We start from the raw sequence: 144,179 nt of genomic DNA, 5'->3' as shown, positions 1-144,179 counted from the left end.
TCACCGTTGGGTTCACTAAATAAGTGGGGATATTTTTGTCTGATCTCATCTTCAAGCTCCCACGAGACTTCTTCTACCTCATGATTCATCCACAAGACTTTTATTAATGGTATCCTCTTGCTGCGCAATACCTGTTCTTTTCTATCTAGGATTCGCACCGGAGCTTCTTCGTATGCTAGATCATCACTAAGTTCCAATTATGCATAGCTAATGATATGGGAAGGGTGTGAGACGTATTTTCTAAACATAGAGACATGAAACACGTCATGAATCCTAAATAAAGATGGTTGTAGAACTAGTCGATAAGCCACTGACCCAATCCTCTCCAGTATCTCAAATGGGCCAATGAACCTAGGGATCAACTTAGCCTTCTTCCCAAACCTCATGGTCCCCTTCAATGGTGCGATTTTTAGAAATACGTGATCACCCACTTCAAATTCCAATTCCTGGTGGTGAGTATCTGCATAGCTCTTCTGCCAACTTTGTGCTGCACTGATTCTATTTCGAATGAGTCGAACTTTATCACACACTTGTTGAACCATCTCCAGACCCAAAACTTGCCTCTCGCCGACTTCATCCCAGAAAAGAGGAGATTGACATCTTCTGCCATACAAAGCCTCATATGGTGCCATGCCGATGCTAGCCTGATAACTGTTATTATAAGCAAATTCAACTAGTGGCAAAAATTGAGTCCATCTACCCCCAAAATTCAGTACACACACTCGCAACACATCCCCAAGTATCTGGAATGTTCTCTCTATCTGGCCGTCAGTCTGAGGATGGAAAGCGGTGCTGAATGCTAGCTGAGTCCCCGGTACCTCCTGCAAGCTCCTCCAGAACCGCGATGTAAAACGTGGATCACGGTCCGAAACTATGGATACCGGCACTCCATGGGGTCGAACAATCTTTTGTATGTAAATCTTTGCTAACTTGTTCATAGGGTAGCTAACCTTAATAGGCAGAAAATAAGCTGTCTTTGTCAACCTATCAACCACCACCCAAATGGCATTCTGACCATGCGGCACCGGCAGTAACCTAGTAACAAAATCCATGTATACGTGGTCCCACTTCCATTCGGGAATGAAAAGTGGATGCAACTGACCAGCCGGCCTCTGGTGCTCAGCTTTAATCTCCTGGCACGTCAAACACTGCTGCACAAATTCTGCTATTTCCCTTTTCATGCCACTCCACCAAAAATACTCATGCAGATCCCTATACATTTTCGTACTGCCAAGATGAATAGTGTATAGAGATCTGTGTGCCTCTTCTAGAATCATCCTCCTGATATTGTCATCTGCAGGCACACATAATCTGGTACGAAATCTCAGAGCTCCATTATCGGAAATGCTGAATTCCTCTCCCTAACCTTCCTGAATTCTGGTTAGCACCTCCACTAATTCGGGATCATTTCTCTGAGTAGCTTTAATTCTTTCATAAAGTGTAGGTTGCACAACTAAACTGGCCATGAACGCCTGAGGATCATCTGCTACTAACTTCACACCAAGCTTTTCCAAGTCCATCTGAATTGGATGCTAAACTACTGCTGCTAACTACATCATATCCTCTAATTTAAGGCTCAAAGCATCAGCCACTACATTTGCTTTACCTGGGTGGTAATTGATGGTACCGTCATAATTCTTGATGAGTTCTAACCACCTTCTCTGGCGCATATTCAACTCTTTTTGTGTGAAGAAATACTTTAAACTCTTGTGATTAGAAAATATCTCACACCTCTCACCATATAAGGAATGTCTCTAGATCTTCAGTGCATGTACAATCGCAGCCAATTCCAGATCGTGAGTAAGGTGGTTCTTTTCATATTCTTTCAACTGTTTGGATGCATACGCTACCACCCTACCATGCTGCATTAGTACACAACCGAGCTCTTTCAAAAACGTATCACTGTAGATAACATAACCATCACCTCCAGAAGGAATCATCATTTAATTCCTGGAAACTCTGTTTGCATACTTCATCCCACACAAATTTGGCATTTTTCCTGGTCAAATGCGTAAGAGGCCTCGACAAAGCTGAAAACCCCTTAATGAATCGATGGTAATAACCTGCCAATCCCAAGAAACTTCTAACTTCTTGCACATTCCTCGACTTGGCCCAATTCACCACCGCGTCAATCTTATTGGGATCCACTGTATGCCATCTCCTGAGATCACATGGCCTAGAAATGCAACTTTTTCAAGCCAGAACTCACACTTACTAAACTTGGCGTAAAGCTTTTCCTCCCTAAGTGTCTTCAGCACCTGCCTTAAATGCCCCTCATGATCCTCAAAATTTTTCGAATATACCAATATATCATCAATAAAAACTACCACAAACCGGTCTAGATACTGGTGAAAAACTCTATTCATTAAGTCCATGAACACAACTGGGGCATTCGTCAAACCAAACGGCATAATGAGGAATTCGTAATGCCCATACCTGGTCCTGAAGGCTGTTTTTGCAACATCCTATGCCTTTACTCTCACCTGATGATACCCTGATCTGAGGTCGATCTTGGAATATACCCGTGTACCTTGGAGCTAATAAAACAAATCGTCTACACGGGATAAAGGATATTTATTCTTGATAGTAACCTTGTTGATTTCTCTGTAATCAATACACATCCTCAAAGACCCGTCTTTCTTCTTTACAATTAACACTAGAGCTCCCCATGGCGATACACTGGGTCGTATAAACCCCTTGTTCAGCAAATCCTATAATTGCTCCTTTAATTCTCCCAATTCAGCTAGAGCCATACGGTAGGGAACCTTAAAGATCGGCGCTGTCCTTGGAGGCAAATCTATAGAAAAATCCAGCTCGCGTTCGGGAGGTAATCTTGGTAGTTCCTCAGGAAAAACATCTGAAAATTCCCGTACTACCCGGGTACTGTCGAGCTCTGATTCATTTTCTAAGGCTTCCTTTATAAAAGCCATGAATCCCTGACTTCCATCCTGGAGTAATTTGCTTGCCTGTATAGCTAACACTAGCTGCGGTGCAGTACGTACCCATGAACCAACGAATCTGAATTCTTGCTCTCCAGGAGGTCTGAAAATTACTTTTTTCTGACAACAATCAATGCTGGCGTAATTAGCAGCCAACCAGTCCATACCCAGTATTACATCAAACTCATACATGTCAAATAAAATCAGATCTTTTGGTAGCACTCTCCCCTGAATTTCTATTGGATGACTTCTAAGTACCCTTTGACATCTCATCACTGACCCTGATGGTGTAGCTATTGACAATGCTATATCTAACAATTGGTCTCACTTCCAGATAATTTAATGTAAGATGCAGAGACAAAAGAATGAGTGGCACCTGAGTCAAATAGAACAATAACCGGATATGATAAAATAGTAAATGTACCTGTCACCACATTTGTAATGGCCTTAGCATCACCCGACGTTAGAGTGTAAACACGCACTGGGGCTACATTCCTCTGCTGGCCTCCATGAGGCGCCTAATATCCTCCTCGAGCTGCCTGATGTCCTCCCGGATAGGGCCTAGGAGCTGGAACCTGGTCCTGTGGCCCTGGGCATGCATGTGCCATATGGTCGGGTCTCTCACACCGATAACATACACTTCTCCCTACCAGGCACTCCCCCGAGTGTCGCCTCCCATATGTTTGGCACCGGAGCCGGCCTCTGCTCCTCTATCAGTCGCGCTAATCTCCACCAGCGCTTCGCCTCCCCTGTCAGTTTAAACGCCGCAAATATCACTTTTTGTTCATCTGTACATGGAAGCACAGCCAGCGTCTCTTCGATATCTTGGACTCAATTCTCAGCTACAATCGAGTCATCTCCTCTAGCAAAGGATGGGGGCTTCATCCGCGTAAACTGCTCGATCAAATAGCCACGCTCTCCAGAGCTCCTGACCATCTCAGCCATCACCTACTGGGTGACGCTGCATAGAACAACATCAGTATCGGCACCTCCCATACTAGAAGGTCCTGCTCCATCCCTCCCAGGGTTTGTACCACTACTTCCTGGATCCATCCTAAAGAACAAGAACACACTTGAGAAGCTTATCCTTTGCACAGACCCTATCTATTTCATGCTATTCAAATCCTATATTTATAATTAACTACTTTCGCTAATCTTAACTCAAAATCCAGTTCTGCAACCTAGACACACGACCCGACGATAGTTTACTATGATTTTCCTGAAATCATCATCTTAGGAAAAACATAGAAACCACCACGGAAAATCCTATACCAAGACCACAAAACAAACCTCAAATCAATTCCTATACTCTGGTATTGCTTCCACTGCGATTTTAAAGTCTACAAAATCTAGCAACCTAGGCTCTAATACCAAATTGAAACGACCTGCTAATAAAATAAAATTCTTTTCTCCTATTTTAATATCCAATAATAACCTAAATAGTAGAATGCCAATCATATAAAAAAAAAGTCCACATATAATACAATACCAGAGTGTCAAATCATTCCATGATATACAAACAACACTGTTTCTCTCGAAATTGCCGTTTCTAATACCAAGTAATACTCACTCTCAAAAACGGCAGTACAACAGCCCCTCTACCTGCGATCCTGCTCCACTCGCCTAGCTGGTTCACCTGAAAAACAATTCAACACTGGGATGAGCCAACGCTCAGTAAGATGAAACATGCTATTACAAGTGTGTGGCCACTGAGCTATAGTCAGTAAAAATAATCTTATTTAGGAATAATATGAATAATTGAATCTGGAAATGCTGATATTACATAACGTATAATAAAACCCTTAACTATATTATTTAACATGCCAATCTGTATGAAACTACTTTTCGTATTAATACTACTATTTCTAAAAAATCTACTTATACTTATAATATCTGAGAAAATTCCCCTAGATTGCTGTATGTCAAGATTTAACTCCTCATGACAAGGTTGTGTGACCCGAAGGTGGGACCTATCCTGGCTGGCCGACCAGGGTAAGTCAACTGAACTCCGACAGTCTGATCGGCCCCCTCAAAGTGGTTGCACTTTGAACTTAATATCTGTAGCTACGGTACCGTGCTCTACTGTCTGATCCATTAGGGTCTGATACTATATAGGTAACTGATATCTGTAATATACTGTTTTTACTGTGGTTTCTAAAACAACCATAACCCCATAAAATTTAACTGAAATTATAAATAAACTGACTGAAAATCTGTTCTCTGTATAACTGAACTGCTGTTTGAATATCTATATATTGGGGCGTTATGGTACTGATAAACATGTTATTCTAGAATTTCTGAAAATGCATATTTCTGAGTATAATATTCACTGAAAAATTCGTCATTCTATATCATGCAAATATCATAGTATTTCTGTTAATGATTATAAACATGGTATTCACAAATTCTATAATTATATTACTGTTTCTATTATCAACTCAAGCCACACAAATACATACTAATATTATCAAGTAATGGAAACTATAATATATATATATATATAACCTGAATAGTAATTTGATAAAAATATATAATTCATGCTGAAATCACAAAAGAGTTTCCTAGCATAGTATGTTTTCCTTACCTGACTACTGGAAAGCCCTTATGGTATACTGGTCTAACAAACGTAGGGCTTCCTACTCAACACCCCGAAAACAACATTCGCCAAAACAAAATATCATTATTTCTTTGCCTACTTCATTTCTTACAACTGCCAGAAGATCAAAAACTGACTAAAAGAACTTACCCTGATTCTGGGAAGAAATTCAACTCGATTCCACCGACGATCTGCTCTGGTAAACTGGGAGAGAACTTTGCCAGGAGTGTTGTGGTGGCCTCAAATAATCGATTTGGCAACTAACGGGGCCGAAATCGAAGAGAGATGGAGGAGAGGCCGTAGGAGGGAGAGAGAGAGAGAGAGAAAGAGAGAGAGAGAGAGAGAGAGGAAGTTGCGTTGAATTTTCTGTGATTAAATTGAGTTTAGAGCTATTTATATTGAGGGATTTGTTGACAAGTCACGTCACCTCGTTGATGAGTCCTGTAGAAAGTTTGTTGATGAATTTGCACTCTCGTCGATGAATTTTAGACTTCCCAAAAATCCTCTCTCAGTATCTTCTCGTCGACGTGACGAGACCCCATTGACGAGGTTTTGAAGAACCCTTGTTGACAAATCACATGTGTTCGTTGACGAGGCCTGAAAATTTTTTTTGAGTTATTATACCCAAGATGCGATATCGCGTTCGTCGACGAAATTTGCTGCCTCCTTCTGTTCCTGTTCCCATTTCCCTTTCTCTTTATTATTTAATTAACATTATTGTTCGGGTCGTTACAATTAGAGTACTAATTATCCCAATATAGCATTATCATTTCCAATAGCACAATTCATATTCCTAAAATTCAGGACTCATCAAAACAAAATTTATTTAATATCTATTCTAAAAAGAACCTTTTATCCCACCCATGTCTGTTGCGCTACTCTGATAACTGCTATACTCCACATGATATCTAAAAATAATTTAATAATCATAGGGTGAGACACTTCTTAGTAAGACGGAATAGATTATCATCAGTGCGTGGCAACATAAGTTCTGGTGTAGCATGAATATATACTTCAAATAATTAACTTTAACTGATAATATCATGTAAATGAGACCCAAACCCGTAATAAGGTGGGTTCGTCGATGAAGGAGTTACGTTCGTCGACGAAGTCCTTCAAAGTCTCATCGACGAAATTCAAAGCCTCGTCGACGAGCAAATACCGAGCGGGTTAGAGAAATATTCGGAACTTGGGCTCGGCAACGAAGGGATGGCTTCGTCGATGAGTTGTGTGGCAGATTCGTCGACGAAGATGCCGCCTGGTCGACGAGTTGGACTTGGTCAAAGGCCCTATTGTCGCGACGTTCCAGGAGCGTGTGTGCCCCAGGCGGCGAAATTAAAATCAATTTTATATCTTCAACAAAAAATCTGGAATGTCAGAGTCGTCACTAACCTTTTAGTGTGGTTAGAACACATGATTATTACCCCTTTAGGGGTAGAATGGGTCTATGTTACCAAAGTTAGGCTCAGGAGTTCGATTACGCGAGGAGAAGGTACAAGCACCCCCTACGCGCCTGTTCTTACGAACAGTACCTAATTAATTTGAAATTATCCCTAAGTTAATCTAATAAGTCTTTAAATTACTCATTTTTATGAATTTATAAATACATATGAAAATTAAATAAATAACTAAATAAATATAATATATACATATATATATTCCCTCAGAGCTTAAAGGTACGTGAAGTCTGAAGGCTCATACCCCCGCAATAAAATCATAGGGATAATACACACGAAAATAAATAATGAAAATAAATACAGCAATACATAATACAAAATATAAATACACCAAATAAGCAAAAATACTAAGAATATGTAATAATAGTAATAATAAAAAAGTAATAATAATAGTATTAATAATAATATATCACATTAATGATAATACGCATATAAAACATATTACTATAATAATAACCCTATAATAATAATGTTACATTAATAATACAACCAGATACTATAATAGCATGTACATAATAATATCACAACACTACTACATAATAATATTATAATAATTATATAACACGCACTAACAACACATAATCACAATAACACTGCCCTGATGGTAATCTCATATTAACAATAATAACACATCAATAATATAATAGCAATGATACCATAATGATTCAGCACATAATAATAATAATAATAATAATAATAATAATAATAATAATAATAATAATAATAATAAATGACAATAATAGTAATAAGATATGCACAAGACACACATATGTAAACACTTAATTAAGGAAACAAACCGAACTTAGGATTAAAATATGTAAACTAATGAAAAGGGTAAGAAAATGATTGAATTTATGGAAACGAGTTATCTCTAAAATTAATGTGTACCTATTCAATATGACTACCAAAATTAACATACAACCTTAACTCTACAAATATTAAATATAAAGTGAGTACAATAATGACCAAAAACCCTAAGTACATAATTTATATGTAAGCAATTTCAACCCTAAAAGTACACAAAGATACTATGAAGTGATCAAAACCCTAATAAATATGAACATGACATAATCCAAACTCTAAAAAAAAAATACCTAAACCGTAATAATGTGAAATACTTAAAATCCTATTAAATATAAACATTGAATAATCAAAACCCTAACGATACTACTACATGATAGTGAACCATAGTATATACAACACAAAATAATAAATCATAATATTATATAAATATGTACAATGACAAACCATAATAGATATGAATATGAATATATGATAATAAAACAATATGAAACAATGAGCCTTGATATTACATGATAATACAAAACAAATGTAATAATAAAAGTATATCATAAGAAAAAATATATACATGCTGATAATACAATATTAGATAGTAAACCATAATATTACATATTTAAAAAAAGATGACAAGAAAATTCAAATATTGACACTTGAGACCCGATCAAACAAAAAGGAATCCTACAAAAACAAAATAAACCAATTAGTATTTATAATAAATATGATAAAAACCTAAACATGGATATTAAATTCTAATATTACAACACTAAAATCCTACAATAATAATATTAATTATTTAATATACATAATAAATACGACAAAGATATAAACGTCCCTAAAATATATAAAAAAAAATCAATACGTGTGTGTGTGTGCTGTGCGTGCACAGTGTATGGGTGTGAGTGAGTGCCATAAGCATTATGTACACACAGATACACATATAAAAAAAAACGGTTTAAACTTTAAGTATTAAAAACCCCAAACAAAACCAATATGTACGTATATATATATCAACACTAATAAAATAAATATATAGATATATGTGTGTATTGTGTGTGGTAAGTGTAGGCATGCAGAAACTTACCTGGTTGCTGCCGTAGTTTGCTGTTGTTGGAGCGCTCACGGCAACGCAGCGGAGCAGTGGTGGCTCGGGAGCTGGAGGTTGCTGGAAGTGAGATGCAGAGAAAGGGAGGTCGTGGTGGTGATGCAGCCGCCCGGGGTGCCGAAATCTGCAGAGCTGTCAGGCGTGCCGACGATGACAAGGGCAGAGGAGGCCGGCGAAGAGGGCTCGGGTCTGGCTGTGGAGGATGGAGCGGCTGCTGTGTGAGGGATGGCCGTGATCTGTCCGTGCTGGCGCGAGGGTGGTTGCAGAAGTGGTGATGACAGTGAGGAGGGGGGCTGTTGCGCTGCAGAAGGATGGTGGAGTGTTGTCGAAGGAGCTCTCGGCTATGGTGGTCGGCCGGAGTTGCAGAGGACTTGGAGGACTGCTGGACGGCGACGGCAGGAGAGTAGCAGAGGACTTAGAGGATGGCTGTGGGATTGAGTGAAGAAAGAAGAAGAAGAAGATGGTGCCCAGCCATGGCTGTGTGAGTGCCGTGAGGGAGAGAAGAAGATGAAAAGAAATTTTTTTTTTTTTTTGTTTCTTTGGCCTTCTATGCGCTGCCCCTCCCCCTTGGCTCTGTGCCTCATTGCCCTTATATAAAAAAAAAAATTGAAAACCCTAAAACAAAACTTCCCTTTTTTGAATTTATTTTTCTTTTTCTTTTTTTTTTTATGCTTTTATTCTTATGGTAATAATGAAAATGGAAATAGTAATAATTTATTATTATAGTAATAATATAAGGATAATAAGGTAATAATAATAATAATAACACTACTAATAGTAAATAATAATAAATAATTATAGTAAAAAATAAAAATGAAGATACTATTGATAAAATAATAATAATAATATTAATATTAATAAAAATAAAGTAATAATACTAATATTAAAAGTAATAAATAATAATAATAATAATGATAACATTACTAAAAAAAAATAATAATAATAATAATAATAATAGTAGTAGTAGTAATAATAATAATAATAATATATCAAAAACAATAAAATAAATGAAAAATAAAAATAATTTTAGTAAAGCAAAAATAAAATAATAAAAGTACTAATAATAATAATAAAAATGAAAAATAATAAAAATACTAGCAAAATAATAGTAAAGTACTAATAATATAGGAAAATAATAATAATAATAAATATATCTAGTAAAGTAATACTAATACTACTAGTAATAAAAATAAAAAAATGATTATAAGAAAGTAATAATACTAATAATAATAATAACAATAAAATAATAATAATAAAAATAAGGTGATAATAATGAAAATAATAAGAGGGGATCCCTTGTTCTATTTGGTTAGGGCAAAAATAGGGTGTCTACACCTATAAATATCCAATTTGGTTGCTTAGAAGCTAAGTTTCTTCCCAAAAGCTCTCTCTCTCTCTAGCAACGAAATTTCTCTCTCTCTCTCTCTCTAAGAATCTTCGCTGTTCGACGTTCGTTTCTAAAAACGAAAGTTCTTGCGTGGATTTGGGGAGGAAGTTCTACAATTTTAGCAGACCGGATCGTTGTTTTGAAGATTTTTGGGTTTTCTCAAAAATCAAGGTAAGGATCTAATCTCAAATTTGATTGGATATTTGGATAGTAATCGAAATTATAGTAAGGTTATGTTCTGTGGTTTTTAGGTTTTGAGGGTCCCGGGTTGTTGGTTTGGATCGTGTTTGTATGAAGTTTCGTTTCGAGTTTAAGGTAAAGGGAAATTGATTACATCAACATTTTTGGAAAACTAAACCGCTAAAAAGCTAGTTTATCTTTATATGTATGATTTAACTGCTTACTTGCTAAGTTCTACCGAGTAGAAATGCCGGTTTTACCATTTTACGATTTTTGGTAAAATGAGGATTTGGGCATATGATCTCCAAATTTTAATGAAAATCACCTATTTACATTTATACTGTAGTAGGAGTTGCTTGAATCTTTTTTTTTTTTACATTTAAATGATGTTTATCGGATTTTTATCATTTAGCGGATTTTGGATTAAACTTGTGTGATATATGTTGAAATAGAAATGTATGAATTTGATATACTATGTATATGAGAAATGGGAACTGAAGTTCCAAATTTGTATTATTGAAAATGTGGAAAATAGAGGTCGATTATACACCGAGCTTTATCAATGAAACAAAAATAGGTAAACCAAGTGGATAGGCGCCGAGTTGAACCTGATGTGATTATCTAAATTTATGAAAATACTAGAATTGCACAAGTTACTATATTTTGCTATAAATTGTATATATGATAAATGGAACCACAACTTGTTACCAAAGGAGTTGAAAGATACTCCAGTAAAAGGGGTTGAAAGATACTCCAATGTGAGAAGTTGAAAAAGCTTCATTAATGGAGGTGAAAGATACTCCCAATGGCAAGGAATTCCTCAGTTAGAAGGGTACAGTGCAACCACACATGTAAATCAGTGTGGGTACATAGATAGTCGGCTAGCAGGAGTAATGAAACCACTGGTAAAATAATAGACCAGATGGGGGCAGTCGGACTATATATTAGATACTTGACAAATGCCTACACGAATAGGGCATTATTGGAGATATCAGTGAACAACCCGTGCCACGGGGTAAATAGGCAAAACATGTTATGACAAGCTGGTCGTTGTTCTAATATTCATATGCATGATTTAAATACTAGAATGTGCAAATAAATTTTATGTATTGCAGTATTATAAAGAAATGTTATATATATATATATATATATATATATATATATATGGGTTTTATTCAAATGTGCATATGTGGTCACACATTGTTGTAACACTTTCTTCCTTACTGAAAAGTGTCTTACCCCATTATACAACCTTTGTTTTCAGGTCCATCAGAACGTCGATCCTAGTTGCTTAAGGGACTTGGAGAATTGTTTTTGGGTTGTAGCATACATAAGTAATTTATGTGCATATTGAACTTAGTTGAAATATCCTTTTGGGGTTGTATTAATAGAATATGTTCTAAGTCTGCATAAATGTATTTGAGGATACAAATATAAACTCTGGTATATGTCTATTAGAAATCCCGATGAATGTTTATGTTTTTCCGTAACATTTACATTCCTGTCTTGTATGAGTTACACCTGAATGTCCCTGTTTAGGGTGGGTTGTTTATGTATCTTGAACAAGTACATGTATTATGTATGAGTGAGTGACACCTGGGTCCGTATAAAGGGCCGGGTTGTTACAGTAGGTATTAGAGCCATAGCCATTCGGAAGTATGATTTGTTTCATGCTGCCTAGTTAGGGATGTGTGCAGAACTTAGGATTTTCTAGTTTTGATAGTCTAGAATATACCAGAGTATAGGACACAGATAAGACCATGAGTTTTGCTTTGTATACTTGGAAACGTAAATTCATTGATAGAATTCTATGTTTTTCTAGATCAATCGAAAGGTTCAAGAAAGTCATGGCAATCCATTGATGGTTTTGTTCCCAAGTAGAAGGGAAAAAATTGAGTTAGAATGGGGATGTCTAGTTAATGGAGTAGGTCAATATTGAGGATACGAATTTAGGGGATTAAATTTATAGTATGATAGTGTTGGTTGATGTTTAGGCTATTATCCTTCTAATGGATTTCTCAATTGTTTTTCAGGATGGAATCCAAGGATATTATTGCCAACGTGGGAGGCAGTAGTAGTGAGGGTGCTGGCCCTGAGGCTGGTAGCAACTCCACTAGTGTATTGTATGATTTCGCACAGCAGCTCATGGCTAAGGTAGTGCGAACGAATAGAGGTCAGGACCGTTCTACAACTGAGATGGGTTGCTCTATTGATCAGTTCACCAAATTGAAGCCTTCGGCTTTCGTAGGAAGTGCAGATCCAGTTCATGCTGAGAATTGGATCCAGGAGATCAAGAAGATCCTGGATGTCTTGAACTGCATGAAAAATCAGAAGGTCACCTTTGCCATGTTCAAGTTGGCAGGAGAGGCTGAAAGATGGTGGGTGTCTATAAAGAAGAAGGATGAACTCTGACCGATACCCGTAGCGTTGACGTGGGCCTGGTTCAAAGCGTAATTCTTTGAACGGTATTTTTCGACCATGGTTAGAAACGCGAAGATGGAGGAATTTATGAATCTGACTCAGGAATCGTTGACAGTGCAATAGTATGCTGCCAAATTCTAGGAACTGTCCCGATTCACTCCATTCGTGATACCGGATGAAGTGAAGAAGTGTTGGAAGTTTTAGAGGGGTCTGAGGAAGGAGATCTGTAGGCAGATGGCGATTCTATAGTTACAAGACTTTGCTACGTTGGTTGACAAAGCCACCGTGGCAGAGGAGTGTTTGCTTGAGGATTGAGAGGTCCAGGTTCCGAAGAAGAGGCCAGTGCCTCCTAGTTCTTCATTTAGGGAAAAGCAGGGTAATTGGAAAAAGAATAGTGGTGGTATGTCTCAGAACACCGCACATTTTCAACATTGCCCTTTGTGTGGTAGGAGACAACTTGGGTAGTGTTGGTTGTTTACGGGGGCTTGTATGCGGTGTGGTAAGCAAGGGCACCAGGCGAGAGACTGTGGGATATAGGGAAATAGTGGAGCCTCGTGGTAGCCATACAGAGGGAATGCTCCGACACAGCGTGGCAGTCAACAGGGGGGTACGGCCTAGGCTAAGGTGTATTCTCTGACTCCTGGTAATGCTGAGAACACTGGCGATGTTGTCACAGGTATCATTTACATGCTTTCTCATAAAGCTGTAGTATTATTTGATTCTGTGGCAACATATTCTTTTATTTCCTGTGAATTTGTTAAACTGTGTGGATTAGAGGTGCAATCGTTAAATTATGAACTGATAGTAGCTACACCGTCTGGGTCTGCAGTCGAGTGTAGCAGTATAGTCCATGACTTTCCGATTGAAATTCAGGAAAGGATGCTACCAGTTGATCTTGTGGTGCTCGACATGTATGACTTTGATATCATCTTAGGGATGGACTGGTTGTCTGCCAGTTATGCAAGTATCGATTGTCATAGGAGGGAGGTGTTGTTTAGACCGCTAGAAAAGCAGGAATTTCAGTTCCTTGGATCGTGTGTGCGTTCTACACCACAGATCCTTTATGCCATACAAGTTAGACGACTACTCCTTAAAGGGTGCCAAGGATATCTGGCGTTTGTGAAAGACACACTAGAAAAAGAACGGGAATTGGAGATGATTTCTGTAGTGCGCGAGTTCCCTGACATGTTTCCAAAGGACTTGCCAAGGTTACCTCTAGATCGTGAAGTGGAATTTGCTATTGAGTTAGCTCCAAGTATGGCGCTGATATCAAAAGCTCCATATCATATGACTCCAGTCGAATTGAGAGAGTTGAAAGAACAACTTCAGAAGTTGCTAGATAAAGGGTACATTCGACCTAGTGTTTCTCCTTGAGGAGCACCAATGTTATTTGTGAAGAAGAATGATGGGTCGATGAGGATGTGCATCGACTACCGAGAACTGAATAAGGTGATGATAAAGAATAAATATCCGCTACCTAGGATCGATGATTGGTTTAACCAACTCCAGGGCACGCTAGTCTTCTCCAAGATTGACCTACGATCTAGGTATCACCAACTAAAGGTGAAAGCGGAGGACGCTTCGAAAACTTCATTTTGAACCCAGTATGGCCATTTTAAATTTAGGGTTATGCCTTTTGGTTTGACTAATGCACTTGCAGCATTTATGAATTTGATGAACAGGGTCTTTCATGAATATCTAGACCAGTTCGTTGTGGTATTTATCGATGATATCCTAGTGTATTCTAGGAGTGATACAGAACATGAAGTTCATTTGAGACTAGTATTGCAAATGCTTAGAGATAAGAGGTTGTATGGTAAATTGAAGAAGTGCGAGTTTTGGCTCAAACATATTGCATTTCTGGGGCACGTGGTGTCTATAGAAGGTATATCCGTGGACCCGTGTAAGATTAAAGCAGTAGTGAACTGGGCGAGACCGAAGAATGTTCAGGAGGTCAGAAGTTTTTTAGGTCTTGCAGGTTACTACCGTCGGTTCATGGAAGGGTTCTCAAGTTTAGCAGGTCCTTTGATGAAACTCACGCGGAAAAATGTGAGGTTTGATTGGACGGATGAGTGCGAGCTGAATTTCCAAGAGCTGAAACGATGACTAGTCACTGCTCTAGTTCTGACTCTTTCATCTAGTGATGGTGGCTTTGTTATTTATAGTGATGCTTCAAAAGGGGGTATTGGCTGTGTTTTAATGCAGCAGGGCAAGGTAGTTGCTTAAGCTTCTCGTTAACTCAAAGAATATGACAAGAACTACCCGACGCATGATATGGAGTTAGCAGCGGTAGTGTTTGCATTGAAAATTTGGAGGCACTACTTGTACGATGAAAGGTGTGAGATTTTTACCGACCATAAAAGTCTTAAATACTTTTTCACCCAGAAGGAGCTCAACATGAGACAATGTAGATGGCTTGAGTTGATTAAAAACAATGATATGTTATTAGCTATCACTTAGGAAAGGCTAATGTGGTAGCCGATGCTCTGAGTCGGAAGTTTGTGGATGCGTCTGTTTCGAGAGTGGAGGTTCAGCATCAGATTTGTGTAGGCCTTGAAAGGTTGAGTTTGGAGGTAGTAGAAGGAAACCATCAGGTTGTCCTTGCTAGCTTGGTGGTACAGCCAACTTTGTAGGAGAGGATCCTTGTGGTGGAGAAGGAGGATCCCGAGTTGGTTGAGGTTATGGAAGGAATTCAGAAGGGTTTGAAGCCGGATTTCAGTGTCTTTGGTGATGGGATATTGAGATTCATGGCAGGGTTTGTGTACCAAATGATGTCGTGCTTAAACGGGTCATTGTAGAGGAGGCACATCGTTCACTTTACACTGTACATCTTGGTAGTACGAAAATGTACTAGAATTTGAGGGAATCTTTCTGGTGGTCCAACATGAAAAAAGAGATCATCCGATTTGTAGAACAGTGCCTGACATGTCAGCGTATCAAAACGGAACATCAGAAGCCGGCAAGACCACTTCAGCCCCTCGACGTCCCTGAGTGGAAGTGGGAACATGTCTCAATGGATTTTGTGACGGGTTTACCTATGGCGGTGCATGGGCAGAATGCCATATGGGTTATAGTGGATCAAATGACGAAGACTACACATTTCATTCCAATCAGAGTCAACTACTCTCTAAATAGGCTGGTAAAACTGTATGTGCAGGAGGTGGTACGACTCCATGGTGTCCCTATTTCTATTGTTTCAGATCGGGATCCACATTTTACATCTCATTTCTGGAAGAGTTTACAAGATGCCCTGATATCGCAACTGACGTTCAGTACGTCTTTTCACTCGTAGATGGATGGACAGTCGGAGAGGACTATTTAGACGTTAGAGGATATGTTGTGGGCTTGTGTACTAGATTTCGGTGATAGTTGGATACGATATCTACTTCTTGTTGAATTTGCATATAACAACAGCTATCAGGTGAGCATAGAGATGGCTCCTTATGAGGCTTTGTATGGTCGTCGGTGTCGATCTCCATTGTACTAGGATCAGGTAGGTGAGCGGCAGATACTAGGTCCATAAATAGTTCAGCAGACCTCTGCAAAGGTCGAACAAATCAGGGAAATGATCAAAGCAGCTTAAAGTCGACAAAAGAGTTATGCTGATACTCGTCGACGAGAGTTGGAATTTGAGGTAGAAAATATGGTATTCCAGGGGATCGCTCCGATGAAAGGGGTGATGAAGTTTGAGAAGAAGGGAAAGTTAAGTTTGTGGTATATCGGGTCCTTTGAGATCCTTGAAAGGATAGGTTCGGTTGCTTATCAGGTGGCTTTACCTCCAGCATTATCTAGAGTCCATGATGTATTTCACATGTCTGTGCTGAGGAAGTATGTTCCAGATCCATCACACATATTGAGTTACGAACCTCTAGAGATTAGTGAAGCCTTAGCATATGAGGAAGTACCAGTGCAGATATTGGATCGGAAGGTGCAGCAATTACGAACTAAGGAAATACCTTTTGTAAAGGTATTATGGCATAACCATGTAATGGAAGAAGTTTCATGGGAATTAGAATCTAAAATATGCCAGAAGTACCCGCAGTTACTTGATAGTACGTAGATATATAGTAGTGTAAATGGTATAGATTGAATGGTATGATCTTTGGGAGAGTCTTGTTTATAGATGTAATCTTTCGATGTATCTTTTGTGTAACCACGGTATTCCTCCGCCATATGAGAGGGTATGTAATGAAATGGGACCAAAGTCACTTCGTAAGTGATGGTCGACTCTTTGTAAGCGAAATTATAAGAAACGATTATGTTTAGCAATGGTTAGTAAATTTTGAGGAAGAAATTCTTATAAGGAGGGGAGATTGTAGAGACCCAAACTTGTAATAAGCTGGGTTCGTCGATGAAGGAGTTATGTTCATTGACGAAGTCCTTCAGAGTCTCATCGACGAAATTCAGAGCCTTGTCAACGAGCAAATACCAAGCGGGTCAGAGAAATATCTAGAACTTGGGCTTGGTGACGAAGGGATGGCTGCGTCGATGAGCTGTGTGGCAGATTCGTCGACAAAGACACCGCCTCATCGATGAGTTGGACTTGGTCAAAGGCCCTATAAATATCCAATTTGGTTGCTTAGAAGCTAAGTTTCTTCCCAAAAGCTCTCTCTCTCTCTCTCTCTCTCTCTCTCTCTCTCTCTCTCTCTCTCTCTCTCTCTCTCTCTACCAACGAAATTTCTCTCTCTCTCTTTAAGAATCTTCATTGTTCGACGTCCATTTTTAAAAAGGGAAGTTCCTGCATGGATTAGGGGAGGAAGTTCTACAATTTTAGTGGATCAGATCGTTGTTTTGAAGATTTTTAGGTTTTCTCAAAAATCGAGGTAAGGATCAGATCTCAAATTTTATTGGATATTTGGATAGTAGTCGAAATTATAGTAAGGTTATGTTCTGTGGTTTTTAAGTTTTGAGGGTCTCGGGTTGTCGGTTTGGATCGTGTTCATGCGAAGTTTCGTTTCGAGTTTAAGTTAAGGGGAAATTGATTACAACAACATTGTTGGAAAACTAAATCGCTAAAAAGGTAGTTTATATTTATATGTATGATTTAACTACTTATTTGCTAAGTTCTACCGAGTAGAAATGTTGGTTTTACTATTTTATGATTTTTGGTAAAAATGAGGATTTTGGCGTATGATCTCCAAATTTTAATGAAAATCACCTATAAATGTATTTGAGGATACAATAGTAAACTCTAGTATATGTCTATTAGAAATCCCGATAAATGTTTATGTTTTTCCGCAACATTTACATTCCTGTCATGTATGAGTTACACCTGAATGTCCCTGTTTAGGGTGGGTCGTCTATGTATCTTGAACAGGTACAGGTATTATGTATGAGTGAGTGACACCCAGGGCCGTATAAAGGGTCGGGTTTTACACACACCTATATATATATATATATATATTTAAAATACATGCTTTTTAACATAAACATACTTTATCGTAATAAGTTTCTCTTTGTACGTAAATCATCTGATATCTGTATACATAAAGGATTTTCCTTGGATGGACAATCATATAGTATCATGTAATAACCCCAAATGATCGGGTTGTGCGGCCCGTGGGTGGGACTTTGCAATGACTAGCCTACCACGCTAAGCCAAACATAACGCGTCTGTAAGTACGATTGGCCTACCAAGCCTAGTCCGGACTGCCAGGGGGTACACTACTCTTCTCTAGGCACAATCGACTATCCATACACCAACACTCTATCTAAGTAGTGTGGTGGCACTAACTAATTTGGCTAGCTACGATACCGTGCTTTGAATATAGTTGGTCGATTAGGGTTTTAATACCATATAATGCAATTTATAAAACAAAACCATAACATGATTTCATTTTCAAAAGTCTGTATAAAATCTGACATGTTCACAATTTTGTATAAAATCTGTTATATCATATCTCTGTATAAAACTGTCATTTCATATCTCGGCATAAGTCGTCTAAACTGAATTCGATGTAAAGCCATCTGAACTGTTATTTCATAATTCTAAAAAAAATATGTCATATCATAATTCTATGTAAAACTATACTTTGCTGTATATTTTTATAAAATATTCTAACAAGTTTATTTAAGTTGTAACATATTCATTACTCATGTCACACAATTTGAGTGATAATTCATAACATATTAATCTGCCTAGGATGACGATATTCCCCTGTTGAAAAATAATAGTATTATTATCTAATAATCTACTTAGGATAATTATATTTTCCTGCTGATAAATAATGGTATAATCATCTCTAGGGTTTTACTTAAACTCAAATACCCAATTTTTCTCAAAGCATACATATTATAAATTCAAAATTTCCATTTCCATATGCCTGAATACTCAGAAAAACATATATATTATTTCAAAATATTCCCAAAAATCTGATATAATCAAATCCCAACAGTTTAATTTAACGTAGGCATATTTTTAAAATAAAATGTAAACATAGATATAACTAATTTCACATACTCCATTTAAATTAGGTGTAATAAAATAAGACAAATCTAATTAAATTCACGTACTTAAATTTAATCGGAAATATTTTAAATATAAACCTAACATAATCTATTCTCCTTATGTTAACCTTGGAGTGGTGCCTACTACATCCCAACGACGAATCCACTCCAATTAAAATGTTCAGGAGCGGAGTTAGGGCTCAGATATGATGTTCGTTTTTCAATTTGGCCGGAAAACGGAGAGAAATCGGAGAGAGAGAGAGAGAGAGAGAGAGAGAGAGAGAGAGAGAGAGATAGAGAGAGAGAGAGAGAGAGAGAGAGAGATGGTGGGGGGGAATTAATTTCTCAGAATGTTTCTGTAAGCATCTTAAGGTTATGATATATATACCATATATATATATTATAATATTATATTATTATATTATATTAATTTATTATTATATTATATTATATTAATTAATTAATAATTAATAATTTATTTATTTAATTTTTATTTTTACACTTCCATGCATATTATTTTTGGGGTCATTACAATACGTGCATGGCAAAACCAACTAGTCAATACGTGCATGTCAAAACCGACTTTTCCAAAAGTCAATTTTGACTTTTTTATTAATTTTTTTTTCGCGAAGTGACCTCGGGAATGAGTGGGGCAACAGTTTTGTTTAAAATTGACTTTTGGAAAGTTGGTTCTATTGCTTTTTGTATTTTTTTTAACACTCAATTGACTTTCCAAAAGTTAGTTGAGTTCAAAACTATAAATATAGGGCCACCTACCCTATATTTGTGTTTTTTATTTTTCATTTTTTTAAATATTTTTGTAAAAAAAACTCAAACTTTCTTACTTCAAAATTAAAACTAAATTTAATATGCATACAAATGGATAGAAAAATTTCCATACAATGAAAAGTTTCATATGTATTCATAAATTAATATGCATTCATCATTTATACATGAAAAAAAACCCTAAACTAAATTTGGGAGTTCCACAATGATACTTCAAATCACCAAATTGACTTTAATATAAGCCAATTCAAGACTTCAAACTAATCAAAACTTTTCAAAATTTTAACTCAAATCTTTTATTACAAAAAGTTAGGGTTTTTGACAATGTTGAATGTGAGAGACCATACGTCATTTCGTTTCTTATATAATGTTCCCCCAACATTTGCTTGTATTTTGTGGGCAGAATGTTTAGATTGTACAATCTAAACCACAACAGTCACTTGCGAAATCCCATCGTAGGCTTTGTTGAGTTCATGTCGCCCTCCCTCTCTACTCACAACTCTCCTCTTCAAACACAAACAGAGAGGAAGAAAGAAGATTAAATTTAACTTAGTAAAAAATGTTGGTTCATCTAAAATATTTTTAGCTAAAAATGCTACTTGATATAGGGCCTTTTAATGACCATGTGTTACCCGTGTGATTCTTTAGTTGATTAAAAAATGTTAGTCTATCTAACATTTTTTTTTTGTTTAAAAAATGATGAATACTGAACGGACCAACATTTTTTGGATACATTAATTTGAAAAATAAAGTACAATATGAATTGTTTTGAAATAATTTTTTATTAAAATAATATTAAATTTGGGGGAAAAAACTCTCATTTTAATGAGTTTTTTTACAAAAATATTAAAAAAAACAAAAAACATAAACATAGAGGGAATGGGCAAAAAATACAAAAAAAAGAAAAAAAAAAAATACCAAACCAACTTTTTGGGCTTTAAAAAAAAAAAAGAAAATATAGAAGGAGGGGGCGGCTGACTGGCAACGCACCAGTCAATGCATGCCCCTTAACGACTAACGTATAAAGAGAAAACCAAAAAAGAAAGTGTGTCAGGAGGAAAAAAAAAAAGAAGCGGCATCACTGATTTCCAAGACACTAACGCATGAGTACGTGGATAAACCATGCAAACCTATGAGGTCTAATAAAAATGGCGTGGACGTGTGGCAAATCTCGCTACTCTAAGTAACGAGATTTTCTTTTGATAAAGCATGCTGGCCTGGACGCGTGGCAAATCTCAGTGGATGAACCAGCGAGATTTGCTTCGGATACTTAATGCCCATCCAGTCTGCGTTTGACTCGTGGCAAATCTCGCTTGTTCGTCCAGCGAGATTTGCGTCAGCCATTACATAGCCCTTCCTCCTTCCATTGTCTTCGCGAAAAGAGAGTACTACGCAGGCTTTGTAGAGAGACGGGCAGAAGTAGAGCATAGTAGGTTACCATTGAAGGAGGCAGAGGCTGGACGTGCAAGTGACTGTTGCGACGAGAGGCAGCATAATCGTTAAGAAGCAGCTATATAAACTTGAGGAGATGGGGTAAGACACAAATCCATCATTTACTTTGTTCATATATTTTAAATTAATTTATTTGATCAAAGAGTTCGTTTGATAATCCAAATTGAGTTTAGTGTGCTGTTCAGAAGGCTTCATTCGGAAACGCCTTTCTTTAAGGTTAGAGTTTTTTTGTATTTGAATTTTATATTTTATGATACTGCCCAAACAAAAACATGCATGAAATTTATTTTTTTTAATTATATAATCGTTTTGTATTTCTATGTTCTTTAGCATATTTATAGAATCATGTTTGTTTGATATAGTAACAATTTTATTTCTGAATGCACGTTGTTTATTATCTTAATTTATTTCATCTAAATTGAGTGGAAGGGTATCATTTTATTGAGTTTGTAGAATGAAATGCATGTTGTTTCTCATGCCTTATTATACATGAATCCCATTGGATTTTTATGCTCCCTTATAACATAATATAAATCAAGAAAAATAAAAATAATAATATTACTATATAATAATAACATAACACAATAGCTGAAGATTTGAAACCATTTTGTCCACATTATTTCTGTTAATTGGATTATTATACGTTCAATTTCTTTATTTATGGTCATTGAAAATTTTAAGACTTTAGATCTATTTATTCTCTATTTTATAAGGTCTAATAAAAATTAACGATAGTAATAAATATTTATAATTTTTTTGTCGAGCCCTCTACAAGACTAATTTTCTTTAACTGAAACAAAATTAGGAACTGCATTGAAATTTCAATAAACAACTGCATATATATATATAAGAGAGAGAGAGAGAGAGAATATTTCGTATGTGTATATAGCATGTTAATTGTGAGATGACAATTTATAAGGCAATTTATAAAACATCACTCATTAAGTTTATTTTAATAAGTTTCTCTTTGTACGTAAGTCATCTGATATCTATATACATAAAGGATTTTCCTTGGTTGGACAATCATATAGTATCATGTAATAACCCCATATGATCGGGTTGTGCGGCCCGTGGGCAGGACTTAGCAATGGCTGGCCTACCACGCTAAGGCAAACATAACGCGTCTGTAAGTACGATTGGCCTACCAAGCTTAGTCCGGACTGCCAGGGGGTACACTACTCTTCTCTGGGCACAATCGACTATCCATACACCAACACTCTATCTGAGTAGTGTGGTGGCACTGACTGATCTGGCTAGCTACGATACCACGCTTTAAATATAATTGGTCTATCAGGGTTCTAATACCATATAATGCAATTTATAAAACAAAACTATAACATGATTTCATTTTCAAAAGTCTGTATAAAATCTGACATGTTCACAATTTTGTATAAAATCTGTTATATCATATCTCTATATAAAACTATCATTTCATATCTCGGCATAAGTTGTCTAAACTGAATTCGGCATAAAGTCGTCTGAACTGTTATTTCATAATTCTAAAAAAATATGTCATATCATAATTCTATGTAAAACTATATTTTGCTATATATTTTCATAAAATATTCTAACAAGTTTATTTATGTTGTAACATATTCATTACTCATGCCACACAATTTGAGTGATAATTCATAACATATTAATCTGCCTGGGATGACTATATTCTTCTGTTGAAAAATAATAGTATTGTCATCTAATCATTTGCTTAAGATAATTATATTTTCCTATTGAGAAATAATGGTATAATCATCTCTAAGATTTTACTTAAACTCAAATACCCAGTTTTTCTCAAAACATACATATAATAAATTCAAAATTTCCATTTCCATATGCCTGAATGCACAGAAAAACATATATATTATTCCAAAATATTCCCCAAAATATGATATAATCAAATCCCAACAGTTTAATTTAACTTAGGCATATTTTTAAAATAAAATGTAAACATAGATATAACTAATTTCACATACTCCATTTAAACTAAGCATATTTTAAATAACACAAATCTAATTAAATTCACGTACTTAAATTTAATCGAAAATATTTTAAATATAAACCTGACATAATCTATTCTCCTTATCTTAACCTTGGAATGGTGCCTACGATATCCCAACGACGAATCCACTTAGATTAAAATGTTCAGGAGCGGAGCTAGGGCCCGGATATGATGTTCGTTTTTCAATTTGGCCAGAAAACGAAGGGAAATCTAAGAGAGAGGGAGAGAGAGAGAGAGAGGGGGGGGGAATTAATTTCTCAGAATGCTTCTGTAAGCATCTTAAGGTTATGATATATATACCATATATAGATATATATTATAATATTATATTATTATTATATTATATTATATTATTTAATTAATAATTTATTTATTTAATTTTTATTTTTACACTTCCATGCATATTATTTTTGGGCTCATTACAATACGTGCATGGCAAAACCAACTAGTCAATACGTGCATGTCAAAACTGACTTTTCCAAAAGTCAAATTTGACATTTTTATTACTTTTTTTTTTCGCAAAGTGACCTCGAGAATGAGTGGGGCAGTAGTCTTGTTCAGAATTGACTTTTGGAAAGTTGATTCTATTGCTTTTTGTATTTTTTTTAACACTCAACTGACTTTCCAAAAGTCAATTGAGTTCAAAACTATAAATATAGGGCCACCTACCCTATATTTGCGTTTTTTATTTTTCATTTTTTAAATATTTTTGTAAAAAAAACTCAAACCTTCTTACTTCAAAATTAAAACTAAATTTAATATGCATACAAATGGATAGAAAAATTTACATACAATGAAAAGTTTCATATGTATTCAAAAATTAATATGCATTCATCATTTATACAAGCACATTTAATATGCATTCATCATTTATACATGAAAAAAACCCTAACCTAAATTTGGGAGTTCCATAATGATACTTCAAATCACCAAACTGACTTTAATACAAGCCAATTCAAGATACAATATTTCTACTTCAAACTAATCAAAACTTTTCAAAATTTTAACTCAAATCTTTTATTACAAGAAGTTAGGGTTTTTAACAATGTTGAATGTGGGGGAACATACGTTATTTCGTTTTTTATATAATGTTCCCCTAACATTTGCTTGTATTTTGTGGGCAGAATGTTTAGATGGTACAATCTGAACCACAACTGTCACTTGTGAAATCCCAACGCAGGCTTTATTGAGTTCATGTCGCCCTCCCTCTCTACTCACGACTCTCCTCTTCAAACACAAACAGAGAGGAAGAAAGAAAATTAAATTTAACTTGGTAAAAAATGTTGGTTCATCTAGCATATTTTTAGCTTAAAATGCTACTTGATATAGGGCCTTTTAATGACCACGTGTTACTCATGCAATTCTTCAGTTGATTAAAAAATGCTAGTCTGTCCAACAATTTTTTTTTGTTTAAAAAGTGATGAATACTGGACGGGCCAACATTTTTTGGATACATTAATTTGAAAAATAAAGTACAATATGAATCGTTTTGAAATAATTTTTATTAAAATAATATTAAATTTGGGGGAAAAAACTCTCATTTTAATGAGTTTTTTTATGAAAATATTTAAAAAACAAAAAAAACATAAACATAGAGGGAATGGGCAAAAATACAAAAAATAAAATAAAATACCAAACCAACTTTTTGGGCTTTAAAAAAAAAGAAAATATAGAAGGATGGGGTGGCTCACTGGCAACACACAAGTCAACGCATGCCCCAACGACTGACGTACAGAGAGAAGCTAAAAAGAAAGTATGCCAAGAGAGAAAAAAAAAAAGCGGCGTCACTAATTTCCAAGACACTAACACATAAGTATGTGGATAAACCATGCAAACCTATAAATATGGCATAACTTATCATCGACCAGCTTTTGAAGGTTTTACCGCTGGTTTAAATGTTTTTTGTGCGAATTAGCGAGGTGGATGTCTCGGCGCTAATAGTGTCCATCCCTATTCAGATCAACTGGCTTTATTTTTATGCATCGTACTTGTATCAGGAATGAAACAATAATACTCTATACTAATCTGTTCACATTTTGTAAATTGATTTTTTTAAAAAAATTATTTTCGGATTAATATCGAGGTTTTGTGTATAATTTATAAATTTTGAGAAATAAAACCTGAATTCTCAATAAATAAATAAAAAACCTGGATTAGCAGCAAACGCCAAGAATTGGAGTTTTTTCCCTGTTTAACTTTTTTTTTTAAATATATTAAATAATATCCCATTCTGAGAAATATTTCCTAAAATGACTCTGACGTAATCTTACTACTCCAAGTAGCGAGATTTACTTTTAAGAAACGATGCTGGTGTGGACGTGTGACAAATCTCGCTACCCCAAGTAGCGAGATTTTCTTTTGATAAAGCATGCTGGTGTGGAGGCGTGGCAAATCTTGCTGGATGAACCAGCGAGATTTGCTTCGGATACTTAATGCCCATCCAGTCGGTGTTCGACGCGTGGCAAATCTCGCTAGTTCGTCTAGCGAGATTTGCTTCAACCATTACATATCCCTTCCTCCTTCCATTGTCTTCGTGAATAGAGAGTACTACGCAGGCTTTGTAGAGAGACGGGTAGGAATAAAGCATAGCAGGTTACCGTTGAAGGAGGCAGAGGCTAGATGTGCAAGTGACCGTTGCGACGAGAGGCAGCCTAACCGTTAAGAAGTTGCTATATAAACTCGAGGAGATGGGGTAAGACACAAATCCATCATTTACTTTGTTCATAAATTTTAACTTAATTTATTTGATCAAAGAGTTCATTTGATAATTCGAATTGAGTTTAGTGTGCTGTTCAGAAGGCTTCATTTGGAAACGCCTTTCTTTAAGGTTAGGATTTTTTTTTTGTATTTGAATTTTATTTTTTATGATATTGCCCAAACAAAAACATGCATGAAATTTATTTTTTTTGAATTATATAATCGTTTTTGTATTCCTATGTTCTTTAGCATATTTATAGAATCACGTTTGTTTGATATAGTAATAATTTTATTTTTGAAAGCATGTTGTTTATTATCTTAATTTATTTCATCTAAATTGAGTGGAAGGGTATCATTTTATTGTGAGATGACAATTTATAAGGCAATTTATAAAACATCACTCATTAAGTTGATGCCAATTCACATGACAAGGATGAGGAAAAAAAAAATGTGTGTGCAATGTAGAACAAGAGGTAATTATTTTAGATTTTGTATTTTTTTTCCTGTTATTTTGGTTTAGAATGTGAAACTTTAGTGTAAGAATATCAAATTTTAATTGTAAGAATGTTTCATAAAATTCAATTGTTTATAGCATGTTAATTGTGAGATGCACCTAACCTAAGCATGATGCATTGTGTGAAGATCTCAATATTTAAATTTTATTTTCAAAATATTTTTTTTTCTTTAAATAAAAGTCAAATGTCTAAATAAAATTTTTATTAGTCAAAAATATAATGGCATATTGGCGAATGAGAGAAACATATATAAATTGCATAGTAAGTTTTAAAAATGTTTATGAATCACATTTAACTTTTCAAAAATCTAATTATGCAAACAAAATTATTAAAATTTTAGCTTCAACTTTTATGACATATATAGACAAAGATTTTGATGAAATTTGAATAATATAATCATCAAAATTAAACCATTTGAAAAGTATTAAATTAATAAAACTTATAGGCTTGTGGTATGCTTTGTCGATAAAATAAATTAAGAGAATTGGGAATAATAATAATTATTTTTTCTAGCTAATTGAGAGGCTTGATAAAAAATATAAAAGAAGCTTAGTGCTTATTATGATAAAATTATTTTTGGTATCATTATAAAAAAATTATGAAAATTAAAAATTAAAATGAAAAAGTATGAATTGAAAACCAACAATATGTTTATTTAATATTTTTAAAACTAAAATAAATAAATAAATAAATAAACTTGATTGAATAAATGTTGGGTTTTGCTTATGAATCAAACAATAATCAAAATAATATAACTACAATAATAAAATTATAAATAACACAACTTGAAAATATTATGATCAAAATAAATATTATTAAGTTTGTTTTACGTAATTATGACATGATAATTGAGAAAAATAAATATACTTTTAGGTGACTTTTATCATTTTGAGTTTTTTTTTTTTTAATTTTGAATGCTTTATTTTAACTACATTTTAAATTTATGTGATATTTTTATTCAATTTTAATTAAAATCATGTTTCAAATCATGGATATTAAAGTATCTTAACAGTAGGTTGTTAAAACACCTGAAACTATAAATTTTATTTATTTTTTATTTTTTTCAATAAATAACTAAAAAACCAAAAGTATGAATAAATAATTTTCACAATATGTTTATTCAGCGTACAAAAACGAATATAAAGAACAAATAATACGAATCAAAACTAGGGCTACAAATAAGTCAAGCTATGGCTAGTAAGCTTGGTTTGTTTATTACAAAATGAGTTCAAGTTTGACTTTGAGCATAAAGTTTTCTATTTGAGCTCGATTCGTTTCATATATATAACTTAAACTCAAATCAACTAAAACTTATTTCACTTTAATAAATGAGTCAAGTTCAAGGGCAAGCTTGAAATCAAATTCAACTCGAGTGAAAGTCGTTTTAAATTGATAAACGAATTAAGTTATCAAACTAATTAAATTAATTGATAATTAATAAATTATCAATTAATTTAGGAAAAGAAGAAAAATTTGCATATGGTTTTTATTTATCTAAATAAAGTTTATAATAGAGTAACTAAGGGTATTTATGATAAAAAATATTATTACCTTATCAATTAATTTAGGAAAAGTTTGTGGAAGTGCTTTGGTGAGTATTAAAAAAGAAGTGAGTTTGCAGTAGATATATGAATGTCACTAAGGGTATTTATGATAAAAATTATTATTACTTTATCTTTAGAGAGACCTCGGATTTGAATGTGAATTTGCATTGGATTTAAATAAAATGTAATGGAAAATTATATTTAAAATTATTCAAATACATCCAAATCCAAATTTAAGATCTAAATTTTTTTTAACGAAATAGAGACACTATAAAATCTATATACTTAAAAATTTAAAAGTTATAAGAGAGTTTAATGATCATAATAGAGTTATAAGATGACTAAACTTAGTGAAATTAATTCTTGATTACTATAAGTAACACATATCACTTATACATACAATTTTACGTAAGTCTTTTTTATTTCCCGATCGCCGATCCAAATGGCAGGAAGCTCAAGCAGTGCTCTGGTGATGGTATTGTTGTATATAGGGGGGGACATCATAACTGGATCAGATGATATTAGTTATAGTAGTCCGCCAGTTCGACCAATTCGAATTGGCCATAGGTGTAAATTAAATAAATTATATTCGAAGATATATAAATATTTACATATTGATCCAGATCAATATGCCTTATGGGTGACCGCAAGATACCCTTTGCGAAGGTTCAATAATATAGTCCTCTACGAGGCTGTTTCCATATATGATGATTATGGTTTGCGCATTGTGTTGGATGCACACTGCGTAGATGAGACATATTTAACGGTGCAATTATATGTCGAAACCATTCCTCAAATGGGTGTAATCGTGGCAAGGCAGCCAAAGGCGCCTGTCAAGCATTTGGATAAAATCGAAGAAGACACCCAACAAACACGTCATCTCGATGTGAGTGCCGAGGTTGGTGGTATGTCTGGTGTCGATTTTAACAAATATCTAGGATCATCATTCGAGTCGCTGGTATATGAAGCACTTGTTCCTAACACGTATTCACGGGGAGGTTGCGAAGAAGTCCCAATAGAGGGACCAGCATTGTTGTTCACCATTGTGAATGATGCATTGGACGAGGGCTTGAACATTACGAATGACATTCATATTGAAGATGAAGACACGTACGAGTAGGAAATGGGTGAAGGGTTAAATGAGGCCCCCAATGATGTGAACCCACCCCCCATGACACGGATGACGCAACGTTCAACGCCCAACTTATGGACGAGCCTCCGATGTGATCATATTGACCTAGATGCTGCAAATTTAACTGTGGTGGATGAGCTTCCTATACGCGTGACTTGTTGGGATGAATCTGCTGAGCTGAGTAGAGAGATGCTCTCCGGGTTGAAGGATCAGTTGATCGCCGCAGTGTGAATGTATCACGCTTGAACCCACCATGACTTGCACGTTGTGCAATCTACCCCAGATTTATGGGTTGCTAGGTATAAGGACCACGATTGCTGATGGAGATTGCGTGTAATGTATCGGATGAAACATTGATTATTCGAAATCACCCAATATGGTGGTCCGCACACGTGTCTGAATGAACTTCTCTTGCAAGACCATAACCAAATCACATTGTCCCTCATTGCTAGGGAGATAGTAAATATGATAAGGGGAGATGCGTCGACGTCGATCCCCACATTGAAGGAGTTCATAAATCGTCGCTTCGTTTATTCGATCTCGTATAAGAAGGTTTGATTGGGCAAACATAAGACAATTGCCCAAGTATTCAGCGATTGATAGAAATCTTATGAAACGTTGCCGAAGTGGAAGGAAGCGATGTGTGCGTACAATCCTAAGACTATAGTTAAGTGGAGGTGGACTTCTGTTCCAGGTAGCGAGAACACCACAACCTTCGTATTCGTATTTTGGTCATTTGCAGTATCTATTTAGGGTTTTCGTCACTGCCCTCCCGTCATATGTGTAGACGGGACACACTTGTACGGTAAGTATAAGGGCAAACTCCTAATTGTGATGTGCCCGGATGCAAATAGGCAAATATTTCCCCTTGCATTCGCTATTGTGCAAGAGGAAAGCTTGGACATATGGAATTGGTTTCTGTGTTATCTTCGTTCCATTACCGACAGGGATGACATTTGCCTTATATCAGATCGGCATCTAGGAATTCTCGCTGCAGTGTAGCACAATCTTGATTGGCAACCACCACGTGCCCACCACCGATTTTGCCTTTAACACATGGTGAGCAACTTTAATACGAAAGTATGGAGTGTCAATCTTAAGTGAATGGATGAGCGAGCGAGAAGAGAGCATCAGGTGAGAAAATTTGACATGTGGATGGAGAGGATATTTGATGAGGGTGGAGAGCCAGCGAGGTCATTCTTCGATCAGATCCCTCCTCATATGTGGACTTAGTGCCACAACGGTGGAAAAAGGTATGGGAACATGGCCACTAACCTTGTCGAATGTTTCAATGCCATCTTGAAAGGCGCTCGTAGCCTTCTCATAATGGCTCTTGTACAATTAACATTTTATCGCGTTGCACATTATTTCAATAGGCGACGGGAGGCTACTCGTAACACAATATCTGAAGGAAATGTAGTCACTCCGCATATATTGCTAGCGATGGAAAGAAGGAAGTTGAAGGCTACCGAGCATTGAGTCACAACGTTCAACTGGTCAAGGGGTAGTTTTAGCATCACAACTGCGCAGTTGGGGTCACATAAAAGGAATAACGTCGAAACTTTGAGCATCTAGAGGCGCGAATGCTTGTGTGGGAAGTGGCAAGCTTTACACTTTCCCTACTCCCACCTTCTCGCCGCCTGTGTGGAGACACAGCTAAATGCAAACCAGTATGTTGAGCCATGTTGGAGCACTGCCAAGCACTATGGGACATATGCTGCGGATTTTCATCTGATTATGCACGAGGCATATTGGTCAGCATCCTCGTTGCCAAATTTGCATGCAAATCCTGCATATACTCGACATAAAGGTCAGCCTAGGAGCTTACGTATACACAACAAGATGGATGCACGAGAAGGTAGGAAGAATATCACGTGTAACATATGTCGTCAATAAGGACATAACCGCACAAGGTGTCCGACATGGAGACAACCCAGGGATGCAACTAGACCTTCGCACTAACCTATCACTTATAGGCTAATGTAGAGTCCTATTATTACCTTTAATTGCCATAAAAAGGGCGAAGGAATGATTCAGGGTGCTGCCACACGTCCACACTTCATGCCTTGTTGCATCCCACATATTGACCCCATTCAGAAAAAAATAAAGATTCTAACTATTCCAAAGAGCGATTGTGATTAAGGCTATGTTCAAAGGATAATAAATTCCATTAGCATCACACTATGGACAGTCCATAATCTGAAACTCAGTAGATCTCTAAGTTCCCTCATGTTCCTATTATTGTTATAGTGACTATTTAACACTACTGCCTTTTTGCAAGATTGATCCAGGGCCGTTCGATTCCAGTGTATTAATGATGGGCGATCGTCACCGGTCTAGTTAGGCATACTGATTCGCATGCTGACGTCTTATATTGTTAAGGGGGCACACATGTCGTACATGATAGGAGAGGCGTGGACCCCCACATTGTTGATTGGATACGAAAGGCAGGCTTCTATAAGTTATACCAGATTGGCCATATCCAATTGGATTGGCATCTCGTGACCGCCTTGGTGGAGTGATGGAGGCCGGAGACACACACGTTCCACCTATCGCACGAGGAGGTGACTATCACCCTCTAGGATGTGGCGGTGTTGTTCGAGCTACCGATTGATGGGAGGCCCGTCCTTGGTCGTACTATTGGATCAGTATAGGAGGGGGCGCCGATCATGGGGGAGCATTGCGCCACATGTGCAAGAGATTGTTAGGGGTGGTGCCTCTCAAGGGTGAGATGGTTGGTGCACGCATTTGCATGCAGTTTCTTGAGGGCGGGATGTTTTTCTAGCTCCCAACAATTGTAGATGATCATACAATAGCATGCCACGCACGTGCCCACTTGCTGCGATTGATATGTGGGACGCTGTTCTTCGACCTTTTGGGTAGTTATGCGCACTTGATGTTCCTTCCACTCCTCGCGGAGTGAGCAAAGATATGCCAGTACAGTTGAGGCTCTGCGACGTTAGCATGGCTTTACTGAGAGATGTGCCGCATTACTGACGTGTCCTACTCATAAATCGGAGGAGCACTCCACTTATTATAGGTTTGAGCATGGGAGAGATTCACGTCCTTAGCTCCTACGCACTGGGGTGTCTGGCGTCTTATTGAGAGGGACCAGGATGGTCGTCCGATTGACCTAGCCCCACTTGCATGGAAGTTAGTAGCTTCATTCACAATGCATTCGTCATATGAGTACTACGAATATTAATTCATAGTACGTACTAGTCGTCACACTTGTTCACTTACGTATTATTTTGTATAGGTGGAGGGATTAGTTGTTGGCGCCAAATGTTGTGCAATATACACTGCCTTGGTACAGGTTCGAGTTGGACATGCGCCGGGAGCATGAGGTATAGTCTCATTCAAGTGTATTCACTGTATTGCATATTTATCAGATATCCCTACACACCTCTTACATTTAGCATATGTTTACGCGCAGATCATATGGGCGCCCTACACGGATGACATTTTAGTTAACCTATCAGCTGATTATGCAATTGGGAGGGACCTCTGGGTAGCCCGAGTGCCACTTATATGTTTTCATATTATTGAGTAGCATCTCCCTGACCAAGTGATGCTTCAGTTCGGCTTTCGGCAGGGCATTCCAGACCGCTTTTTGATGTTGGGGGTCGATGTACGTGGGGACGACCTACACGAGATTGATGGCCTCAGTCGGGGGAACACGGATTGGGCTGCCGAGCACGCGATGTATGTGATTATATGGGGGCATCGTCGGGAGTACATCATACATGGAGTGAAGGTGGGTGGTCCGATCGGTTTCGGATGACCCATATTACGCGTGGTATAGGTCAATCACATGACGCTTCGTAAATAGGACCGCGACGGTCTACATGAGCCTCGTAAGAATACTCTAACGCATACCTAATTTTTTACTGTTTACGTTAGGTTGTTAATGTCGTAACCACTTTTTTCATATGCTGTAGGCGGACGTACTACACTAGGTCGACCTACTCTCTCCAGACCCCACTATGAGTGATTTAGCAAGAGCAGGTTTTGACATTGTCTACGAAGACAGGCAACAGATCCCTACAGCACACTGAGCCCCAGCACCATGAGGAGGTCGAGCAGCTCCAGTACGAGGAGGTCGAGTAGTTTTCTCCAATCGTCCATCGAGTCTGGCCTTCTCGCTGCCTGTTGTATAGGCGAAGTATGTATTTGGGCCGTTCGCACCGTATGCCCCATCGACAGCTGCCGATATTGCGGGCCCATCCAGTAGACAGGCGAAAGCCCCGTCTGACTCTACCGCAACCTCGTCAATGTCACATTTGATAGACGACCCTCTCGATGCGGAGGAGGTGGATGCACCCGCGTTGCCACCTCGGACTCGTCTAGAGACTTCATACGACTTAGCTCCCCATCCGCTTCGCATGGAGATAGATGATCTAGTACCTATGGGCGGAGATATCGGACATGTAGCACATCGACAAGCTTGGACGCCAGACGCAGAGGAGTAGCTAGGAGAGGGAAAACGCAAACGACAGCCACCTCGACACTGGAGACGACGTCCTTGCGGCATCGAGTAGGATATGATCGTCATATTATTTCACTTGTACAACATGTATATGTTCATTCTTTTATTTGTACATCATGTATTTGTTCATTACTTCATTTGTACATCATGCATTTGTTCATAATTTCATTTGTATAGAGGACCCATATGTAAAGTGGCAAACATCTATTTGTTCATTTTTTAACTTATGCAACATTAGGATGTCCATTATTTTAAATGTATAGATGATTGTTCTATTATTTCATTTGTACAACATTATATTTTCTCCTTTTCTTCCAATCTAAAAAGCATCGTTGTATTATTTATCTATAATTACAAATATTTTTTCATTTCCCACAGGATGAATATGTGAATGAAATTTGGTTATGACTGGTGTGAATGAACGTTTCGTATTGTTTCCCACGGATGTATACACGAAACCGGTGAATGTAATGTTGTGAACATACTATATCAATTGTGTTTGATGAATGTTTTTTTTGAACATGTGCATGGATGGATATGCTTAATTTTTAAAGGGGATTCTGTCAAAATTTTTGTAGTAATTTGATAGGTTGAATGTGTACGAAATTAGTGAACATAACGTTATGAACATACTGGTATCTATTGTATTTGATGAATGTTTTATTTAAACAGGTGCGTGGATGGATATGCTCAATTTTTAAAGACGACTCTACCGAAATTTTTATAGTAATTTGATAGGTTGAATGTGTACGAAACTGGTGAATGTAATTTTTTTATCCTCAAACTTCTTAAAAGATATATTACTTTTGTAATAAAGCTCCTAAGTATAAAACTAAATTGATATTTGAAACCTTAGCTTCTTACCCTTAATGCCAGTTCCACTATCCTTTACTGTTGTTCCATTGCATGACTCATAAGCATAATTCCACAGTAATTATTATAATTGTAAATATCTTTTTTTTTTTTGTTTATAGGTATTAAAGTGTTTTTCCTCTATTCATTTGACATTTTCTTAATTTTTGTAATTGTGTTAAATAAATTAGTTAACATATAATTTCGTATCATCTAGGCATTTCCAAGCTTCAATTAAGATACTATCCAATCCTATAATTTTTCCATTTTCCATTTTTTATTGCAAACTTAACTTCATTAACTCTAGTTTTATGACTAAATGTCATATTTTAACCTTTACATCATCTCTCAATTTCAAGTTTAAGTTTTCTACTTGATTTTCATTAAATAGCTTAGAAAAATTAACTTCGTCAGCCTTTTTTTTAATGTCTTTTTTTTTCCTTAACTAACACACTATTGTCCTCACTTTTTATACATTTTACATCACCTAAGTTCTACTCTTTCTTTCTAACAAGTTTAAATATGTCTTGTATTCATTATTTTTGTGTCTAATCTAGTATATAAATTATTAACTTCACTAGTGACTTTTTTGCATCTTTTTCTCGCCTTTTAATAGTTGTGTATTTTGCAAACCTATCTCTATGATTAATTATCATTTGCTTTATAAACTGTAGCGAGATGTGCTCTCTCCCAATCCCCCACCTTTAGGGTAAAAGCTATAATGATATTTGATATGACCTAGTGCTTATTTAATACAGTTTTGGAGCTAGCAAAATAGAAGTATTCCCATTTTGGGGTAAAAGTAATTCCATACATAAAAAGGGTAAAGGAAGATAAAGAAAAGCACACAAGCTTCTCTTCCTTGCCGACCATCAGTTTTGGAATATTGAAGCTAAAAATTAACAATTAAGCAGACAGAAGGTGGAGGGTCAATGTCCATACAAAACTTTGAATGCCAGATGCCAGTGTAATTAAAAATTTTAGGTACCAACTCCATTAGCTTCTGATGTCTTCATGATTCTAAGTCTCTTCACTGTGTTGAGGAACATTCTATATACAAACCAAAAAACAAAAACAACATATATATTGTCAGCATTTATAGAACATCTAAATTTCCAACTACAATATTGTCTTTTCTTATGATGTTATATTTGATATGCACTGTCCATAGGTCTTTGCCTGTCCAAAGTACCTAGGAACTTGAATGAAACAGGCCTTAAAAGCATGGTCCAAAATGTTTAATATTAGGTCACTAGTAGTGCATCTAGTGCTCCTACACCTAAAAATGTTGCTCGAAATAAACCAGCTAGTCTTCCATAGGGCTAGCCTTGTCATTTGACATCATTCCATTTGGGGCTTAGTAGTGCATATGCAAACATCAGACATAAATATGTGCATATATACACACAAAGACACATTCACAAAACATATATACTTATGTATATATATATTGCACTAGTATAATCATTTAGAATGAAATGAAAGGTGCATACTCCCAAGGAACATTTCCTATGAGCATCCAACCCCCCTCCTTATCTTCATAAGTGAGCACAAATTCAGATGATCCATTCAAAAGCTTGGAGGCCTTTCTTGCTTGCTCACTCTCTCCACTCGAACCTAGTTACACAATCATAATTACATTTTAAAATTAGAATATAATTATCTATGCAACTCATTACTGTCATAGTCCTACTAATTTGACTTTGAGGTCAAAATGTTTATGCCATCTCAAACCACTTGGTTCTAAAAGCTAGTCATTAGATTGAGGTGCAACAATGATTTAACAATAGTCTCACATCAAAACTTTTAGATCGAATTGATAGAAAATAAGTAAATTACACATTACTAATAAAAAAATATAGAAAATAAAAATACACTCACGAATGGAAGTGATGCACGTGGTGGGATTAAAAAAACATGTCCTTCAGTGCTTGGGATAAAGTCTCATAGCAAGTGTGAGCATTTAGATCCACTTTCCTCCCTATTGGCAATCCATCCATGTTAACCTTAACAAACCCAAGATGTCCTTTTTCCATAGCAACAGTTTGTTCTTACTGCTACCATGTACACTTTTTTCTTTGAAGTATCCTTAAATTTATCATCCTCGCATGTCTCATCTTCTTCAGAGGTCAGAATCTTTGCCTGGTTAGCCAAGCTTTTCATCCTATAAGCCCTTATAGGCAGCCATCCCACAACTGACTACTCCCAAGGAACAACATTAATTATAGTAATGACTAATGAGTAATATATTAGTTAAGACATGGAGAGAGAGAATAAACAGTGACATGAAACAGCAATTATCTCAATCTTTCAGTTTTAGCCATGATCTTAATCTTTAACAATCCAAATTAATGGAGGCCAGATCCTCATGTGTTACCCTTCTCAAAGTTAACTAAATTGAATGGTTTACGGTAGCAAGAAAGAGACAGTGTAGGAGAGAGAGACAATTTCTCAATACACGAAACTCCAAAGAAAAAATAACTCTAGAAGATTAGTTGATATATTCTTTGGCTGGTTGCCGAGAAGATTAATTTTGCAACAAAAATGGATTAATATTTTATAAATGGGGTTTTTCTTTTGCAGGTTTTGAAATCCGGGAAAATTAGAAACTTTACTTCGGTATTTTACATATGAAAATAATCAAGATTTTATACCTCTACTCTCATCATTTCAATTTTCTTCTGCAATTTAAAAAAAGGACGATTAACCCTTAACAGAAAAAAATCAAAACACCCTATTCGTAAAATAACAATGACATTAGAATTTATAGGAACAATGGTGGAACAAAAATAGAGAGAGAGAGAGAGAGAGAAGAGAGAGAAGAGAGAGAGAGAGGAGAGATAGAGAGAGAGAGATAGAGAGAGAGAGAGGATATAGACAACAAACCCAAAATAGGAAATGCTAGAAATTCGGAAATTAACAATCCTACTCCATCAAAGGGAAAGGATCACTAAAACTCCATTGTTAGAGAAAAATAAATGAACTAATGGTAAAAGAAACTGAGAACAAAAGAGAACCAAAGGAGACTAACAGAAGTTGTTATGCTTTATAAATATTTATACTGACAACCGCTAGCAGCAGCAACACTTCTTGGGCAACAGAATTCAACGGCTCTCTTTGTGCCAGAGACACCGTCAACAGAGGAAGCATAAGTTTCTTTTTGGCACATGTTAAACTATTTAAAATATTAATTTTTCAATTAATTTTAAATATTTCATCCCAATAAAATAATAGAAGATTTTCCCTATTTAATTAAATATAATTGTGTACATTTATAGTGTATGACTGTTATATTATTTATGATAAAAACTATTTTTAACTAAATTACGAACTGTAATTTAATTATACATGAAAATTTTAAATTAATTACTGATTCTTCCTCCATAATTCAGAAAATACTTTAATTAATCATTATTAATATCAATAAACTAATAAAGGGAAAACATAAATAGGTGTCACAGAAAATCTCGTACTCCTGGTAGCGAGATTTAAATATCGTTACTTGGAGTGACGAGATTTAAGAAAAGCAAATCTCGCTACACGAAGGAGCAAGATTAAATGCCAAACCCATCGGTACAGACGTTTGACAATCACATCTTGCTACTCCAAGTAGCGAGATTTGCATAAGGTTATACACGTGAGAGATCTCGCTACTCCGAGTAGCGAGATACGGGGTAGAGTCCATTGGAGAGACAAGGGAGAGGTCACACCATTTCAATTGTTTGTACTAAGTGCATGCATGCACAGATTGAATGTGCATGTACAAAAATGTACTGGTTCATGCAAAAAATTATGTGAATTGTTGTTGCTTTTTTAAAAAAGCATACTATTGGAAAGCAACCTGTGTTTTGTTATAATAATAACACGTGTTTAATTAGATTTTGTGCAATGATGCATGCTTATCGTTATAGTAATAATACTTATTGCTATTCTATTAGTATTATTTTTTTTATTCTTTTCGTTCCTTTTATTTATATGGGAAAAAACCTTTCAATGTTATAAAAATAAATAAAAAAGAAAAGTCTGGTGCATGCATGTAATTTGGAACAGTTAGGGAATCTTGGCACATGCATGGACGTAGGAAAGTTTGGGGTGGCGTGCAGGAAGAGTTTTTTACGTGGGGATGAGGCCAGTGGTGGTGGTGGGGAGAGTGGCCCTCTTTGGGGTAGGGGTGTACACGGTTTCGTTTCGGTTCGGTTTTTTTTTACAAAACCGCCAACCGAACCGAACTCCTCGGTTTTCCAATGATTGAACCGAAACCAACGTAGACGTCGGTTTATGAACAAACCAAACCGTGGAACTTTGGCGGTTTGGTTCGGTTACTTTCGGTTTTACCCGAATTTTTTGAACTATCCAAACAGCTATAACATCGTTACTTGAGCGGGCCCAGTTGTGCTCATGAATAGGCCATAGCCCATTATAAAACATTGGGCCCAAGGCTTTATTTGCAAAGCCGAAAACAATGAGACGGGGGGAAGTAGGATCCAATAAAAATATATAAGATGGATACTTGTTTTCAATCCATTTCCAACCGATGTGGGAGCAGGGACGACTAGCCTCTTGTGGTCTTCTCTCTGGTTTTCTGCATGAGAAGGTCGCTGGCCCCTTGTGAAAGGCTGCAGGCTAGATTGTTCGGCGAGGCTATCTCGCCGGAGTCATGGATTTGGAGTCGTCGAACAATGTCGGCGGCATATTTTGAAGCAATGGCGTCAAGCTTGAAAGAAAATCTGGTGTTGAATCTGATTACCCAGATCCGAGGATGCAACCATATGCTTCGGGACTGGTTAGAGTCCATTCCAGAATCAAAGTGGAGATTGACGATTCCCGACTTTGGTGGAAAGGAAGATGGAGATTGACGATAGCATAAGCACTTGAAGATTGAAGACGAAGAGACCAACACTTTAACTGTTCCACTTTTGGTAGCCATGGTGGATTCGGAGGTGGTTTCTCGCCGGCGACTGGCGACCAACAGGCAACACGCGCATCTACAATTATTATTTTTAATTCGGTGTTCATTTTTTTCGTTTCGGTTTTGGTCCAAAACCGAACCTAAACCGAAACCGAAAAATTTTATATTTCAAACCTAAACCGAAACGCAAACGAAAAAACCGAACGAAATGTGTTCGGTTCGGTTTTCGGTCCGGTTTTATCGGTTTTTTGGTAATTTTTGTACACCCTACTTAGGGGCATGTGGTAAAATGGGAAATTATCAGTCTCAATGCCTTCACTATCCTGCATGCTACTTCCACCCAACTTTCATGCATGCCCCATTAAGCAAATTGACATAATGGTACGTGCCCATATACTTATGCATACATGCATACAGAGATCACACCCTAATACACGCATACAACACACATAAAATTTAGTGTGATGGATTATTGGTTTGTTTTTAATTTTCTAATTTCAACTACAATACACAAATTACTAATATATATATATATATATTATTTATAATTACACGTTTAAGTACAATTAATGTGATGGACCAGCTCATCATGACCTCTAGTCCTCTTAGACCCCAATTGCGGTTATGAACATTTTTTCATGGCAAAACTCGCATCGCAATCCTCCGACTGCCCTCTCGTACATCCATTTCGTTACACACAGCTCGAACTCTTGGTCATCCTTTCTGTCTAAGCATTGTTGGGAACTGTATATGTTTGCTCATTGGATTTTGTCCAATATTCTTCATGGAGGACGGGGATGAAGTCTATTGCATATGTTGCATAATGCTCATGTACCGTAAGAGATCCTCGTATTTATGTGAATTTGTTTTGCATTGGATTTAAATAAATGTTACTGGAAAATTATATTTACAATTATTCAAATACAATCCAAATCCAAATTTAAGATTCAAATTTTTTTTAACGAAATAGAGACACTATAAAATCTAGTTACTTAAAATTTCCCCGTTCTCGGCGCGTTTTTCCATTGCGCCTCCTCGCGTTCTATATTCCTGCACCTTACTGCACTTCCTTCTTTCTTACTAATAAGTCCCCCCTATCCCTTATCCCTCCACTTTTCCCTTAGTCTTTTTTCATTTCCCCGATCCGCCGATACAACTGGCAGAAGCTCAAGCAGTGCTCTGTGTGGTATTGTTGTACTATAGGGTGGGACACATAAACTGGCTCGATGATATTAAGTTATAGTAGTCCGCCAGTCGACCAATTCAGAATTGGCCATAGGTGTAAGTAAAATAAATTATTCGCAGAGATAGAATATTTACATATTATCCAGATCAATATGTGCCTTATGGGGAACCAGCAAGATACCCGTGTTTGGCGAAAGGTTCAATAATATATTCCCCCTCTAGCAGGCTGTTTCCATATATATGATTATGGTTATTGCCAATTGTGTTGGATGCACACTGCGTAGATGAGACATCTGTAAAAAACGGTGCAATTATAATGTCGAAAACCCATTCCTCAAATGGTGTAATCCGTGCCGGCATCCAAACGGCTCCTGTCAAGCATTTGGTAAAATCGAAGAAGACAACCCAACAACACGTGCATCGGGGTCTCAGCAATAAGTGGGGTAGGGTCTATGTGAGTGCCGAGGTTGGGTGATATGATCCTTGGTGCGATTTTAACAAATATCTAGGAATCATCATTCGAGTCGCTGGTATATGAAGCACTTGTTCCTAAACACGTATTCCCCGGGGAGGTTGCGAAAGGAAGTCCCAATAGGAGGGACCACATTGTTGTTTCACGCATTGTTCATGATTACATTGAGACGAGGGCTTGAACATTAACGAATGACTCATATTGAAAGATGAAGACACGTAACGAGTAGACAGGGGTGAAGGGTTAAATTGAGGCCGCCCATGAGTTAACCCACCTCCCCAGTGACACGTATGACCGCAACGCTTCAACCGCCCAACTATGGACGAGCTCCTTCCGATGTGACATATTGACCTAGATGCCTGGCAAATTTCACTTTGTGGATGAGCTTTCCGTATACGCGTGACTTGTTGGGATGAAATCTTCTGAGTCTGATTAGAGAGATGCTCTCAGTCGACTGGTTGAAGTATCAGTTGAACGCACGGAAGGAGGCGTATCTGCAGGTTGGTTGAATTTTTCAATCAACTCTTGAAAAAACCCACCATGACTTGGCACGTTGTGCATCTACACCCCAGATTTATGGGTTGCTAGGTCTTAAAGACCACGAGTGCTGATGAATTGCGTTACTGTCTCGATGCCAACCTGCATTCTTCTAAAGCACCCAATATGGTGGTCCGCACAACGAAACCAAGAAAGAGAAAGAAGGCCGTGTCTTAATTACGTTCTCGGGTTGCAAAGAGCCATAAACACAAAAACATCACAATACACAATTGTCCCTCATTGTCTAGGGAGATAGTAAATAGATAAGAGGGAGATGCGTCTACTTCTATCCCTCCCCACATGAGGAGTTCATAAATCGCGCTTTCGTTTTTATTCCGTCTCGTATAAGAAGGTTTTGATTGGGCAAACCTAAGACATGCCCAAGTAATTCGCGATTTGATAGAAATCTTATGAAACCGTTGCCGGGAGTGAAGGAAGCGATGTGTGGTACAATCTAAGACTATAGTTAAGTGGAGGTGGACTTCTGTTCCAGGTAGCGAGAACACCACAACCTTCGTATTCGTATTTTGGTCATTTGCAGTATCTATTTAGGGTTTTCGTCACTGCCCTCCCGTCATATGTGTAGACGGGACACACTTGTACGGTAAGTATAAGGGCAAACTCCTAATTGTGATGTGCCCGGATGCAAATAGGCAAATATTTTCCCCTTGCATTCGCTATTGTGCAAGAGGAAAGCTTGGGACATATGGAATTGGTTTCTGTGTTATCTTCGTTCCATTACCGACAGGGATGACATTTGCCTTATATCAGATCGGCATCTAGGAATTCTCGCTGCAGTGTAGCACAATCTTGATTGGCAACCACCACGTGCCCACCAACGATTTTGCCTTTAACACATGGTGAGCAACTTTAATACGAAAGTATGGAGTGTCAATCTTAAGTGAATGGATGAGCGAGCGAGAAGAGAGCATCAGGTGAGAAAATTGACATGTGGATGGAGAGGATATTTGATGAGGGTGGAGAGCCAGCGAGGTCATTCTTCGATCAGATCCCTCCTCATATGTGGACTTAGTGCCACAACGGTGGAAAAAGGTATGGGAACATGGCCACTAACCTTGTCGAATGTTCAATGCCATCTTGAAAGGCGCTCGTAGCCTTCTCATAATGGCTCTTGTACAATTAACATTTTATCGCGTTGCACATTATTTCAATAGGCGACGGGAGGCTACTCGTAACACAATATCTGAAGGAAATGTAGTCACTCCGCATATATTGCTAGCGATGGAAGAAGGAAGTTGAAGGCTACCGAGCATTGAGTCACAACGTTCAACTGGTCAAGGGGTAGTTTTAGCATCACAACTGCGCAGTTGGGGTCACATAAAGGAATAACGTCGAAACTTTGAGCATCTAGAGGCGCGAATGCTTGTGTGGGAAGTGGCAAGCTTTACACTTTCCCTACTCCCACCTTCTCGCCGCCTGTGTGGAGACACAGCTAAATGCAAACCAGTATGTTGAGCCATGTTGGAGCACTGCCAAGCACTATGGGACATATGCTGCGGATTTTCATCTGATTATGCACGAGGCATATTGGTCAGCATCCTCGTTGCCAAATTTGCATGCAAATCCTGCATATACTCGACATAAAGGTCAGCCTAGGAGCTTACGTATACACAACAAGATGGATGCACGAGAAGGTAGGAAGAATATCACGTGTAACATATGTCGTCAATAAGGACATAACCGCACAAGGTGTCCGACATGGAGACAACCCAGGGATGCAACTAGACCTTCGCACTAACCTATCACTTATAGGCTAATGTAGAGTCCTATTATTACCTTTAATTGCCATAAAAAGGGCGAAGGAATGATTCAGGGTGCTGCCACACGTCCACACTTCATGCCTTGTTGCATCCCACATATTGACCCCATTCAGAAAAAAATAAAGATTCTAACTATTCCAAAGAGCGATTGTGATTAAGGCTATGTTCAAAGGATAATAAATTCCATTAGCATCACACTATGGACAGTCCATAATCTGAAACTCAGTAGATCTCTAAGTTCCCTCATGTTCCTATTATTGTTATAGTGACTATTTAACACTACTGCCTTTTTGCAAGATTGATCCAGGGCCGTTCGATTCCAGTGTATTAATGATGGGCGATCGTCACCGGTCTAGTTAGGCATACTGATTCGCATGCTGACGTCTTATATTGTTAAGGGGGCACACATGTCGTACATGATAGGAGAGGCGTGGACCCCCACATTGTTGATTGGATACGAAAGGCAGGCTTCTATAAGTTATACCAGATTGGCCATATCCAATTGGATTGGCATCTCGTGACCGCCTTGGTGGAGTGATGGAGGCCGGAGACACACACGTTCCACCTATCGCACGAGGAGGTGACTATCACCCTCTAGGATGTGGCGGTGTTGTTCGAGCTACCGATTGATGGGAGGCCCGTCCTTGGTCGTACTATTGGATCAGTATAGGAGGGGGCGCCGATCATGGGGGAGCATTGCGCCACATGTGCAAGAGATTGTTAGGGGTGGTGCCTCTCAAGGGTGAGATGGTTGGTGCACGCATTTGCATGCAGTTTCTTGAGGGCGGGATGTTTTTCTAGCTCCAACAATTGTAGATGATCATACAATAGCATGCCACGCACGTGCCCACTTGCTGCGATTGATATGTGGGACGCTGTTCTTCGACCTTTTGGGTAGTTATGCGCACTTGATGTTCCTTCCACTCCTCGCGGAGTGAGCAAAGATATGCCAGTACAGTTGAGGCTCTGCGACGTTAGCATGGCTTTACTGAGAGATGTGCCGCATTACTGACGTGTCCTACTCATAAATCGGAGGAGCACTCCACTTATTATAGGTTTGAGCATGGGAGAGATTCACGTCCTTAGCTCCTACGCACTGGGGTGTCTGGCGTCTTATTGAGAGGGACCAGGATGGTCGTCCGATTGACCTAGCCCCACTTGCATGGAAGTTAGTAGCTTCATTCACAATGCATTCGTCATATGAGTACTACGAATATTAATTCATAGTACGTACTAGTCGTCACACTTGTTCACTTACGTATTATTTTGTATAGGTGGAGGGATTAGTTGTTGGCGCCAAATGTTGTGCAATATACACTGCCTTGGTACAGGTTCGAGTTGGACATGCGCCGGGAGCATGAGGTATAGTCTCATTCAAGTGTATTCACTGTATTGCATATTTATCAGATATCCCTACACACCTCTTACATTTAGCATATGTTTACGCGCAGATCATATGGGCGCCCTACACGGATGACATTTTAGTTAACCTATCAGCTGATTATGCAATTGGGAGGGACCTCTGGGTAGCCCGAGTGCCACTTATATGTTTTCATATTATTGAGTAGCATCTCCCTGACCAAGTGATGCTTCAGTTCGGCTTTCGGCAGGGCATTCCAGACCGCTTTTTGATGTTGGGGGTCGATGTACGTGGGGACGACCTACACGAGATTGATGGCCTCAGTCGGGGGAACACGGATTGGGCTGCCGAGCACGCGATGTATGTGATTATATGGGGGCATCGTCGGGAGTACATCATACATGGAGTGAAGGTGGGTGGTCCGATCGGTTCGGATGACCCATATTACGCGTGGTATAGGTCAATCACATGACGCTTCGTAAATAGGACCGCGACGGTCTACATGAGCCTCGTAAGAATACTCTAACGCATACCTAATTTTTTACTGTTTACGTTAGGTTGTTAATGTCGTAACCACTTTTTTCATATGCTGTAGGCGGACGTACTACACTAGGTCGACCTACTCTCTCCAGACCCCACTATGAGTGATTTAGCAAGAGCAGGTTTTGACATTGTCTACGAAGACAGGCAACAGATCCCTACAGCACACTGAGCCCCAGCACCATGAGGAGGTCGAGCAGCTCCAGTACGAGGAGGTCGAGTAGTTTTCTCCAATCGTCCATCGAGTCTGGCCTTCTCGCTGCCTGTTGTATAGGCGAAGTATGTATTTGGGCCGTTCGCACCGTATGCCCCATCGACAGCTGCCGATATTGCGGGCCCATCCAGTAGACAGGCGAAAGCCCCGTCTGACTCTACCGCAACCTCGTCAATGTCACATTTGATAGACGACCCTCTCGATGCGGAGGAGGTGGATGCACCCGCGTTGCCACCTCGGACTCGTCTAGAGACTTCATACGACTTAGCTCCCCATCCGCTTCGCATGGAGATAGATGATCTAGTACCTATGGGCGGAGATATCGGACATGTAGCACATCGACAAGCTTGGACGCCAGACGCAGAGGAGTAGCTAGGAGAGGGAAAACGCAAACGACAGCCACCTCGACACTGGAGACGACGTCCTTGCGGCATCGAGTAGGATATGATCGTCATATTATTTCACTTGTACAACATGTATATGTTCATTCTTTTATTTGTACATCATGTATTTGTTCATTACTTCATTTGTACATCATGCATTTGTTCATAATTTCATTTGTATAGAGGACCCATATGTAAAGTGGCAAACATCTATTTGTTCATTTTTTAACTTATGCAACATTAGGATGTCCATTATTTTAAATGTATAGATGATTGTTCTATTATTTCATTTGTACAACATTATATTTTCTCCTTTTCTTCCAATCTAAAAAGCATCGTTGTATTATTTATCTATAATTACAAATATTTTTTCATTTCCCACAGGATGAATATGTGAATGAAATTTGGTTATGACTGGTGTGAATGAACGTTTCGTATTGTTTCCCACGGATGTATACACGAAACCGGTGAATGTAATGTTGTGAACATACTATATCAATTGTGTTTGATGAATGTTTTTTTTGAACATGTGCATGGATGGATATGCTTAATTTTTAAAGGGGATTCTGTCAAAATTTTTGTAGTAATTTGATAGGTTGAATGTGTACGAAATTAGTGAACATAACGTTATGAACATACTGGTATCTATTGTATTTGATGAATGTTTTATTTAAACAGGTGCGTGGATGGATATGCTCAATTTTTAAAGACGACTCTACCGAAATTTTTATAGTAATTTGATAGGTTGAATGTGTACGAAACTGGTGAATGTAATTTTTTTATCCTCAAACTTCTTAAAAGATATATTACTTTTGTAATAAAGCTCCTAAGTATAAAACTAAATTGATATTTTGAAACCTTAGCTTCTTACCTTAATGCCAGTTCCACTATCCTTTACTGTTGTTCCATTGCATGACTCATAAGCATAATTCCACAGTAATTATTATAATTGTAAATATCTTTTTTTTTTTTTGTTTATAGGTATTAAAGTGTTTTTCCTCTATTCATTTGACATTTTCTTAATTTTTGTAATTGTGTTAAATAAATTAGTTAACATATAATTTCGTATCATCTAGGCATTTCCAAGCTTCAATTAAGATACTATCCAATCCTATAATTTTTCCATTTTCCATTTTTTTATTGCAAACTTAACTTCATTAACTCTAGTTTTATGACTAAATGTCATATTTTAACCTTTACATCATCTCTCAATTTCAAGTTTAAGTTTTCTACTTGATTTTCATTAAATAGCTTAGAAAAATTAACTTCGTCAGCCTTTTTTTTAATGTCTTTTTTTTTCCTTAACTAACACACTATTGTCCTCACTTTTTATACATTTTACATCACCTAAGTTCTACTCTTTCTTTCTAACAAGTTTAAATATGTCTTGTATTCATTATTTTTGTGTCTAATCTAGTATATAAATTATTAACTTCACTAGTGACTTTTTTGCATCTTTTTCTCGCCTTTTAATAGTTGTGTATTTTGCAAACCTATCGCTATGATTAATTATCATTTGCTTTTATAACTGTAGCGAGATGTGCTCTCTCCCAATCCCCCACCTTTAGGGTAAAAGCTATAATGATATTTGATATGACCTAGTGCTTATTTAATACAGTTTTGGAGCTAGCAAAATAGAAGTATTCCCATTTTGGGGTAAAAGTAATTCCATACATAAAAAGGGTAAAGGAAGATAAAGAAAAGCACACAAGCTTCTCTTCCTTGCCGACCATCAGTTTTGGAATATTGAAGCTAAAAATTAACAATTAAGCAGACAGAAGGTGGAGGGTCAATGTCCATACAAAACTTTGAATGCCAGATGCCAGTGTAATTAAAAATTTTAGGTACCAACTCCATTAGCTTCTGATGTCTTCATGATTCTAAGTCTCTTCACTGTGTTGAGGAACATTCTATATACAAACCAAAAAACAAAAACAACATATATATTGTCAGCATTTATAGAACATCTAAATTTCCAACTACAATATTGTCTTTTCTTATGATGTTATATTTGATATGCACTGTCCATAGGTCTTTGCCTGTCCAAAGTACCTAGGAACTTGAATGAAACAGGCCTTAAAAGCATGGTCCAAAATGTTTAATATTAGGTCACTAGTAGTGCATCTAGTGCTCCTACACCTAAAAATGTTGCTCGAAATAAACCAGCTAGTCTTCCATAGGGCTAGCCTTGTCATTTGACATCATTCCATTTGGGGCTTAGTAGTGCATATGCAAACATCAGACATAAATATGTGCATATATACACACAAAGACACATTCACAAAACATATATACATAAGTATATATATATATTGCACTAGTATAATCATTTAGAATGAAATGAAAGGTGCATACTCCCAAGGAACATTTCCTATGAGCATCCAACCCCCCTCCTTATCTTCATAAGTGAGCACAAATTCAGATGATCCATTCAAAAGCTTGGAGGCCTTTCTTGCTTGCTCACTCTCTCCACTCGAACCTAGTTACACAATCATAATTACATTTTAAAATTAGAATATAATTATCTATGCAACTCATTACTGTCATAGTCCTACTAATTTGACTTTGAGGTCAAAATGTTTATGCCATCTCAAACCACTTGGTTCTAAAAGCTAGTCATTAGATTGAGGTGCAACAATGATTTAACAATAGTCTCACATCAAAACTTTTAAGATCGAATTGATAGAAAATAAGTAAATTACACATTACTAATAAAAAATATAGAAAATAAAAATACACTCACGAATGGAAGTGATGCACGTGGTGGGATTAAAAAACATGTCCTTCAGTGCTTGGGATAAAGTCTCATAGCAAGTGTGAGCATTTAGATCCACTTTCCTCCCTATTGGCAATCCATCCATGTTAACCTTAACAAACCCAAGATGTCCTTTTTCCATAGCAACAGTTTTGTTCTTACTGCTACCATTGTACACTTTTTTCTTTGAAGTATCCTTAAATTTATCATCCTCGCATGTCTCATCTTCTTCAGAGGTCAGAATCTTTGCCTGGTTAGCCAAGCTTTTCATCCTATAAGCCCTTATAGGCAGCCATCCCACAACCTGACTACTCCCAAGGAACAACATTAATTATAGTAATGACTAATGAGTAATATATTAGTTAAGACATGGAGAGAGAGAATAAACAGTGACATGAAACAGCAATTATCTCAATCTTTCAGTTTTAGCCATGATCTTAATCTTTTAACAATCCAAATTAATGGAGGCAGATCCTCATGTGTTACCCTTCTCAAAGTTAACTAAATTTGAATGGTTTTACGGTAGCAAGAAAGAGACAGTGTAGGAGAGAGAGACAATTTCTCAATTACACGAAACTCCAAAGAAAAAATAACTCTAGAAGATTAGTTGATATATTCTTTGGCTGGTTGCCGAGAAGATTAATTTTGCAACAAAAATGGATTAATATTTTAATAAATGGGTTTTTCTTTGCAGGTTTTGAAATCCGGGAAAATTAGAAACTTTACTTCGGTATTTTACATATGAAAATAATCAAGATTTTATCCTCTACTCTTCATCATTTCAATTTTCTCTGCAATTTAAAAAAGGACGATTAACCCTTAACAGAAAAAAATCAAAACACCCATATTCGTAAAATAAAAATGACATTAGAATTTATAGGAAAAATGGTGGAACAAAAATAGAGAGAGAGGAGCGAGAGAGAGGAAGAGCAGAGACGCGAGAGAGGAGGGAGGCGGGAGGAGAGAGAGAGGAGAAGGAAGAGAGAGAGCAGAGAGAGAGTGAGAGAGCAAGAGGATGGAGAGAGAGAGTGAGAGATGAGAGAGAGAGAGAGAGAGAGAGAGAGAGGAGAGAGAGAGAGAGAGAGAGGATAATAGACGAACAAACCCAAAATAGGAAATGCTAGAAATGCGGAAATTAAAATCCTACTCCATCAAAGGGAATAGGATCACTAAAACTCATTGTTAGAGAAAAATAAATGAATAATGGTAAAAGAAAACATGAGAACGAAAAGAGAACCAAAGGAGAATAAAAGAAGTGTTATGCTTCTATAAATATTTATACTGACAACGCTAGCAGCAGCAACAACTTCTTGGGCAACAGAATCAACGGCTCTCTTTGTGCCAGAGACAGCGGCAACAGAGGAAGCAGAAGTTCTGTTTGGAACATGTTAAACTATTTAAATATTAATTTTTTCAATTAATATTTAAATATTTCATACCCAATAAAATAATAGAAGATTTCCCTATTTAATTAAATATAATTAGTGTACATTTATAGTGTATGACTGTTATATTAATTTATGATAAAAAAATATTTTTAACTAAATTACGAACTGTAATTTATTATACATGAAAATTTAAATTAATAACTGATTCTTCCTCCCAATAATTCAGAAAATAATTTAATTAATCATTATTAATATAAATAAATAATAAAGGGAAAACAATAAATAGGTGCACAGAAAATCTCGCTACTCCGGGTAGCGAGATTTAAATATCGTTACTTGGAGTGACGAGATTTAAGCAAATCTCGCTACACGAAGTAGCAAGAATTAAATGCCAAACCCAATCTGGTACAGACGTGTGACAATCAAATCTTGCTACTCCAAGTAGCGAGATTTGCATAAGGTTATACACGTGAGAGATCTCGCTACTCCGAGTAGCGAGATTACGTTAGAGTCATTGGAGAGGACAAGGGAGAGGTCAACACCATTTCAATTGTTTACTAAGGTGCATGCATGCACAGATTGAATGTGCATGTACAAAAATGTACTGGTTCATGCAAAAAATTATGTGAATTTGTTGTTGCTTTTTTAAAAAAAGCATACTATTGGAAGAGCAAACCATGTGTTTGTTAGTAATAATAAACACGTGTTTAATTAGATTTTGTGCATGCATGCATGCTTATCGTTATAGTAATAATAATTATTGCTATTCTATTAGTATTATTTTTTTATTCTTTTTTCGTTCCTTTTAATTTATATGGGAAAAAACATTTCAAATTATATAAAAAATAAATAAAAAATAAAAGTCTGGTGCATGCATGGAATTTGGAGCAGTTAGGGAAATCTTGGCACATGCATGGGACGTAGGAAAGTTTGGTGCGTGCATGGAAGAGTTTTGTACGTGGGGATGAGGCCAGTGGTGGGGTGTGGGGAGAGTGGCCCTCTTAGGGGTAGGGGTGTACACGGTTCGGTTCGGTTCGGTTTTTTACAAAACCGCCAACCGAACCGAACTCCTCGGTTTTCAAAATGATTGAACCGAAACCAAACCGTAGACCGTCGGTTTATGAACAAACCAAACCGTGAACTTTGCGGTTTGGTTCGGTTACTTTCGGTTTTACCGAATTTTGAACTATCCAAACAGCTATAACATTACTTGAGCGGGCCCAAGTTGTGCTGCATGAATAGGCCATAGCCCATTATAAAACAATTGGGCCAAGGCTTTATTTGCAAAGCCGAAAACATGAGACGGGGGGAAAGTAGGATCCAAATAAAATATATAAGATGGGATACTTGTTTTCATCCCATTTCCAACCGATGTGGGACGCAGGGACGACTAGCATCTTGTGGTCTTCTCTCTGGTTTTCTGCATGAGAAGGTCGCTGCCCACTGGGAAAGGCTGCAGGCTAGATTGTTCGGCGAGGCTATCTCGCCGGAGTTCATGGATTTGGAGTCGTCGAACATGTCGGCGGCAGATTTGAAGGCCCAAATGGCGTCAAGCTTGGAAAGAAAAATCTGGTGTTGAATGCTGATTACCCAGATCCGAGGATGCAAATAGCTTCGGGACTGGTTAGAGTCCATTCCAGATCAAAGATGGAGATTGACGATTCCGACTTTGGTGAAGAGGAAGATGGAGATTGACGATAGCATAAGCACTTGAAGATGAAGACGAAGAGACCACACTTTAACTGTTCCGACTTTGGTAGCCATGGTGGATTCGGAGGTGGTTTCTCGCCGGCGACTGGCGATCCAACAAGGCAACAAGCAGCATCTACAATTATTATTTATTAATTCGGTTTTCAGTTTTTTCGTTTCGGTTTTGGTCCAAAACCGAAACCGAAACCGAAACCGAAAAATTTTTATATTTCAAACCGAAACCGAAACCGCAAACCGAAAAACCGAACCGAAATGTGTTTCGGTTCGGTTTCGGTCCGGTTATCGGTTTTTCGGTAATTTTTGTACACCCCTACTTAGGGGCATGTGGTAAAATGGGAATATATCATGTCCCAATGCCTTCACCATCCTGCATGCTACTTCAACCAACTTTCATGCATGCCCCATTAAGCAAATTGAACAATCAATGGTACGTGCCCATATACATTATGCATACATGCATACAGAGACACACCCGAATACACGCACAACACACATAAATTTAGTGTGATGGATTATTGTTGTTTAATTTCTAATTCAACTACAATACACAAATTATATATATATATATATATATATATTTATAATATACACGTTAAGTACAATTAATGTGATGGACCAGCTCCATCATGACCTCTAGTCCTCCTTAGACACCAATTGCGGTTATGACATTTTTCATGGCAAAACTCGCATCGCATCCTCCGACTGCCCTCTCGTACATCCATTTCGTTACACAGTCTCGAACTCTTGGGTCATCCTTTCTGTCTAAGCAATTGTTGGGAACTGTATAATGTTGGCATCATTGGATTTGTCCAATATTCTTCATGGAGGACGGGGATGAAGTCTATTGCATATGTTGCATAATGCTCATGTACCGTGAAATAAAGGTCAACATAGAGATTGTACCCCAATCTCCTTGCGCTGCACACAGCTAACAAGTGTGAACAAGGGTAGTGTAGATTCTGCCACTTCCCACATGTATACTAACATCCCTTTATGTCAACTGTTTGAATATTTCGACCCTTATTTGGCTGGCGCGGTGTAGTTTGAATATTGAACAACCCTCTTTCAATATTGAAGTTGATAACCTCATGTCCAGCATATGCCATTTCCCTCCTTTGCATTTGCAACAACATATGTGGGGTGTAACCATTCCTCGACTCCATTGCTAGGAGAGATGCCTCCCGTCGGGCACTAAAGTACTACACAATGCGATAAGTATCATCTGGACAATGGTTGTTATCGGTAGACTCTGAGTTCCTTTTAAGACGACATTAAAACATTTAACAAGATTCATGGTCATGTTTCCATACCTTCGACTACCATCATGACATTGCATTCACATGTAAGCTGGGAGGGATCTCTTCAAAAAAGGAGTTTGCAATTGGGCCACCTTCTGTTAAGATTCTTTCCATCATACTATTGAATTTCCTAACTTGGTGCTTGAGGAACGAAGACCATATTTGTAGACTCTCCTCCTCAATGATTGTAAACGCTATAGGAAATATTTGTTGATTTGCATAAGAGGTCGTTGCAATTAACAATTTACCTTTATATTTCTTGTACAAATGTGTTCCATCCACACAGAGAAGTGGAGGACAATGACGAAATCCCTATATTGATGCTGCAAATGACTAAAGTACACATGTCAAAATAGTAGCGTTTTTAGAATTAGGGATTTCTGTCCACGTCCACTTCACCTTTGTACCAAGATTTGTTTCACACATAGCATGCATCCACTTTGGAAGCATTTGATATGAAAATCCTAGTCTCCAAACACCCTTGCAACTGCCATTTGCTTTCCGAGTCATACCTTTCTATACGAGACATGGTATTGGTACTTTTGACCTCAGGTGTGCTTGCAAAGCTGCAATGGAAGCATTAGCATCACTTTTGATAATTTCGATGATTTCATTTGCAACTAAGTTGGACTTTAGTTGTAGGTTGCCTTTCAAGAGAGTCACATTTATGCATGTATGTGTCCCTCTGTATTATGTAATTTCAAAGTGCCCGTGCTTTCTACGTTGAGTTGCACGCAACCGCCAAGCACGACTCTCATCTACATTGCACCTAACCATCTGCGTTCTTTGTGCATGGTGGACGTGCACAAAGTGGATAAGGCCATCCTTCGTATCGAAAATCATCCCAAATTTCGAGACACCTTCCCATTGGGTGCCCTCAAAGGAACTTTCAAATTCAGTTATGATATGACTGACTTCGAATTCGACCACGTACGCTAAAGGCAGTATGTTGCGTACTCTCCTATGATTGACATCACAACTTTTTCATGTTGAACCCTATAATCATTTTGTCCACTGGCTTCTTCTGCCCCCTGCATCTACCTCTTTAAAATCCTCTTGTAAATCCTATTTTTCCTCTAATTCATGGTCACAATCCATATCAAGTTACATTGGCTAGACCATATATGCCCCCTCTCATTCATGACAATAGATGGAACCGTTTGGAAGTATGATATGGACACAACTCTAGTTGAACTTTGGTCATGTCTATACTCTGTTGATGGTTATGGTTCGTGATAATAACTGCTTTCCACATTGAATCCTTGCAAAGTAGCCTCCTCACATTGAAGCTCCATTGACAAGAATTCTAACTGAAATGATGTACCTGGTACGTCATTCAAATCTAAAGTCGCTGTCACCTGTGAAAGGTGATCAAATAGTATGCTCGTCTTATTAGTATCGTATTCTATATGGTTAAGGATGGATAAATGCTTCCCTTTGCACAATTGGAGCTCCACCCATATTGTTGTTTCGAGGAATGCACTTAACAAAAATCTCAACTACATATACGTCCGCACAAGAACTCTGCGGGTCTAACACAATTTACACATCTACATCATTTTTTATTAGGACGTCAACGTACAAAAAATTTCCACCACCCCCTCGTTGTGGATATCTCTATGTCAATTCTAACATGTACTCATTTGGATTAATATTTAATCCTTAATATATTTTTTGTTTAAAACTTTCTAATTTCATCCTCCTTCGAACTTGAATGACCTTCGTTGGCCCTATGCTGTATTCAATACCAGTCGATCCATGAATAATCTCACCCTCAATGTATAGTAAGACCATAACTTTGTTAGCTGACAAATTTGACGCCATTATGACTTCTCAAAAATAGAGTTTATCTGCAATATAAAGAAATTTCTATCACAATAATAAATATTCAAAGTAAATCACGATAATATGGAAGAACTATATTTTCATTTACATAAACAATAATCTTACATAATTAATACCTCACTACCTCAATATAAAATTAAATTAATGTACAAAATAAAAGTAAAAACTAAAAATTAGTTAAATCGTGAATTAGCTGACACTGTCGTTACTAACCCTTGCAGTATAATAGTTTTAAGAATAAATTTTCAACAACTTCACGTAACACTGGAAGGTGGTGAAGGAGGTTGGAGGATCAAGGAAGAATAATGAAATGAAAGAAGAGAAAGATGAGTGATAGTGGGGAGATGATGAATGAATAAATAGAGGACAAGACATGCAAAGTTTGGTATGGTTTAGGTGAGTATATGACCAAACCGACTTTTGTAAAATCAATTTTGGTTCACTTTTAAGTACAATAATGCATGCATGGATGGGGGTGATCGGGTGGGCGGGTGAATTTATTTTCAACACCAAATCGACTTTTGAAAAGTTGGTTTGGCCATTATTAATGTACAAATGCATGCATGCATGCATGCATGGGTGACCATTTCATCTTCTGCAACATTTTTTTTTTTGAGTCTGTTTACTCCTTTTGGGGGTCATGTGTTGAGTGAGTGACACGTTGCCAAATAGCCGGTCCATCCGTAGAAACAACCTTTTTTATTTTTTGGTTACTCACATTCGTTGTTGGGGCGCGTGTGTTGATTGGCCCATTGCTAGTGAGCCGTCCCATCAATCCGTATTTTTTATTTTTATTTTTATTTAAAAAAAAAGTTTAAATTAACTTTTGAAAATTCGGTTGGATATATTTTTTGTATTTTTTACCTATTATATTTTTATTTGTATTTTTTAAATATTTTTATAAAAAAAACTCTATTTTATTGTAAAACAAAACATCTCTGCTCACTCGTCCGGCTCAGAAGTGTGAAAATAGTCAGCCCTGACACAATGCCAGTTGTGCCTGTATATTAAAGAACCTTCCCTTCTAAAGGAAAGAAAAGAGAATTGAGGCTGCCTTTTCGGTTTTTCTTGTTTTGCAAACTCGAAGATTGGGAAGGCCCAGCCGTTTTTCTTTAACACTGCTGAGTTCTCTCTCTTCGTTTGCTTTGCGGTTGCGGTGGTAGATACCAAGAAATCAATCACAAATCAATCACCTTTTTCCTATCGGAAAATGGTAATGTCATCCGTGGGGACCAACATCAATGGCGTTTGAGTTGTTCCCTTCGGAAATGTGATTCTTCTTCTTCCTGTGACGTCGTCTCGTACTTCGCCGCATCTCCTCAACGGATCAGAGTACGGTATAATTTCATGTTTTTTCTCGCAACTCTTTTGAATCCTTTTGTTGACGTAACGGGAACTGCCCTTTCCATTAGTGCTTCCGAAGGTCTTGATTTTGGCGAATATTCTGATTTGTCGATTTGTTTTTCTTGATTTGAATGTGCTAGTGGGCTCCGGATGCTTTTTCATATTAAAGAGAAATGTGCAGGATTTGTACCCTTAAACCCAGAACCCCGGTTAATGGGACAGGGATTCAGAGCCGTTGTTTTGAATTCTTATTTTTTGCTTGGATTAGTTCTTTTTTTTTTTTTAAATTTTTTAATGTTTTTTACTCCAAGGCTGCGTTTTACTTTCTGTTCTTGCATTCTTATGTTGGAATGCACACATTCTTTAAGGCGAAAATCTTCTTCATCTCTATTTGCACTTTTTTAAGTTTTAATTTGGAGTTTTTTTTTTTTAAATAAAATTTATGCTTAATTTATTTTATCACACGGTGTTAAAGGTTTGGTTATATGACTTGTTGGCATCTATGGTTATATAATTTATATTGCATTTTATTCAAATCCAGGCTTTTTGGCCGAAAAGAAGGGTAGCTTTTTTTCGGCAAATTTTATATCATATTTGTATTTGCAAAACAATATTCAAAAGGTGTCTCCTTTTTGCGGTGCCATTGTGTTTTCATCCTTTTCAGGGATGACTGAAGTGCTTTCCATGGTATCATATTTTTCTTGAGATGTAATACCCATTTTTGTTTTGTTTTGTTTGTTTTGTTCTCGTTTTGTTTTTGTTTTTTTTTTTCATTTTACGTTCATATGGAATTTTGGATGTTGTTTAATTGGAGAAAATAAAGGAAAATGAAAATTGGAATTTATGTTTTCTTTTCTCTTTTTGTACCGATAATTATGGGTTAAATACACTTTGTTAGATTCAGAATTAGTTAAGTGAATATTTCCCTCTGTTGTTGGTTTTCTTTATAGTTCAGTTTTTGACCTCTCTCTCTTCAGCTTAAGGTGCATTTTTTCCGGATCAAATGGGACTCTTCAAAAGCTCGTCATCAGTGTGCCCTGGGAATCAGCATTGCTTGGAATGGGCTAGTTCATATTTGAAATATTGTCTTTGCAGTGTGGAAGATGAAGTTTCATTAACATTGGGTTTGGTTAGTGTCTTAAGTTGGGGTGTTGCTGAGGTTCCGCAAATCATCACAAACTATAAGGAGAAGTCGACGGAGGGACTCTCAATTGCTTTCCTGACAACATGGATAATTGGGTAATGTTTTTGATCACCTTGTTGAACTGTAATGTTATTTAAGGAAGAACCAGCACAAAATTTTTTAGTCTTTCCAGTTAGGCAGAGGAAGTAGCCCATTTGGTTTGTGATTAATTCGCTGGAGTTGTACCACTTCCAGATAGAATGTGGACCACCTAATTCTTTATCAATGCAATAAGAGCCCAGAGAGCTTTGTTCTGACAGGTTTGTCATAGCTAAGAGGTAGTACATTGTAAGGGGATTTAAAGCTCCACCCAAAATAAACACACACAAGAGACACCAAATTTTTAACGTGGTTCGGCCAATATTGCCTACATCCACGGTTGCAATGCAACAATCCACTAATCAATTGAGAACAACAATTACAAGAAGTAATTTCTCTCACAAAAGGAAGAAACATATGAAACTAATTTCTCTCTATTTTTCTCTCCTGGTGGATAAATCACTGGTTGATTCTTATTGATCCAACTGATGCATTTCCAGCAAATGCAGTCTCAAATTTAGAAGGCAAGTGGAGGAGGTAATTTTCTTCTCCCGTCAACAAAATACAACCACCTAATTTTGAAATTTCTACAGATCAACAATGGCTACAGCAGTCAAATCTAGTGTGCTTCTAGACTGGCGGTGGGATATGGAATACTTAACAATTCTCCCCCTCCATACCCACCGAAGGAGAATGCAATAGGTCATTCAAACGAGTGGACTTCTAGAAGAAATCCATTTCGGCTAGTTCCCTGCAAAGTTCAAACTTATTGTAAGGTATTACTTTTGTCATCATGTCTGAACCATTGTCATTAGTATGAATCTTCTCAAGCTCTAACAACTTTGAGTTGAGAACATTTCGTATCCAATGATACCGAACATCAATGTGTTTCGACTGTTCGTGAAAAGTAGAATTTTTGCTGAGGTGTATAGTGCTGAGGTGTATAGCACTCTGACTATTGAAAAACAAAATATGCCTCGTCTGCTTTAAACCAAGTTCGCTTATGAACTTCTTCATCCACAACATCTCTTTGCATGTCTCTGTGACAGCAATAAACTCGGCCTCAGACGTAGACAAGGCAACTCACTTTTGCAGCCTAGATTACCAAGACATAGCTCCCCCTGCAAAGGTAATCATGTAACCTGAAGTAGACTTCCTTATGTCAATATCACCGGCCATATCTTAATCAGTGTAGCCCTCAAGCACGGGCTTGCTAGTTCCAAAAACCAAACTTAATTTGGAAGTACCACGCAGATATCTTAATATCCATTGTGCTGCATTCCAATGCTCCTTTCCTGGATTGGACATAAAACGGCTCACTGTACCAACTGCGTATGCAATGTCAGGCCTGGTGCACACCATGACATACATAAGACTACCAACTACTGATGTGTAAGGAACATTTTGCATATACTCATTGTCAGCATCACTCAAGGGAGGTTGTTTCTTACTAAGTTTAAAGTAAGTAGCAAGAGGTGTACTAACCACTTTAGCTTTATCCATGTGAAATCGTTGAAGTACCTTCTCAATATACCTCTCTTGAGATAACCATAACCGCTTACTCTTCCTGTCGTGAACAATAGAAATTCCGAGAATCTGTCTCGCAGGACTCAAGTCTTTCATAACAAATGCTTTGTTCAACTCCATTTTTGACTGACTCATCCTTGAAGATTTGTGTCCAACAATAAGCATATTGTCGACATAGAGTAGCAAGATGACAAAGTCATCTTCTGAGAACCTCTGCACAAATACACAGTGATCTGAAGTAGTCTTCATGTAACCTTGTTGAGCCATAAATTGCTCCAACTCTTTGTACCACTGCCTAGGATTCTGTTTCAAGCCATATAGACTCTTATTCAACTTGCAGACATAGTCCTCCTTGCCTTTGGCAATAAAACCCTCTGGTTGCTCCATATATATCTCTTCCATCAATTCACCATGAAGGAAAGTTGTCTTCACACTCATCTGCTCAACCTCCAGATCAAGGTTGGCTGCCAAACCCAAAACAACTCAGATTGAAGACATTTTTACCATAGGAGAGAAAATCTCCACAAAATCTACACCTTTCTTTTGACCAAAGCCTTTGACAACAAGTCTAGCTTTGTATCGTGGATGTGAAGTGTCACTTTCGTGCTTCACCTTGTAAACCCACCGATTCTTCAAAGTTTTTCTACCCTTAGGCAATTTCACCAGCTCAAATGTATGGTTGTCCTGTAAAGATTTCATTTCATCCTCCATAACTTCAACCCACTCCGATTTCTATTCACTCTCAACTGCCTCTATGTAGCATGTAGGTTCTCCCCCGTCAGTGAGGAGCACGTACTCTTCTGGTGAATACTGTGTGGAGGGTTGACGGTGTCTCAAACCTCGGCCCAATGGAACAGCTGGCTCTTCAGTAGGAACCTCTTGCTGAACATCATCAGCCTCTGGTGAAATATCCATGCCCTCGGTAGTTTCGTGATCACCCTCAGCCTGATCATCTTGAACATCAACTGGCGCATCATTATGATCATTGATGCTTTCTACACCTGTTGATTGTGGAACAGGAGCTGGATTCAAATTAGTCAAAATATCGGAACTTCGAGTTTTTGATTTCTTAGCTTTTTCAATGTCTTCAATGGTTTGGTCTTCCATAAAGACAATGTCACGACTTCTAACAAGTTTTTTAGAAATATGATCATACAGTCTATTGTCAAACTCATCCTGCTTGTAACCGATGAAAATACATTGTTTGGTCTTGATGTCTAGCTTGGACCTTTCATCTTTGGGTACATGTACAAAAGCCTTGCACCCAAACACTTGCAAATGATCATAGGAAATCCTTTCCATACCACACTTTGTCAGGAACATCTGTATTCAAGGCAACAGTTGGAGATAAGTTAGTAACATAGGCAGCTGTGTGTAATGTCTCGCCCCAAAAGGAATTTGACAGCTTAGCTTCAGAAAGCAAGCATCTAACTCTTTCCATCAATGTCATGTTCATCTTCTCTGCTAAACCATTTAGTTGACGAGTTTTTGGTGGTATCCTTTGGTCTCTAATTCCTTGTTGCTTACAATAAGCATTGAATGGTCCACAGAACTCGCTACCATTATCGATGCGAACATATTTTAGTTTCTTCCCTTTTTGACGCTCAACAGAGGCTTGAAACTCCTTGAATTTGTCAAGAACCTGATCCTTGGATCTCAATGCATAGACCCACAATTTCCTAGAATAATCATCTATGAAAGTAACAAAATATGACGCACCACCAATTGTTCGTATCTTCATAGGACCACATACATCTGAATGTACCAATTCAAGTGTGTCTTGTTTCTTGGAAGGAGAATGACTCTTGAAGGAAACTCATCTCTGTTTCTCGGCAAGGCAATGAGCACATTTTCTTAACTTTGCACCTTTGAGTTGTGGAAGCAAATTCTTCTTGACTAGACAACCTAGTCCCTTCTCACTCATGTGACTGAGCCGCTTGTGCCACAAACTTTGAAGAACTAGCAACATTAATTGCGTTCACAGAGTTGGTAGAGATCGAAGCTTGCATTACATACTAGCTAGATGACTTCCTCTCTCGAGCAACGACAAGTGCTCCTTTTGAGAGCTTCCACTGGCCATTACAAAAAGTATAACAGTACTCATCATCATCAAGCCTCCCAGTCGATATCAAGTGCAATCGAATGTCTGGTACATGCCGAACATCTTTGAGAATCAAGCCTGTTGTCAGTGTTCAAACAAATTGGTCCAATACCAACAACCTTTGACAGTTCGTCGTTGCCCATCTTTAACACCCCAAAATCACCGGGAGTGTAAGATGTGAAAAATTCCCTCCTTGATGTGACATGGAAGGAAGCACTAGTATCAATGACCCATCCAATTTCGTTGGATGCTAAATTGATATTAGTCTCATCATAGACCACAACAAGGTCTGAAGTGGTGGTGGCCACATGATCATCTCTACCATCGTCTCTTCTTTCCTACTTGGTGTTTTTCGTCTTATTCTCAGCCTTCCATTGATAATATTTCTTTTTTATGTGGCCCTTCTGTACCTGGACTTGGATTTACTTCTGGCTTTATTATTTTTTTCTTGACCTCTGTTTTTACTTCTTCCCCTATTTTCTGAGATCAGAACCTTAGATTGTGACGTGGTGGCAACTTGAGCTCGTTGCCTCATTTCTTCATTTAAAACTGTGCTTCTTGCAGACTTCCACTTCACAGCACCACCGGGGGCAGAATTAGCCAAAGAAACAAGAAAACTTTCCCATGAGTTGGGCAAAGTATTCAAAAGCCACAAGCCCAAAATATCGTCATCAAATTTGACGCCAACATCGGATAATTGTTGAAAGCATCTAGTCAATTCATTCAAGTGATTGGAAATAGAACTACCTTCCTTGTATCTGAGATGCATCGCTTGATTGAGTATGAACAATTTATTGTTCCTAGTCCTTGATGCGTACAAGGCTTCCAGCTTGATCCATATGGTCCTAGCATGATTTTCGTTTTGAATATGATTCAAAACATTATCTTCAACCCATTGCCGAATGAAACAACATACCTATTCATGTTCGAATGCTCATTCATCATCGGACTTATCTTCCGGTTTTTGAGTGTCAAAAACAGGTAAATGTCATCTCTTTACAAAAAGAAGATCTTTTATCTTTCCCTTCCACTTGTGGTAGTTGGTGCCATTCAGGCAAATCATCTTGCTCATATTAGCCTCCATGATCTTGTCAAAGATCTAGCCTTTATAGAAATTTCTAGACAAAATCTTACAAATCTGAGAACACTAGTGCGTCTAGAACGTTTGAGTTTGTTGGAAACCAATCCAACCTTGCAAAAATCAGCTCAAAATTGGCTTGGTTCGGCCCAAAAACAGATTTTGGATCGGTTTGGTTCAACTTAACGGAATATTCCCCTGGCTGACAAAATATTCTAACACTGTTTGCTGATGTGGCTGAGGTGGGACCCGCTGACTGAGAGCTACGGACTCCTCCTTTCGCTGGAAAAACTTGCCGGATACTAGTTTGTAAGGGGATTTAAAGCTCCACCCAAAATAAACACACACAAGAGACCAAATTTTTAACGTGGTTCAGCCAATATTGCCTACGTCCACGGTTGCAATGTAACAATCCACTAATCAATTGAGAACAACAATTACAAGAAGTAATTTCTCTCACAAAAGGAAGAAATAGATGAAACTAATTTTTCTCTATTTTTCTCTCCTAGTGGATATCTCACTGGCTGATCCTTATTGATCCAACCAATGCATTTCCAACAAATGCAGTCTCAAATTTATAGGGCAAGTGGAGGAGATAATTTTCTTCTCCCATCAGCAAAATACAGCCTTCTAATCTTCAAATTATACAGCCACCTAATCTTGAAATTTTTACAAATCAACAATGGCTGCAGCAGTCAAATTTGGTGTGCTTCTAGACTGGTGGTGGGATATGGAATACCTAACATACATGATATATATGCCCTGTTTAAGCTTGAGAATGGGAGGGAAAGGAAACAAGATACAGTGTCGTGAGAAAGAGAAAAAGAAGCAGCAGAGTAGTCTCATGTGTCCTGTTGATGGTTTATGAAGTAATGTGATGTGTTAAATGTATATATTTTTCTTGTTGATGGATTATTCTTTGTTTTTGTCAAAGATAGGGATGTAAAAGGTTAAATTATGACAATTGTCTTATAATTTTGCTTCCTTCCGAATATTTCAAGGGAAAATTGAACTATATGAATTTCCTCTCTTTCCACCTTTTTTTTTTTTCAATATATATATATATATATATATATATATATACATATGTGTATGTTGTAATGCTTTTGTCCATTCTTATGGGAGATTGGAACTTTCTGCAAGAATTATGATTTATTGTGTCTTAAAATAAGTTGACTCTTCCTGTTTGTTCATAAAAAAATAGTCTCTGGTAAGAGTATTGTGGTGTATGCTGATACATATATCTTATTGTTTGACTGTCCTTTCTATGCAAAATATAAACATATATCTTATTGTTTGACTGTCTTTTCTATGCAAAATATATACATATATCTTATTGTTTGACTGTCCTTTCTATGCAAAATATATCAAACTTGATTAATTTTTGCTGATTGTCCTAACGCTTTAGTTGACTATGCTTTATTGTTTTAATTTAAATACTTGCCATACACATGTCAGTTATGTGATACGCATTTCATTTTCTCAATTGTGACAATTTTTTTATCTGAATTAGTTGTTTTGGTTTCCTATACACACTAATTGGTATTTTGCATTTATTGCTTCCTGTCCAGAGACCTTTTCAACCTTTTTGGCTGTTTATTGGAACCTGCAACTGTAAGTAGTTATTTTGTTTCTGATATGTGTATTTTAGATATTCCCTTTTCGGAACTATGCATATTATGTTACCTTTTACATGCTTTGAAGTGTAAATGGGTGGGAAATGTGAAAGGCTGAAAGCTGATTATTTCATTCTAAATAAGATAAGGAAGCTTCAGTGTGATAGAATGTAAAGGTTACAAACTAAAACTCATTGTCGGTCAGGCTAAGACTTGACTTGGACATGCCCTATCTTGTTCTAACTAAGGCTAAATTCCTTCTGAGGCTCTGTGTTGTCCTTTATATAACTTCCTAATTCTTTTCATTTGTTATAAAGCCATAATTGCCTATTCATCTGTTAGTGATTTATTGCTTGCATTCTGTCTTTCTTTGTACTTCCAAGCTTTGGTTGGATATGTACAGAACAAACAAAAGGACAGTATCCTATATTCTTTATGTGCATTAAAATGTTCAGGTATTTCTTCTGTTTGTTTAGTGGAAAGGCTGTGATGCAAAAGATCAAGGGGCATAGAAGGGGACAAAGATTTCAAGATTTAAAAATTATCTGTTTGGCATAGGGATGGAAGTGGCTTGATGATTTGTAAAATATGGTTATTTTGAAAGAGATGATATAGTATTATTGGCATAATGTATGGTAGATCCCTTAAAATGTCCTATTAACATTCTTATCATGAAAGAAAGGTCTAAGATTAGAACGCATTTTTGAGACACTATTTAGTATCTAGCTACATTCATTAAGTTGTTGATCCTTTAATGTGGGATGATGGTGTTAGAAGGCGGTTGCTTCTGCATTTTTTGTGCATGTCATTGTTAAGGTAATTTTTTGTTGTTAGCTTATATATATATATATTAAATATTCAGTATTTTAAAATTCAGACTATCATTAGTAGTGCTAGGTATGGGAATTGCTCATTTTTAAGGATTGTGGTGCAGGTTTGAATATGAGAATTAATCTCTTCAGAAATACGGATAATGCTGCCTCTGATACACCTTCCCAGGCCGTATAACATATGAGAACCTCATGGATTGTTTAGCCTATTTAGCTTGTACATTTTTGGGTGGTTGCATGCCTATGAAATTGAAAACCTCTTAAAAAAGGCATGATGCCACTTATTTTTAGTTATCTACATAAATAAATTTGGTGATTTGATATTTATGAAATTGCTGAGAAATTTACTAGGGAATTCCTTCTAATACCCAATTATTGATTTCAAATCACACAATACAGAATGGTTATACATTTGAACCCAAATTGTTTGGCAAAGCATTTAATGTATGGCAGTATTATGACTTGTGGATTATTTAGTATGGAATGGGGCTTGAAGTTCATTGATTGTTGGAAATTCTGAAATATAGCTTATTTTATTTGAAATTCAGGACACCAATCATGTGAATTTAGGTGTAATCCCAAGAGGGGGGTGAATTGGGTATTTTAAAAGACTTGGTCTTTAAATTCTAATTTTGAAAACGCACAACTACACAAGCACAAGCTAGGGAACAAACTGTTCAGTATTACACAACTTATCAATTTAATGTGTGGGTATCTTAACCAATTAAATATTGCCCAATTAATCTCAAGTATTTTAGTAATTCAGATATGCCAATATTTAAAACATGCACAGCAGATCGAATATGAACATAAGTGCAGAAATGTAAAGAGAGATGGAGAGAGAGAGCGCAAGCACAAAATTTTTAATGAGGTTCGGCCAAACTTGGCCTACGTCCTTGCCTTGGGCAAAACACCCAAGGATTCCACTATTCCGCTCCTTAAATTTGGACGGAACTTCTTGTTTACAATCCGCTGCGTACAAGAGGCGTAGCTTCCTCCTAATTCGCTGCTTACAAGAGGCATAGCTTCCTCCTAATCTGCTGCTTACAAGAGGCACAACTTCCTTCTTTAAATTTGCTACTTACTCGAGGCGTAGCTTCCTCACCACGGTTCACACACCGAACCGCCAATACAATAGATGAATGAAATATTCGGATACACTCAGATGCTTCTCAACAAGCTAATGTGTACAGTGAAATTCTAAACACTCTCATAAGATATAACTTGAAGCTCAAGAGAGAATATGTGTTGATCTCAGTATGATTTTTGTAATGAAAAATATATGATCTTTGTATACAAAAATGCATATGATGAGTTTTCTCAAAGATCTAAACCCAATACAATAAATCTCCAAAAATTGATTTTTCAAATAAGATGTGTATTGAAGATCTAGGGTTTTCTCAAATAGCTTTTTTAAATTCAATAGAATATGAAATCTTTGAATGAATATATGAATGTGAATGCTTCAAAGATTTATGCCCTAGGATAAATTTTTTCAAAAGATTTTTCAAATAATCTTTGGAAAACTAGGGTTCTTGCTCTCTCAATAAAATATTAAAAATAAAAATACGAGAGAAGAAATACTTTGAATGCACAAATCAAATACTTGTTTTCATCAAACCTCAATCCAAAAGATGCTTTGTAAGATGTATGCTTGAAAGCCCTTTGAAAAACTTAGAGAATGCCCAAAAGATGTTTGAATGCGATAGAGTGCAGGCAAGAGGTTCAAAAGTTGTTCAACTAGGGTTTAGGGTTTGATATTTATAAGTATTTTTGGGATCTAGGCATTTTCTATCTGTTGGATCAAAAAGAAATATTTTTATAAAAAAAATTTTGCCCGTTGCGCACTGGAGTGTCAGGCATCCCAACAGACTCGTCGACGAGTGTACACACTAGTCAACAAGTGTTCCACACTTGTTTATCGATGAGACCAGGGGATTCGTCGATGATTGGTCTGTCTGAGAAAAGCAGGGTCTCGGTAGTTTCTCGTTGACGAGGACGTGCATTAGTCAACGAGTGGCCTTCATTGATTTATCGACGAGGCCAAGGGAATCGTCGACGAGCCTCCTAGTTTTTTTTTTTCTTTTTCTGCCCCATTAATTCTCTAAAATGCAAATCTAACCTAGAACTTGTGCATATGAATATTTCATGAAAAACATGCATCCTAAGGTCAGTCTGTTGGTCATTTTTGAGCTTCCAACTATATCATGTGATCATGCATATACAAATATTATCTAAAACAATACAACTGAAATAAAACTACTTCTTCACTCACTTGCTCTTGAGTTCTCTTATGGAATGGGCCAAGATATGTGAGCTTTATGTTCCTTACGGCTTCCATTTTTCCTTTGCCATGTGTGCGTGCTTGAAGTATAAACCTGTTCAAGTGCTAAACTCATAGATGAGATATTTGTGTTTTGTCATTATCAAAACGGGATCGGACTCAAAAAGTCAACAAACCGTTTTATGCCTTGGTTTTCAAGTTAGAGGTTTAAATGTTGGGTTATGATTAGGGGCCATAAAAGTAGGGTTTTAAATTAAAGGATAAGGAAAATAGTGGTTTGGCTTATAGATAGTAGTACTGAAAATTAAAGAAGATATAGCACCATTCTTTAAAAAAACCTAACGTTGTTTGCACTAGGCTTCCACTGTGAATGTTTGAAAGAAACCACCTCTCTCTGTGGGTGGTAAGGGTTGTGTATTTATATCAATTGATAAATTACATGGGAGAGCAAATACTAGAAGGTAAATATAGAATAATCCTCATAAAGAATCCTTAAACCCCACCCCCCCCCCCCCCCCCCCGCGGCGGCGCAAGCTGAGTGTCGGATTGGAATGAACATGAAGCTTGGATCTGAAGAATTCAAAGAGAGGCCGAGACACACTTTTGGTGAAGATGTCGGCAACTTGCAAATGAGAAAGCACATATTGGGTGCAAAGTTTACTAGTGAGAACAAGTTCACAAAGAAAGTGGTAGTCTAGCTAAACATACTTGGCCTGCTTGTGAGAAACAGGATTGGAACTTAGGAAGATTGCACTCTTGTTGTCACAAAGTAGAATAGGCTGCTTCGAAAGAGGAACTTTGAGGATCATGAAGGAGATGTGTGAGCCAAATGATTTCAGCAATGGTAAGAGCCATGGCATAATATTCAGATTTACAACTGGAGCGAGAAACAGTAGGTTGTTTCTTTGCACTCCAAGATACCAATTTGTTGCCAAGATAAATATAGTAGCCAGAAGTAGAGCGACGAGTATTAGGACATCTTGCCCAGTCTGCATCTAAGTAAGCAACTAGGGTGCCAGGAGCAGCAGATGAATGCAAAGTGGGCCATAATGCAATGTGCCCTTGATGTAGCGAAGAATATGTTTGATAGCAAGGAAATGGTCTTCAGTTAGAGAATGTAGAAATTGACTGATAGAGTTGATATCATGGGCAATGTCAGGACGTGTGATAGTCAGGTTTTGGAGAGCACCAATGAGATATCTGTAAAGCGTGGGATCCGAAAACAGAGAACCATCGGCAGATAAGTTCTGGGAAACAACCATTGGGGTGGAGATTGGTTTGCTGTCAACTGAGCTTGCATGAGAATGTCTCGTGCATATTCCAGCTGAATGATAAGAAGACCATTAGCGGTGGAGGTAGCTTCAAGACCAAGGAAGTAGCTGAGAGAACCCAAGTCCTTAGTAGTGAACTTAGAATTGAGCTTGCAAGCAAAACTATCAAGAAGAGAGGAGTTATTGCCTGTAATGATGATGTCATCAACTTAGAGAAGCAAATAAATCATGTCAGATTGCTTGTGAAAAATAAAGAGTGAAGTGTCTGCGCGACTGCAATAGAAACCAAGTTGAGTGAGAAACGAGTTGAGACGTTGAAACCAGGCGCGAGGTGCTTGCTTTAAGCCATAGAGAGCTTTCTACAACTGAAAAATATGATTGGGGAAACGAGGATCAATATATCCAGGGGGTTGTTCCATATAAACATGTTCAGTGAGATGACTATTGAGGAACACATTTTTTACGTCAAATTGGTAAAGAGGCCATTTGTTTGTCGCAGAAAGAGAGAGAACAACATGAACAATGGTAGCCTTGATGACAGGGCTAAAGGTATCAGTGTAGTCAAGACCTGGTACCTACGTGTAGCCTTTGGCAACAAGACAGACTTTAAGACGCTCGATGGATTCATATGGTAAGTATATGGTCTGAAATACCCATTTGAAATCCACAATGTTGGTGTTGGCGGGTCGAGGAACTAAGGTCTAGGTACAATTACGTTGTAGAGCTTGAACTTCTTTGTCCATGGCGACAAGCCAAGCATGATTCTTAGTCACGGATTTGAATCCTTTTGGCTCAGTGGAGGCAAGAAGAGCATAAATAAGGCTAGAGGTTTTCACAAGGCCGAGATGCACTGAGTGACGGGTCTTAAAAATAACAACTTTGACCCGTGTAAGAATAGGATGGGAGCCCAATGGGGCAGTGGCAATAGGAGTGCGAGCAATGATAGACAATTCAGTGTTAGGCGGCAGAGATGGATCTGCATGAGAATTAGCTGCTTGCAAAGACTCATTCTCCAATGGCGGCAGAGATGGACCTGCATGAGAATTAGTGGCCTGCAAAGACTTATCCACTAGATTAGTACAAATAATACACGGGTTGGATCTAGATTGATAAATGTGTCGGGAGGATGGTGCAGGAGAAGGTAGGGGTATATTTGTATGGGGAAGACTGAGTTCCCGAAATTTGGAGATGTGGAGGGAGGATATGGGTTGAGCTTGGGAATTATTGTGGAAGGGGAAGTGGTTCTCATCAAATTGGGCATGTCAGGTGATATAAAGTCTAGAGGTGGTGGGGTCAAGACAGCGAAACCCTTTGTATGAGGAACTGTAACCCATAAAAATACAAGGAATACTACGAGGGGAAAATTTGTTAGTCATGTAATCACGTTAGCAAGGATAAACATGACAACCAAAGGGATGGAAGTTTTCATAATGAGGAGAGGAACCATTTAGAAGCTCAAAAGGGGACTTACCTCCGAGAAGCGGTATGGGCAAGCGGTTGATGATGTAGGTAGTAGTGCTAAAAGCGTCAACCCAGAAGTGAGTAGGAGTATGAGAATGGAAAAGGAGGGTCAGACCTATCTCAGTCGCATGATGGTGTTTCCTTTCAGCGCGACTATTTTGGGTGGGTGTACTTGGACAAGAGAGTTGATGATGAATGCCAGAGGTGCGAAGGTGTGCTTTAAAGCAGTTGCTAGTGAATTCTCCACCACCGTCACTTTGAAAGTTTTTATACGAGTAGGTTGTTGATTTTCCACAAATTTTTGAAATTAAAGAAATGTATTATAGAAATCAGATTTCAATTTCAATGGGTAAATCCAAGTGAAACGGGAAAAATCGTCAACAATAAAACATAGTATGTGTAACCCAAATTGGACTTTACAGGTGAGGGGCCCCATATATCACAATGAATAAGATCTAACACGTTTGACCATTGATGGTCATTACGAGTATAAGGCAAGCGGTGATTCTTTGCAATTTGACATGTACTACATAGTAAAGGAGATGGTAATAAAGAGGTAAGATGAAGCTGTTCTTTTTTATTCAAAAAAGAAATAACAGAATGATTTACATGTCCAAGGCGACCATGCCACAAATCATACGAAGCATGAAGAGATTTATTGCGGAGGATAGAAACAAAGGCGGAATTTCCGCATTTTAGCACATATATAAGCCACCATCTTGTCTACCGGTTGCCACCACCTTTCCCGTTTTGGCGATTCTGAACAGAGAAAAAATTATTAGTAAATGTAATAGATAATGGAAAATCAGATGTTAATTTACTAATGGACAACAAATTTTTAGTGATGTGAGGGACAATCAAAACATCTAATAGTTGAAAATTCAGGGAAGGGGAAATTTTACCAGTGTGGGTGATGGGAAGAGACGCACCATTCTCGACAATAAAACAATCCTTAACCCGTGTAGGAAGTGGATTGATCCAAGTTGGAATGGGTCAGAGTCATATAGGCTGAAGCCTTTGTATCTAAGTACCAATTTGAGGCCTCATTTCTGGACATGGAATATGATGAGGTGAGGGCTTCCGCAAGCTGAGCTTAAGGGGCATGGCCATGGTGATCATACCGTTTTCTACATCGATCTGCATAGTGATCCTCCATGCGGCATATTTAGCAATGTGGGGGATGTCATCTAGACGAGGAGCGCCCCTGTCCGCGTCCGTAGTTGCCAAGTCAGCCTTGCTGATTTCTAGAGAGGGTGAACTTCGGAGTTACCTGTGCATGGCGATGATGGGTAGGCAGTGAATGCCGCAGTGGGCAGGGCAGCAGGTTACAATGATTTTTGAAAGAGTTAAAAACTCTCCGCTTTGGGGACCAAACCGGTAAAACAGGGTAATGGGGTGAGAGCCATTTGTACTGTGGAAAAGCTCGAAGGAACCAATGTACCTTGTTTGTGTCATCAACCGATCGTCCAATGGCATGAAGTTGAGCACAGAGAGCCTTGAAGGCATGGGTGTACTCTGAAACAGACGTGGTTCCGCGTTTCATCAGTTGCAAGTCATCCTTCAGATGGATTTCACGGGCCTTGGAGCGATGGCAAAAGGTGTTTTCCAAGGTAACCCACACCTCGCGTGAAGTGGAGAGGTCCACAATTTCAGCCATGGCCTCCTCAGTTAGGGAGGACAAGAAATAGACATTTGTTTGTATTTTTCCATGCCATGTTTGGTGTTTGGTGTTTGAGAGCCCGCAGGGTCAAAACGGGGTGGGGGCTCAAGTGTTCCATCCACATGGCCGATTAGTTCTTGGCTCTCTAAGAGAGTAAGCAATTGACTTTTCCAAAGAAGATAATTGGAAGAGGAGAGTTTGATTGTAACCATGTGGATTAAGGTATTGAAAGGAAGAAGATTGGAGGAAGATTCGGCAGCCATGGCAGCGAGTCGGAGACAGCAAGGGGCAGTGGAGGTTGCTGCAGCAAGGTAAGGTGTGCCGGCTAACAAGTGTGCACGGCGGAAGTGGTGATGTTTGGAAGGCGTGTGCCTGGGCAGTGAGAGAGTAATTAATTTGTGAGATGGTGACGAGTGCAGGTGTGCACAGGCAAAGGAAATAATATTAAAGTTGGAGGTGTACGCAGGAGCAGGGGAAAAGGAATATTTAATGTGGAGAGGAGACACTCCTGCAGCGGAAATAAATATTTAATAGGATATTGAATAGTGAGAGGAGACACTCATGCGGTGGAAATGACTTTTTAATTTGTGGAGCATGGCAATTTTACAAAAGCGTGCAGCTGTAACAGAGAAGAAATATTTAAATTTAAGTTGTGATGTGTGAGTGGCAAGACGTTGTTGCTCCAAGCAGTGAAGAAAAAGAATATTTAATTGGGGAGGGAGATAGAATATGTAATGGGCTGACAATTGTTGGCTCTGATACCATGTGAATGTTTGAAAAAAACCACCTCACTTTGTGGGTGGCAAGGATTGTGTATTTATATCAATTGATAAATTACATGGGGTAATTACATGAGAGAGTAAATGCTGGAAGGTAAATACAGAGAGAGTAAATACTAGAAGGTAAATACAGAATAATCCTCATAAAGAATCCTCAACACCCACATCTCTGGGGTCTTATGGAGGGCATAATGTATGTAGTCTTACCTCCTTGCTTGTATTTCTCCTTAATTTGAAATTCTTACCTTCAGGTTTAAATGTAACACCCTTACTGCTGAGCCAAGACTCACTCTAATGTATCAAATGTTTTACTGATGCTAAATTAGACTGCGTAAGGTCTCGATAGAGCAAGGTGCTTTCCAATTGAAAAATATAAAATATCATTTTTTTTTTTTTGTGTTTCTTTCTAATTCTTTTTTAGACCTGTGTCATGTTGAGTTTGTAGGTGTGGAGTTGCCGACAGCTACACCAGCCCAGTCGCTAACTTGGACATTGAAGACCAGCGGCCACCTACTCTGCAGACTTTGCTAACATTTAGCCACCGCCCTTTGAATTTTTTGCTCTCCCTTGTGTATATATGGGCTTGCTGTGTGTGCCGTGTATATGTGTGTGTAGTGTGAGCGGTGTATGTGTGAGTTGCAGTGAGTGTTGAGTTGTGTAAGCTGCGTGAGTGAGAGTGTGTGCAGAGAGTTGCAGTAAGAGAGAGAGAAGAGAGAGACAGAGAGAGTTGAGCAGTGGCTCCTCCTTGTAATATTTCTCCCAGTATAGTGCAGTGGTGTGTGCTCCGTGGACATAGGTCGATTCGACCGAACCATGTAATTTCCGGTGTTCCAGTATGGATGTATTTGTGTTTATTCTTTGTGTGTGATTGTTGCTCCAGGATCCCTTCCTCCTAACAATTGGTATCAGAGATAGGTTGGAGTAGAATCGCCATATTGAAGAAAAATTCCCGGATTTTGAGCTTTTGTCCTGTAGCTCAAAATTTAATTTTGAGGCTACCATCGAACTCCTCTTGTCTAGACGAAGCTAACGGTGGCAACCGGAGCTTCAAACAACCACAGACGAGACCGCACGCGCTGCCAACGTACAGGGGACGTTTCCACGCGCCCAAACGTGCCTTCACGTGCCGGAGAACAGACAGAGGTTGAAGATGAGTGACGTCAGCGCCACGTCACCCGTTCACGTCAGCGCACGTCAGCTGGGACCTGCGCCCAGCTAGCCACCACATAAGTGCCACGTGGCGCAAGTAAACGGCCGTGTCAGCCGCCCACGCCATGTCAGCCCCGCCCCCATGCCATGCCAGTGCCATGTCATCGAGTGGGCCCCACAGTCACTCGCAGCAGGTGGGCCCCACAGTGCCACGTCAGCAGTGGGCCCCACGTGCCACGTCAGCAAAAGGCGCAGTTAACGGCGTCAGGGAATATTCCGTTTGTGAGGAATATTCCGTTAAAGTCGACCAGATTTGACCGAAAGTTTGACTGGGCTTTTCGAAGCCACTTTGGGTCCGTTTTTTGAACGACTTAAGCCATTTCTAGGGTTTTCGGCCGTTCTGGATCCAACCGTGCTGTCCGTTTGAGCTAATTCTGTCTCTAGATCAGCAAATCGAGATATCGAATGAAGAGAGCTTTCAGATCGAGATGTTTGACGGCACAAACTTCGGTTTCTGGAAAATGCAGATTGAAGACTATTTGTTTGGTAAAGAGTTGCACTTACCACTGATGGAGAAGCCAAAATCCATGAAGGAGAGCGAGTGAGAGTTGCTTGACCAAAAAGCCCTCGGAGCCATTAGAATGACGTTGTCAAAGTCTGTGGCATTCAATATCAAGCATATAACATCCACCAAGTCTCTGATGGATGCGCTCTCTAATATGTACGAGCAGCCTGTAGCCGCAAACAAGGTAAATCTCATGAAAAGACTATTTACGATGAGCATGTCTGCAGGTGAAAGTTTTAACAGGCATTTGAATAATTTGAACGAGTTGTCGGATCAAATCGCTTTAGTTGGGATAACGTTTGATGATGAGATTCGGGCCTTATTGATTCTCAGTCAGTTGCCTGAAAGTTGGAATGGTATTGTTACTGCCATCAGTAGCTCCGCAAAAAAATCGAAGCTTGTATACGATGAGGTCGTCATCATGATTTTGTCAGAGGAAATCAGAATGTAGTCAAATCATGACTCCACTTCGAGTTCAGCCTTGAACATGGAGAGTCGAGGCAGAGGAAACAGGCATGGACGATCAAACAACCGTGGCAGATCTAGGCCCAGGCAGTCTAAATCTAGAATTCTCAGAGGGACTCAGGACACAGGTTTCCAGAGCACAAAAGTTATTAAGTGCTGGAACTGTGGAAAAACTGGTCATCACAAGAACCAGTGTAGAAGTCAGAAGAAAGAATACGAGACGAGGGCAAAGACAGAAGCAAATATTACTTCTGAAAATGATGATTTGTTGATCTACTCTTTGGAGAGCAAAAAGGAGTCTTGGGTGTTAGACTCTGGAGCTTCATTCCATGCCACTTGCAGCAGAGATTGTTTGGAGGAGTATACATTAGGTAATTTCGGTAAAGTATATCTGAGCAATGATCAACCTTGCGACATTGCCGGTAAGGGGACAGTGAAGATCAAAATGAATGAGTCAATATGGAAACTGAGAGATGTCAGGTGTATTCTAGACTTGAGGAAGAATTTGATCTCAGTCGGTCAATTGGTAGATGAAGGTTATAACACATCTTTCATTGGTGATGAATGGAAGATTTCGAAGGGTGCATTGACAATTGCTCGAGGTAAGAAAAGTGGTACTCTTTATGTAACTCCTGATGCATGTATGTCTATTACAGTTGCTACAGGAAATGTTGATAGCAACCTATGGCATCAACGACTTCGACACCTGAGTGAGAAGGGACTCAGGGTGATGCACTCAAAGGGTAAGTGAAGTGATTTACAGTCGGTGAAGATTGACACGTGAGGATTGCATATTTGGGAAACAGAAGAGAGTCAGTTTCCTGACAAACATCAGTACCCCGAAGAAGGAGAGACTTGAGCTAGTCCATTCATATGTATAGGGACCAACAACCATTTTGTCTACAGGAGGAAAGCATTACTTCGTCACGTTTATCGATGATCATTCAAGGAAGGTATGAGTGTACTTCCTAAAGTTTAAATCTAATGTTTTTGATGCTTTTAAAAATTGGAAAGCGATGGTAGAAAACGAAACTGGTTTGAAAATCAAGAAGCTGAGAATAGATAACGGTGGAGAGTATGTTGACATCGAGTTCAAGAAATTCTGCTTTGAGCATGGTATTAGAATGGAAAGGACTGTGCCAGATACGCTTCAACACAACGGCGTAGCCAAGCGGATGAACAGAACGTTGATAGAAAAAGCCAGAAGCATGCGTATGCAGTCAGGCTTGCTAAAGATGTTTTGGGCAGATGCTGTCAACAGAGCAGCTTATTTGATTAATAGAAGTCCTTTAGTACCATTGGACTAGTTTACCAGAAGAAGTTTGGAGTAACAAAGAGGTAAGACTTTCACATTTGAAAGTTTTTGGTTGTGTTGCATATGTACATATCAATGATCATGTCAAGGATAAACTGGATCCGAAATCCTGGAAATGCACTTTCATCGGTTATGGTGGAGATGAATTTGGATACCGCATTTGGGATGATGAAAACAAAAAGGTGATCAGAAGCAGAGATGTGATTTTTGATGAAAATGTGATGTACAAAGACAGGCACAAAGCAGAATCCACCAAACCAGTTCAGAGAGAATCAACCTATGTAGATATGGATGATGTCCCAGAATGTGTCGGGACACAACATCAGAATGCCGAGAATCCTCAGGCGGAGGAACCAGTGGAGCAGATCGTCGCACCACCGCCTCCTACTCCAGCTCCAGAGCTTAGGAGATCTACTTGGCCCCATATACCAAACAAAAGGTATATTGATTACTTACTTCTTATAAATGGAGGAGAGCCCGAATGCTATGATGAAGCATGTCAGGTAGGAGATGCGAGCAAGTGGGAGCTTGTAATGAAGGACGAGATGAAGTCCCTCACCTCCAATAGAACGTGGGAACTAGCTGAGTTGCCCAAAGGTAAGAAGGTCTTTCACAACAAGTGGGTGTATAAAATCGAAGAGGAGCATGACGGCTCCAGAAGGTACAAGCCTCGGTTGGTAGTCAAAGGCTTCGAACAGAAGGAAGGGATTGACTGCACCGACATCTTTGCACCAGTTGTGAAGCTGACAACCATTAGATTAGTCCGCAGAAATCTAGCAGACAGGAAGGTGGTGACTAGAGAGAAACTGAAGTTGTGCTCAACTTCAGTTGGTATTCATGCTTGAAGACAGACATGAGCACATCATTTGCCTATACACTGGTTGAGATGCTGTCTCCGTCTTCAAGTGGGAGATTGTTGAGATTGTAGGTGTGGAGTCGCCGACAGCCGCACCAGCCCAGTCGCTAACTTGGACATTGAAGACCGGCGGTCACCTACTTAGGCAGACTTTGCTGACATTTAGCCATCGCCCTTTGAAATTTTTGCTCTCCCTTATGTATATATGGGCTTGCTGTGTGTGCAGTGTGAGCGGTGTATGTGTGAGTTGCAGTGAGTGTTGAGTAGTGTAAGCTACGTGAGTGAGTGTGTGCAGAGAGTTGCAGTAAGAGAGAGAGAAGAGAGAGACAGAGAGAGTTGAGCAGTGGCTCATCCTTGTAATATTTCTCCCACTATAGTGCAGTGGTGTGTGCTCCATGGATGTAGGTCGATTTGACCGAACCACGTAATTTCCGGTGTTCTAGTGTGGATGTATTTGTGTTTATTCTTCGTGTGTGATTGTTGCTCCAAAATCCCTTCCTCCTAACATGTCAGCCTTGAGCATAAAATATTATGAGCACAATATTCACCAAAATAGATCATTGATTCAATTAGTGTGCTTCCCAAAAAGGGAAAATCATTCGCCATAAATCACACTACTTGAGCATTTGAATGTTACGTAAGATTGAAAAGTTATTCATGTTTTTTTATGTTTGAAATTTGAAAATAGTCCATTTGAATTTTCCTCGTATTTTTGGTCATTTTCAGGATGGCATGTCATTTTTTTTTTTGTTTTTTCTCCAAATGCTCTAAATGGAGATTTACGCTTCTTTTGTTGAGATTCCTTCAATCCCTTCACCTTAGCAGCGTTTCTTTAGCATATTAAAAGACATTTGGTTGAAAGAAGTTTACAAAGTTGTTTGCTGTGTCTGAATTTTGTAAGGACCTAAGGATGATCTGATTTGAAAGGGCAATGAAGAACCATTTGATATTGACTAGGCAATGCAGAACAATTTGATATTTGGTGCCTGATGATTAAACTGGATGTTCATCTGCTGTGACTGAAACAATGTTTTTTGGGCTGAAAACTCAGAATTCTTGAAGTATCAGAATCAATTAGTGCTTGCACATGTAGTGGTTGACATGCATTCTACAGTTTGGAGCTGATTATATGCTCTCTTATTAGCCTCGTATTTATAGAGGCAAAATAAATAATCAGTAAGCTTGTTTGCATTGCTTGTCCTATCGCATGGGGCAGGTGATGGTAAATTATAGCTCCTTAAATTTTGACATGTATGAGGGAATAGGAATAGGATGAGCTAGAAAATTGGTAAGATAAAATAACCTGTTTTTGTTTTTAATAATTTGTTTTAAAATCATAGCAAGACAGTTCAACTTTCTAATTTTTAGTCTTCATTCATTTGTTCACGAAATTTTGTTGAATTTAATGTTTTTCTATTTAATTGTTCACATTTTATGATGGTCTTGAATATTGAATTTGACTAAATTATAAATGTTCAAAAATGCAAAAAAATATGACAATAGTTCTGGACAAAAGGATGGAAACTAGTGGTTAAGTGTGAAAAATGTATGACAATTGCCTAGTGTTAGTAAAACTTGGAATGTCTAAATAGAGAGAATGCTAGACTTAGAATTTAAATACTATAAATAAATTACATAAATGAAAACTAAGTGACATGTGATTCATAAATTTAAGCCAAACATATGATGACATTTTCTTATCCAAAAAAATAAAAAAAAATAAAACATTTTCTTAATAAAATAATAGGAAGAAAATTATTCAATAAATTGAATGATCTGAAGAAATTTGTTGATTTGGGAAATTGTAAATTTACATTGAAAACATATTTATGTGTGTGATGGAGGAAATTGTCTATGTGTAAAATGTAAATTGGTGGAAAAAATTCGTGTAGCTAACCCTACCTCGTGGGACCTAAGGCTTGGTTTATTGATGTGTGTGATTATCTACAAGATAAAATTATCAGTTCATATGAATTTTAAAAATTCAAAGAAAACAAAAAATCTAAATTCAAGATTTTTGCACCAAATTATTGAAATCTAAAAAATTTAACAACCTTTTAATAAGATGATATTACACTGGTGAGATTTCATATTTCTAAATTTTTTTATTGTAGTTATTTTTTAGAAAATTTTGTTTTTATTCTGGATTTCTATGAGTTCAAATGTTTCAGGAAATTTCAAAGGAGACTTTGTAGAAATATTAATGCCTTTCTTGTGTTGAAACAAAAACTTAAACGACTTGAGAATTTTAAACCATTTGACTGCATATATGTTAAAAGATTAGATCACTTTGCTGTTTGATGTTATAATAAGTGCATATTTGTTGTTGAAAACCTGTTCCTGCTGTTTTTTTTTTTCTCCTGTTTTTCTTTGGATAAGAGAACTTCTTTATTAACAAAAAAGATAAAAGAAATACAAGGAAGAGTACAAGGTACACTGTCATAAAGAAAGAAGCAAGAAAACAAAAGAAAACAATTAGTGAAGCAAAGAATTTTAGTCTTTTTCAAATTAATCAAGGGTAATCTTTAAAACTTCTGATAGCTGACCATGAAAGAGAAGCTGGGGGAAAAAAATCCTTCTCCATAGGAAGACCTATAGACTTTGTTTGATCCTCTAAAATATTGCACTCCATCCAAATATGGCAGTGCCCTCAATGCCCTAGAAACCTAGAGGAAAGAATATGGCACACCCTGCACCTGAAAATGCAGAATTAGTAATTCCATACACACCAAGAAATAGGGCATTAGAAAAAAAAAATGAGAGATATGCATGCTACAATGACAAAATAGACATATCCACGGATAAAGTCCTCTTTGTATTTTCAAGGGCATAATTATGTGTCTCCCTAGTATTTAACCTTAAATCCTTCAAAGTTGTTTATAAATGCTTTTATTTCTCACATCACATTACTAACTAAATTTTATATCCATAATTTGCAGCTTCCGACACAATATTATATGGCAATGGTAAAAATTCCAGCTGTCTCCTGAAGTTGTTCAATGTTTACATTAATTTTTTTTAAAAAAAATTAGAAAGCTATTTAATTACATTATATTAATTCTAATATTTATTTTTCTAGTCTGACTTGATATTTTGGTGTTCTGCAGTTGTATACAATTACAACCTTGGTTCTTACAACACAAACCATTTATTATGGTCACATCTATCCTCGACTAAACTCCAGTAGATGGTTTCATAAGGTTGGACTTCACTTCAGCTAATCATTTCCTCTTACTAAATTTTAATAAAAAATTTGTCACATACTCATTGGTTTTTTGCTTCGTGGGTGTGGTTGGTGTTGTATAATAAAGTAAAAATGGGAAAGAAAATTCTCAGCCTGAAAATTGTGAAACTTAAAATTGGGAAAAAGGGAAATGTGTTCTCTGTTTTGTAAAGTGCAAGATGGAGTCCAAGCACTTGCCATGTGTGAGGTAAAGCATTGAAATGGATGGTTTCAACACAATCTCATGTTTAAAAATTAGAATCTAGTTGTGTATATGTGCAACTAAGTTCAAGCTCCAGCTAAGAAAATCCTAAATAATTTGATAAGTCAACAAATTGATTTCATGCTCTACTTATTGTTTGTTTTTTTTTTTTAAGTCAACATTTGTCAATGGTGCTGCTTAAAACAGTTCACTGAACAATTGGATGCAAGGGACATAAAAGTGATATGTATATTGATGGTGGTTGCAGTGTTTTAAGAAGCTTGATTGAGACTTAGAGGGTCACCTCAAGACAAGGCATTCCCAAAATGCTTTGAGGGTATGGTCTAAAATACCAATGAACATAAAGGCAAGGGGTGAGGCTATGCATTTGTACTAAAAATGCACCTTTTGTGCCTTTTTTGTTAGTCTTACTCATTCTGGTTGTATGAGTTTTAATTATATTTATTAATTTTAAATTTTTTTTTTTTGTAAATTTTTAATTGTTGTAAAAAAAAAACATATTTAATTTATTTCTGCATTTTATCCAAAAAATAAAATTATTTATGCCTCAACTCTTAAAGGCTTATGCCTTGGCTCATGAGTCATGAGTCATGCGGGTTAAAATGCCTTCCCTTTCCCTTATGCCTTTGACTTTCAAACATTGGTTGAAATTTGTAATTCACATTTTTTTTTTTACTCCTGTATATAGCATACTGTTAATGTTTGAATTAACAACTTGGGTAATTCAATCTTAGCCAGGTTGGGGTTGATCAAAATGAGGAAAGCAATAATGACATGGGGATGAAAGCAGTGAATGGTGTAGATGGATGGCAAAATGGTTGCAGTTGTAATGGAGTTCCTTTAAGTTCACCTATTCCAGTCACACTTCCAGTCGTTCCCCGAAATAGCTCCAGGACAGAGTCATGCTACAGGTAACTAATTCTTCTACTTGGCTATACTTGAACATTTTCTTCTGAAATGCCAGACTGTCCTTATGATCTTCAGAAGCATCAACATATCTGATTAGTTATGAATTTTTATTGCTTGGAAAACTTGAGTGTGTTTTTCCAAATTGGTGTAGCATTATTTTCTTAGGTCTTCTAAGTCAACAAGAATCAGGAAAATTGATGGTATAGACCAGATGATGCAGAGGCATGTTGGTGCACAATTAAAAAAAGGCTTGTTTAGACTGAAAAGTGCATCTAGTTGTTTGAGAAGAAATTCATTATGGTCAATTGAGGTTCTAAACTAATTTAATTGATTAGCATAAAATCTGCCTCCAAGACATTACATTAACAATATACCATATCTTGTTGATTTGTTTCTCCTAGTCCTCAACTATGCCTCTTTCGGTTTTTATATCGTCAATGATTCTTGGATGGTGGCTATAGTGTCCCTTTCATCTCTGTCACTATAAATATGGTTATTTTCACGGATTCACCCGTCTTCAAGTTATGAATTTTCAGCTGTTCTTAAGTGCTTTCTCTAGCACCTTTTGAGATCCACATCCCCTAACCTCTTCTCTTGGAACCACATTTTTTTTGGAGCACTAAGGTGCCCAGGAAGATTCAGGCCTTTCTTTGGACCGTGATACTGGAAAGGATTAAAACACATGAGCCCTGTAAGACTCAGTTCTGACATGTGAATTATGTGTTGTGAATGCAATGGAACAAACACTCGTATCTTCGTGCATTGTAGGATGGCATTGCATTTCGGAACACCCTCTTTTCCTATGTGGGGGAAGAGTGGCTGGCGCTGGGAAAGGTGGGAGAGCTGTTATTGGTTAAATTCAGTGGCTTTAGAAAAAATAGAAATGGTAGAGCTCTTTCGAACATGGCAGTTTTCACCATTTTTTGAAGAATGCTAGGATTTTTAAATCTCATCCTGCTCATGGCTATGGGATACAATGATATTCCTCGCTTCCTTTTGGGTGCACTCTCTTGGTCTTTTTTGGGAATTATCACTGTCCGATCTCAAAATATATTGGAAGGCAACACATTTGTAACTAAATACTTGTATTGATCTCCAGCTATTGATTATCATTGACCTCTATTTCAACTTCCTGTTGGTAATTCTTTCCTACATGGTAATGGAAGGTATATATGACTCATGGATTTGTTGCTTGGGGAAGTTGGGGGAGTCCAATGGTTATGTATGCAGGGTAAAGAATATAAAATTTGAAGAGGTGTCCAAGCGCATGGTTGGAGTTTGAAGAATCTATTTTGAAGCTCAGAATGAGATGATATCAATTTGATCGTATGAGTATTTAACAGGTGTTGTGCTGTTGGCCTATGTACATGATATGGTTATTACGAGGAATGATGCAATGAGTATTTTAGATTTGAACAGGTTTTTATCGTCTTAGTTTCCCACCATAGAGTTTGTAAAGTTGAGATTTTTTTTTGAGAGCTTAAGTGACTTGCTTTTAAAGGAATCAGCTTGTACCAGAGAAAATATTTTATTGATCTTCTCAAAGAACATGGATAATAAGGACCAAACCAGTTGGTTCACCAATGATCCTTATGTAAACGTGTTGATGAAAGATATTTAATAGTTCCTAAATACTATAGGAGTTTAGTAGGCAATTGACCTGGTAGCTAACCAAATAGACCTCTGTTGTTGATAATACTGTGGGCCAACGTATGGATTAGCCTGGGATGTCAAATGAGAATGAAGTAGTTGGCATGTTATGATATGTTGAAGAAAGCTCCACGTCTTGGCTGCTACATATGTCTTGTCGTGATGTGTTGGTTGTTGGTTTTTAAGATCCTGATTGGGTGGGTTGATGTTGATATGAGAAACTACATTGGATACTGCTCCTTTTTTTAGGGGATAATCTTGATAATGTTTGTGCTTTGTGCACCGGGCTGCCCTTTTTTATTTTTTTCTTTACTCACACCACTTTTGAGGTGTGAACAGAGTCTTTTGACTTTCACGAATTATTGAAATTTCCATAAAATTTTTTGCTTTCCACCACCCTCAAAATTGAAATGGTAGCCAAATTCCATCTTACAAAATTTTCATCTAAATTTCCTTAAACAATCTGAAACTTACTGAAGTGTGAAAACTTCAAAGTAATTTGTCTAAAACTTTAAAAATGGTAAAAAAATTCTTTGGAATTAAACTTTGTAATTCAAAATTGAAATTGAAATTTTTGTCTAAATAAATCTCCTTTTTTGTTTTATTGAAAATAACAATTATTGCAAGAAGGATGTAAATGATTGCTTCCAGACTTTTGAAGTTCTATGCAAAATTGAACTTAGATATTAGCTATAACATTTTATTTGTCCTTCTATTTCTATTTTATCTATATTTGCATAATAGTTGTTAAAGACTTGATATACATTGTTGGCCCACAACCTAATAGCTTATGCTTTTAGGTAAATTGGTAGTTGAATATGGTATCAGAGCTGGTTACCACGAGGTCTTGGGTTTTAGTTTTGTTGCCTGCGTTTAATGTAAGTTTGTTAAAAAGTTATTGTGTCCCGAGTATGGGTGTTACTCATCGTTTGTTATCTCTCCACGTGCTGTCAGGCTGCATTTGTGGGGGAGTGGTAGGGCTTGATATACATTGTTGGCTCACAACCTAATAGCTTAAGCTTTTAGGTAATGTAGTAATCTAACAATAACTAGTGTTTAACTCATTTATGAATTTCATGTGTATTAGTTGAATATGAACATGTTTAATTAGGTTATTGTAATACAGTTACACTTCGAGAAATGTTGTATTTTACTTACAATATTTTAGTTCTAAACATTGTTGGCTCACAACCTAATAGCTTAAGCTTTTAGGTAATGTAGTAATCTAACAATAACTAGTGTTTAACTCATTTATGAATTTCATGTGTATTAGTTGAATATGAACATGTTTAATTAGGTTATTGTAATACAGTTATTGCACCTTATACACTTCGAGAACTGTTGTATTTTACTTACAATATTTTAGTTCTAAATAGTGCATTTTTTTTGTTTATGAACAGTTTCTTTAGTTCCATAAAAAAATCCATGCTTTACTATTAATTTCCATAACTTTTTAAATCAAAATCTAAATCAAAACTGAAATCAATTGAGATTTCTTTACTTTTGAAGCTGCAAAATTCCAATCAAAGCTGAAATTTGAAACCTTGCTTGTGAATTGATGTGGTTAGAACGTGAGAATGGCAGTATTTTCACTCCATATATCTCATTTTGATGCAGCTTGGGAATTTATTTACTAAGGGATAAGTTGCTGAGTGTGTCATCATTTTATGTGACATGCTTGGTCTGTTTGATGTTTATTGCCAGCTCAAGAGGGAGTATTAAGAATTAGTGGTTTGGTGTTTGAGGAGCATTTTGTAATTTCTTGGTCTTTAATATATTTATGAGAGAGAATGCATCTGCTTCTGTTCTCTTCACCTCTCTCTCTCTCTCTCTCTCTCTCTCTCTACTGGAAACTTGCAACAATAATTTCTTTTAATGCCTCAACTTAATAAAATAAATTGTTGTAACCATATGGAAGAAAGAATCTTGAAAATGCTTTGGGAGTTTGTGCACTTGTTAAATTTAAAGTCCAAGGCCTATTTTTGGTCAGCGACTTATTGTGGCCACTTTGAATAGTTTCATGTATAATAATATGCTAGCTGGTATTCGTCAGGTCTGCAAGATATCTATCAAGGAGTTACAGTTCTACACTCGGGTCTTTTTTAGCAGGGAGAACTGCACGAAACTCAGCTCGTAGCTGGAATCCAATTGAGGAGCCCTTGCTTGGTGAACTTGGTTCTCCTCGGTCTGCACCACCACCAAAGACCAAAACTATGCTATGTGTGGTAAATTCTGAATGGCAAATCGGACAAATGTTTTCGGTTAGAACCATTTTTCTATGGGGCATAACCTTTTATATGTTCTTTGGCTGCAGATCTATGTTGTGATATTCTTATTCGGCATTCTTAATGTCCGCCTATCTGCAAACAAGAGTGTTTTAGAGAAACAAAACCAAGGAGTTGTTATGCAAGTAGGAAGAAAACTTTTACAGGTATTTGGGAGAAATTTAGTTCCCTTTATTTTACATGAGAAAATTATTTGAGTAATGTAAGATTCATCTGCACTCATGATATGATTTTGTCTCATGTGAGAGGCATCTTGGCTCATTTTTTATTTTATTCCCCCTCCCCCACTTTAACTGCTTTTCATTGGAATCATTGGATTGCCTAGTTGGTTCTACCATTGGGCTGTGGGTCATTTATTTAGTGGCGCATTTGTTTTTGGTTGTTTAATAGAAGGAAAAATTAAAACTTATTGCCGTTGCAAAATTAATTCTTGTTAGTTCACTATTGAGTTTTCAGGTAGGTGACAGGTGGTTGCAAGAAAGTGGTGGTGAAGGGAGAAGTGGGATTGGAAACCTCCTAGGATGGGCAATGGCAGCTATTTACATGGGTGGACGGCTTCCCCAAATTTGTTTAAATGTGAGATTTATTTGTGCTAATAGATTTCTGCTTTACAACAAAGAGTCAGTTTTCGTGGTCTTTGTTAACTTTCTTCTGATTGTTCCTAGTCTAGATCACTGTCCGCTATTGTTAGAGATAAGGTGCCTGTTTTGAATCTGAATTAATTAATTAATATTTTTTTGTAATTTTTGCAGATTAGAAGAGGCAATGTTAAGGTAAGCTCCTCTAAATTATTCTCGTTAGTAGGTGGGGGCTGAATTTGTGTATTAGTTTTTAAAATTCATTTTCTTTTTCACTTTATGGGGCAGAAAGATTGTTTTCAGTAGCATGGTTTTAATATCTTTTGTTTTTAAGGTCCTACAAATTATCATTTAATAAAAGCTTTAGTATATATTTGTGGTCGTAATTGTGCATGTGTGCATGCATGTGTGTGGCTGTAAAACTAACATTTTACATCACAAGTATCTGTATGTCATTTCCTTAGAAATGCATCTGTTTCAAATAAAAAAGGTGGGAAAGAGGATGGGAAAGAATGAGATTGTATTTTGGTACAAACACATAAATTTGTAACCTCCTTTTCCTTGATGTGCAGGGGCTAAATCCATGCATGTTCATTTTCGCTTTTGTTGGAAATGTCACGTACGTTGCAAGGTGAGCAATCAATTGCATGTTTTTGTTTATTGTAGGTCACTTGTCTTTCTTGTGACAATGCACCAAAAGCATTTGCTAAATCTTTTGAGGGCAGGCCTGATCAACAGTAAGGTTACTCCTTTGTGACTGGTTGGTCACAGGTTCAAGTCCATGGAAACAGCCTCTCTGCATAAAGCAGTTGTAAGGCTGCATACACTGTAACAACCCTCTCCCCACCCTTGCAAACCGACGCCCTCTTTTTTGGCTAGATAAGATTGTGCATATTATTATGTCCACTTTTGCAGGTGCCAGAATTTTAGTGTGCTATTTTGTGTTTAATATTTCACATTTACGTTATGGGGTTCTTTTGCTCATTATTATTTTTTATTTTTTACTCTTTTTTGGTGTCTAGCATTCTGGTCAGCAGCATGGATTGGTCAAAAATCCAACCGAATCTTCCATGGATCGTGGATGCAGGAGGGTGTGCACTTCTTGATAGTTTTGTATCCTTATTCATAAATATTTTTTAACATGTTCTAACTATATTGCACTTGACATGGCTCGGGTTACATATTCCTGGAAATTTGTCAGCACATAACAATTAACCACACTGGACTGGAGAGCAGTTGATTATGTAGGCTATTTTGCTTGTGTGAAGTTTAATCCTATTATAGAGGGCAACATTGTTATCCCTCTGTTTAAGTATTGGGAAAGATGGCCAAAGGAAATGAAACTGCTTAAAACCGGTCAAGAAGGGAAGCCATTATAAGTATTTCCTTCTTTCCTAGGTTCTGTCAATTTGAAGGAGTTTTTATTTAATTTTATGTGCAGCCTTAACATTCTGTCCAGATTTTAATTCAATTCATCTATTTCCATCTTCGGGCACGCCAACACCATGAAAATAAGCATGGAAACTCAAGTGCTGCATAGATTATGACGGATATCACCACGAGGTGCCTGTCCCTTCTTTTTCCTCCTCTCATTTTTCATGTCCATGTTTTTTGTGCATTTTATTGAAGTATTGCTCGTTGAAATAGTACTTTGGGAGCTCCCTGGAGAATCATAACTTCGACCTTTTGTAACACCTAACCTCAACCCCGCCCTCTCCGGTTACCACCTGAGCTAAGACATGGGTGCATTTTTATTTTCCGCCCATTCCTTTAGGTCCTTGTGTTTGTTGCCTTTATCTGTACATCTATGGTCTAATTTTGAACTGTTGGTTGAAAATAGCAGCAAATTTGCACTCATATTTTATATCAAGTTGAGATGAAAACCAATTGCTAATTTGTCTTTATAGCTTCTGTACATGCATGCACCGCCCTGGGCCTTTCATGGAGTTTCCTCTATCTTTACTAGGCCATTCTAGTGTCTTGGCCGTTCAGCCATGCTTGTTTCCTCGAATACGTCACTGCTTCTGGTGATTGTTTGCCAATATCTGATTTACTATTTTATTAATTTTCTAAAGGTCCAGCTTTTCTTTTCAGGTGCCATTGATGGTTCAGATGCTTTCCCAGAGACCCAAAATGGGCGAGCTTGTTAAATTGTCGTTGAACTGCGGTTGATTCTCGGGAGTGTGAAAGCCCCTCTGGCCTTCATGCAATGAAAGAGTTTTAACGTCATTCCAATTGAATGGCTGCAATTTTTTTTCTAAAATAAGCATGAAAATTTTACGTATTTTGTTCTCTCTTCCAATCTCCACGAGTTTGTTGTTTAATTTGGTTATTTCGTTCATTTTTCCGAAGGAAGTACGAATACAAATACAATATATATATATATATCTATATATATATATATATATATATATATATATATATAAGATAATAATTTGAATAAAGGGCCCTATATTTTCATGCATAATTTACTGATTTTTTTTTTCTTCTGAAATTCCATCAATTTAAATCCAGCGCTTCGCATTTTCACGTTTCAAATACAATATTGATGTATTTAAAATGTGAAAATATATTCTGTTATAATTGCTATTAATCTTACGGTGGACAATTCTCAATGGGAGTAGAGACAAGGGAGAGGCATTTTTGCAATGCTGCGAAATTTCCTGCAAAAGGTCTTATTTATAGTTACTTTTTCTGTCTTTTTGGGTTCAATTGTTTGAGTGAAGTAAAGAAAATAATAATAATAATAATAATAATAATAATAATAATAATAATAATAATAATAATAATAATTTATTTTTGACTATATATACTAAACATGAAATATTATTAAGAATAAAAAATTAATGTAATATGACTAAAAATAAAATAAAAATAAATGCTAATAATGTGTAATATTAAAGTTTTAATTTTTTTATATTTTATTTTCATTCATATATTTTTCATAATTAAACATGAAATAGTGGATTTTTTTAAATATGATGGTATTATGGCAACACGTAAATAGAGGGACATGAAAAATCTTAAGAAAAAAAATAGAACTTACAATTTAACACTTATACTCTAACTACAGTTATGAAAATATTAAATTTTCATACTTACATAACTTTATAAATAAATAAAAAAATAGTGAATAGATTCTTCATTATTTCTAAATTGTGATTCGATACCTAAACTCTTAATTATTATTATTATTTTTCATGTAACAATCAATCAATGATTTTAAAAAAGTTATATAAATTTAAAATTAATTATTTAAAGGCTACTTCTAGCTCTACAATTTCATTTCTAAAATTTATTTTTTAAAAATTATATTATTTTTATTTAAATGATGTTAATTAGGACATTTTATAATAATTTTAGCAAATATCAGAGGAATTTACTTGTTATTTGAGGATGCACATTTTATTCAATATTTATAATACCATTGTATTTGTTTTATTTTTTGAATGAAGTGGATTTTTTTTTAGGTCCAAATCTTGAACTATTTAAAATAAAATTTTTATAAGTAGATTTATCTAATGTTATTGAATTTAATTTTTTGAGATAATTTTTATTTTTAAAATATAATAATATTTGTGTCTATAAAATTATTTACAATATTTTTATTTTTATATATGATATATATATATATATATATATATATATATATATATATATATACACACACGTATGTGTGTGTGTGTGTGTGTGTGACTAAATAGAGTTTCTTTTTTAGGTTCAAATTTAACATATTTAAAGTATATTTTATATGTAATCTTATATTGTTGTCCACAAATTGATTTACGATTATATATTTTAGGATTTTTTAGTCTTTTTATTCAAGAAGGAAGGACATTTTTATTCACAAAATGATTTATACTATTTATACTTTTGTATATGGTGTAGATATGTATGTTTGTGTGTTTACTTAATTAATTATTATATAGGTATTCCTTTACATAATTAACTAATTTTGACTCTTAATTACTGTTATCTTTTGTTGACTTACCAATCAATTAATTATTTTTTTTTAAATTTTAATAAATTTAAAATTCATTATTTTGAAGCAACTTCTAGGTATACAATTTCATTTTATAAATTTATCTTTTAGACATTGAGATTTTTTTAAGAATCTTTTCTTTTTCTTAATTAGGTCTTGGTTTACATATGTAAACCTCTCTGAAGATTCACTTTGATTCAGAGACATAGGTTTTTTTCTAGATTCTTTAAGTCGTGTTTGATTCCCCTACAAAATGATTCTGAATTTATTTCATTTTGTTGATTGTAAATTCTTTTATTCATCTTCTATAGTTTGGGTTCAAATCCATTTGGCTTTGGAAACTTTCAGGGGATTCATATTCAATTGGGACATGCAATGGATTGAGAGTTTAATAAAAAGAAGCAATAAAGATTTTATGGGTTGAGAAATATTGTTTCTCCATTATTCTTGGATTTGAATATTGAATTTAGATCGAAGAATTCTTATGATTCCTTGCTCAATTTCATTAGCTACATCAAATTTCTTGCATCAAAAGATACTTACGACAATGTTTTTTCAAATGGTTGTCATTTCCATTTAGTTTCGGTCACCGGTGAGATCTTCTCCTCTTTTATTATTTCTTTTCTTATTACAATTATTAACAAATTTTTTTGATAGTTAGTTAGTAGTGGAGATTTTGTGTTTTGATTTGTAAGCTTAGTATATGCATTTTTGTATTTTTTTTTTTTTTTTTTTTGTGTTTTTCATTTGTAGGTATTGGAATATACAAAATTTTTCAAAAAAGTGCTATTGCATGGTTCTTTTTTGTTGTAGTATAGCTGGATTCACATCCAAAATTGTATGCTTTAAATTTTTTGTACCTGTTTCTCTATATCTTATTGAGTACGCCACAACGTGACTTTCTCATCAAAAACCACTTTTCTACTGATCACCACCTTGTTTGCTACTGGATTATACAACTTGAACTCTTTCACGCCTTTCTAACATCTTAGAAAGATGCACCATCTAGACTTTACCTCAAGCTTAGATCTCTCCTCACTAGAAATGTGTGCATAGGCTGGACTCCTAAATACTTTTAGTCAGGAGTAGTCTACCTCTTTACTTGTCTACACCTTCTCAACAATTTTCCTATTTTGTGATGCCCTTGGCGATCTGTTTACCAAGAAACAAGTCATACTAACTGCTTTGACTTAGAAATTCATAGCGAGCCCAACATGCAACCTGAGGCACCAAGCGCTTTGACCTAGGGTTTGGTTCATCCTTTCCACCACACCATTTTATTGAGGTGTCCGATGTACTGTAAAATGCCTCCTTATGCCATGCTCCTTGCAGAACTCTCTAAAACTCGAGTTTGTATACTTAGTTCCATTGTCTATCTTGAGAAATTTGATCTTTCTCCCGGTCTGATTTTTCACTTCAGCTTTCTAGAGTTTAAAGTTGGCAAACATCTCCGACTTGTACCGCATGAAGTAAACCCAGACCTTCCATGAGTCATCATCGATATACTCACTAAATACACATGTCCCCCTCATGATGCCACTCTTACTGGCCCCCAAATGTCCTAATAAATGTAGTCTAGTATCCCCTCTGTTTTGTGCGTGGCTGTCATGAACTGAACCCTAATTTGCTTCCCAAGCACACAGTACTTGCAGAACTCCAACTTACAAAATTGACCCCCTTCGGAAGATTTCTCTTGTCAAGTTCCTTCATACCACCCTCACATATATGCCCTAAGCGCATATGCCACATAATGGTACTCTTAGACTTAGACTCCGCGGCTATAGCTCCACCTACAACCATTGTACCCCAGGAGTGTGTATATATTACCCGACACTCTTTACCCCTTCATCACGATCAGAACTCCCTTGCTCACCTTCATTACCCCACCTTAAGATTTGTAGCTGAACATGTTATCCAAGGTGCCTAATGAAACCAGATTCTTCCTCAACTTCGATATATGCCTCACATCACACAATGTCCTCACCACACCATTATTCATCTTGATTCTAATATTCCTTATCTCGATCACTTTGCATGCAACATCGTTCCCCATCAGAACAAAACCAGAATTCATTAATTATTTATGTAGTGAACGAATCCTTGTTGGGCGTCATATGATATGAACACGCCAAGTCCAAGATTCGAGAACCTGCAAACTCATTCGACCCTGCTGAAACCGAGAGCATATCATCGTCACCACTCCCAAAGTCTCATTCTCCTATTACATTCGTTGTGTTTGAAGATTCTTCTTTGCTTTCAGCATTCCCTTTCTTCCTTTCCGGACACTCGGGTTTTATGTGTCATCTATTCCCACACTTAAAACATCCCACGTCCTTCCTCATCTTGGATTTGGATTGAGCCCTATGGCTGCTCGATCCACCCTAGAAGTTGCTCCTCCCACGATCCCAGATCCCCTTCACCATGAGCCCTTCAGCATGTGAACCCTTATTTCTAGCCTTCTTCCTTTGATGGAACCCCAGCAATGCACTTGTGATGTCCTCCAACTCTAGGGTTTCTTTCCCCTAAGTCAGTGTCATAACCAGGTTTTCATATGTTAGAGAAGTCGGTAAGGAATTCAGCAGCATCAAAGCTTTATCCTCTTCCTCGAACTTTACATCAACTCGCTTCAGATCACTAATGATGAGATTGAATGTGTTGATATGCCAAGTCAGGTCTGAACTCTCGGCCATCTTAAGCCAATAAACCTTTTGCTTAAGATAAAACTTGTTCGTAAGCAACTTGAACATGTACCGACTTTCAAGTTTCAACTAAACCGCAGCAAGTGATTCCTCATACATGGCGTGATACATCACGCCATCAGCCAGACAATGCCGGATAGTGGACACAACCTTTGCTTCTAGCTCCTTCCAACTTACATCATTCATATCGTCCGACTTACTTTCGTATAAAGCCTTCACCATTTTTTACCGCACTAGCAAGACCTTCACCCTCCTCTGCTAAAGTTCAAAATTCCCTAGTTCCATCGAACATATTAACATCGAATTTCATCAAAGAGACCCCAGCCATTGAGAACCAATAGCTTTGATACCACTTGTTGTTCGTGGATGTGCAACGGAAGCCTTTTCACACACTCATGAATTAAAACAACTAGTGCAATTACTCAATGATGAATCATACTTAAGAAGCAAACACTCGATAATGAGAAAAACGAAAGCAACAATCAAAAGACACAAGATTTATGTGATTCGACAAGTTGCCTACGTCCAAGGGAGCAGCAACTCTGATTCTCACTATGAACAATGTCAAGCCTACAAGAGGATTACAAATCATTGATTATATATGAACTGTAAACGTACAGAAACCTTAGATCCTATCTAAACCAACCTAGTAGCAATTCTTGGAGGAAAATCCTCCAAAATACCCAATCTGCTGATCTCTCGATTTGAATTACGTGACTTGCGCCGACTAAAACCATTTATCGTTTAGGCCAAACCCTCGATGGTTAGAAGCCGAGAGGAGTACTTTGCATTCTATCTGAAATCGTCGACGATTATAGCCCAAACAGTCGATGGTTTGCCCTCTTTTTGTAGCCTTCTCTCTTGCTCTTGCTCATGGCTTCACGTAACTTTCTTGGTGCATGTGTCCCACTCAAAATATGAGCCACATCCCCAACATAGAATACCCTTAAAATTAAGAGGGAAGATTTATAAGACGACTATAAGGCCAACTATGCTTTTATGGTTTAGAATGTTGGGCAACTAAGAAACAATATGTACAAAAGATAAAATTACTGAAATTTGAATGTTAAGGTGAATAAGTGGTTAACATTAAAAGATAAAGTAACAAATGAGCATATACATAACTATTTAGGCATAGTACCAGTTGAAAACAAGATCAGAGATGGGTGACTTAGATTGTTTGGACATTTGAAACATAGGTCGAGAAAAACACTTGTGAGGAGGAGTAAGTGAGTTATTATTTTTGGCATGAAAAGGGGTAGAAGTAGATTTAAAATAACTTGAAATGTGCTAATGAGGAAGGATTTAACAACCCTTAATCTAATAGATGAAAATGCTCTTTTTAGGGTGAATTGGCGAAAAAAGGTTCATGTAACCGACCTCACCTAGTGGGACTTGAGACTTCTTGTTGTTATTGTATCTTTTAGAAATAGTATTATTATTTATCTAAATGATGTTAGCTAGACACTTTAAAATAATTTTAGTAGATATCCAATTACTAATTTTATTTGAGGATGTACATTTTATTCAACATTTATATTATCATTGCAGTAATTTTATTTATTTTTGAATGAAATGGACTTTTTAAGTTCCAAATCTTGACCTATTTAAAATAAAATTTTCAAATGTAAATTTATCTAATGTTATTGACTTTATTTTTTTTTTGAAAGAATTTTTTATTTTTAAAATATAATAATATTTTTGTTTACAAAATTATTTTACAATATTTTTACTTTTATATGTGACACACACACGCACACACAATATATATATATATATATATAGTAAATAAATTTACTTTTAGGAATGTTGATTTTGTATAAACTTGTTTTTAAAAATAAGGTTAGTGTTGTTGGCAAGTTGAATTATAATTATTTTTTTTTGGAGTTTTTAATTTTTTTTTTTCAAAAGACGAGGATGTTTTTGTCCCTCAAATGATTTACACTATTTGTAAATTTTCTCCAAAAATAATACTATTTTATTTTAATTATCTAATAATACTTAGATATAACTTTTTTTTTTTTTTCAAATCGATGGATGCCCAAAACTCGGCTACCTCATTTATAGGGTTTTGTATGGCATACGAGGGCCGGTACGTGGACAGATAATAATTTGGCAATTCAAAACTTGTTAGATGGTCTAGTGAGTTTTAATCAAATGTCACTACTTCATACTACGAGCTTTGCATAGTTAACGCGATGATTAGCCAATTAAAAGTTTTTGAGAAAGATGAGAAGGGCAATTTAATAAAAGTGAGATGAACGAAGGTCAGATCGGTGTGGAGACGAGTAGATGTCAACATTCAAACCATTCATTTCCACATGCATGTCCCTAATAGAACACCATGGGCTCATGTGTATACCACCTCCCACTTTTCTCTTCACATCAATCAACTTCTCTCTCTCCAAAATTACTTTTTGGGTGTTGAAAAATGCACAATTTTAGTAGTACTTCCAGATTTAAGCTCTCAATATTGATGTGGTATTCTTTGGATTACACACTTTAATTTGCATTAGACTCAAAAGTGCACCGTGTTAGATTTATAAGAGTTCTTAATATTTCTTATATGCTAACTAAAAACAATATACATAGATTGTGCATTTGTTAGACTGAAATCTTAATATTTCTTATGTAATTGGAAAGAACGGCTGCTGCCACGCATGATAATTACGTCTTTTTTTTTTTTTTAAATAAAGAGAATGATTAGTTACAAGTGTCCTAAAAAAAATCAAGAAAATTTGAGTCCTTGACTTGTGTGATTGTCGAAAGGTGAATTCAGAGTTGATGTTCACTAGTCATTGCGTAACTCTTGCACATGTATGTAAACTAGTTTCAACTATCTTGAAAAGTGAAAAAATATTATAAAGAGTATGTTATATATATAGTGTAATTAAGACAGATATATCTTACGAATTCACATTAAAGATAGTTAAAATTAGAATTGCCTTGATGTAAAGGTTGATATTTAGATCCAACAGATAAGGGCAGTTCATGTTAGCTCAAAGGCAAATATGAATTTGTGAGGGATGATGCCCTACAAGCACATATATATATATATATATATATTTCAAAATCAAATCAATCTCTCATGGACTAAACATAACCACCACGCGCATGGATCCTCAAGCACATTCATCAACCATTTTAGTGATCATATCAGAAGCATCCCTCTATTCCCAAAATGTCAAATGGAATGGACCCCCTCATCTCTCCAGCTAACATCGTTATATTCCCAGATCCCAGTGTTGCTGCTAAGACTATATCCTACTGATGTCTAATTTGCTGGGTTTTGGTTTTGCTTCCATCTACAGAAACATGGATGATGGATGCCACCTAACTACTGAGAGAGAGAGAGAGAGAAAGAGAGAGAGAGAGAGAGAGGCCATATCTACAGAAACATGGATGATGGATGCCACCTAACTAATGATAGGGAGACCCTCCATGAGAGAGAGAGAGAGAGAGAGAGAGAGAGAGAGAGAGAGAGAGAGAGAGGCCATATCTATCAAACTCTAATAATGAAACATGCAATAATTATCTTTCAATGCTCTGGATATGTCTTCTTGCCCACAAAAAAGGAGAGAAGTATGTTGTGGCTGGGGTCATTCGTATATATTCGTGCGATTGAATTGAAGAGGAGGGTCCTGAAGCTATTTAATTAATTAGTAACAAGGCCCATCGGAACAATTTGCGACAACATTACCGTCACTAAACCGGTGGCTTACTCCGTCACAAAATTGGTCACTAGTATATTGTATAAAGACCAACGAGTCAAAGTATGGAATTATACTGTCATTGGCAATATTGGCGATGATATTATTCCATTATTTGTTTCATGAATAGTTGTTTGTAAGCAATGATACTTTTTCTAGAAATTGGGTATTTATGTCAGTTCCATGTCTTTTTTTGCAAACCATCAATAATACAATTGTTTACCTCGCAAGAACAACAAAAGAATTGATTAGTATAAAAAAATTATAAATAAAAAATTAAAAATTAGAAAGCAACAATAATATTTCTAAAATTAAAATTTTAATTAAAAAATACTTATTTTATTCTTCAAATCAAATAATATTATAAACATATGATTCAAATAATAAAATTCCAAAATAATACACATTAAAAAAAATAATATAATAAAAATAAAAATTATTATAATTATTTTACTTAATTGTTATACTTCCAAAATTACTTTAAAATATAAATTTTATTGGACATAACAACTGAAAAATAGTAAAAAAATATTTTGTAATTTACTTTATTATTATTTTTTGAAATATATATATATTTAATTATATTTAAATTCATATGGTCATCTCATTTTTATTTTTATTTTAAAGTCTATAAAATGTATCATTTAATCCAAAAGAACTATTTTTGAATATTAAAATTTCTAACAATAGGTTGTCAAAACAACCTAAAAATCATAAAATTTGGTTTTCAATTTTTTTTCACAAACAAGAAAGAACCGACAACAGAAATTAAAAATTGACAGCATAAACAAATAAGTTTTTATAATATGTTTCTTCAACATGCAGAAACAGAAAACCAAAAGTAGAAATGGCAACGATACCAAATAGGCCCTTAGATACTTATTGTTCCTGGATTTTTTGGTAATTAATTTTATCCTAGAAGCATCATTCCAACATTGATCAATCATTCCGTGGGATAGAACTTTAGAAGTTGGATATATAAAATAATAGAGCATATATACCAAAAGTGCCATGTCATGTTTAAACAACGAAGGTCACAAATTAGAATCCAAGTCTCATAATGAGTCTAATCACTCAATGTTATAAATACTACAAAAATGTTTTGGTGAACTAATTAAGGCTTCATAGTCATCATTCTCATGATGGGAAGCATTCTCACCATCATCCAAAAAAAAAAAAAAATGCTTATATGATTGATCAATAGTTGGTGAAGTCTTCTCTTGAATAAGTATGATGAATGCATCCAAATTTCTTTTAAACATGTTCAATCTCATCACAACATGAACATGCTCTATGTTCAGGCAGTTGAGAATATTGGCTTGTTGTGGTGCCTCAATCAATTTTCATCTCTTCACTCCACCAGATATAGATGGATCCAAAAAAATATGTAGGATCTAAGTAAACTTCATATGTTGATCCTTTCAAGATTTTTGTTATAGATCATAGTTTTGTTGTATCCTTAGCCCATAAACAATCAATATCTATATATCAATATTTAGTATATAATGAGATTTAGAGAGACACACTACAAATCAACAATAGAATTATATATGGGAAAATATAAATGCAACTAGTAAATTCTAGGCAACTATAAGGTTAAAGAATGTCAACCAAGATACATGAAGCTTTGCACCCTTTTCCAATTTGTTGCTTTTCAATTTTTTTAAAATGAAATTGTCTTTTTATGTGTTAAGTAATTAATTGATTGTTTTTGGTTAGTTTCTTCATAGTTTTCAATCGTACTTTTATCGTGTTCTAAATTAAGTCTTGAATTTCTATTGGCATAATCCAAATGATACGTTAAATACTTGTTTTCATTGCTTTAACAATTCAATTGTTGTAGTAATTTTTTTTTCTTTTTTAAATATGCAGTAGTTAGCTACTTGTTTGCTGCCACACTAACCCCAATTGCTTGCTATGTTTCTATGCTGATCAAGTTATGATGCATGTGTGCACATGTTTTATGTAATATCAGTGTGTTAATCTCTTGTTTAGTGTCATCATTGTGTTATTCCTTTGTTTAATGTAGAATTAGTGTGAATTTCACATGTTAGTCTCATTGAGTTTTCGGTCAAAAATGAAGATTTGGTCTATTTATACACTAGCCTTCGTCGACGAGCCACATCACCTCGTTGACGAGGTCTAGAAGTTAGTTCGTCGACGAACTCTCCCCTCGTCAACGAAATTCAGAATTGCCCAAAACATTCTCTCGGTACTTACTCGTCGACGAAACGCTCCCTCATTGAAAAACCCCTCTTGTGCACTCGTTGACGAATCCCCTGATTTCATTGACGAGGCTCTATATAAATATAAAATTCAATTCCTTTTCTCCCCCTTCTTTCATTATTTAAATACTATAATTTTCCTGGTTCACTACATTATTGGTGATCGTTTGATAATTCCTTCGTAGCTTTGTTGATTTTGACTTTTTGAGTTATCCTGAAAAACATCATTACTTGAACACACAACTCATTAAACCTTTCCTTCATTTGTTACCATCAAAACAAGATGTGAAAGCTTTGTTAGGCTAACACTTTGTTTAATGTAGAATTAGTGTGAATTTCACATGTTAGTCTCATTGAATGGTGATAGTTAATTATAGTGGTCTAGAACTATTAAATTTTATCTAACTAGTCAAGAAGACTAATATCATTTAACTAATAAATCACCTACTGATCGGGAGAAAAACTAGATAATTTCCCCATTCCTATCCTATTAAACAAACACTCAAATCAATCTCTACCATCCAAACTAGAGCCAGCCAATTCTTAAAATCCCATCGTAAATGCAAGTAAACGGTAACCTGAAAATCATCGAGAGAAATACATACATACACACATAGAGAGAGAGAGGGAGAGAGGAGTGGGGATGATGAGGAGCATAGGTAGGTTTGAGCTCCCAATAGCATAAAAAAAAAAGGAGTAAAAGAAATCATACCTTTTAGAGAATGGTTTGTTTGTTGCTAATAACTTTTTCTTTAAAAAAAAAAATTAGCATAAAATATTCTTTTGTGACAAAAATTTTCAACTTATTTGACTATTTGTAATTGTTTTAGCAATGGGAAATATTTGTTGTCACAAATTTTGTTGCTGATGCCTCTTTTTCTTATAGTAGCAGATTGAGTGTTTATGTCAAGGTGTTCTAATGATATATATTAAATAGCTATACTACTTCACACTTGTGTGCAGAAGCACGTAGAGTAAAAAAAGGGTGCAAAGCTTCATGTATCTTGGTAGGTGACCATGAAAATTAATTATTCTACTACATTGGATATACCATAGAAGACATGTATCATCTGAAGAGAGTGATTTATTCAGTGTCATAAACATAAAATCCGAAAATGGGACCATGTGGGCTTCATGTTTGTTCTAAATTGGAGTAAAATACATGTTTAGCATCTATATCGACATTAAATCTTAAGAACAAAATTGATTCAAGCCTTGTTCCTTACACAATGCTTTAATGGACAACTTATTCTTTTTTAAGAACTTGAAATCAATTAGGCTTGGTGTCATGATGGCCTTTTTGGAGAATTTTTCATATAAACTATACTTACCTCCTGTAAGAAATAGTTCAAAATTTGGCACTTCTAAGATTGAATTGTGAGCAAACTTATCTTCACGCATGCTTGGTTCTTTTGTTATGGCCTTTCTCCCTTTTGCTCTTGTCAGAGCTTGAACAGGTGGATGTGATTTCGTGGCATGAGTTGGTGGATTAGTAAGACAATGGCCATAAGCAAGACTTGGACAGCGTACAATCTGCTATAGAGTGGAAACATGCCTATTTCATTCATTGGCCATGCTGATAATTCAATTATACTAAAAATAATTTGTGTAAAATATACTGGGGATTTCAAACAAAGATAGTTATAGCATGACTAAAGGAGAGAAGTAAAGTTTAAATCGTTGCAAAAAATATAATGTGCCCAGGAGTCCCACACTAGTCTTATAAAAAATCAACTTTTAATTTTCATCAGATATATTAACTTCAAATGTTCGGACGTAAAATTTTAATCTTATTCGACTTCAAATAATTTTCGGGCGTGAAAAATTATTTTTAATGCCGACAGATAGCGTCAATCCCAGCAAGAACACAAAAGCAGATCGCACAATCTTATAAATTAAAAAAATATAAACGAGAGGCCAGAATTCATTTTCGATGAAAAGAGGTGTATTAGGTGGGTAGACAAAGTAGACATGGCAGCTTGCATGCATGCATGCACACACGCCAGCAACCCCCAACGCCACCTGCTCCGTCCCTATGCCGCGAAAGTAACAGACAGCCGAGCAGAGTGGGACTTTGCAAGCGGTGGCTTCTTGGCAGCAACCACTGGCCGACCACCACCACCCACATGGCCCCCTACGCCCACGCTTTTCATTGGCCCAGGCCCCACGCTCACCGCCTTCCCGCACCGGCAGCTCGTGAGCAACCCGTTCCCCACTCTTCTGCCGCCGCCGTCCTCGCCTCCGCCGCCGTTTTTTCTCCATTTACTCCCAGCCGTCACCACGAGGTCTTCGGCATCCGATGCACTAACTGAGAAGTTGGTGAGACTTCCCCTGTCGAACCCCTCCGCCGTGACGACGCTCCACTCCACGCTCGCTTCACTTGGCTCGTAGCACTCGGCGGAGTCCTGACGCGGACGAGCGATTGCTTGGGTTGAGAAGCTTTCGATCTCGAACAAGTCGGAACTCGCATCACTACCGCCTTCGTCTTCGGTGACCGAAAAAATTCGCGGCCTGAAAACCTCTAACGAATCACGAGGGGGGTCTTCTGATTCTTCTATGTTTGGCAAACCCCTGGGAATCATTTTTCCTGGACGCAATGGAATCGAAGTGGAAAAGGAAAACCCGGCGCCGCCCGGGAAGGGCGGCCTCCCAGGGGCCATCGCACGGTGACTTCTTTGGTCGAAATTGAGATGATTCCCCGGCGAGGCTCTGCGAGAAATATTCTGAAATGCAACTTCATCAATACTCTTATTGGGTGGCTTTTCGGAAACATTTTCCCCTTTGGCTTTGGGAAAATGCTTTCCCTCAAGTACTTGGACCGATTTCTTGTTGGCGCAGGGGCATTTTCGGCGGAATATCCATTTTGCAGAGGGCGACCCTTTTTTCTTCTCATTATCGTCTGGAAGAATATTGGTGAGAGAAAACGTTACTGAACGGTGAGGGTTGGAGGGTAACAGACCAGTCCAGCTGTTCCAGCTGGCTTCGGAGGACGCCGAAGAGAGTTTGGGACGAATGGCTGGGAGTGGCGGGAGATCGCATTGCAGTGTATTGGTATTGTGTTTGTGGGCGTGGTCGTCGTAAGCGTCTTCGTTGAAGTACTTTTGGGCGTCGAAAATGCTTAACTCGGAGTCATCGGCTGGGGAATCGTGTTCTGTTGTGGGGAAGTGTAGTTTTGGGGCCGAGGGAAGAGATGGAAGTGGTGCTGTGAGAGTAGTAGCAGTGGTACCACGAGATGTGCTTCCAGTTCCACAGAGAGTGTTTGTTACAGTTAACGTACTCTCCATCTTCCTCCGCTAGCTGGTGGAGATCCAACTGCAACGCAGCGAATAATATATGGAATGTTATGGGAAGAAAATGAGAAGCATGCAGAAAACACCAGTACTGGTGGGATGAATGTATAATATAATACTATATGTTCGAACATCTCGAGTCTTTTATAATGAATGTTCTCCTACTCGAATGTTAACTGTTGAAAACTTAAGAGGGGAGGGGTATAAAATGCCTAGCATTCAGATTTTGGACGCGTGGAATGTGGGTCTAGTTTTGTGGGTGGGGTCGCTATAGTTCAAACGTTAACATTGCTGTGTTAAAGAGACAGAAAATTTTATTTTAAAAAATCAAAAAGGAAAGCTACCCATGAAATTGGGGATTCCTGTGCCTTCTCCCTCTTGTGTCTGGGCAAAGCGTAGGGTCATTTAGGGCTCAATGCAAGAAGAAAGAAATGGCTGCCTAGCGTTCTCTCAAGGGCTTCGTTTGGGTTTCTGCTTTGGGCATCTGAGTTGTTGTGCTAGGAATTTTTTCCTTTTGATGGTAAGTACTGTACATATATATATATATATATATATATATATATATATGTGTGTGTGTGTATTAAAATGATGGTGTTTGAGCCCCTTTGACAGTACTGTACATATATATATATATATATATATATATATATATGTGTGTGTGTGTGTATTAAAACGATGGTGTTTGAGCCCCTTTGGACATTCAACTAATTTGTTTAGGATTGGCAAAATCACACAACACATGTAAATTGATCAACATCTTTCACCCTCTAGAATGTTACACTACTCTTGCAACCGGTTCTAGTGTCAAGCCTATTCTTTTTGCTTTTCCTCCATTGAATTTGAAAATTCTTTGATCAACAAAGCTCATACGAATTATATTTTAAAAAACTTTCTACTGAAAGCTTGCTGATACTCTACTAAAAGTTATATTGTGCTATTGCTAAAATCTTGTTGAAGTTCTGATTCGTTTTCACGAATTTCCCACTCTTAAATTAGGACTTTGGTAATATTTTTATGAGTTTCATCTTCTATATTGTTATTTGTTTTGAAGTATACTGATTTTTAATTGTACAAATCTGCTTTAACTGAGAGTTCTACTTGTACGAACAAAAGTTGTTTATTGTTTCTGTTTTCTTGATGATTCAGAATTGTTAAATCGTTGTCTAGCAAGAGGGTGTTCTCGTAAGAGAAGGATCTCCACCTCGAACGGAAAGAGGTTGTAACTTCACCTAGTAAAGAAGTTGGAAAGGAATCCTCACAACGTGTTGCTTGGAGCAAGGACGTAGGCTGTTGGCTGAACCTTGTAAAAAATCTGGTGTTCCTCTCATCTTCCCTTAATCTCTTTAAATTATAGCCAGTATATCAACTGCATGTATGCCTATTTGATTGCTGAGAACTTATTGGTTATTGGGGAATTGTTGGCATACTAATCAAAGGAACTATATTGATTGTTTGTTATTGGATTGAAAAATCAGATTATACTTAAATACTAAATTACTGAATATTGGAAGCTTACTGAAATCTTGATTTTGATTGATATTTGAATCAAGTAATTGATTGGTTGTATGATTTGGAAATATTCTGAATATTGATGTTTTGAGAATACAACTAAGATAAACCTTGTGAATCTGACTATCTCATTGAAGATATATTGCAGGATATTTGAGATTAATCTTCTAAAATCCTATCTTGATATTTTTCATTAAGATTTGCAATTGATCTTGAATATTGTTCATTTATAGAAGATTGAATTTTGTTGGCTTTACTATAATCCCAAGAGGGGGGTGAATTGGATTTTTAAAGTTTTTCTCTCCTAGGTCAAATAGCCAACAACAGTATTTCATAAACTTAGGGTCAATCTAGAACATATATAAAATAAACTGATAAATACAATTGAATTAAATTTGCACAAGTAAATCAAACAAGCATGCACAGTATAGTAAAGCGAGTAAAGAAAATATGACACCAAATATGTTATCGAGATTTGGCAAATATGTATATATCTCCGCCTCGACTCGCAAGCTCGAGGATTCCACTACGACTCACTTAATGAGTGGAGCAGCACCGGTTACAATTAGGTCAAATTACTGGGATTAACCTCAACCTTTATATACAATCCTTCTAGGCTAGATTATCACCCCTTCAGACCACGCTTGGAGTGCAGCAAATAATCAATACAAATTCCGTGTACAAAAATACATGCTTCTCCAATAAGTAGATTTGTACCAGAACAACCAATGCACTTCAAAATGATAAGATCTATAATATTATAACTCTCAAGATAATGTCAATGTGGTAATCAAAGTGTAAGAGTCACTACAAAAAAACTGATTTTTAGTGACGAATCTATTTGTGACAGATTCAATTTCGTCACTAATAGTAGGGTATTAGTGACGGATTCATAAATCGTTACTAATACGGCACTGTTAGTGACAAAATCGAATCCGTCACTAATAGTTTGTCATAAAAAACAAAAAAAAAACGCGGGAAAATATTTTTGGCGTAGAATTTATCCCGAGAAAATATTAGTAACGATTTTTGTTGTATTAGTGACGAATTAAATCCGTCACTAAAAGGTAAACTTTAGTGACGGTTAAATAACCGTGACTACTTTTTTTTTTTTTTTTTAAATTTACTTCAGAGTAGTGGTGACGAATTTAGAAATTCGTCACTACTGGCCCACTATTAGTGACGAATTTTGTAACCGTCACTAATACTTCAACTTTTTTTTAAAAGAAATAAATATATTTACTTCAAAGTATTAGTGACAAATTTGTTGATCGTCACTAATACTTCCTTTAAAAAAAAATAAAAAAATTTTACTTCGCAGTAATAGTGACGAATTTTTAAATTCATCACTATTCCCCTGTTATTAGTGATAGATTTCACAACTGTCACTAATACTTCAATTTTTTAAAAAAAATAAGAAATGTTTACTTTATAGTTTTAGTGACAAATTTAGATATTCGTCACTATTGGCCGATTATTAATGACGGATTTGGACAGTCACTAATGTTTTGTTATTTAAAAAAAATAAACGGAGAGTGTTAGTGATGGTTTTGAAATGGTTACTAATGCCCAAAAACCCTTTTATTGCTGTCCGCGTGCAAGATTTTTTCCCTCCTCCTGCTTCTTCCCCTTCCCTGCCGCCTACTCCCACCTGATCTCCCTCTGCTCTCTGCCATCAGCCACCGCGCCAGCTCCTCCTGCTTCTTCCCCTTCCCCACCGCCTGCTCCCACCTGATCTCCCTCTGCTCTCTGTCGCCAGCCACTGTGCCAGTTCCTCCCCTGCTTCTTCCCCTTCCCCGCCGCCTGCTCCCACTTGATCTCCCTCTGCTCTCCGCCGCCAACCACCATGCCAGCTCCTCCTGCTTCTTCCCCTTCCCCACCGCCTGGTCCTACCTGATCTCCCTCTACTCTACTCTCAGCCACCAGCCACCGCGCCAACTCCTCTTCCTCCCCTCCTACTCCAACGATCATCTCTCGCAGTCTCCCCCTGCTCTCGATCGGCCGCAAGTCCCCTCCAGCTCCTCCTCTTCCCCTCATCCTATTCCGGCGATCGATCCTCTCTCCCAGTCTCCCCCTGCTCTCGGCCGAAAGCCCAGGTATTTCTTTCCCTTATCTTTTTACTTTCAAGCATATACTGAATATTTAAAATTTTTTTGAATTTACTGAATATTGAAAAAAAATTTGAATGTATTTTGTTATTTTTCAATGTTTGAACAATCCGCATTTGATATCCTCAGTGCTTCCAATTTACTTACTACCTATTAATTGTTTCCCATGCTCTGGAACCTTCTTCCAAGTTGTATAATTAGATTAAAAAAAAAAAAGATACCTTGTCTTGCAAACTCTGAATTTGGCTCATTGTCATTAAAAATAGTGTTGTTTGGATGAGTTAGTTTGGTTGGTTTATTGAGTGGAATGGAGCTTGGAAGAGAGTATAGAAAAGGTTGAGTAAGGTTGTGCGATTGTATATGCCAATTTTATTTTTCAGTAGACAGAACGAATGAGAATATGATTTTTTTCCAATAAACATTGAACATGTGGTCAATCGTACAACCTTCATGTTATCTAATCACCAATGCCCTAGTTTCATTTTGATAACTTATTGGGGTGACAACTTGTTTGAAATAAGTTGGAGAGGGATGTCGAGAGGAAAGGAAAATAATACTACTATTTGGAAAATTATATAGGAAATCTCTTTCCTTCACGTATCTATGTACTCGGAGTTTAAATGTTAGGTATATGACAAATTAATTTTATATTTATTAATATTACATATGTAAGCAAGAATTACACACAGTATTATGATATTTTGAGTTCGGTGAACGACTTGAGAACAAAAATATGAAGAGTTGAAACCATAAGTTGATTAGCGATATAATGAGACTTAGACACATGATTGTAAACACGTTTCTTTTTTTATATATGCTTTCTTTCAATTTATTTCTTCTGTGCACTATATATATATTCTCAATTGTTTTAAATATTAATTGTTAACTACTTTGACTAAAACAAGGTTGGTTACGTTGATGTGAAACTTTGAAAGGGAATAGCTTTTTTTCCAATCAAGGTGTTCCTTTCCTTGAGGGACTTTTATTCTTTCTCATCAAAACTTGAACCCGTGAAATCCTTATTTTCTAGTCTCCTTCATTTGATGGCTACGGTCAAAATCATAATAATAACCACAAAAAATCTTAAGTTTCACTAGGTGAGATTGGTTATATGAATTCTTTTTCACCAATTCACCCAATTCAAAACATTTTTCTCCACTAAATCAAAGACATAAATTATTACTCCCTGCTTCATTTCAAATTATTTTAGGCCTAGCATGTGCTTTTCTCCACCAACTCACCCAATTTCATATCAGAAATAATAACTAACTCAATCATCCTCACAAGTGTTCTACTAGGCTAGCTTATGTTTCAAATGACCCAACTAGCTAAACCTCCCTTCCCTTATCTTGTTTTAGTCAGAGTAGTTAATAATAGAAAATTCATTTCACTTAGGTAAGATTTCATGGGGAAAATAAAATATACAGCATAATTAGTCTCACTTTTCTCTATAACTAAACAGAGAAGTGATTTTCATTAAGTTATTTTCTATTCTAGTTCATAAGTCCAAACAATACAGATATTCATCTAAAGTATTAGGTGGGGATAAGAGGCACCTGATTCGTCAATAACAAATAGCTCACTTCATGCCAAGCCAAACCCATTTGGCCCCCATTGTGACTCCTTAACTTACCGCTATGCTGAATACAGGTACAAAAAAAAGCCCAAAAAAAGATTAAAGAAAAAAAAGGCACATAGATGCGAACTTCCCTTTAAGGTTTCAAAAATTTCATGATCTTCCTTGAGGGTATAGAAAAAAGATGTAGTTAGGGGTGATAAAATGGATCAATATGTCATTTTGGATAGAATCATAAAATAGGTTGGGTTTGAGTTGGCCCACTTACAAATAAGTGGATAATGGATCATCTATCGGGTGGGAATCCGTTTTGCCACCTCCAAATGGGGCCTAACTATTCAGTGAAATACTGCAACACAATGAATAAACAGACAGAAAATAATGAAAAAAAAATACATAAATAAATTGCATGAAGAATGCAAGGAACAAATCTCACAAGTAAGTCAGATGAGTAAGAGTAAGAAGAACAATTGAAGAAAATGCTTCATATTATCATAATATGAAAAAATAGGGAGGTAAATGGAAATAATAATGTAACTTTGCATAGGATTAATGGGGACATTTCTCAAAATTTATGGTTGGTTTGATTCAGTAGAATAACTATTCATTATAATAAGATGGAATATAGTTTAAATTTTGAAAATTAAGGAAATAGTTATTCCTCATATATCTCCTAATTACTTTATTTAATACATAATGAGAAAGGAATAGACACCTATGGCAAAATTTATGAATAATTATTCATTGTCTACTCCTTATAATAAACTCATTAAATATTTCACATTCTTATTTGTTTTATAACAATAATTTAATTTATTATGTAACTAGTTATAATTAATTTACTAAAACTAATCTATTCTTAGGAATAAGCTTTTCATAAACCAAACATAATCTTAAAGACCAAACCAAAGTATGACAATCTCCTTTGTAATAGTACTAGAGATAATAAATAACATTCTTCATCTTCTGTAGACTTGACAAAATAGATAAAATCCCTTAATTTGAACTAAATTCATTAATCAACATTTATTAAAAAAATTGGATATAGATTACAATTCAGTCAATTGATTATTGCTTAATCCATCATGGATTATAACTATCATAACTATCATAACTAAATTCATTAATCAACACTTGTTAAAAGAATTGCATATAGATTACAGTTCAGTCAACACTTCTTCCATGATGCAAGAACTCTATCCTCAATATAACTATTGGTTCATAACTATCTTGAGATGTTTCAAAGATTTAGCTCGTGCATTAATTAAATAAACTGATATAAGCCTCATTCATATTAAAGGATTAAAGTTAGAAAACTCAGCAAGATGAATACCACAAAAAACAAAATAAAATAAAATATACTAGTTAGGGTTCAAGTATTTTTCTATTTGGTGTTCTATCAATTGCAAAATCTGGCCATGGCTTTGTTGTCACTTCTATCATAATAAAAAAAATACAAGAGAATCTATACTAAACAACTAATTGTAACTCGTATGACTCATCCGAATGTCATTTAATTACTTTATGTAGAAATTCTGAACACTTTAAATCAGGATGATTTTAATGCATACGTAAAAATAAAAAATCCTCTCATACGATAGTTCTCACCTACAATTGTATTTTATTTTTGCTACAAAATCAAACATCAAAACAACTAAAAACAAAACAAGATTTCTTTTCAATTCTCCTATACAAATTCAAACAAAATAGGAAAGCAAGATGTGTCCTTTTTGTAATTGCTTGTAAAATTACAACTACAAAATTAAACAATAAATAAGAGACAAACTTCCAATGAAATTGTAGTATTTTGCTTCAAGGTGATGGGATAATGCTATTTTATTGTGTTTACACTTTGAAAAAAAAAATGTCATTTTAAGTCATCCATTGCATTAGATCAAATTGATCGTCCTTACACGTATTATTAAAAAAACAAATGCTTACATTGAAACTTAGACCCATCCAAGAACGGTTACTATACATTCATTCCTAATCGTACATGTGAGACAAATCAATTGTTATATTTCAATTTATTATTAGTCACACTATGTTGACTAATAATCACTTGAACATGTTAATTATTTGTTTCACTTACGAGTAGTAATGTGAATATTTCAACCATTCTTAGACTGTCCAATGTGGACAGTTCAGGAAGTTGTATTTACATTGTTGTCATCGTTCACACTTTATCAATTGTCATTATATATTTCGAGCGCGTCTCTACTTGTGTTCTTTGGGTGCATAGTGGGGTGTCGTGACAATTTGTTAGTGATGGAAAACTAGCCAAATTTTCACTTCCCCCATATCGTGTACTTCGAGAGCCATGGGGAGATGATGTCGAAATTTATAACGACTACGACGAAGGAATTTGAGCGATTCATCGCAATGTAAATGCAATATTCCTGAATGGAATAGGATCCGTACCCTTTAGAGTATGATGGTTGATTATGGGATTCACGATGCATGCATGATAAACATTATGAGAATATAATGAACATCATTTACTTGAACATATTATAGGGTAATTAATGAACATGGATAAGAGTTGGATGAACACTTGCGCGTCCTCGTGCAGACAGAGCCAGTAGAATAAGGTGTCCTTGCAAGAATGCCAAAACATAACATTCAAACACATTGAGTTGGTCCATTCATATTTGTTAGACTTTGGAATGGAGAAAAGGTACACAAGATGGGTGTTCCACGGTCAAGATTACGCAGTTTAGAGGGATAATTTAAATGACGATGAATATGAGGGGGCAAATATAGTAGGTGGTGATACACATTCGGAAGGGTTAATCGAAATGTTAGGTGAATTGCAAAGGGGGATTGCAGTGGACATGAGTGATGTCAGTGTGTCGCGTACTAGTGATGAAACTACTTCAGCGGGTACCATACCTTGCCATCCTAGTATGTTGAATCGACTCGGTAAACCATTTGCTAATCTCATGAGGGATGCACGGGTGCCCTTATATCCAAAATGTAAAAAGTTCTCAAAATTAGAGTTTCTGATAAAGTTGCTGCATGCAAGGACAATGCATGGGTTATCTCAGAGTGCATTCAACATGCATTTAAGCCTCATTAAGGCAACATTGCTGGAGGGTGAAACAGTTCCCAAGTATTTTTATGAGGCGAAGACATACATGCGTGAATTGGGTCTCGGTTACACTCTAATACATGCGTGTAGGTATGATTGTGCACTCTTTTATGGTGAACATGAAAATGCGAACGAGTGCCCAGAATGTGGTGAATCGAGGTATAGAACTAATCAGAAGAAGGGTAAAAAGATTCCCAAAAAAGTTTTGCGATATTGTCCATTAATCCCGCGGCTGAAACGATTGTATATGTGCAAAAAGACTGCTACAGATATGAGATGGCATCAAGAGAAACATCTTCAAGATAGAAACACCCTTAGCCATCCAGCGGACTCCGAAGCTCGGGCCGAATTTGATAAAATGCATCCGTGGTTTGCTAGTGATCCTCGCAACATCAGACTTGGCCTTGCTTCAGATGGGTTCAATCCTTTTGGTAACATGACCAACCCATATAGCATGTGTCCAGTTATGATGATGCCATACAATATGCCGCCATAGTGATGTATGAAAGAATCTTTCATTTATATGTCTCTACTGATTCCCGGACCGAGAGCACCTGGTAATGATATTGATGTTTACCTGTGTCCGTTAATTGACGAATTGAAAAAATTATGGGAAAAAGGAGTGGAGACATTCGATGTGCAAACTGGGACAACATTTCGGATGCATGCTGTAGTCTTGTGGAAAATTAATGATTTCCCCGCATACGGAAACCTGTCAGGTTGGAGCACAAAAGGTTACTTAGCATGCCCAGTATGTAATAAGGATGTTGGGCCTTTATCCTTGAAGCATGACCGCAAGTTATGCTTTATGTGTCATCGTCGTTTTCTATGAACTGGACATCCTTAGAGGACTCGTGGAGTCAGAAGCTTCAATGGAAAACCTGAACGAAGGTCGTTGCCAAAGCGACTAAGTGGGGAAGAGATATTAAACCAGCTAAGGTTGATCGGAGATGTGAAATTTGGGAAACCACCAACTAGTAGAAAAAGAAAACACGCTGAGTGGGAGTTGAATTGGACAAAGAGAAACATTTTTTTCGAGTTGCCATATTGGAAAGATATTCTATTACGCCATAACTTGGATGTCATGCACATCGAAAAGAACATTTATGAGAATGTCATTGGTACATTGCTTGATATAAATGGGAAGAAAAAGGACACTGCAAATGCTCGCCGAGATATGGAAGACACGGGAATACGACTTGAGTTGCACCTGTTTCGTGATGGGGACAAAATTCTCATGCCATTAGCTTGTTACACATTCTCAAAGGATGAGAAGAATAAATTCTTCGACTAGTTGAAATCAGTGAAGTTCCCCAATGGATATGCATCGAACATAGCTCAATGCATAAAAACGAAGGAAGCGAAGAAGCTAGGAATGAAAAGTCATGACTGTCATATCCTTTTACAATGGGTTCTACCCGTTTTCCTTCATGGACACTTGACTGAAGATGTTTGCTCGGTGTTGATTTAGCTGGGAATCTTTTTTCGGCAGTTGTGCTAAAAAAAATTGAGCGTAAACGTACTTGAACGATTAGAGGATGACATTGTGATCATACTATGTAAGCTGAAGAAAATTTTTCTGCCAGCATTCTTCAATGTGATGTGTTAACCTTATAGGTCACGCCCGGCTTTGATAATGACAAATACTCTTGTATTTGATGAATATCTAGTTCTTGTGTAGGTCAACATTAACAAATACATTGACGGCACCAAGAGAAAGTGAAGTTGAAGACCAAATCTCTTTTGGTAATGCATTTCATATCTATTTGGTTTGTAATAGTAATTAGGATTTTTGGTTTGTAATAAGCACACACAAAACATGCATGGTTTATTTTGTAAGCTCAAACCAAAAAGTGACCATAGAATGAAGTGGAATTGGACTAGTGGTAAATGGGTATGTCTGAAAATGTGACATATTTGAACTCAGCTTATGTAAAAACGTCTGTTTTTGTCGACTCATGATATGCTATGCTCATTTGGCAACCACTCAGGTGGGACAATTCATGAAGTTTGAAGAAGCATCCGAAACATCTTCGAGACGTGGTGGGATGACAACTGCAGGGGCAGTTCCTGTGCTTCAGTTTCCAAAATTATAAGAAAATGTGTGCAACTTCATGCTCTTCTGTTGAATGGCTTGGCTAAACTCTTCTTTTGGGGGGGGGGGGGGGGGGGGGGGGTGGGGGTTTAAAATGACTGAGCACAGCATGCATGACTTCTGTATGGTTTCTAAATTTTGTTCCATGTGTTGGACAACTTGAATCTTTAGAAGTAATAGTCGAGGTAGTAGTGGTGATAAGCAGTAAAATCTTAATTATGTTTAGGTTTTCCAAAACAACTGACTGTAACTAAGATTTTACTGCCTATCACCACTACTACCTCGACTATTACTTCTAAAGATTCAAGTTGTCCAACACACGGAACAAAATCTAGTAACTATATAGAAGCCATGCATGCTGTGCTCAATCATTTTTACTCTCCATCCCCCCCCCCCCCTCCCAAAAAAAGAAGGGTTTAACCGAGCCATTCAACAGAAGGGCATGAAGTTGCACACATTTTCTTGTAATTTTGGCAACTAAGGCACAGGAACTGCCCCTGCAATTGTCATCTCACCATGTCTCGAAGTTGTTTCGGATGCTTCTTCAAACTTCATGAATTGTCCTACCTGAGTGGCTGCCAAATGAGCATAGCATATCATGAGTTGACAAAAACAGACGTTTTTACATAAGCCGAGTTCAAACATGTCACATTTTTAGACATACCCATTTACCCACTAGTCTAATTCCACTTCATTCTCTCCTTCCCCATTGATGACACTGCCTTATCTGCTCCTCGTCCAACAAATGGAAACTTAAGCATCTTCTCTGCTATTTATATTCTGAATTTAAGATATGGTTACATGTATTAATGTTGTGAATATAATACATAATTGCATGCTAGTCTAGAATGCCTCCTGCATGGTGGATGCAGTTGATGTGTATTGCATGCTGGTAATGGATATAGGTTCTCGTGTGTCTTCAACTTCTTATAAATGTCTATTTGAACCTATCAGGTGCAGGTTTTATGGGAAAACATCCAATTTACAAACGGCATGCTGCCAAAATTGCGTTAAAATTTTCTCAAACAATGAAAGATAGAATTAGTCATTTAATGTTTAAATATTTTTGAAAGGATGGGAAAAAACATTTGCTATGTCCGAGCAAGTAAAATTGTAGTGTTTTCTAGTTTTTATAACACTTGGATCAAAAATTGAAAAAGCCACTTTTGTTTAATTTTCAATATTTTCATATAAATGTTAAAAAATTAGAAAACAATTTTGAAAATAAAATTTATTAATTACATTTAGTTTGTTATTAGAAGCAGATGGGAATCTAAGACCCCTTTTCGAGTGCGTCAAATAGTCAAATTATGATTTGGGACACAAGCGGACCTTCTTTTAAGGATTGGCTAGTTGAGTTGTTTTCTATACTAGTTTTGCTTGATTTTAAAGATTATCCATATTGGTAGTTCACATATGTTTAGGGTGGGTTGTTTTCTATATTAGTTTTGCTTGATTTTAGAGATTCCAATCCATATTGGTGGTTCACAAAGGCATTAGATAAACAGCCCCCTATCGAATTCCTCCACGTAACACCTGAACCCTTCCTCAAAGGCACTCTATCCAAGAACTCCCAACTAGCTCAATCACATGCTTTCTAAAAATCAGAAAATTTAATTTGAACACAATGCCCTTTTTTTTTGTACGACAAACATCCTATCACTTCAATGTCTACTAAAAATAACATACACAATCTGCCTCTCTCCCACAAAAAACACTTTGTGCAAAAGAAATAGTATTACTAAGGAGGAGGTTCAGAGTCCAGTAATCCAAACTTCAAAGTAATATGAACAATATAGGAATAATTGGGATTTGGATGAGATTTGGAAACAATATAGGAATAATTGGGAGGTGTATCATAAATCTTGAAAGTAATATGAACTTTGCAATTTTATAACTTTCTCTTGGCTTTATGTACTTAATGAATTTACGTTAGTATTTTGAATGACTAAAAAATAGCTTAAAAATTATATTTATTTTTCCTTATAGTTTGCTGCCATTGGGAAGGGTTTGTTAATTAACCTTCAGGTCTACTTTTGATAACTTCTATTTTTGTTAGTGGGCATATCATTTGCAGTGTGTATACAATGAATGGAGGGACTTTATCTAGTTTACCCGGAGTTTCCTTTCAAAATTGATTTGAAATGCGATAAGCCTACCCATGTAGACAAAATGAATTTTAGCCTTTCATCTGATAGGTTGTCGCTTATAATTAAGGTATGATTTAAATATTAGTTTTATTTCGCTTGAATCTTGATGTCCTTCTTGCGGTCATTAATATTGCATCCACAAGAAGTGTTGGCCTAACAAGGTCTTTCAATTGGTTTTGGTGATAACAAACAAAGAACTATTTTTAACTTGGAAAGGTTGAGTTTTGTGTTTCAAGAAATATGGATCAAGTGTAGTTCAAGCAAAGTTCAAGTATAACTCAAGTATGGTTCAAGAGAAGATCAAGTATAAGTCAAGTATGAGACAACTTCTCAATGATCCAAAGAGAGTCTAATATATTTGAAGCTCAAGCAAATTTTTCAAAAGAACCTCAAGAGCAAAGCATAAGAGAGAACTCAAGCATGTCTTATAAAGGCTTAGGAAACATACTTATAAGTATTTCAAAAGTTAAAATATCATTTGAAATATATTTTGAAGCTTTTTCAAGAGATCATAAAGATTTAAGGACCTATTTAAGTATTTTAAATCAAGTTTTATAAAGATCATAAGAAAGCAAATCAATTTTTTTTTTTTAAAGAAAGATATTTTATAAAACAGGATCTTGGTAGTTTAGATGACTGAACTTTTTAGTTCAGATGACTGAACTTCATGTTCAGACATCGGAAGAATTGCTTCAGACGTCTGAAGATTAAGTGCAGATGTCTAACAGAAAGAGGCATTAGCAGCTCAGACGTCTGAACTCGCGACTTTAGACATCTGAACCTGGAGCCTCAAATGTTTGAACCCTGACCTCAGACATATGACCCTGTATCTAGTTCTATTTTTTAAGGGTTTTAGGAACTTTAGACGTCTGACCTCAAATCCTCAGACATCTGAACATTGTTCAACGGGCAAAATTTTAAAAACCTTATTTTTTAAATTATAGCCATTTGAACCCCAAATTTTTTAACAACTTGGGAAATTTTTTAAGGAAACTCTTGCAACAAGGAAACTTGCTTGGAAGCCTATAAATACATGGTTTTTGTTAATTAAACATACACCAAGCATTGAAATTCTCTCAAAGCTCTCTTGCTCTCAAAATCTCTTTTGATCAATCTTTTGCAAAGCTGAAAGTACTGTTGTTCTGATATTCTTGCTCATCAAATCCTAAAGAATTACCGATTTCTCATCTGGAGAAAAGGAATTTGGTGAATTCTTTGAAAAGCTTCAAAAGTTTATTTCATTCTTGATATTTTATCTTTTGAAGTACATAGTTTTGATTTGTATTAATCTGCTCTTTGTGTGAGCTTCTCTTGTACACCAGCTTTTGATATTTCTCTTGTAGATTTTGGATGATTCCAGGCTGTTGGATCGTTGACAAAATAAGGGCATATTGTTTGGAGAAGGCAGACTCTAGCCTTGGCCAAAGGAGTGGTTGTAAACAGGTGTTGTTCCACTCGGTAATGGAATTGCTATAGTGGAACCCTTCAGTGTTTTGCCAAGGGCGAGGACGTAGGTTGTGTTGAAGCCGAACCTCGTAAAAAATCTTGTGTCTTTCTCTCTGCTTTACTTTATATTCTGTATTTTCTGTTGTTATATGATTTAAAAGTGTAGGTTGCAGATTTTTTAAGTGAGAAAGAAACAAAGACTTTTGATATTTAGAAACTACGTTTTGATTAATCGTTTGCGGAAACCCAAAAGAGAGTACGTTGGTTAATCTGCGGAAATCTTGATCAAAAGAAGTGCATACTAAAAACTTACAGGGAAATCAACAAAAGCTCTAATATTCTTGGTTGAGTGATTGAATTACTTTGATTTCATTAATTGATTTGGGCATTTAAATTTCGGTATTTTTAAGTGTGATTATCATTTATTGATTATTGTTTTATGGGTTTTATAAACAAAATCTTAAAAATCATTAAAATTAAAAAAAAAATCCAATTCACCCCCCCTCTTGGGAAGCTATTCCTAATTTCAATTGGTATCAGAGCCTAGTTATAGAAATTCCTAACAAGAAACTATAAAAAGATCTAATGGCAAACATTGGAGTAGCACCATTTGTTGAAGGTCAATCCTCAACCCGTCCACCAATCTTTTGTGGACACAATTATACTTTTTGGAAAAAGAGAATGGAAATATATCTCCAACACATGGATTGGAAAGCTTGGGAAGTCGTTATGGGTGGAAATCTTATCCCCACTAAGATAGTTGATGAAAAACATATTCCAAAAGAAAAGAAAGACATGACTGACTTAGACTATAAAATGCTTCAAATAAATGCAAGTGCTATAAATGCGCTATATTGTGCATTAGATGCTAATGAGTTTAATCAAGTTATGGCTTGCAAAACAGTTAAGGAGATTTGGGATAAACTAGAAGTAACTTATGAAGGAACTGTTGATGTTAGAGATTAGGATAGACATGTTAACAAGCGAATACGAAGCATTCAAAATGAATTCTGATGAAACGATATCAAGCATGTACACCAGATTTACCCACATAATAAACTCTTTAAGTGCCTTAGGAAAAACCTATACTACATATGAAATGATCAGAAAAATTCTAAGAGGCCTACCCTCTATTTGGGAACCAAAGGCCACAGCTATCATGGAAGGTAGAAACCTAAAGACTACTTCTTTGGATGAACTTATAGGTTCACTTTTTACATATGAAATGACATTGAAAGAAAGGAATCCTGAACCTAAGCATAAAAGATCCATAACTCTAAAAGCATCTAACCATAGCACTAGTGAAGAAGAAAGGGAAACAGGTGACTTAGATCAAGATGAGTTGGCATTCATTACTAAGAGATTAGGAAAATTCTATAGAAGAAATAAAAGGTTTCCTAGAAAGTTTAATAAAAATAAAACTAAAAAAGGAGAGACGAGTAGGAAAAAAAATAAAGGTAAGAATGAACTATCAATTTGTTATCATTGCAAAAAGCCAGGGCATATCAAACAGGAGTGTCCATTATTCAAGAAAGACAAGAAGAAAAAGAAGGAAGCAATGAAAACTACTTGGGACGATTCAAGCTTCAGCGAAACTGAAATAGAATCAAGTGAACAAGAGATGACAAATATATGCTTCATGGCGAATGACGAAGAGGTAAATTCTTACTACTCTTCAACTGAATCTCAAAACGAGTCTTGTGATGAGTCATGTGATAGCTTGCCTTCTTATAAGGAATTACAGTCTGAATTATTTTCACTACATAAAAGATTATAAAAGTTTCTAAAAGAAATATAACTTTAAAAGATCAAAATCAAGAACTAGTAAAGCAAGTTGAATCATTCAAAGCTATTGAAGAAGAAAGAAATACTTATATTAAGAAGTTGGAAGAAGAAATAAACATAGCAAAACAAGAGTTAAATAAAACTCATAAAAATGACTTGAATAAGAAAGATTTAGAAATAAATGAACTCAAAAAGGTAGTTGAGGATAAAGAAAATATTGTCTATAATTTTACCAACGGAAAAGAAAACTTTGAAAAGATGATTGGAAAGCAAAGGCTTCATGGAAACAAAGAAGGAATAGGCTACAACGGAAAAGCAAACAAAAGGAAAAAAAAGCTATACATGGGATATTTTGTTAAGGAAGCTAAGTTTTATGCTAGTATTTCATCAAATAACAAACATGAACACAACACTTGTTATCTGTGCAAGACTAAAGGTCATGTGATGTTCAATTGCCCATTAAATAGAAAATATGTTAAAGTCCAAGGAGAATGGAAAACAAATAGTGGAACAAACAACAAAACAAAGAAAGTTAAAAGAATTTGGATTACAAAAACTAACACATAGTATCCCTCATTGTAGGTTTGCCTTAGGACAACAACGACAACGGACAAATGATACTTGGACAGTGGATGCTCAAGGCATATGACCGGTGACAAGACCAAGTTCACTACCTTAAAACAAAAGGATGGGGGATACGTCACCTTCGGCGACAATGCCAAAGGTAAAATTATTGGTATTGGAAAAATTGGTAAAGAACCTTCACTTACTATGGATAAGGTGCTATTAGTGGAAGGACTAAAACATATCTTTTAAGTATTAGTCAATTAAGTGATAAAGGGTTTAAAGTAATTTTCATGAAAGAAAAGTGTGTTATCCAAAATCCCAAAAATAAAGAAACCTTGTTTATGGCTCATAGAATAAATAATGTTTATTGCATAAATCTTGAGAAAATAGCAAATCAAAACATAACTTGTTTAACAGCTATGAATGAAGTAAGTTGGTTATGGCATAGGAAACTAGGTCATGCTAGCATGGACCTACTATCTAAATTATTTAAGAAAAATCTTGTAAAAGGATTACCAAATACTAAGTACATAAAAGACAAGATGTGTGATGCATGTCAAGAGGGAAAACAAATAAAAACAAGTTTTAAAAAGAAAAAATTCATATCAACCAAAAGACCCCTGGAACTCTTACACCTAGACTTATTTGGTCCAACTAGAACCTTAAGCTTAGGTGGAAAACAATATTCTTTTGTAATAGTAGATGATTATTCAAGATTTACTTGGGTAATCTTTGTAGCAAACAAAGATGAAGTTTGTAATCAATTAATAACCTTATGCAAGAAATTACAAAATGAGAAAGGCTATATTGTAACAAGTTTTAAAAGTGACCAAGGAAGAGAGTTTAAAAATAAGGAAGTTGATAAATTTTGTAATGAACATGGAATAACTCACAATTTTTCAACACCTAAAACTCCACAACAAAATGGAGTTGTTGAAAGGAAAAATAAAACTTTACATAAAATGGCAAGAACAATGCTCAATGAAAATAATCTACCTAAATATTTTTGGACAGAAGCTGTAAATACAGTATGTTATATTATAAATAGGGTATCAATAAGATAAAAAATAGATAAAACACCATATGAACTTTGGAAAGATAGAAAACCTAATATTTCCTACTTTCATGTATTTGGATGCAAATGCTTTATTCTAAATACTAAAGATGATCTAGGAAAGTTTGATGCAAAGTCCGATGAAGGGATTTTCTTGGGTTATTCTACAAATAGTAAAGCTTATAGGATTTATAATAAAAGAACTTCTACAATTATGGAATCAATTCATATAACTTTTGATGAATCAAATAATTATGACATTAAAGATATGAATGATGAAAAAGAAGTCACTTCACAAAAGGAAGAAGATCTTGAAATAAAAGAAAAAAAGAATAATGATGCTCTAAATGAAAACTTTTTAGAAAATCTGAAACTTCCTAAAGAGCGGAAAATGACAAAAATCACCCAAAAGAACAAATTTTTGGTGAAACATCAAAAGGAATAACCACTAGAGCCTCACTAAAAAATATTTGCAATCATTATGCCTTTTTATCCCAAGACAAACCCAAAAATATTAAAGATGCTTTAAATGATGATTCATGGATTATAACTATGCAAGAGGAATTAAATCAATTTGAAAGAAGTCAAGTATGAGAACTTATACCAAAACCCAAAGATAAATCAATCATAGGATCTAAATGGGTATTTAGAAATAAGAAAGATGAATATGGAGTTGTTGTAAGAAATAAAGTTAGGCTAGTGGCACAAGGGTATAATCAAGAAGAAGGAATTGATTATGATGAAACCTTTGCCCTTGTGGCAAGGATGGAAGCAATCGGGATGCTTTTAGCCTATGCAGCCCATAAGGATTTTAAATTGTATCAAATGGATGTGAAGAGTGTGTTCTTAAATGGATATATAAATGAAGAAGTGTATGTCAAACAACCTCCAAGTTTTGAAAATTCTAAAAATCCAAACCATGTATTCAAATTGACTAAAGCTCTTTATGGTTTGAAACAAGCTCCAAGAGCTTGGTATAAGAAATTAAGTAAATTTTTACTTAAAAATGAATTTACAAGAGGAATGGTTGATAGTACTTTATTCGTTAAATCCAAAAACAAAGATATGCTAATTGTTCAAATATATGTAGATGATATTATTTTTGGAGCCACAAATGAAGATCTATGTAAAGAATTTGCCACATGTATGCAAAAAGAATTTGAGATAAGTATGATGGGGGAGCTAAATTATTTTCTAGGATTACAAATAAAGCAAGCTAAAAATGGAACTTTCATAAATCAAACTAAGTACATCAAGGATATGCTCAACAAGTTTGATATGGAACAAAGTAAACCTATAGGAACTCCAATGAGTACAACTACAAGTCTTGATAGAGATGAAAAAGGAAAGCAAGTAGACATCACACACTATAGAGGAATTATTGGTAGCTTACTATATTTAACTACTAGTAGACCGGATATTATGTTTAGTGTGTGTATGTGTGCTAGATTTCAATCAGCCCCCAAGGAATCACATTTAACAACCGTCAAGAGAATTCTTAGGTACTCGGTAGGATCACTTGATCTAGGGTTATGGTATCCAAAGGATACGAATTTTAATATGGTAAGTTACTCCGATACTGATTACGCCGGATGTAAGATTGATAGAAAAAATACAAGTGGCACATGTCACTTTCTAGGACAATCCTTAGTATCATGGTTCTCAAAGAAACAAAATTATATAGCTTTATCAACCGCCGAAGCTGAATATGTGGCAGCGGGAAGTTGTTGTGCACAAATCTTATATATGAAACAACAATTAAATGATTTAAATCTGGAATATAAAACAATACCAATAAAGTGTGATAACACAAGTGCTATAAACATATCTAAAAACCCAATTTCACACTCAAGAACTAAGCATATAGACATAAGACATCATATTTTAAGAGATCATGTTCAAAAAGAGAATATAATTCTTGAATTTATAAATACAAGTGATCAATGGGCTGATATTTTTACAAAACCTCTAAGTGAAGAAAGATTCATACATATTAGGAGGGAACTTGAGCTAATCCATAGCAGAGAAGTGTATTAGAAATGAAATTTCAGAATTTTTATGCACTTCAGACGTCTGATGTTGACACCCCAGACATCTGAACATTGTAGCAGAAGGGTTCAGATGACTGAACTTGGGACTTCAGACGTCTGAACTCCTACTGACTTTTAAAATTTCAGTTTTTAAAACTTCAGACATCTAAAGATATTCTTCAGACATCTGAAGTCGCCGGGTTTATATAATTTTCGCACACTAAACCCTAACTTCAGATTTCTGAAGTTGTTTGTCTCATTCATCCAAACACTTTTCTCTCCATTTTCTCTCATTCTCACTCCAATCCGAAGTTTTTATCTTACAGAGATTTATTCCATGAAACCTAGGGCATCCAAAATTTCGTGTCTTCATGCCTCAAATCAAGCAGACTGCAAACAAGGGTTCTTCATCAGGAAGGGAGACTCAAAACATTGAAAAATGGTTGGTTGCTCCTCGAGCTAGAATCCGTTATCGAAATTCTTTGAGTTCTATAGAACCAATCTTAGGTAAAGTCTTGGATGTATCATTCTCTATTACTGAATTTCCAGATACTCTTACTTTATTTCGAGATATTGGATGGCTTGATTTCATTACTCAACAACCCAAGGGTTGTTTTCCTCATTTGGTGAAAATTTTCTATTCAAATATGACATATGAAGATGGGATTTTTTCTTCAGAATTAAAGGGAAGAAAATACTGTTGAATTCCGAAATATTATCTCCCATTTTCAAAATTACTCCAGGAGAGTTTAATTGTCCTATGTTTGCTCAATCTTGGATCCTTAAACAAGGATTCACTCCTGAAGCTTTCTTCCATTAATCATGACAAATGAACCCATTTATTTTGCACATCCTCCGTTATACAAGCAACTGAATTTTAAAGGCCAGATTCTCCACAAACTTGTTTCTAACAATATCATTCCAAAACAAGGCTCTTTTGATAACCTTTCTTATATCGAATGCTTTATTCTTTGGTGTTTGCTTAAAGGAAAGAAACTAAACCTGGCTAGTTTAATCGTTAGATGGATGCAGACCAAGCTGGAATCTAATCGAGTTATTCTTCCTTATGGAGGAATTCTCACTCTCCTCTTTACTCACCTTAACATTGCCAATATCTCTGAGTTTTTCATAAAAAGAACTCGATATGATCTTATTAATGAAACTTCTCTCAAGCAAATGGGATATAATAAGGGAAGTTCTGGACGGTATTTGAAAGCTGCAAGGACTACACATGCACCACCTGCATCTGCAGCAACTTCAGCTTCAGCCTCAGCCTCAGCCTTAGCCTCTACACCAGTATCAACAGCTGCTCAATCCTCTTCTACACAAGAACTTGGCTCATCTCCAGATACACCTTCTTGGTTCTTATCCTTTCAAAAGGATTTCTCTAGTTTCTCCTTTGAAGTATGCACTGGACTTCAGAATATCAAAAAAAAAGGTCACATCACTTGATAAACGGGTCACTCATATAGAACAATATCATGCTAAATCATCTAAGGGAAGTGATCCCATGGACATTACCTCTGCTCCTCAAAGTGGAGATGATGATGATGATGATGCTTCTGCAGAATAAGAAGGAAGTTTTGAAGAAGAAGGTGATGAAGGGAATACTGAAGAAGAAGGAGAAGAAGAAGAAGAGAAAGGAGATGGATCTGAGGAAGAAGTCTAGGAAAGCTAGAAGTTATCTAGTTTAGGCTACTATGTAACTTTTTGTTTAAAAGCATCAAAACTTATGCACCTCAATTTGTCTGTAATCATGCTAAAATGTAACTTTTTGTATGGAACATATATATTATCCCTTTGTCTTGATTAGAGAATGATTTTTGATGGTTCTTTATAATTGTATTACTCTTTTTGACTAATGACAAAGGGGGAGAGAGAGTGCTTATGCTTAGTAAAGATAAAGTAAAAGTACAAGTAAATATTGGATAACTATTGGATAAATGGCATATTGGGTAACTATTAGATAAATGACATATTGGATAACTATTGGATAAATGACATATTGGATAACTATTGGATAAATGACATATTGGATAACTATTGGATAAATGATACATGTAAATTTGATCTTGATGAATGAACTGCAACATATCTTGATGAACCATATGTGAAGTTGATAAACTTGATATAAATGATTCAAACTAACATATATGGATATATGTATGAGAACTTGGCTCTTGGCTATATGTGAACTTAAAGTTGACATGGTTATATGATAAAACTTTATATGGCTTATAGCAAGGGGGAGTATTTCATTTCACATAAAACCTTTATCTTTACTCCTTGTTTGTCATTATCAAAAAGGAGGAGATTGTTGGCCAAACAAGGTCTTTCAATTGGTTTTGGTGATAACAAACAAAGGACTATTTTTAACTTGGAAAGGTTGAGTTTTGTGTTTCAGGAAATATGGATCAAGTGTAGTTCAAGCAAAGTTCAAGTATAGCTCAAGTATGGTTCAAGAGAAGATCAAGTATAAGTCAAGTATGAGACAACTTCTCAATGATCCAAAGAGAGTCTAATATATTTGAAGCTCAAGCAAATTTTTCAAAAGAACCGCAAGAGCAAAGCATAAGAGAGAACTCAAGCATGTCTTATGAAGACTTAGGAATACTTGTGAGTATTTGAAAAGTTAAAATATCATTTGAAATATATTTTGAAGCTTTTTCGAGAGATCATAAAGATTTAAGGACCTATTCAAGTATTTTGAATCAAGTTTTATAAAGATCATAAGAGAGCAAATCAGTTTTTTTTTTTTTAAAAAAACAATATTTTATAAAACAGGATCTTGGTAGTTCAGATGACTGAACTTTTCAGTTCAGACATCTGAAGAATTACTTCAGACGTCTGAAGATTAAGTGCAGACGTCTGAAGATTTTATGGAACAAAACAGAAAGAGGCATTAGCAACTCAGACGTCTGAACTCGCAACTTCAGACATCTGAACCTGGAACCTCAAAAGTCTGAACCCTAACCTCAAACATCTGACCCTGTATCTAGTTCTATTTTTTAAGGGTTTCAAGAACTTTAGATGTCTGACTTCGAATCCTCAGATGTTTGAACACTGTTCAACGGGCAAAATTTTAAAAACCTTATTTTTTAAATTATAGCCGTTTGAACCCCAAATTTTTTAACAACTTGGGAAATTTTTTAAGGAAACTCTTGCAACAAGAAAACCTGCTTGGAAGCCTATAAATACATGGTTTTTGTTAATTAAACATACACCAAGTATTGAAATTCTCTCAAAGCTCTCTTGCTCTCAAAATCTCTTTTGATCAATCTCTTGCAAAGCTGAAAGTACTGTTGTTCTGATATTCTTGCTCATCAAATCCTAAAGAATTACTGATTTCTCATCTAAAGAAAAGGAATTTGGTGAATTCTTTGAAAAGTTTCAAAAGTTTATTTCATTCTTGAAGCCGAACCTTGTAAAAAATCTTGTGTCTTTCTCTCTGCTTTACTTTATATTCTGTATTTGCTGTTGTTGTATGATTTAAAAGTGTAGGTTGCAGATTTTTTAAGTGAGAAAGAAGCAAAGACTCTTGATATTTATAAAGTACGTTTTGATTAATTGTTTGCGGAAACCCAAAAGGGAGTACGTTGGTTAATCTGCGGAAATCTTGATCAAGAGAAGTGCATACTAAAAGCTTACAGTGAAATAAAAAAAAGCTCTAATATTTTGGTTGAGTGATTGAATTACTTTGATTTCATCAATTGACTTGTGCATTTAAATTTTAGTATTTTTAAGTGTGATTATCATTTATTGATTATTGTTTTCTAGGTTTTATAAACAAAAGCCTAAAAATCATTAAAATTAAAAAAAAATCCAATTCACCCCCCCTCTTGGGAAGCTATTCCTAATTTCAAGAAGGACATCAAGATTCAAGATAAATAAAATTTATATTTAAATCATACCTTAACTATAAGCGACAACCTATCAGATGAAAGGCTAAAATTCATTTTGTCTACATGGGCAGGCTTATCGCATTTCAAATCAATTTTGAAAAGAAACTTTGGGTAAACTAGATAAAGAATCGTTGATGCAACCACCACCATCCATGGCCTCATTGTTCTTCTCTATCATCCATGTCTTCATTGCAACTAGAGATTGGTATATATCTAACTTCAGTTTAATAGATGATTTAACTTCTGGACTGTATGCTTGGATTGATATATCTTGTGAACTTTTGCTGGTAATGAACATTAGGACTGCATGCTTGATTGGAACGCCACCTGCATGACTGATGCAGTGATGTGTATTGTCTGCTGGTAGATACTTTTAGGTTGTTGCATGTCTTAATCTAAATGACATATGTATGATGCAAAAATATTGTGAATTGCATGCTTTTGTGACTTGCAGGTTTGGAAAATGTTCTATTTATAAACGGCATGCTGCTGAAAATTTGTTGAAAATTTTAGGGAAAGGAAAGAAAAATTAATGAGTCCAATTTTGGACTATGTGATATAATTTTTCGTTGATTTCTTGCTTGCTTGGTGATTATGTTAATTTTCGTTGAAATCTATTATTTATGTTTCAAGGTTTAAGTTTAATTTATGTGCAACCAAAAATTAATTGTTAATTGCCAAAAAAGGAGATTAAAAGTAATATAGGGTCCATCAGAATGGATGGAATATTAGAGGAAGTGGCATTATTTCCCATGCAAGTCTGTAGAAAGTTGTTTCCCATTTTGCTTATTTGTTCCTTCCTCCCACTCATTTTAGAGTAGCTAATGGCAATAAGGTTTGATTTTGGGAGGATGCTTGGCCTGGTTACAGTTGTTGGAGTAGATGATACTTCATCTTCTTAAGATTTCCACTCTTTACAATGCACGTATCATCTCTTTCTTTTCTTTAGAGTGGAGCTCTCTTTCTTGGGATTTTCATTTTATAGTGAATCTCATACCAACTGTGTCTACTCTATGAAATATGTTGTTTATGGGGATAATCCACTATATTTTGATATATGTATTTTATGGGACGCATGAACACGTTATATTATTTAATGCTTATTATCTCCTGTGCACTTGCAAAATTAATTACTAGTTGGATTATAATGAACTATTTATCGTAAATACCTAGGGTTTAGAGTATCTTTACGGAAAATGTCATATTTACAGGAGAAATGTTGCCAAAATTTTTCAAAAAGCGTTTACTAATTTTTTTTAACTTTCTTAATTAATTTGTAGGGTTTGCAACGGTGACAACATCAGGACTCATGCACTACGGATGCAGCTTTTCACTTTCTTTGTTATTTAAACAGATGAAATGTATTTGAATTTGAATTTATAGAATGTATTTGTATGTAAATTTGAATTTGTATAATATATTTGTATTTGAATTTGAATTTGTATGACATATTTGTATTTTAATTTGAATTAGAATTTTGAATAATTTATGAATTTTATTGCAATTATGATTTTTACAGGAATTAATAATTGGAAACAAAATTAATTTCACTATTAATTATCCAATTTAAGTATTAGTGACGGTTTCAAAATCATCACTAATACCCTTTAAAAAGTTTTAGTGAAGGAATTCAAACCATCACTAATAGCTCTGCAGAACAATAGTGACGATTCTAACATCATCACTAATAATAGACCATTACTGACGGTTTCACAATCGTCACTAATAATTGAGTAATAGTGACAATTGTAAAACCGTCACTAATAATAGAGCATTAGTGAGGGTTTTACGACCGTGACTAATAATGGAGAAATAGTGACAGTTTTAAAACCGTCACTAATACTATGGCTTTAGTGACGATTTTTGATCGATTCGGTGTAGAATCTATAGTGACGGGCTTTGGTTTTTAGTGATGGTTTTAGTCCGTCACTAATACTCTATTATTAGTGACGGTTTGAAATATTCGTCACTAATAAGTATTAGTAACGACAGGTATAGCGACTAATAAAAATCTGTCACTAATAATCATAAAACCGTCACTAATACTATTAGTGACGATTTTGTGAGTATTAGTGACGGTTTAAATCCGTCACTAATAATCTTGTTTTTTTGTAGTGAGTGTGCTATGATAATATCTTTGAAACAATATATATAAATATATCAACCACAAATAGGGTTTCAAAGATTTCAAAAGTATAATCAAATATCTCAAAAAGATTTTCAGAAACTCAAGCACAAGAGATATTTAGAACACAAACTTGTCAAAAATATTTTATTCAAAGAAAACACAAGACAAGCTTAAGAGTCTTGCAATAAAAGTGCAAAGACTCACAAGCTTATAAAAGTTTCCCCACAAAATAAATTTATGGATTAAATCAATGGGAAAAAACTTTTGGGCTTAACTCTATTTAAAATCAACAATCAATCACAAACATGAGAGTACAAGCTTGCAATGAAAATGTACGTAATCTCAAAATACTCTCACTTAATATGATTTTGCACTGGAATGAGTAAAAGGTGAGGTATATAGGCTTGTATAAGAATGTGTAGCTCAAAGAATTTCAGAGAGAAATTTTCTTAATCAAGGCACTAATTAATTCTTAATTGAAAGTAGAATATGATTCCCAAGAGGGGGGGTGAATTGGATTAGTTAAAACTTCTAGGCTCTTTTTAAAACTTTTACTTGTTTTAGTGCAACAACAAGAACGTAAGCAAATCAATCAAACCAAAACACACTACAAATTCCAATCAACCACAATATTGAAATCAATCAATCAAAATAAACAAGAACTCGATGCTTTCAGCCTTTGATAATAGCCCTGTGACTATATGCAAGCCCTGTTTTGTTTATGTTTTGTAATGCGCTCTCTTAATCAAGATTTTCGCAAATTAACCAACATACTCCCTTGAAGGTTTCTGCAAAAGGTTAATTGAAACGTACTTTCTAGAATTAAGAGTCTTCTCTGAATTTTTACTTAAGCCTTGCAATCAATCAATTTGCATTCAACAAATACAAGTAAAATGTAGAAAGTAAAGATTCAGAGAAGACTCCTAATTCTAGAAAGTACATTTCAATTAACCTTTTGCGAAAACCTTCAAGGGAGTACGTTGGTTAATTTGAGGAAATCTTGATTAAGAGAGCGCTTTACAAATCATAAACAAAACAGGGTTTGCATATAATCACAGGGCTATTATCTAAGGCTGAAAGCATCGAGTTCTTGTTTATTTTGATTGATTGATTTCAATATTGGGGTTGATTGGAATTTATGGTGTGTTTTGGTTTGATCGATTTACTAACGTTCTTGTTGTTGCACTAAAACAAGTAAAAGTTTTAAAGAGCCTAAAAGTTTTAAATAATCCAAATCACCCCCCCCCCCCATCTTGGGAATCATATTTTACTTTCAATTGGTATCAGAGTAGTAAAGATCAGCACTTCAGAATATCTTAGCAAAAGAGTTTTACATTGAGTGAGCAAGAGAACTTTGTAAGAACAAGAGTGCTTTCATCTTATCAATCAAAATTTTCAATTCTTGGTGTGTTTTGATTTGCAAAACCATGTATATATAGGTTTTTAAAAATGTTTTCATGTTGCCCAAGATTACTTGGAGTATTTTTCAAGTTTTTAGAAAATTTGGGGCACAAGCAACCTTTATTTCAAATTTAAAATATTTAAAAAATTTGCCCGTTAACAGTGTTCAGATGACTGAACTATCAAGTTCTTTGGTGATTCTTGGAAAAATTAAATTTGTAGTTAGTGTGAAATCAAGTCAAGATTAAATAATTTTAAAAATTATGGTATATCTCTGTAGATTATAACACCCTTAACTTATTATGAGTAATAATTTCAACTGCAGATATTTAATTATATCTATTATAAGTATAGGGACCAAGATAATAAATTTTTTTAATACTGTGGAGAGTATCTTTTGATTTGGCAAATAGATGAAGAATAACTATTAAAATATATTCATAAAATGAATAGTTAAAATTTAAAAGTATGTATAGAATAAATTATTAAATCCCAAAAACTTTAATTATGAATATTATAATATTTTGTTAACATGTTATCAAAATAACTGAAAACTATAAAATTTTAATTTTCAGCTTTTTCGTAGACTTCAAACACCAAAAACTGAAACAAAAAATTAACAACGTAAACCAATATGTTTTTTCATAATATGTTTCTTCACCGTGTAAAAATAAAAATCAAAAATCAAAAACAAAAGTTATAACAAACAGGCCCTAACCATTTATGAGTAGACCAAACAAAATCTAACCCGGCTAATTAGAGAATACGCTTCTTTTGTCCTTTCAAACCACCATAATTTCTGAAGCAGGATTCTCCAAATTCATACGTAACGAAATGCACAAAACTAAAATATTTCAAGGGCGAATAAAGTTTGAATTTTGTATTTGGAATAGCTCGCAACATCTCAAAATTTTCTCATAGTCGTCCACCATAACTCAACCTCACCTGTCAATTTATAGGTAGCATAGAGGACCCTCTGCTCATCCGTACAGTGGAGCACCATCAGTATGTTAGGAATATACAAACAAATTCCCGAAATTTGTGAGAAACAAATAGAGAAAGAATAACGCCAAAAAAAAATTCAATCACACGCACAAGACAATATTTACGTGGTTCGGCAATTTTGCCTACGTCCATGGAGTTGCAGGGATTTCTATATTATCAGGAAGAAAGCACAGAGAGTGCGGCGATACAATTCTCTCGCTCTCGCTCTCTCTCGCGGATACAACCACACAAACCCTAATCACCCGAAAGCACCCTTTTTATATGTTGCACCTAGGGTTCCGTTCGGAATGGGCTTCAAAAATTTTCCGGCCCAAGCCTTCGCTCCATAGACTAAGCCTTAGGATAGAAATCTCTAATTAAACTGAGGTCGGGTCGTCATTTAAATTAAGACACAACTAGGCTCCACAAAAGCCCAACACAGTATTTTCTCGATCTCCTGCATCCAGTTTTTGGCCATTGCAGGATCAGCTTCTCCAGAGAACGTCGGAGGATTCATTTTAGTAAACTTTTCAATGGTACAGCCCTGGTCTTTCGATGGCCTTTCAGCTCTCTAGAACGCGCAATCTCAACCATAACTTGTTGAGCCACACTATGCAAGACTGTGTTTGAATTCCCACCACCTACACTAGAGGGGCCTGCCCCATCATCCCCACTAGCATGAGTGCTACTACCTCCAGGGTCCATCCTGAAAGGGAAAGTAAACATAATCTGAGGACCCTGTCTGTATAACATAACTAACATATTTATCTAATTGAAATCTCAAACTATTAATTAGTCTATCGTCTTTGTTCTAAATTTAAGATTCAGTCTAGTGTAGACCTGGAAAAATGGATAAAAATCTGTTAATCCGACCCGCATCTGACCCGTTTTAACCGACTCATAATCAACCGCTTGCTAAATGAGTCGAATATGGTTTTCACTTTTCATATCCGCCTCCTTAGCGAGTCGGTTCAGTTTTATCCGACAGATATTCGCCAAACCGCTTAAAAACCCAACCCAAGAAGTGCCCATAGCCCACTGCCCAACTATGGAAAGCCCAGTGCCCCAACATTGTCCACACGGTCCATTAGGCATTATTTATGCCAGGTCTTCACAGTGGAGTCCCACTCCAAGGCCAGCCCTATTCATTCAAGCCCTAGCCCTAATGCCCATGGATCCCCGACCTCCCTCTTCTCTCACTACCACGACATCACCAGATTCCCAGCCAAGCCTCCCCCCTTCTGCTACAGCTCCAACACTAGCGCCACACTACTACGCTCCAAGAGCACCAGTCTCTCCTTCACGCCCCTGATGCCCAGCAGCAGCGATAGCAGCTCTGACATCCCTGCTCTGCCTTGCCCATCTCCGGTTAACCAAAAGTCACACAGTGCCCTCCATTCTCCATCTTGTCGTCCATCCTCATCGTCATCACAGCCAGCAGCAGCAACGGCAGCACCGACTGCCTCACGACCATCGTCACCTCCTGCAGCTCCGACCCCCGTTCACGCCATCACCACCGTCTCGCAGTAGCAGAGCACCTCACTTGCAGCACCGACATCCAACACTCAGACACCCGTCGTTCGAAAGCTCTCCTCTCTCTAGTATTATTTCGAGATCCCTGCTTCGGCCGCTTTCCCCATATTCTGATTGTCGTCACCTTCTTCATAAAGGTAAATTTTTTATGTGATTATTAGGATGTATTTTAATTGTTATTATATATTTAGATTTATTATGATTTATTATTAATAGATTTATTATGATTTATTATTATTCTATATTGTTTCTATTATCATTCTGGGTTATTATTCTATATAATATATGCAGTGTCTTGGTTTACTAGTTTCATTATTTTATATTGTTATGTAATATTATAATCTATGTGTTTTCTTTATTTATTTATTATGTATATATTTTATCATTGGTTATATGGTTGTTATTATCATATGGCATTATCTTTGTAGGTTTATTGTATGCTTATTAGCATATTTGTGTGTAGTTCATGGATGTGGGAATATCATTATTATATTTATTGCGTCATATTTATTAAGAATGTTCTTTTCTTGGTATTATGTGCATAGATTTTTGGCGGTTCTTTTTTGCAAATGGTATATTTGAGGGTTTTTATTCATGTTTAAATTTATTGTACATATTAAATAATATTATTATTGTTGGGTTTTATTATTGTAACATTTGTTTTAACATTTAATATCCATGCTAAAAGAGTTAATACACAAACTAATCTCAAGTTATTGTATATAACTTAATATATTGTGACACAAAATAAATTATTAATAAAATTATATTTGAGAATGGCGGATTATCCGCCCATCCGCCATGAATTATCCGACCCGAAACCGCTTAATCCACCTCTTAAATGAGTCGAATATGGATTATGATTTTTTCACTCGATAATCCGCCTTATCTGTCAAGGATTATCCGACCCGATCCTCTTTGTCAGGTCTAGTCTAGTGATAGAGAAACAATCCGACAATAGTTTTCTATGACTTTCTTGAAATCGTCACCTCAGGGAAAACACAGAAATCATTACGGAAATCTTGCTTCCCGATCACAGAACAAAACCCTAAATACTCATATTAGTTCCCCAACATTAACTCACCGAATTTCTAATCCATTCTTATACTTTAGTATTGTTTTCCACTACACATTATAGTCTACAGAACTTAACAACCTAGACTCTGATATCAAAATGTAACGACTCGAAATTCCTATCCATTTATTTATTTATTTATTATCTATCAAGCTATTTAACACAATCTTTGATACCCTATAAATAAGCATCTATCGTCTTCACAGCCTAGAGTAGGCGTCGTGGTAACCTGTGCCATTCCTATATTTTATCTGTGCAGCGAGAAAACATAACATCCATAACATAACCCAAAATACACAATACCAAAGTTCTACAAACCTATCTATATATATATATACACACATATACATCATTTCCTAAAAAATTCTCAAAAATACTGTGGGCTCTACCACACAGTCCAAAACTCAACCCAAAAAATACGCCGACTCAGCCCCTCCTCTATCTCTGAGCCAGCCCTGCACACCTCTCTGGGTTACCTGAAATAATTATGATGTTAGGGTGAGACACCTCTTAGTAAAGAAAAACATGTTATTACCGGTGTGTGGCATTTGAGTTTAAGCACATAATAATACCTTTAATTAAACTATACATGGATTGTCTTTAAAAAGTGACTGATTTTAGAACTTACATTTATGTCATTTTAAAATACATGATTCTGAGTTCTCTAATCAATAGTACTTCTAACAATAATATGTAATCTCTATTTTCTATGTATTATATATATATATATGAAAACTTCCCCGGATGGTTGTATGTCATGAGTTAACCCCTCATGATTGGGTTGTGCGGCCCGTAGGCAGGGCTAGACACTAGTTGGCCCTCCAATGTCAACCTAACTATATACATCTGTGTATGCCTATAGCACGAAAGGCCTCACTCCACCTGGTCCGAACGCCAAGGAGTTATCTACCCTATCTGTGGCACAATCGGCTGTACCATACTCTATTTGAGACGTATGGTTGCATTGTCTACACTGTATAGCAACGGTACCATGCTCTATAAATTGCTCTACTCCATCAAGGTCTGATACTATATAATACTATTTCTATATAAGATCTATCTGTTTTACCATGATTTTATATCATCTATATTAACCATGATTCTGTAATTCTCTATATTAACCATGATGTTGTATTAACTGTAAATCTATATAATTTATATTTCTGTATGTCATGGTTCTATGCTCTCTATATCATGGTTCGGTAGAATTATGTATAATTATGGTTCTATAAAATGCTATATAAACATGGTTCTATAAAATAATATATTAACATGGTTCTGTAAAATACTATATAAACATGGTTCTATAAAATACTGTATAATCATATTTTTGTATAACCACATAAATTGTAATTCTGTAAGCCTCTATATAGTTGTAGCTTTGTATATAAAATTGTATAAGTTGCATTTCATAACTCTATAAAAACTATATAATTACAAGTCTATAAGTCTGTATAAATTTCTATAAACGTTTCAATATTTTTCTCATGCTACACAATTAAATACAACTCTATATATATAAATTGTAATACTATATAATTTCCATGATTTAATTAGTTTAAAACCATACTCTATAACTCATATTCAAGTATCGTGCTATACTGGTAGAATCTCTAAATTATCTAGCACAACATATTTCCCTTTACCTGACTATCTAAGCTCTGCTTACTATTTCTTTATCTCACGCCTGTGGCTTTCGTAATTTCTACGCCTTGAAATTATACATGTATGTTCCCCAATCAATCAACTAAAATTTCCTAGAATGTCAACCAAACGAGTATTACTATTTTTACCTTATTTCTAGGAAAATACTCGCCAAATCCTAACTCATACCTGCATTATTTACACCATAACCCTGTATTACACAAAATTCCAATTCCTTAATTCAACCTCAAAACTATATTCATATTTACATTTCTAAGTCTATTCATCCCATAATTTAGATAAACAACCAATAAATACTTAAATAACACCCTTACCTCAGTTTTGGGATAGTGCCCTTGAACCCCAAATTGAATTTTCGCTCCACCTATGATGTAGAGAATCTTTCCAAGAACCCTGTGGTGGTTCCTGATCATCAATCCAGGCTTTAACGGAGCCAGAATCAGAGGAATAAGGTAAGGGGGCCATGGGTTTCTTGAGAGTGAGAGAGAGAGTTTTTATTTTTATGTTTAACAAATGACTCTCGGGTTCCTTTTATACTTTCAACACTACAACCAAAACCGTCGACGGTTTTCCTGGCTTCTTAGAAAATCGTCGCCAGTTTTCTATTAACCGGTCCAAAATTCATCGTTTTACCTTTACCCGGCCTCAGTTAAAACCCAAAACATTGCCGATTTTCTAGCTCCTCCAGAAAATCGTCCCCGATTTTCCTCCTACCTTAGTCAAAATCCATTTTTCCTTTTTTATTTTATTTTATATATATATATATATATTCTGGGTCTTTACAAATATAGTGTTTCATCAAAGTTGAAGAATCAATCAAAATTACATACATTTGGGAAAAGCTTAATGCTAATCTAATTGATTCATAATTCCTACTGTATTTACAATTCAAAAAGAGATCATTCTAATATCTAACAACAGGCTGAGATAACTCTAGTTCCACTTGAAAGAATATCAAAATTGTAGAATGAGCTAAGAGTTGTATTTGCGATTCACTCACGAAATGGATTAAGGTCTTGAAGTGTGGGGTTGACAAGTTTGCCAAGAGATTACTCCAGTTGGTTTGAGTAGGGTGGTTGATGATGGTCCCAGTAAGCACCTAATAGGGGGTTGATTTGGGGGTGTTTTATGATAAACAAATTTTCTTCTTCTATTAATACTTTGACCCATTAGAAGCTTCTTCCACTCGTTTTTGCTTCAAAACTACAAATCAAAGCCTAGAACTTGCTATTTTACTTTGAATTTCTCAATTTTTCTCTACTTTGAGATTCGGAATCATGCCTAAGACAAAGCAAGTTGCTCACAAGCACTCCTCTTTTGGAAAAGATGACATCAAGCATATCCCACAATGGCTCGTGACTCCAAGTGCAAAGAAATCTACAACGAGTATCTCCAATCTATAGAACCAATTCTTGGTAAGGTTTTAGATATAAATTTCATAAAAGCAAATTTTCCCCATATTCTTCGGATGTTCACTGATTTAGGTTGGAATCGTTTTATTTCTTATCAACCTAAGGGCATGTATCCAAACCTAGTTCATTTGTTTTATGCAAACGTAGCAAGGGACGGACTCATTTACATGACCCAAATCATAAATAAATTTGTTGCCCTAACCCCACAAACTATAGCAGAAATATTTAGAATTCAGTTTGGGCAATTTGATTGTCCAAACATAGGACAAAACTAGTTAATGGAACAAGGGTTTACACCCCAAGAATTTTTGCCTCTAATTTTATCTGAACCACCAGTAACTTTTGGTCATCTGCCTTTGTATAGGCAGCTCAATCTTAACGCAAAGATCATACACTTGCTTTTAACGTATAACATTCTACTTAGGAGTGGTTTGAGAGACCATATCTCCTATATTGACTGTTTTGTTATGTGGCGTATTTATAAAGGCAAGCGTTTGGATCTTCCTTCACTTATACTAAAGTGGATGATAACTAAAGAAGAGACTAGACGGGTCATACTCCCTTATGGAGGAATTGAACCTCATTTTTGAGAACCTAAGTTTAGCTAGTTTTACAACTCTCTTTGTTAAAAGGAAAACCCCATATCAATTCTCATTGCCCACTGTCAAACTAATGGGATATGAGCTTTGCTGGCGTACTTAGTTGGATTCCCAAAAACTAACCACCCCCGAGAGAACAAATGGAGGAGGGACATGAACATGGAAATGATCCATCCCATGAAGTACCACCTACTCTAGCTCATTCTGCTATTGAACCTCCTGCTTGGTTTTTAGACTATCATTGAGATATGGATGCGCAATATAGTACAATTCATGCAGATATAGAAACTAAGTATAATGCACTTCAGCAGACCTTCCAATCTAGCTTTAGCTCCTTTGATCGGTGACTCGCACGAATTGAAAGCAACACGAGAAGTGTTTCTTCTTCCAAAGGGAAAGCTCCCATTGCAGTGAGTTTGAATGAAGAGGACGAGAGCTCATTCGATGATGATGCTACTGAGGAAGACTAGATGAGAGTTTTTGGTTGTTTATTGTTTGTTTAGGAGATTTCTTTGAAACATTATAACTTTGGTTGTAACTTTTTTTTTTTGTTTTGAAAATATCTCTGAAATCATTATATATTGTGGTTGAGCAATACTGAATGATATCATCTTTGTGACCTGCATGCTAGATCTTTTACGAACTTATGTTTGCTGTGTATGAGTTATTAAATATCCTTTTTTGTTGATGTCAAAAAGGGGAGAATAAAGCAAAATATAACTGAATAACAAACAAGCATAGAACAAAGCAAAATATGTATTTATGTGTACTGATACTATATACCATGAAAATCAATATGTATGGGAGAATTATATGTTTGTGTACTTACTATGTGTACTATGAACTGAGAGAACAAGCTAAATAAATGAAAGCAAATTGAAAATGTACTGCTTGTATTGAAAATATACTCTTACTGAAAATATCTTTGTACTGAAAACATATTTGTACTTGTATTTTCCTAAGGGGGAGAATACTGAAATTTTTATTTACAATATGATTATGCTTATTGTGAGGGGGGGCCTTATCAAGGCTACCTTATTTTTCTCTTTATTTTTCATAATCAAAAAGGGGGATATTGTTAGCCTAACAAGGCTTAATCTCGATTTTGATAATGACAAACTAAGGAATCTCATTATGCTTCAAGTGAATTTACAAGTATCATAACTCACAAGCACAATGGATCTTATTTAAAGCTTAAAAGTCATGAAGAACAAAAGCTAAATGAAGATTGGCTAAAACTTGGATGAAGTTAAAGCTTCAAGACATGAGGACTTAATTTTTATTTGATGTGTAATGTATTAGAAGTCTCATGAGAGTACTTCTCAATTTTAAGATTGTGTATGAAGCTGATAGGATAAAATTGGACTTAGAGACCTACTTCAATAACTCAGAAAATATATTTTCAAAATCTAAATATCTTTTCAAAAAGAATACAAAAGAGTTTTGAAATAAAGAACATTGAATTTCACAAGAATCTAAACAAACTGGTCTGGAATCAGTAAATTTAGGTGACCAGACTTTTAAATCAGGCGACCAACAGGTACTACCATTAAAAAAGGCCAAACAGTGTTGGTTCGGGTGACTGGACTCAATGTTTAGTAGATTGAAACGGTACTACTTGTTTGAAATTCAAGTTTTTAATTGGTTCAGGCAACTGAACTGGAAGTTTAGTCAACCGAACCCAGTTCAGTCGACTAAAGTTACACGGGTCAAGTTACAAACAACGTGATTTCTTACCATTTTCAGAATATATTGTTTTCAAATTTTAGGAAAACTGTCAAATTTGAAAACCCACTATTTAAGGGCAACCCTAATCGTGTTAGGGCAACCCAAAAGCTTGAAAATTTATAGATTTCAATCTTAAGAAGCTACTCAGCGCTGTTCTTCCTTGTTGCAAACAATTTCTGGTTTTTGCTCTTCACTATCATATATTTTAGTCTAGAAAACCTAGAAATCTCTTGAGCTTCATTACATCTTTTTGTTGAGAGTATATTAGTGATTTGTACCAGTATAAATCACTAATAAATCAATTCGGGAATATGTTATTGTATAAATCACTCTTCTGAGAGAGTTTTATCTTGTACAAGAATATGTTATTGTATCTTGTTTTGTAAACATTCAATTCGGGGATAGAATCAAACAAGCAAGAGGGTGTTCTTACTTGAGAGGTATCTCTACCTACTCAAAAGAGAGAGGTGCTCCACCTACTAAAAGGAGAGAGGGAACTCCACCTATTGAACGAAGATGGTAAAGGAAATCCTCACAGCGGGTTTCTTGAGGCAAGGATGTAGGCAAGTTGCCGAACCTTATAAAAGAATCTTAGTGTTCTTCTTTCCCTTTATCTCTTTAATTTCTCGCACTTATATATTAATTTGGGAATGGTATGAATGCTTAGATTGATTTGTGGATATATTGAATGATTCGAATACATATCGAGATCAAACGCTATTGCAGGCTGAAAATTCAAACTTGGCTTAATCTGCTGAAATTGTTTAATATTGATTGATATTAATTGATTGGTAAATTGTTCAAATAAAAAGATAATATTTGTATGGTTAAATATCTTGTTTCAAATATTAATTTTCTATAAAAATAATATACCTTGTGGTTTGATTATATATTTAGGATTGCTGATTGGTATAGCCATTCCTTGCTTAGTTTTTCATGGTGATTAAAATAGTGAGAGCACGTGGTAATTTAGTTTTCAAATTAATCAAGCTTACACGCATTAAAATATTAAAATACCCAATTCACCCACCCTCCTAAGATTACACCATTCTTGTAACGACCTCAAATTCCTTAATATTTAATGTAACATAATATATGGAAAAGTCGACTCGAACTCGTGGGTAACAGGGACACCTGTCAATCACAGCGGAAACCTAAGCAGTAGTAAGTATAAAATCTCAAACATCCAACCATAAAACATAATACCAGAGTTTACTATATCATCAAAATACTGTTCCTATATACAACCTCCAAAAAGTCAAAATAACACTAGGATCGTACAACAAAAATCTCCTAATTCTAGTTCAATGCTTACCCTTCTAGTGGGGAAGCTCCAATCACTCAACGGTGGCCCTGACCCGCCGGTCTCTCTGGATTTCCTGAAAATCATTTAATATTCGAGGGTGAGACACTTCTCAATAAGGGAAGATAAACTAAATACAACTGTGTGGCAACATGAATATTTAATGTAATTATACATATACAGTACATTTCATATATCTGTAGACATTTATCATAACATACTAAATAATCATATACTTTTGTAATTGCTGATAAATCATATCATACGTAAATATTTGTTATACTGATAATACTGAAAACATACCCAGGATGAATAACTAGCTAATGTCATGTATTACCCCCCATGACAGGTTGTGCAGCCCGAAGGCGGGACCCGACAATGCCTAACCGACCACTGCTGAGTCAAAAATGTCTGTAAGTACGATGGGCCCGCCGCACCCAGGTCCGGACTGCCAGGTGGATGTCCACACTCTACTGAAAGCACATCGACTATCCATCTCCCACCTCCTCGTGGATAGGTTAACACTAATTTAAACATAAATATCTGATCTATATAGCTACGGTACCGAGCTCCTAAACTGAACTAAACTAACATCAGGGTTCTGCTAACATATAGTACATGATAATATAGCAGAGTTCATAATTTTCACAAAAATGGCCTCGCGCCAAACATTTCATAAATACGGCCTCATGCCGATCGTTTCATAAATACGGTCTCATGCCGATCGTTTCATAAATACAACCTCGCACCGAAATCATACATAAATACGGCCTCGTGCCGAAATCATACATAAATATGGCCTCACGCTGATATCATACATAAATACGACCTCGTGCCGATAAATACATCATTCTAAAAATAATCAATTTATCATGTATTTGTCAACATCATAATATACTGTATACTTTCATAATTTCTCAAATCATACTGCATTCATAACATTATCATATCATAATATTTCTCCACGTAAAATAATATTCATGCCACACATTTGCTGTATAAAACTAGACATCACATTTTAAAATTGTACTTTCTGGCATCTCATACATATATATATACATTTCAACATATTAGCAGTATTTTCTCGAACGTACATTTCCTTCGTAATCTATAACTATAATACATGCTTTCCAGAAAATAACTTTTCTCATAAATAATAATAATTTGCATGAAAATGACTGCTTTAGTTTATTCCCTTACCCGGCTATTGAGAAAGCCCCAAAAATATCCTGGTCTACCCCCCGTAGGTTTCCTGATCAATACCCTAAAACTGAAAATTCTCAGTATTAAACTTCAGTATTTGCGTGTATATCATTTCCTATAACTACTGTAAGACCAAATTTTGCTTAAAAAGTCTTACCTCAACTTAGGGATGATTTCCAACTTGCTTTCACCAACGATCCGCTCCGGCAAATTTTGGAGAGAACTTCCCCACGAGCGTCGTGATGGCTTCAGATTGTCAATCCGACGTAAATTTGACCCAAAATCGATAAGAGAGAGAGAGAGAGAGAGAGAGAGAGAGAGAGAGAGAGAGAGAGAGATAGAGAGAGAGAGAGGGCCGATTGGAAGAGAGAAAGGAGAGAGTTTGCTTAATTGCGAAGTAAAAATCCGGATTTTGATATTTAGAACAGGGGATTCGTCGACGAGCCTCGTCATTCGTCGAAGAATCATTTAATAATTTCATCGACAAAATTCTGTCCTCGTCAACGAAATTCAGTTGGCTCAAAACCTCTCTCGGTATTTCCTCATTGACGAATTCTGTCTTTGTCGACGAATTTTCTTATACCCTCGTCGATGAATCTTGTCTTCGTTGATGAGTCCTCTGATAATTTCCTTTCCTCTTTATTATTTAAATTCCATTTTTATTCGGGTTGTCACAATTACTTTCACGAGAGGCTACCAAAAGATAAGTATAAGAGCATGCAAGGGCTGCAGAAAGGAATTTAAGCAGAAGTAAACAAAGATAAAGGAGGTACGTATCTTTTGATATATTTGTGTGTGAGTATGTTATAATCAAATGCATGAATAGTAGAGTGAATGGAGAAGATGGATGCATAATTATGGATCATAAAATTTTCAGTAATAGTGAATTTACAATGAATAATGCATTTTGAAAATAAAATGGATTTGTTTCAAATAGGTATGTGTTCTTCCAACTCACTCTAAATTTGCATTAGATCGCATAAACTCAATAATCTAAACATGTATATAATATATTACTTTATAATAATTTTTTAGTATAATAAAAAAATACAAAAATACAAAAAGAAATAATAATAAATTAAATATATGGGAAAAAAATAGAATTTTTTTTTAAGTTGGAGACGCGTCATTGTACGAAAGGTGACATGTAACACTATAAGGACTGCACATTTGAGAGGGGGTGTAACGACCTGCTTAATTTCAACATATTTTTTTCCTTAAATAATAAAATACAATATCAACATATTAAATTCGGTAGGTCATAATCAACCTGAACCCGTGGGTACCAGGGACATACCAGAAACACAATACGGAAACCTAAACAGTAGGAAACATAAAATCATATAATATCATAAACCCAATATCACTCATCACAATACCAAAGTTACTACATCCATTATATTTATGTATACATAATACACAACCCAAAAGAAACCTAGGGTCACTCTTCACAAAGTCCATCTGACCCTACCTAAACACTTATCCATTATATTTATGTATACATAATACACAACCCAAAAGAAACCTAGGGTCACTCTTCACAAAGTCCATCTGACCCTACCAAAACACTTACCCTTCAGAAAGGGCAAACCAATCGTAGCTACCTCAGCGAAGCTTTATCCGCTCTCCTATCAAGGGCTCCTGAAATGATCATACAATTTGGGGTGAGACACCTCTTAGTAAGGGAAATAAACTAATATTAATGTGTGGCAATATGAGTATTTATGTCTTATACACATAATCATATACATAAACATATCCAATAAAACTGTATGTATCATATCTAGGAATAAAACATGTATACTCATTTCAAAGCAGAACATAATGGATTTCTACAAGCATAATTTATCTCATATCATAACAATAATACGAAAACAACCCTGGTAGGTTAGCTAGCTGTTGTCATGTATTACACCCACATGAATGGGTTGTGTGGCCCGAAGGCGAGACTTGACAATGGTTAGCTAACCACTGTCAAGTCAAAAGTACAGTTTGTAAGTCCGATGGGTCTGCCAGACCTAGTATGTACACCAGGGGCACTCACACTTCTTAAAACCATATCGACTATCTATCCTCACGCTACTCTGTACAGCAGCGTTAACACAATATCATGATAATCACGAACACATAGCATCGGTACCGTGCAAGTGCTAACCTAAACCAAGCCAATCAGGTTCTGATAATATATAACATATAATCAAACTGTGCTACATGGATATTTTATACTATTGATTTCCAAATCAATATTATCACATCATTTTGCATGTATACGTATATCATGAAAATCATCGGCCCGTACGCTGGTATTTCACATTTTACCATAACACGGTCTGTACGCCGGCAAATCATATCCATAGCACGGTCTGTACGCCGAAAAAACATATCTATAGCACGGCCCATACACCGGAAAAGCATGTCCATATTTTATCATATTTCCAGAAAACAGTATTTCATTATAAATTTTGCTTATGCCACACAAAATGGGTTTTTCATAAATTCAGAATATCCCATCTGTTTCAATAGTATTTTCCAACATAATGCATAATTTTATATATATATATATATATATATATATATTTCCCTGAAATCAAATGCTATAAAATTATACTTATTTTTATAAAATATCTAGCTTAATTTATCCCCTTAGCTGATTCCTGAAAAGCTCCTAAGACAAACAGTCCTGCATCTGCAGGGTTCTCCATTCAACACCCTTAAATTGATATTTTCCAGAACTAAACTTCAATATTTCTATGTGTACTACGCTTTCTATAACTATCAGGAAGTCAAATATTGAGTAGAAAGTCTTACCCTGGATCTGGGATGGATTCCAAACTAGCTCCACCGACGATCCACTCCAACAGATATGCAAAGAATTTCCCTAGGAGTGTTGTGGTGGTTTCGGATCGGCAATCTGATGGCAAACGGACCCGAAAATTGAGAGAAAAGGAAGGAGAACCAAAGGGAGGGAGATAGAGAAATTATGCGGCAAAAATCAACCAACAAATGGCGTTTAGGGCTAATTATACTATGGCCTTTGTCGACGAGCCACATCACCTCATCGACGAGGCCTAGAAGACAACTCGTCGACGAACTCTCGCCTCGTCGACAAAATTCAAAATTATCCAAAATTTCCTCGGTATTTTCTCGTCGACAAAGACCTGTTGTGCCCTATTTTATTTCCTTTTCTCCCTCTTTTATTATTATTTAATTACCCTTATTCTTAGGGTTATTACATTCTCCCCTCCTTATAAAATTTCGTCCTTGAAATTTTCTATTCATGTAATCCATCATTCCTTAAAAGTAAAATGGTCTACTTATTTTATTACTTACCCTCACTTATGGCGGAGGAATACCGTAGTTATATTCCGAGCCCTGGGAGATTACATAAACAAAATAAAATTTTCCCAAAACTAAAATACCGTTTACTAATAGAACTATTACATGTACCTGCAAAAGAAATATTACCTAACTACCCAAGCTTCTTGAAATAATTGTGGATACTTCTGCTTTATCTGCTCCTCGGATTCCCAAGAAGCCTCTTCCACTGCATGATTTCTCCACAAAACTTTTATTAGAGGAATCTTCTTGTTACACAACTCTTGCACTTTCCTATCCAGAATCTGTAATGGCACCTCCTCATACACTAGAGAATCATTGAGCTCTAATTCACCATAACTGATAATATGAGAAGGGTCTAGAACGTATTTCCTCAGCATGGAGATGTGGAATACGTCGTGCATCCTGGATAATAGAGGTGGCAAAGCTAGCTTGTAGGCAACCAGCCCCACTTTATCTAAAATCTCAAATGGACCATTAAACCTAGGGCTAAGTTTACCCTTCTTCCTGAACCTCATAACCCCTTTCAATGGAGCTATCTTCAAAAATACATTATCACTAACATTAAATTCCAAATTCCTGCAGCGATTATCAGCATAACTTTTCTGACGATTCTGAGCTGCACTGATTCTCTCTTTAATGAGTTGAACCTTATCACGTGCTTGCTGAACAAGCTCTGGTCCCACTACTCGCCGTTCACCCACTTCATCCCAAAACAAAGGAGAACGACATCTTCTACCATATAGAGCTTCAAACAGTGTCATGCCAATGCTGGTCTCATAACTGTTGTTATATACGCAAATTCTACTAGCGGCATGAACTAAATCCAACTACCCCCAAAATCTAATACGCATGCTTGGAGCATATCCTCTAATATCTATATTGTCCTCTCAATCTATCCGTTTGACTGAGGATGGAATGTTGTGCTAAAAGACAACTGAGACTCTAGTGCTTCCTGCAAACTCCTCCAAAATCATGACGTAAAGTGTGGGTCCCGATCCAACACAATAGATATCAGCACCCAATGAGAAC

General features: G+C 36.2%; 4 protein-coding genes and 1 pseudogene across 5 annotated transcripts; 1 reads left to right on the top strand and 4 right to left on the bottom strand.

Moving 5' to 3' along the window:
• Positions 1-35,773: 35,773 nt before the first annotated feature.
• On the bottom strand, positions 35,774-39,720 carry LOC131144948 (auxin-responsive protein IAA13-like; annotated as a pseudogene).
• Positions 39,721-48,014: 8,294 nt separating this feature from the next.
• On the bottom strand, positions 48,015-53,190 carry LOC131144945 (auxin-responsive protein IAA13-like). Its single transcript, XM_058093932.1, has 6 exons — positions 53,013-53,190; positions 51,908-52,142; positions 50,216-50,303; positions 48,918-49,233; positions 48,530-48,653; positions 48,015-48,084 (listed from the first exon to the last, which is right to left on the bottom strand). The coding sequence occupies exons 1-6, from the start codon at positions 53,188-53,190 to the stop codon at positions 48,015-48,017; spliced, it is 1,011 nt and encodes a 336-aa protein (XP_057949915.1).
• A 2,977-nt stretch (positions 53,191-56,167) lies between these two features.
• LOC131144484 (uncharacterized) lies at positions 56,168-87,851 on the top strand. Of its 2 annotated transcripts, none has more exons than XM_058093166.1 (14): positions 56,168-56,507; positions 57,492-57,753; positions 64,014-64,056; positions 79,633-79,659; positions 79,801-79,893; positions 80,878-81,050; positions 84,752-84,923; positions 85,013-85,129; positions 85,440-85,559; positions 85,736-85,756; positions 86,134-86,192; positions 86,584-86,674; positions 87,021-87,124; positions 87,656-87,851. In XM_058093166.1, the coding sequence occupies exons 2-13, from the start codon at positions 57,518-57,520 to the stop codon at positions 87,099-87,101; spliced, it is 1,233 nt and encodes a 410-aa protein (XP_057949149.1). In that variant the 5' UTR covers positions 56,168-56,507; positions 57,492-57,517; the 3' UTR covers positions 87,102-87,124; positions 87,656-87,851. The 2 variants fall into 2 exon arrangements, with proteins under 2 accessions (XP_057949149.1, XP_057949150.1); XM_058093167.1 differs by having other exon boundaries at positions 56,174-56,502.
• Positions 87,852-100,041: 12,190 nt separating this feature from the next.
• Positions 100,042-101,944, bottom strand: LOC131145186 (protein PHYTOCHROME KINASE SUBSTRATE 4). Its single transcript, XM_058094314.1, has one exon. It carries the CDS (start codon positions 101,459-101,461, stop codon positions 100,211-100,213), a length of 1,251 nt encoding a protein of 416 aa, XP_057950297.1. The 5' UTR covers positions 101,462-101,944; the 3' UTR covers positions 100,042-100,210.
• Positions 101,945-104,617: 2,673 nt separating this feature from the next.
• LOC131144944 (uncharacterized) lies at positions 104,618-105,013 on the bottom strand. Its single transcript, XM_058093931.1, has one exon. The coding sequence runs from the start codon at positions 105,011-105,013 to the stop codon at positions 104,618-104,620; it is 396 nt and encodes a 131-aa protein (XP_057949914.1).
• Between the last annotated feature and the right edge of the window lie 39,166 nt (positions 105,014-144,179).

This window comes from Malania oleifera, chromosome 12 (genome assembly GCF_029873635.1).
Source record: "Malania oleifera isolate guangnan ecotype guangnan chromosome 12, ASM2987363v1, whole genome shotgun sequence".
NCBI classification, from domain to species: domain Eukaryota; kingdom Viridiplantae; phylum Streptophyta; class Magnoliopsida; order Santalales; family Ximeniaceae; genus Malania; species Malania oleifera.
The sequence above is the reverse complement of the archived record's forward strand: the minus strand, read 5'-3'. Positions and strand labels throughout refer to the sequence as shown.

Bases quoted from the DNA above. Each gene is read 5' to 3' on its own strand.
- LOC131144945 (XM_058093932.1), bottom strand. From the start codon at position 53,190: ATGGAGTCGAGGAATGGTTACACCCCACATATGTTGTTGCAAATGCAA. The intron at 49,234-50,215 runs GTCAGTATAAAT...GGGAGTAGTCAG, and splicing joins TTGTTGCTGCTGCTAGCGTT to GTTGTGGGATGGCTGCCTAT. The intron at 48,654-48,917 runs GTGAGTGTATTT...TTGTGTAACTAG, and splicing joins CACGTGCATCACTTCCATTC to GTTCGAGTGGAGAGAGTGAG.
- LOC131144484 (XM_058093166.1), top strand. From the start codon at position 57,518: ATGGGACTCTTCAAAAGCTCGTCATCAGTGTGCCCTGGGAATCAGCAT. The intron at 79,660-79,800 runs GTAAAAATTCCA...GGTGTTCTGCAG, and splicing joins CACAATATTATATGGCAATG to TTGTATACAATTACAACCTT. The intron at 86,675-87,020 runs GTATCCTTATTC...CATTCTGTCCAG, and splicing joins GTGCACTTCTTGATAGTTTT to ATTTTAATTCAATTCATCTA.
- LOC131145186 (XM_058094314.1), bottom strand. From the start codon at position 101,461: ATGGAGAGTACGTTAACTGTAACAAACACTCTCTGTGGAACTGGAAGC.
- LOC131144944 (XM_058093931.1), bottom strand. From the start codon at position 105,013: ATGAGGGGAAGAGGAGGAGCTGGAGGGGACTTGCGGCCGATCGAGAGC.